The sequence below is a fragment of the Melopsittacus undulatus genome, chromosome 7 (genome assembly GCF_012275295.1).
Source record: "Melopsittacus undulatus isolate bMelUnd1 chromosome 7, bMelUnd1.mat.Z, whole genome shotgun sequence".
Taxonomy (NCBI): domain Eukaryota; kingdom Metazoa; phylum Chordata; class Aves; order Psittaciformes; family Psittaculidae; genus Melopsittacus; species Melopsittacus undulatus.
Window position 1 is genome coordinate 12,666,769 of NC_047533.1, and position 144,179 is coordinate 12,810,947.

Genomic DNA, 144,179 nt, shown 5'->3' on the forward strand with positions numbered 1-144,179 from the left:
ACTTGGCAGTGCTAATGCAATCTGGGTTGGCCTAAGCAGATGATTGCATTTTTGTTGAATTAACCAGAACAGATGATAGGAATGACAGCACAGTGCTGTAACTTCCCAACAGCTGAACTTGAAGGTTTACACTTTAGGATTTTAAATAAGAAGTTATAATTTAGAGCCCAGGTAGTGTGGCATGATTTGGTTTTTGTTAAGCTATCTTTTTACTGTGAAATAGTAGCTTAATTGTGAAGACTGAGGTGTTTTTGCTGATTCAGTTTGCTTGCAGCTCTCTCAGTTTTCTCACTATAAATGCTGCTTGCTTAAGAATAAAACTTTGGAAGCTACTTAAGGCTGAATAAGTGAAAATGTAGAGACACTGGTAATAGTCCTTTACATTTGAATAGTTCTATTTGCAGGATAATTTTAATAAAAATTATTGTGTAGATTATTGTGCCATATTTTTTTGATCGAAATTATGACACATTTCCCAGTGAGAATGCCAAGGTAAATATTCACTTTTTAGGAAGAACTATTGCCTTATTTTTATAAAGCCCCTTTGCTTCACAAAGTTTTTTCTGATAGTTCCCAGCAAGAGAGAGATATAAAAAAACCCCTATTCACAAGAAATTTTACTTAGTATCTGAATACATACACACTCTTACAAGGCAGGGATTTTTTACTCTTTGTAACTAAACCAATTTCTCCTTCCTAGAGAGTACTAAAACTGTGATCCTTAACTATGTTCTGTATTTCATAGGTTCAACTACTGGCTTCTCTTCCCTGCCCCATGCTCTCAAGTGACAGCTTCCCGTTTGTTTTCTGTTCCTAGAGAAGGAAACCATCTCATAGTAATATCCTGATGCAGATATTTTTTAGTTTATCTTTTCAGAAGGATATTAAATCAACCAAGTTTAATTTTTTAAAGGTCTGTTTCTGAGACACAACTTGTCTGTGTCTGGCCTTTCATACTTAGCCCTATTTCTGTTATTATATCAAGTCATATTATCACTTTTTCAAATATCAAATATAGTTTTCTTTTACATTATTCTGTAAAGTCCTCACAGGTATTGGAAGATGCAACACAATGTGCAGAATATTGTCCAGTGCCCAAACAAATTATATTGCTCCTCCTGCTTTAAGCTCTTCTCTTTCTAGAAATCCCTGCAGCATTTCCAATAAAGGGTTCAAAGTCTGATAGCAGTGGAAATCCTTGGAACTGCCTGTACCACTTTAGATGATTTAAAAATTCATTGTTTGCCAAATGCACTCATTTACTGAAAATACAAAGGGAGGAGGATGCAGATACTGGCAGTGTTTTGGAACAGGGAGTAGGTTAAATGGTCTTCATTTCTTCCTTGAAACAAAAATAATGAATAGAAAATGCCACTATATTTTAGGCAGGAATGCTGTGCAAAATCAAACTAATATCATTATCAGTCCTTGGAACTGTTTGCAACAAGTAGAAAAGTACAATACATTCTATTTGTCATAATTTTTTACAGCTATGGCTAATTTTAAATTGTCATCTGGATCGCTGTGGGTGTTTATAAATAGATGGAAAATGATCACATCTATTACATATTTTTTTTTAAATTAAAAATCAGGTGGGCTGTAGGCCATTAAATTCTGATTAGGTGTTTAGTGGGCAGAAGTGGGTGAAAAAGCTGGAATTGGGCTTCTGATACAGGTTAGGCCTTAATTACATAAAAGTTTTGGAAAGCAACACTGCGACTGAAAGAGCTTTTCCAACTCCCCTGGCATGCCCAGCTGCTTTTTTCTCTGCCAACCTCCCCTTTGTGCTGGCTCCAGCATTTTCAGATTGCAGGATGAATTAGCTCAGAGAGATTGATGAAGGTTAAAGACATTGAGAAAAGAGAAAGCCTTGCTTTTAGCTTGGATTGGTTCTCTCTTTTGGCTTAGCACAGCTGTGCTGGCTCAAGGTAGGGACAGAACTATTTCTTTTTAAGGTTTACATGGGCTTGAAGTGTTCATGAAACTATGGCCTTAATTGCAGCATGCCACAGCAAGGGAATAAGCACTTTCTCAATGCTCCTTCTAAGCGTTGCCTCTAGTATCAGTAACTACCAACTTCTCCCAAGATGATAGTTCAGGAACGTGCCTCAGCAGTCATCTCTTGTATCCTATTTCTCTGCTTGTGTCCGACGTTCCTCATGAGCACTTTCTCTGAGAGCAACAGGTTGAAAACTGACTTAAATCACTGATGCTCTGCAGCAACCCCTGCTGAAGTTTAACGATTTCCAGTGCTGAATTCTGCACAGCTCTGATGGTATGTGCCTCTGGAAAGCTGAGATCAGAGATAGGGTGTTGGGAATGTCTGTGTGCGTGCAGTCGGCAGAAACAGCATCAGGTCATACAGGACCACCAGTAGGTGCTAGTGTAGCGAGGCTGCAGGGAAAGGCTGTATTCACAAAGACTGAATTGCCCAGATCTAAAGTTGTGATTCTTGAAATGTCTGCATAGTAACTTACACTCTGGAAGGGTCTGAGTTTGTGTGTCCATGGCTTGTATTTGACATTTTCCAATGTTAATACAGACATTTCATTGCTAAATCAGTAACTGTTCACCTGCATTTAACCTAACCTGTGTCCCCAGAGGGGACCAAGTCAAAAGATGTGTCATGCTAACAAAGGCTGGTGAGTTGGCTGCCTTGAGAAATGCAATTACTGGAATTTTTGCTCAGAAATACAATCAGAGGAAGAGTTAAGGTCTTTTTCCATGGTTGTAGAAGTCTTTTGCTCAAATTGGAAGTAATCCTCATGCAGAATATTATAGGATTGCAGTTACCTATTGAAACTAGGTCACTTTGTATAAAATAATTAAAGATTTATTAGACCTTAGGGAAGGACCCAGATCTCTAGACTAATGTTTGGGGCTCTCAGTGGAGAATAATGAATCAGTCACTTGCTGGGCAAGCATTGCAATCATTATAACTGTGTGAAGGACTGTTGAAACATGGTCTTCCAATTGCAGACTAACACTAAAATCGACAACCTTCTTCACACTGTTTTAAGAAAAGGGCATAGGGAATTGAAGTAAAGATGAGGGCTTAGAGTTGTCTTAGGCGGAGATGCTCATCTTTGGAAATCTAAGATACAGAAGTATAGCTTATTGCCTGTTTTATGCGGAGGATTGTATAAAGAGGGAAAAGTGAACTTTCCCTTTTATTGTGGAAGCACAGGAAGGACTGAAGGCTGGATGTTCCACTTCCTTTAAGTTATTGGTACCTGAATTGTGCACTTTGTAATGCTGCAATTGCTAAACCCTTTTGTGGATCTACTCCAAATTCATTAAGTACAAATGATGTAACACGATCACCAGTAACACATGGTGCAGCTCCCAGCAGTTCAGTGTGCTGTCATCTCAAATATTCAGAATAAGGTTGAAACTTACAAGCCATGTCTTTTTTCCTTCCTTCTCTGTAGCAGCTTCTGGATAGAGTTGGAAACCCTTACTATTTATCTCTGAAAGTGGCTTAAATGACAGTAACTTGGTTGCTGGGAATATCGATGACCTAAGATGTTCACTTTCAGCTGATTTTAATGCACTGGGCAATGGGAACAGCAGAGCAACACTTATGACAAAACATCATGAGTAATAACAGTGAAAAGTTCAATAACAGCTTCTTTATCAAGTGCTTCTGGTTAATTCATTAATTCATTATTCCCAATGAAGTGTTTCATGCTAACCATATTTAAAAAGACAGTCTGCTAAGTGACAGCAGTTGTAGTTCTCAATTGCTTCAGAACCCCAGCAAGTAAAATAGAGCACTGTAACACAGACTGTCATTATGAGGACTTGATGCTATCACACAATGTAAAATTTTCTTATTAGTCCTGAATAGTGAAGCAACTAATGGGGTGTTTTTGTATCTAATTTTAAATTAATGCAGGTAAATATGTATGTACCAGTATCAAATATTTTCTGTGTTGCATGAAACTGCTGATGTTAGGATTAATTTGGAGGGCTTTTATTCTTCCAGTTGGGAACATCTTATCTTTTTAACTACAAAGCTGGTTGCCCAAAGTAAATTGTGTAACTAATTTAAATTAACTTTCTGAAACGCAGAAAAAATAGTAAATGTAATTATTTATAGTTCTCAAAAAAAATACACTAAAATAGTTTCCCTGTGCCTATAAATGTAATGGTGCCTGGTATTCTTTCTTCTGCTTTGAAGCCCTGTATTCACTTCACTTTTATCCTGCCATAATCATTCTTTCATTGCCTTTCTTTCCTGCAAATGTTAGAAACTCACTGGAGTGATGGAGAGGGCAGACAAGATGATGGAATTTTCATTTTCAATTGTATGCATGTAATATAGGTCACCTCTTCTGAGAAGGGTTTTAATACTGAAATAACTGTTGTGGGGTTTTTTTGCATATCTGTTATTTCAAGGGAAGCAATTTTATAAGCACTGGTGGGAAATTCTGTTTGTACCGTAATCTGTTTCTCAAGTAGGCAGATTAATAAGAAATATCAGTTACATAAATATGGAATTGTAGATGGTAAAGGTTTACAGTCACGTGGTGTGCTAAAGATGATGCTAACATTAAAATTTGTCCTCTGTCATAAGGAAGAACAATAAAATAGACAGCTAAATAGCTTTTGTAGAATAAGAGCTTGATTATTGTGCTTCTTAATTTGAACTTCAAAAACAGTTTTAGTTTTACTGTGTCATGATAATGTTGCATAATTACATAGTTTTCCCATCTTACTCTGATGTTGTATAAAATTAAATTGCATTATGTAGCATAATCATACATATGCAATTATACATAATTGAATTATATATAATTCTTCTCCTTCCTCCTCCTAAATATATCTTCCAGTAGCCAGCTAGCATGCAGAGTAGTGGTAGATTGAAGTGATGTTGTGATGCAGTTGTCTCTGTGTCTCCTGGACAACCAAGTGTCTTCAGAATCCATTGGAAAGCAAGACAGAACTTTCAAGTTAACGCATGTAGCTGGGAATACCCTAAAAAGTCAGACATCCCTCGTAAACTGGCACATCTAGTTATGCAAGGCTCTCCTGATATTTTGTGCTGTCAGGAAGGAAAATCTGTTCTATTTCTGTCAATGTACCACAGCAAAGCAGACTATTTTACACAGTTACACTAACTCTGTTGCCAAAGAAATTAAGCTAATTTTTTTAATATCTCTTTTTATTCAGAAGCACGTTATCATGTAGCAGGACTTCCTTTAGACATGAAATGTGAAAATGTGCTACTTCTTACACAACTCATTAATCTGTTCGGAGCACTGTTATTTTGATTTGAAGCATTTGCCAAAGTCCAAGTTCTTGGTTGTGGGCCATGAATATATCAATCTCTTGCAGTTGTTTGTTATGTTAACCTTAATGAAGCATTTTAGGTAAGTTGTGGCACATCTGTTTTGTAATAGAAGTATTCTATTGTGATTTTAGAAGTTTGCTTTAGAAGGCCTATGAGATCTTCATTTTCTTTGTCAGAAATAAATATATATTCGTAGTTGTTAAGCCATTTCCTACAAGGAGTAATGGTTTTAGGCAAAAAGAGGGTAGATTCAGACCAGACATAAGGAATAAATTTTTTATATGAGGGTCATGAAACACTGGCACAGGTTGCACAGAGAGGTGGTAGATGCACCATTCCTGAAAACATTCAAGATCTGGTTGAACAGGGCTCTAAGAAACATAACCTAGCTGAAGATATGCCTGCTTATTGCAGGGGGGTTGAAATAAATGACTTTTAAAGGTCCCTTCCAACCCAAATTATTCTATGATTTCATGAATGATTCTATGATGATTCACTGAGTGTGCAGTGTTAGTCCTTCACTTATACTCTTCTCTGTGTCCAACAGTAGCTAGCAATAACTAAAATGAAAGAAGAAAAAGATTTTGTTCATTTGACTGCATTATCCCACCCTAGTATTTTTCAAGTTTCTCAATTATTTGTCCAATATCTTTACATCCTTTAAGACCTCTTCAGTTTTTTAAGAAATAAACTGCTTCTTGCAAAAAAAAAAACTTCAGTCAGATACTCCATTTAATTCTTAGTCTTCACTCTTGTGTAGATGTCTTTGCATAATGCCCTCGGGTCCTTGTAGTAGCTGCTCTGTCTTTCCTGCATTGTGTAACAGGAAGGTCTGTCCCAGATAGGGAAAGGTTCCAGGCCTATTTACTTCTACTAGGGTTGGATTGGATTTATTTTCTTCAAACCACTGTTTTTTAAAAAATAACCTGTCTATTCTTGGGAAGCATAGTGTGACTTTGCAACCTGGTGGTGGTGTGCCTCCAACTCAGTCAAAAAGTAGTAATCAAAAGAGGTTCAGTGTCTGTGTAAGTCACTGAGTGCTCTGAGATGCAGCAGGTTTTCATTTAGTGTTCATGGTTTATAAGGTTGACCATTGTTCACCAAGAGTGAAAAGCAGGCTGTTCCATAAGTGACTGAAATGGAACTCATTCTTCTGCCAGAAAGTGCTCATTTCTTGTCCTAAAAATAATCCAAACCTGTTCCTAATATGTGATTTTTCTTTTTTCTCCAAATAAATTGTTCCTGAAGTATCCTAATAGTTCAGTTAACGTCACATAAATTGATCATCTACCTGCCTGTCTACCTATCATCATAGTGTTTTACTGATAGATTTCTAAGCTGGTTGGTCACCTTGCAGATGGACAGCCAGATCTAAAGTTGGTGTTTTCTAGAAATGCAGAGTGGTTGCTCTCTCTTTCTTGCATAGTGCTGTGGATGAAATGAAAACTGTCTTTGTTTAAAAATAGCAAACCCCAGATGCTCTGAATTTGCTGTGAATTATTTGGGTTTTACAATAACATTTTTTTGTTATTTACAGGGAAAAATACTACTGTAGAAATCAATAGCAAATATTTTAATGCTCTTAATGGAACCAGGAAGTTAACAACTATGCAAATATGATCTGTGTCCAAAGGCAGAAGCATAACCTGAATAGAAAATAGTGTCTTCAGTAGTCTCTTCCTTCTATCTGGATTTTGTGTATCTGTAAGAAAATTTTAAATTAAAATATATAGCTTTGTGAATCAAATGTCTAGGTTTTAAATGTAGTTTACTTTAGGAATTCAGTTACTTTTTGTAATTACCAGTATGATTTTTATGTGGCAAAGGACTGTTTTTTTTTGCTCCCACTTGAAACTTTTTAGTTAGAAAGCATTTATTTTTCTTTTTAAAGGATATATTTGATAAGAAAGAAAATCATTTGACAAATTGCAATTGTGCTTTTATAACCTTTTACCATTTAAGTGTTTTCGTTTTTACAGTCAAGATATTTCTCAGGAGTACTTAGTTTTTTACTTCTCCTGCACTTTAGAAGTATTAGTATGAATTATATTCTATTGGAACACTTATGAAGGCTTTTGAGGGGAGGAAGGTTTTAGGATGCAGCAGTGGTCCAGTCTGCATCTCAACTTGTATGCTGCTCATTCAAGAATGAATTAATATAAAAGTGTATGTTTTTGTAGTAGTAAGGCATAGACAGAATTTTACACTAGTGTTCAGTTGAGACACTAGTGGTCTCAATTGGTTTTTGAGAGGGTTAAGAAAGGCTGGAAGGACATGGTGTTGGTAATACTATGGTCAGTAAGTGCACCTTTCATATAGATGTACTAGTAGAAATGCCAGACTGCAGAACTGCTTGTGATTCTTCTTGCCTGAGAGAATTGCTGTTTCCATTATATGTAATTGTCTTAATTTGTTTGGACAGAGGATGTTTGATGATAACGCAGGATACTTCTCCGGATTTCTTCATATTAATTCACAGTTACGGGAAGCTGAAAAGGCCTTCCCAGTCATCCTGTTGTACATGAACTGTTTGATTACATAGTCAAATTGAAAGAAAAATTGGCAAGAGCAAAGCTGGAACACTACTGAAAATAATTAACTGCCATAAATCATCATCACTAATGTAAAAACTCATCTTAACACAGTTTGATTTTGTTGCTGTGTTTGGAAAGCTCACTGATCTACACTTTGGAAACATTTATTGTTTCCTTGAATGCTTTTAGCTTATTTTAAACCTCCAGTTGTCTAATGCAAGCGTTCAGTATCAGGACAGGGTTTTCTTCGGAGCTGAGAATGCTCTCCAGTTCTTCACAGAGTTTAAGAAAGATTTAGAAAAGTCTTTGTACTCATTAACATTCAGATGCATTTTCTGTAGTTTCCCCAGGAAGACATAATATAATGAGAAATAATATCTTTCTAAGGTTGAAAAATAACAAATAAGCAGATGCTATACTGAGTCAAGCAAAGGGAAATTGTCAGAAGTGACTAGAAACCCAGTGATTTACTTAGGGAGACAGAACTTTATTTATCTGTCCCTACCAACAGAACTCATTTCCATGCAGAAAACAACTATAAACCCATTTCTCAATAACAGCAGCCATAACTCAACAACTCTAGGTGTAGAAGGTTACAGGAAAAATAGGAATAAATCTATGAGGTTAATAAAAAGAAGGTAACAGATAAAGTATTCTTACGTATTTAATAGAATCCCTTTCCATATCTTGTACCAAGCTAAAAATAAGTAAGCCTGCAAATACAAGTGTGTTATATGCCATCAGGATCAGTAATACAAAATCTTAATTGAAAACTATCTGCTAGTATAAGGTGGGGTTTCAGAGAAGTTATGGTACAAATGCTAGCAAGACACGACAGGAGGAGCATAGTGGGTAGATATTTATGGTGGTACTATTAAATAAACAGCTAAAGATAATTAAAACTGAAGCCACCATGTTGGGGGCAGCCTGCCAATGGAGAATGTCTCATTAACCAAAAGCATCAGCACCTGTTCTGCCACTTTTGAGGCATTTTTTCTACAAAGAATTTACCTGATTGGTTGATCACTGTGGCTCCTTAGCCTCCAGGCTATCCATCTTCCTAGTTAAGAAAATCCTTATGTTCAGCACAGCTGTCTGTCTCTCCCCCAGGCAAACCAATAAAAGTGTCTCCCCTAAGCCCCTTTATCAAAGGGATTGCTGTTGGAAATACTGTGGAAATCCATGAAACCAAGTACATCTTGAATTGAAGAACAGATAGCTGTTCTGTTGGTAAGATCCTTAGCAATAAATAATTTCTCAAGGCGCAGGGTGGATCTACTGATGCTGTTTGTTTGTTTGAAACACTGATGCATTGCCTTCTGTTGTATCTCCAGCAGAATTTTATTCTGTATAACATTTTCTACATGGAGGGAATTTTTATGTTTATGGGTTTTTTTTTTGTGGCTTTTTTGTTGGGTTTTTTTGTTTGGTTTTTTTTATAAAGAAAATGGTTGTTTGGGTTTTTTGCATTTGTTCTGTCTCTAAACGGGATGACAGTTTTCAGGGCTGGTAGCTGGAGAAAACAGGAGATAAAAATGTATGTTATGTATGTAAGGAGAGAAAAGAGATTAAATTATTTTGGGAAAGAGGTTTCAGGTTTCATTACTGATCTCTAAAGGAAGCAGAAGTTATAACGTGTTTTCAAATGCTACGACTTAAAAATTTCTATAGGAACTCAATATTTGTGGTTGGGATAGTATGTATGTGTTCTAGTGTGGTCCACAGATGTATGTGCTTTTTGTATTGAAGGCTGGGATTTTTATTTATATTTGCACTGTATGAAGGGCAAGTGATCAATGTATTAACTATGTTGTTCTCTAGAGTACTTGTGACCTGCATTATCCTTCAGTCATGCAATTCTAGTGCTCTAAATTGAACATCCTACACAGGAAAACACCTGCACAGTAACTGTAGATTGTCATCTCAACTCTTGCAAATGAGGCAGTGTGTATATTCCCTTTGTTCAGGAAGAGGTTTATTTGCCTGAAACTCCTTTGAAAATGGAAGTCCTTGTTGCCTTGCCTTGCTACTTAGTGGCATTATGACTATTTTATGTCCTACTTATAACCTTGTAGGGAATATTGCATCTTAGCTCTCTCTTTGCAACCAGCTGTATTGATTTACAACTAAAACACAGACATCAGACATAGTCTGAAGTTTTGCTGGACGTGAGGATGAAAGCATAATATACTCTTTGAATCTGGATAAAACCAGTACTGTAGGGAATGTATGCTGGTGTGTTAACTTTCTTGGAGAGCTGCTAGTGCTGTCTGTTTAAGTGTGCTGGTTCTCACAGGGTTGCCCAAAGAAGACCTTCTCCTTCATTTCCTTTCTAATAGGTAGATAACTTTGTTCCCTTTCCTTCTGTCTCTCCCATGCTTGTTCTTAGTAATGTCGCCAGCCCCACATTATCTTTCAAGCACCACTACATGTTCAGGAGCTTTTTATGCAGTGAAACATATAAGTCCTGTAAAATCAGCTTATCCAAAACTTTAGTGGCAACTTAGCAGAGATGCTGGATTTCTGTTCCACTTCCAGGCCTATTTAATGTTAATGCAAGTTGTGCATGAATAACAGTAGGTTAGGACTTTATTTATTTATTTATTTATTTTTAAGGTTCCTTTTGTTTAATTTCAAGTGAATAATCCAAACCAAATTAGTGTTAGTCAAAGCGCTTAAATGCTTAAGTTTATTCCTACCTGCTGTAAAGCATATGTACACCTGTAGTTGCATAGGTGTTAGATGTGTGAAGTTGTTTTCAGTAGAAAGTGCTGCCTTACTTCCTCCTGGTCTTGTTATGAAGTGAGGTCAAGAGCATTGTCAAGGGTGAATTCAATTTTGTTAGACCTTTCCCCTTTTGTCTTTGTGATGTGGAATTATAGTGTGGTTGGCATGGACTGAGGAAGCTATAACGTGGTTGGTATGGGCTGTGCAACTTTCCTCTTTGTGTAAAAGGCAAGTTTTCTTGTGTAGATGATAACAATGAAAAGAGCCTGAACTACCCTTCTTAAATATAGACTCCTATGTCTGGAAGTAGGCTTTTATATAAAGTAAGCATGCAGATAATAGAACCTATAGACTACTTTCTAAATACAGATTTTTCTGTGATTTGTATCAATTTACTATGTTTTGAAGGGAAGAGAATGTGTCATAGTATGTCAATCAACCACTCTTTTAATAGATCTGAGAGTGGAACTAGACTTAAATAGTATCACTGTACCATGCAGAATGCATTTCAAGACCACAATTTTCTATAATATCTTGAAATAATTCTGTGAGGACTTTCTTTTTTCTGAAAGGTATCTATATGCATCTAAGCCATGATGTAATACTCTATTTCATTAGCCTGTTTGTGTTCTATATGCATAACTTGAAATAGATTTTCTGCTAATACTACTTTAAAGGAGTTGCATGGTATTATTTTACAGACAAAATTTAGCTGGCCAGTAGATGATGGTACAGGTATATAGAACTTTAAATATCTTTCATGGAGCATTGCTGAAATAATGGAAACTCCAGAATGTGTGTCATTCATATGTAATTACCATGACTTCTAGTTCATTTTCTCTTCAAAATAGTTACTGTAATATTAATATAAATGCTATCAGGAATATCACATGTAATATGAATATCAACTATGTACTACTGCATTTGTGTTGTGTGAGCTGTGTCTGGTGGCTTCAAGTGTATGTGTGTGGACATGTGCACATGTGATAAATCTTTGTTCCATATACTTGCTACTGCAACCAAATGAACGAAGTTCTTCCAAATCGAAGTGTATTGGTTGCCAGCTGAAATGGGGAAGAAAGTGTAAACATTGAAACTAATTTCAGTGATTTGTAAGGCATAATTGCTAATGATAGTAAAACAATTATAAACAAACACGTTTTTTCATCAGTGTCTTTTTGAGGATTCATGCTTTTTATATGATAGCATAAAAATGGTCTGTATAAAACCTTGGGTTTTTGTCTGACCAATGGCAATTTTGCTGGCTCTATTGATGTATGTGAGCTGGTACCACCTGTTTCTGGTTTATTTATTTTTTTTTGTTCCATCAGCTTTGGCAATGTGAGTTTTAAATCTTTAGGAATTCTCAGTAAGCTGAACAACCACGATAAATGTCATGGAGTGAGAAAAATCATGCCATGCATTAGTTATGAATTTTCCTAAGCTTTCATTAAAAAGTAGTTCTAGTGATGTTGAGGAAAAGCCCTCAGGTTATGAGTGAAAAAAGCAATGTGTATCAGACAGGACTTGTTTTTTCCTACACCTTCAGATCTGCTGTATAAATTACTGTCAGATTGCTTTTTCTTTTCTTTTTTGTGGGCTTTTTTTTTCTTATGCACTTCAACATGACAACTTGACGTGATAATAGAGGGTGAGGATTTTAACCAGTCTTTAGATAGTTATTTCATTCCTCTTCTTCCCAAACTGTGCTTTAATGTCCATTATTAAGTTTTGAAAGTAGAATAGGCTTGTTCTCTATCCTTATCCAATGAAAAACCTGTACAAAATCTTTGATTTGAAAGAGGCAGAAAATAATGGTATAGTGAGTCTCAAGTGGTATTCACTTTTAGTGGTAAATAATTATTAACTTGATTAAAAATCATATTTGTAAGAGATGTTCAAAAAGAAAAAAACATGGTCTTCTGCTAATCTGTCATTCAATAACTTGTATATAATTAAAATAATCAGTTTAAGATACAACCTTGATATGTTTTTGTAATATTTAAGAAGTTATATTGTGTCATACTGCTTTTAATCTAACATAGCCTCTAGAGTCTTGGGCATCAGTAAGCTGAGCTTGGGGTGAGAGTAAAACTGGGTAGAAATGAGACACTTCCCTATTACTCTTTCACCTTCTGACTGCTTGCAGCTTAGTGGTTTTCTGTGCTGAATTAAATTTCTTTGTATTTAGCAAGCATCACTGGATTATTTTTCCCCAGAAATTTGTCCATTCTCCCCTTCAATCCACTTAAACTTCTAGAGCAACAGGTCCTTTCAATTATTGTCATTACTTTGAGCCTGTTCCTTGAATAGCCATCTTCTGTTTTGTTTTCTGAATCTGCATCCTACTATATTTTTGCTCTAGAAGAGAGTGACCAGATGATTCTTAACCATCGTCTCCATTATATGAAAATCCTCTTTCAGACTGCCTCTCTTCTAAGCTGGGGAGCTATACACTCAGTTTTCCTTGCACAGGAGTTCTTCCGTATTTTGCCTTTTTTTTTTTCCCCCCTCAATTACTTTGTTCTTATATTTATCCCAAGGCATCTGATGTTGGAGTAGTACCCAGTTAGTGTCAGAGATTCGATGATCTTGGTCTGAGGCAGTATGTTTGTGATCAAGTTTTTCAGCAGTCTGTGCTGTTGTCTAGTATTGCATACAAACAGTACAGATGGTCAATCTGTGAGTTATTTAGAAATATAAATGCAGAAGAGGGAAGTCCAGTTCTCCCACCTACAATAAAGTTTACCAAGATTTATGTTTAACAAGAACATTTCACATGTTCATTAAGTGCTTATGTTTGGGCCAACAGTTTGACCAGTCTGCTACTCGCATATTACACAAATTTACTAGATTTTTTTAGCATCTTAACCTGAATTCAGCTGACTTATCTGTTATGACAGAAATTCTAGGGGGTCTTACTTTTGTGACAACTCTCAGTGAATTTTGATAGTTTCTTTCTCTGGTTTCTGTTTGCAAGTAAATGCAGGTAATGCAATAAGACTTCTGCAGGTTATATACAGACAACAAAGATAAGCTGTTCATATCTGAAAAAAAAACCACCTTTGAATTATTTTCTTTTATTCCTCTTTCATATCTTTTTAGCTTTTTTCTTTCTAGTGAAGATGTAATGTTTTGGAACACTCTCTGGAATTAGAGGAGATGGCACTCAAGCTTCCAAATACAATGATCAGTGTTCTTGGAGTTTAGAGTAAACAAGTAGTGATTGCCCAGGCGAATCTAGTTCTGCGCATGTAAATCCTTTTCTCCTCCCTCTGCAAACATGCTTATGACTTGCTTGTAGCAGTACTAAGTCATATTTTATACATATCAGCACCAAAATAGAAGGGATAATTTATCCTGTTGCAGTACAACTCCCAGAGGATCTCATGGGATAAAGTGATGATGTACTTTCTGTTACCTTCTGGATGAAATAGGACCAATACCAATCACAAGTAAACTTGTTCTTCCCAAATGTTACTGCAGGCTAAGTAGTTAAAAATTCATGGTAGTTAGGTGGCTAACTCAAACATATCCAGTAAACCTTAATTAAGTTACTTAAAAACAAATATACTTTTTCCTTTGTGTCTAATTACTCAGTGGTCTGAAGCTGCCTTTGAACCCATCATATTTGGAATACAGTAACATTTCATACTTGGAAATGTTGCAGTGTAAAGTTTAATTAAATTTTGGTTTATATACAACCACTGTCAGGCTTTTGGAAAATAAGTTGTCATAGTTAAAGAATATTGTGAAGAGTTCCACAGGATTTTTAAAAAGATGCTAGTTGAATATTGGCTGTGTGATGCCAGGAGAAATTTGGTGCAGGTTTTCTCCAGGTGATGCATTTGAAATGAAGAACTGCAACATCTGGTAGATTTTAAAATTATAATGGATACATGCAACCTAGTGAACATCTTACTTAAATGCCTTTGGGCCACACTGAACCAAAAAGAACAAACCCAACACCCTGTCCTATGAGGTGATAGACACAGAGGATGATAATTCTTACTGTAACACCCTCACTACCACAAAAATGGGAATGTACACAGCATTAGTCTTCTATAGGTTTACTATTTAACAAAGGAAGTCTATGCAAGAAACACACATTTGAATTGTGCATCTATTAATTTTAGCTCTTAAGAGCTTCTAAATGGCAAAATCCTATGTTTTCCTGGCTTAGAGAAAAGATGGGTAAGAGCTACCATGTTGGTAAAAAAAAAAAAGTAATTATCTTGAAGGCTTTTATGTATATATTTTATATATATATATAAACTATTACTGTGTAGAAAAGGACTGAGTATAAGCCCACTGAATGATATCTCAGAGCTGCATCCCTTTTACATGGCTTCTTCAATATACTTTTCTCAGCAACATGTGCATTTCTGCTGGTGCTTGCACTTTCCTTGACTTTATTGTTCCATTGGCCTTAATAAATATGGATGCTTTGATGCAGTACCATGCTTATGTTAGTTCTCTTTTTTAGTGTATCTCTGCTGACTCAAGCAGCAGTCTATTTAATCTGAAAGTTTATTTACTCAGAGGTGTTTTACGTATTTACACAGTAAAAAAGGGGCATAAAGCCAAGTGATTTATCAGATGTGGGAAAACCAAAGGAAACAAACAAACAAACCTGAAACCAAAGAATTTCTCAGAACATTTTTTTTTCAGCATTAAGGTTGTGAATAGTAATGCAACACACTTTTCTTTTTAACAGATCATTATTTTATGTTTTATATTGAAAGTGGTGTTACAAGGAAAGTGGAAAAATATATAATATACTAACTGTCAGAAGAACAGATCAGCTCACTGTTAGCATTACAGATAGTTTTGTTTGAGATAAACCATCTTAACAATTGCAAATACAAAACCCCATTTGGTACAATGTATTTGGAATTGCAAAGAATTTTACTTGATATTTTCTGTCAACATGTGAAAAGAATATTAATAGAAATGAACTTCTGATAGAGCAAACAAATTTAAGGCAAGTTTATGTTTCTCATGGAAATAGGTTTGCTCTTGGTTTGCTCTCCACCTCCCTTGTTTTTTCTTTGCAAATATAGTAGGGTAAAAACACATAAAAATAAAAATAACAAGTGTGTGAGAAAATGAAGGACCAAAGTAAATGAGATGGTTCACTCTGCACAGGTGTGGAAATGAGAGAACAGCACTGAGCTACAGTTAGGGATGCTGAGCTTGAACTTTGTGAGCTGGCAAAATAAAAGAAGCCAAGTTATGTTACTGCTGACAGGCCAGCAAGAATTTTAAGCTCAGCATATGTTATCATGATGAGAACTGTGAGGAATCCTTGATGGAAATGTTAGAAGTGAGTTTGTGTCTGTGCCTGGTGCCCATAGTCATGTCCCTGTAAGGTGGGTGTTTTGCACATTTGTATGAACTGTTCTCCAAAACAGCAAAGGAAACAAAAGCAGGAAAACCCACCCTGCTCAGGGTATGTCCCCTATTCACTGTGCCCCTCTTCTCTCATATCCATGGCGCCACTATGGAGGGATGGCTGTTTTACTGGGATATTGCGCATTTCAACTGTTCTATGATTCTAATTTCCCCCTGACCTTAGTGAATATCAGTGTAATGCTTTGGTGGGGTCACTGTGTCTGGGGCTGAGACACCAGGTGGTCGGGCATCCCAAAAATGAATGTTTTCTGCCAAGTCTGTAGCCATTTCTGAACAGTATTTAATGACAGCATCCTGCTTTTGTCTATAGCATATGTATTGCTATGTGTACGCTTATATATGTGTGTGTATATATATATATATGTGATAAAAATGTGTGAAGAGAGGAAGGTAAAGAGATTTCAGACACCATGCTTCAGGAGGTGTGTTTCTACTTTTAATTCATTTACTGAGTAAAACAAGATGAGTTTCCTCTAATGCATCTTGGAGAAGGCTGGGACAGCCATATTTTTAGGACACTCAGATTTTCACAGCTGATATTTCCAGCTCCTGCTAGGGAGGCTAGAAACTGAACTTCATGATATGAAAGTGAAGGCAAAGCACTCTTAAAATATAACTCAGTGGATTCCTTTACTCTTTTCCTTAATGACCAGATCTGCTCCAACATACTTTCCTCTGTGTCTGTAGATGTTTACTCCTCAGGAAAGGGCAGTGACTCTTTATACTGGCAAGGCAATGTTGCAGGTAGAGGGACTCACCTAGCTTTTGTTAAATTGTCTGTGGAAGAGTTAGGCAGTCTTGGGCATGCAGTCTTTTGATCAGGTCTGAAACACAAGAAGCAGTCTTCAGAAGACAGCTTATGCTGAACTAAGAAGATTTGTTCAGGCTTTAATTAGATGTGTATTGGCCAGAACATCTCTAGAAGAAATACTGGGCAGAGAAGAGATTCAGAGCAGCCCTGTGGAGAAAGACTTGGAGGTGTTGGTTGATGAGAAAATGAACATGAGCCAGCTTCAGTGTGCACTCACAGCCCAGAAAGCCAAATGTATCCTGGGCTGCATCAAAAGGTGCATGACCAGCAGGTTGAAGGAGGTGATCCTGCCCCTCTACTCTGCTCTTGTGAGACCTCACTTGGAGTATTGTGTGCAGTTCTCGTGTCCTCAACATAAAAAGGACATGGAACTGTTGGAACAAGTCCAGAGGAGGCCACGAGGATGATCAGGGGACTGGAGCACCTCCCATATGAAGACAGGCTGAGGAAGTTGGGGCTGTTGAGCCTGGAGAAGGCTGCATGGAGACCTCATAGCAGCCTTCCAGTATCTGAAGGGGGCCTACAGGGATGCTGGTGAGGGACTCTTCTTTAGGGACTGTAGTGACAAGACAAGGGGTAATGGGTTCATTCAATGAGGGGAAGTTTAGATTTGATATAAGGAGGAAGTTCTTTACTGTGAGGGTTTTGAGGCATTGGAATGTGTTGCCCTGGGAGGCTGTGAATGTTCCCTTCCTAGTGGTGTTCAAGGCCAGGTTGGAGAGAGCCTTGAGTGACATGGTTTAGTGTGAGGTTTCCCTGCCCATGGCAGGGGGGTTGGAACTAGATGATCTTAAGGTCCTTTCTAACCCTAACTATTCTATGAGTCTATATTTAATACTTGTGGCTTACAAAGCATATTGATATGATGAAGAAGATGGAAAAAAATTTGAGGTTTGTCTCCAACTGAGAAACAGTTGTCTGTACAACATGTAAATGGGAGAGGAGATGGTGCAGAGGGAGAATATAATCCAGTATATTAAAAAACCCAAAAGCAAGCCTGTATCAAGTTTGTAGTTTTGGTATTCAGTAGTCTTTGTCTTTCTTCTATACAAAAGAGGTGTGGCTTTGGTGCTGCTATTGAATTAAAGAAGAACCAAAAATGTCAAAGCCTTTGCTCTTTCCATGCATAGCAGTAACTGAAATGGGGCTTGTAGTGTTCAGTCTTAAGGACTGAAAAATCTATGGTAGATAAGTTGCACTTATCAACATATATTGGTTGCCAATTTTAAGAAATATTGCTAGATCTTTGCATCTATGGATATCTAAATATGTTTTGAATGGTAGATGCATTTTCAGTAATAGCTGTGGAATTATAGTGTCCTCAAGTGTGCCATTGTCAGATATGAAATCCTTATTATAGGGACATCTAAAGAATCCCATCTGGTAAATAACTGTACTGGAATTAACAGGACTAGAATTAACACCCGTCATGCTTACGCATTATTGCATCTCTGTTGCACTCCCTTACAGTCCTCTCTGTGAAATGGCTGGAGAGGGATGTCACTCCATTGCTGGGTAATGATTCCATAAAGGCAAGTACCTGAAGAGCGTTTGGATTGACTTTTTATTCCCATCCCCCATTACTATGATTTTAATTGGAAGCAGCTCTTTGTTCATGTAAAACTAGCATGAGGTCCTTTACTGAAAGATTGAAGATAGTGATGTCTTTGTATCAAACAGTGCCCGTTTCAAACTGTTACACTTGTCTTTGTTTAATTGGGCTTGCTGAGGTTTCTGGGAGAATGGAACTTCTATCATCTCCTCCTGTGAATCACTTTAACATGCTGTCTCTGAGCAGAAAAATATCCCTTTTATGAGTAGGTGGAATAATATGCTAGCTGGATTCTGATATTTATTAAATGTTAAGTCTTTGTTAAGTTGAAATCTGCAAGAGAGTGCTGAGAAACACAGAATTTGCAGATGTACATGTGTCAGTTTAATGATCATTATGAGGTCTTGATTGAGTGCACTGGGTCTGTGCTCTCCATAGTTGCTATGTAACTCTGGGAAATGCATATATTTATGCCTTTGTTGTTAGAATTGAAGCATTTACTAATAATATACTACAAACCTAACATCATTTAAAGTTGCTCAATTTGTGTGTTAATGGAGCTAATTGATGCCATTAGGTATAGAAAGTGCAGGTTTTCTTTTGAGGCAGGGTAACTGCTGAGCTGTAATCCAAGCACATACAAGTCGGCTGCCCAGAGTCCTTTTCACAAGTTGTTGCTGACTCACTGGGTGACCTTGGATAAACCTCTTCCCTTGGCATATGCTGTCTGCAAAGCGGAACTACTGACAATGACCTGTGTAGTTACCCTTGGATGACAAGCTCTGTGAAACTGCAGATTTGATGCTGTGAGCAACCTGGTCTAGTGGAAGGTGTCCCTGCCCATGGCAGAGGGGTTGGAAGTAAATGATCTTTAAGGTCCCTTCCAACTCAAACCATTCTATGAAATGATTTGTTTTGTTTCATGTTTTATTAGCCCTACAATAGGCACTGTGTGTTGGTAATGAAAAGGAAGGTAAGGGTATAGGCTTTGAGGGACAAAGAGGAGGGAACTGGGATCCAAGGCTGATAACTAGCTTGTAAATGGGGTATTGAATGACTTTGTCTTCGGCTTCCTTGACTTTAGAGTATATGGTAGTTGATCCTGCTGCACTGATTCAAAGTTTTTGAAGGCTGTGTTTCAAAAAGCAAAAATAATAATAGAAGCTAGTGCTGAAATTGAAAAATCCATTTCCCCCTAATTTGGTTGGGAATTAACTTATAATTTGACTAGGTACTGCTTTTTGTATGCATGTGTGTCTTTGCCATCTTATCAACTCCCTCTTGACAGACAATTTTATCCTGTTCAGACAGAATATATTTTTGCAGCACCTACAGCCAGGAATTTGTCTTAAATTAGTAGGAAAGTTTAAGGGAAATACTATGTGATCCTACAAGATCTTTGTGGCATTGTGAAGAAGAAGCTTTTACCTTTTCAGTTTTTCACATGACATCAAATTCCAGCTGGTGAAGATCCTTGGAAGAGCACTTGGCTCTCATTTTGGTGGGCATTTTTAACACACTAATTTTGAATTTTCATTATTGAACAACATATTGTAAGACTTTTTATATATGTAAGGATGTGGCTTTTAAAGGGAAGGACTGACACAGAGCTGTAAGAGGTTTTGTGCATAGTTTGTCAGAACCTCTGAAAATTAAAGGCATGCCATGAAGTATCACTGTTGTGACACGGTGCTCATTTCTTATGAATGAGTAAGACAATTTAAAGCAAATGCTATTATTAGTAGAAATAGTCACACAGCAGTTTCCAAACTCATGCTAAATGTTGATGTGAAAAATTCTTACTTTTTAGTTAAGCTAAATGAATAAGTTCTAGCCTTTGCTTAACGGGTTTTATATCAGGAACAGACTTCAGGTTGTTCGCACGTAGGAATCCAGTTGCTTCTGTACAAGACCACCCATATGTGTTTGCTGGTACCCATATAAATGCTAAATGAATGTCATACATATTTATATACTGCATGAGCTGCTGAGGCAAAAGAGCAAATAAACAAACCATGTGTGAGAGATGCTAAAAGGCCCGAGTAGACTAATAAATCTTTCATTAGACTTAAGTTTAATAAATATGAGGCCCTGAGGAGCACCAATGGAAACAAGAGCTATTTCTTGAAGCGAAAACTTTTGCTTTTCCATTGTGTGAAGGACTTTGGACATACAAATATGTGTAATTGCCTTTCAGTGACACATGTAGTAAGAACCCTTTTTCAGGCTTTAAAACTGCAAAATCTCTAATATCTGAAGTAATGAAGAGAGTCCATGAGTAAGCTTATATTCCCTTTGAAGGCCAGTCTAATTGGTGATCTTATATCAGCAACCTCAGTTGCTTTGATAATGCAGTACTGAACATAGTGTGTGGGAGTACAGAGAAAAAATAATCCTGTAAACCTTCATTGCTCCAGACTATGTCTTTGAGTAAGACAAAATAGCTTCAATTGCTGAGTCAGTCCAGGGCACACAAAAACAAATATATTCAGCAGCTTGAAACTGATCTGGAAGCAAACTGCTGCCAATAGAGAGCAATAGCACATCACCCTTCATTCTTACCCTGTTCAAGAGTTGAACCCATGGAGTCTGTGTGGGCTGAACTCCCTGCTGGTGCTGCACTGAGTAGTCAGAGCAAGAGTCATCAAACCAAGAAATGAGAGTTGCATAGAACATTATTCTGAAGCCTATGCATGGCTGGAAACTCCTCACTGGATCTGTTTATCAGGCAGAGAAGCCTATAGAAAGTGTGTTGAAGCGCATGAATTTGTTCTTTAAAGTTCTTAAGTAAAATTGCTGGTATTTAAGACTATCTAAAATCCCAAGAATATTCCAGCAAGTTTCTTAATGCACTCAACACTGCTCCTACTGAAGTGCTAAACCTGCCAATTTTGCCCTCTGCTATAGATGATTTGGTATGAATGGTTGTATGATACTTCGACATTCCTGTCTCTCTTGCATTTATGTAAATCCTATGGTAACATAAACATTAATATTATGCACATAAAAGGATAGTCTGTTTTTCTAAGGTCTGAGAAGCCCAAGACCTGTTAGCTGTATGGAACCTATCTAGAAGCTAATTTGGTGTGAGGCAAGGGGTATTGGAGGGGTGAGCCTACAGGAAGTAGGTTGTCTCCTTTGACAGAGCTGGGAACAAAACTTGCTCACAAACTTGCGTAAACAGCCTGAGAGGTGTCACCAGTCTCAGCCTCCAGCAAGGAAATTGGAGTTGGGGAAAACACTCTATGTTGAATGTTTTATTATTAATTTTATTTTTTTTTACATATAAACTGACTCGTTCTTGGTGTGAATGGGGCTGTGTAGTCTCTGGCTGTGCTCACTGAAAGCTCATGAATCTCTTTTTTAAAAAACCTATTAATAGGCCTGATATTTAATGAATACAGAATGTCATTCATATCTTTGTTAGTTAATCATTGGTACTCTTTAAGGAGGCAATTTCACATGGGTATCTCTCCCTCACCCAATTACTACCACTCAACCACTGAGAAAGTTTTCTTATATCTGTGTTACACTTAAGCACTACGTAACATGGAGAATATATGTTGGCCTATTTTAGCACACAAAAGCAACTGTGTCCTGCAGTTCGCACACTGTATTTGTTGCATAAAATCTAGTAAATATTGTAATTAACTTATTTTCCAAGTGTGTTTTTTGGTGTTAAATCAACTGTACAAGCAAGTCACACTTTTATTCTTCTGAATCACTTCAAGAATTTCTGTTGCTTCCTAATTCAAAAAAGAAGAATAGGATGATTTTTCTTTGCATTGACAATCCAATTAAAGCAACACAGTAGCAGGAATGATATCAATTCCTATGAAAGCCCTGCTGTTTGATGCATTGCCTATCAGCCATTTGTAGGCTCTCCATCTGGGAATTGTGGCATAGCAATCTATAGTAAGGCAATATAGAATAACACAGAAACAGACTTCAATTGACCTATTTTTGGTAGTCCACTATTGCTGGCAGAAGCTTAAATGAATCTCAAGGAGTCACTTGTTACGAGGATGCCAAAACAGAAAGCTATAATATAGAGATGGCAAGAAAGAGAGTGACTACTTTTATTCTGCTGTTATTTCTAGTATCCAAATAAAAATTCTCTGTTTCAACCACCAAAGTCATATCTAGCATGTTGTTTCTACAGCAGATTAAAATAGATCAGGAAAGTTTCTATCAGTATTCCTGGCAGTTATTAAAAAATATTTGTAGGTAAGAACTTGCTACTTAATGTGTCTTTGATTTCTGCTATGCCAACTTCAAAGTTGATATTAAAAACTAGAACTACAAAAATGTTCCAAAAGTCATTCTGTCCAATACATAAAGGATAAAGATGGTGGTGAATTTTGATAAATGTATGTTGCCAGGGATATGTAGAATGGTCTATAAATGTTATGTCAAAGTGGTTTTTTGCTGGGAAGCCTTTGTTTTGAAAGGGGATGCTCTGTGGCATGACCTGTGCTTTTTCTACCTTGGGCCATGATGCATTCACAATATTTTTATGCTGAAGCTTCTGTTTAGATTGATTTTGCTTTCTGGTGATCCTTTTAAATGCTTTTCTGTTGTAATATGGCGTATTAGGTGAGAACAGAATGGGTAAAGGAGAGAGCAAATGATGTAAATAGGGTACAATGTTTGTTGCTGAGGTGTTCTCGCTGTCAACAAGTCAAGTCCTATTCATAAAGGCTGTATTTGTGTCACCTTTATTTATGTGTAAATAAATGCCTTGCTCTGCTGGAAATCACAGAGAATCTGATACCAAAACCAGTATCACATACTCAGAAATAAAAGTCTGGAGGCAATAATGGGAAGATGTGATGATCTTGCATGTGATTTGTATGCCTGACAAATAGATGTCTTACTGACAAATTATAAATCAAATGAATGTTATGGATATAGAGCTTTAGAGGAGAAAACAAGGTACTGTATTAAATAATGGTTTTCTGAAAGAATTATGCATTTTTAATACTTAAACATTTGGTTATAAGAAGGAACCCCTTCCCTCCTTCCTCTGTTGATTAGAATAAGTTCTGACAAAAAGCCAGTGGTAATACACATTCCCATTACAAAGCATTTGGAAAGCAAAATTTCTAGCACCACAGTAAACTTACAGATGTGCTCATCACTGTATTCCCAAAGGAACAGCCTTTTATTTGGGTCACTATTTGATTTATGTTTAGTTATTTAAAATTGAAAAAGCCTTAGTTCCAAAAAGTCTTAAATATTTAGATCAATAGCACAAGGATAGAGTGGTTCTGAAATATTTGGGGAAACTGTTTTGCTCTTACCTTGTTCTCAAGATGTGATTATTGTTTATTATCTTACTTTTTTTCTCTGAAGATTATTATTGAACCCTGCCTTTTGCTGTTTGAGGTATAGAGAACAGGAGAAAGGGCTGGTACCTCTCTTCTAAGGAAAAAGTATTTCTTTTGAGGCTCTCCACCCTTGTAAGCTACAGACGTTGAATGTATGGACTCTACTTGACATTACAACAGCTGTCTAGAGCTGTTCTACTTTCCAAGAAGAAATCTAAACTGTCTGTCCACCTTATTTTTCTTTTAAACCTTCTGCAAGTAATTAATTCTGTTTAAGAGTTAAAATGGACTAAGATGGTCCCAGATGAACAGATCTGGCTAAAAACCCTGAGAATCCGAGTGCTTTGATTCTTCTGGGAATCTAAAAGAAAGGGTGGGGGTTGGCATCAGTGTTTACTCCCTTACCTTTGAAGAGAGTTACCTTATGTTGCTCTTGAGATATGATGCTACATGACATAATGTATTTAAGTTTTTAATTAAAAAAAAAACCCGAGCAACAAACTTGGATACTTCTTGGCCTTTCCTAACAATTTGTGAAATGTTGACAAGTGTTGCAAATCATTGCCATGTAAACAGAAATAAAACCTTGATTTCTGTAACACTGAACTTGCATCTAGGGAGCCATTATATAATTAAGAACATAACTGAATCAACTTTCCTTATTTAGCCTGTACTGCCATAACTGCAGGATGTAAATATGTTGGTGACTTTATTACATTGAGTGAAATTAGTAATTTACTGAACATTAGCTCATCTGCTAAATTATTTCTAGAATAGTTTTGCTTCTTTGAGGAGTTTTTGTTGTGCATGAGGTTCTGAATGAGTTTGAACAAGTGTAGTTTATGCTCTACTTGTAGATTAACAGGTACATTTCCACAGCAGTAGCTTTCCCTCTATATCCTTCCCCCCTGCCATTAGAAGTAGATTTAGCTTAGCAGTTACTGGAAATGAGAAATTAAGTATCCAATTATTTTCAGTTATTTTTGTATCACTATATCTTTTAAGAAGCTATAGAAAGATTACTGAGGATTATTGGGTTGTAGATTCCCAGTGGTTGCTGGTAATTCATTGTGAATAACATTATTGCATCTTCTAGTGACTGGCACAATTGAATGTTTCAAATTTGTGATAGTTTCTGCAAGACTTATTGCCAATTAGTCTTCTTTTTTAATCTCATGGTTATGCATCCACTTTTAAAAGTGGATGTTGCCACATTCCTATACTGTTTTTATTGTTTATGCTATTATTACTGCAACTTGAAATTGCAGGTTCATAGAATCATAGAATAGTTTGGGCTGGAAGGGACCTTAAAGTTCATCTACTTCCACTAGAGCAGGTTGCTCCAAGGCCTGTACAGCCTGGCCTTAAACACTTCCAGGGATGTAGCATCCTCAGCTTTTCTGGGCAATCTGTGCCAGTGTCTTGTCACCCTCAGAGTTAAGAGCTTCTTCCTTATGTTTAACCTCAATCTACCCTCTTTCAGTTTAAAGTTACTACACATTATCCTGTTACTACATTGCCTAGCTGAGGGTACACTCAATCCCACTGTCCATGTTGCTAGCAAAGATGTTAAACAGCACTGGTACCAGTATTGATACCTGAGGAGTGCCCCTTGTCACTAGTTTCCAGTTAGACATCAAGCCATTGACTGTAACTCTTTGAGTGCAACCACTGTGCCTATGCTCCTTATTCACTGACTGATCCATTGTCCATCCATCAAATTCATGTGTCTAGTTTAGAGACAAGGATGTCATGTGGGACATTGTCAAATGTTTTGCACAAGTCCAGGAAGATGATGTCAGTTGCTCTTTTCCACCAGTGCTATCGCCCTGTCATAGAAGGCCAACAGATTTGTCAGGCATTTGTTACTGAACCCATTTTGGCTGTCACCAATCACTTTCTTATTTTCCATGTGCCTTAGTACAGTTTCCAGGAGGAAATATCCAGGAGGGGGCTCTATGGTCTTGTTGAGCACAGAGGTGAGACTGACTGTCCTGTATTTCCCCAGGTGTTACCTGGATAACTTTGGAATACGAAGGTTTTTGTGTTTTTCTCTTTTTCTTTTGACTCCTGTGAGTACTTTTTTGTTTGTTGGCATCTTCCTGGCCTTATTCCAGTCATTACTTGTCTTTGACAAGTAAATTCAAGCTTTCTCTGAGATGTTTCCACACTTACATATTAATATGGGAAAACATTCTCTTTCCCTTCTATTCAAATGTATCCATATTGCATCCTGAAGGCCAGAAGAAAGTGACAACATTTTGGTTTATGTGGAATAACAATACTGGAATATTAAAAAGCAGGGCAACTCAAAAAAGGTGATGCAAATAGGGTGAAGTCAGATGTATCTGACATCATAAAAGTTGGGGCTCTTGGCCTCCCTCTCTTCCTGAGGAGGTTTGTTACTATATAAATAAATTGAATTCTTCTTTTCCAAACTTCTGTGCTACTTAAAGATGCTGACTAAGCTGTTTCAGCACTTTGATCCCCTGCCATGATCTGACCCTGCCTGTACTTTCATCCTCTGCAAAAGTATTCTCCCACAGCAGCGGTTTTGGCCCTAAGGAAATGATTATGCTGTCTTTGTAGGTGATTTTTTTTTTCTTTCACTATTAGGTACTGCCTAAATGGCTGTCTTTGTTGAACAAATAAGCTGGTAAGCTGCTCCCTGAGGACTTTGTTTTTAAGCCAGTAACAACCAAATTGACTCCCTAACCTTAAACACACTACTAGAAATCAGAAATAATTTAGTAGTTACATTTTTGGGACTGGTACTATGGGGTGCAGGCCTTGTGTTTTATGTGAAATACAGCTTTTTGTGAAGACTTGAACCATGTACATTGTAACAGATGTATCCATCTTGTTACAGCTCTCTTCAGATACCCTATCCTCGCTAGCTTCCAGCTCTCACCCAAAAGACAGGGAGTTGAGCTAGACATTACTGAAATTTGTTTACCTTGTCTCAATCGCAGTTTCCTGATAACTGACTTACACTTCAACACAGAAAAGGTGAAAAGGTTTATTACTGAGGAGACTTTATTTTCTTTTCCATACTCCACGGTGTAAATAAAGATGCTATCATAGGTGTTTAGAGATTCTAGGAAAACAGAGGTAAATGATACTTATTAAGGAACTTGTGTCTTCTAATCATTAAGCTTTCGGAGTGCTATTTTCCATAATGATATCTCCATAAAGATAATTTTATTTCTGCAAATAGATTTTTCTATGCTTTGAAAATATAAAGCTAGCATATAGTACATATCAACAAAAATTTAAATGTGTCTGTTGTTTCCCCTTGTGATCAAAACCTGTTGAAATGCTATCAAGAAATGTGACATGGAAAAAAATTCATGGCTCTGTGCATCTCTTGATTAGTGGAGTTGGTGTTTTGGGTGATTTTTGTATTTGTGAATCATGGCAATGGCCAGTCTACATGTGATAATTTATACATGGCCACTGTGACAATTTAAGCCTCTAGCTCAAAACCGAGTAACTTGTATTGAAATGAAATACAAATTTAGTGTTAGTTAATACAAAGTTAAGAGTCTTTATTGACCTGATCTAATTATCATACTGTTTTTATCAACCATCTAGTAAAAAAGACCACGAATTAAACTCTGCATAGGTATTCTCAATAGAAACAAGATGCCGCATTTGTAATTTTGCATGATGTCTTATTCTGCTCTACTTTATTACATTGTGTAAGTATTTTCTTCATTGCATTGCTGCCATCAAACCTATTAAATCCAAATTGGATTAAATCCCTTTTCTTTTGTTTTACAGATGATATCACTAATATTGTTCAGAAATCCCTCCTTGCTGATGAAGAGAATGTGCCAAGAGGACTAGGAGCTGTGGAACGGAAAGTCCCAGTACAAACATACCTAGTGACTTAGTGACTGGTGCTGCTCAGTCTTCACCTCTTTCAGTTAAAGTCGACACAGCTGCCTCAGAAACTTGTGGACAAGAGTACCAAGGTACTGTGTGTTGCCACCACTTTGGCTAGGTAGGAAGAAAATACATCTACAGTATGATGTTACCAATTTATTAGACACAGTTTGAAGCTTCAAGTTTAACTTTTTTCTCTTTGTGTACAGAGATAGACTTGAATTCCAACCAGATTTTGCAGGCACTAAAATAAAACATATTTGTACTAAGTTTTTGTCTTTGCTTGAATATATTTCTCTTTACACAGAGGATTTTGTGTTCAGTAAATAAATTTCTTGATTACATGAACACTTTCTAACTCTTACTTCTTTTCTAATTTTGTAAGGCCTTTCTCCATTGCCCATTGCATCCAAAATGTGCAGTCCAAATTGTTGCTCCATGTTATATTTATCATATGCTTGCTAAATTGACCACTGCCTTACTTTAGCTGTACCTGTCACCATTACTAAAGAAGAAAAGCTTTAATTGCTTCGGTCACAGTTGGATGCTAAGCTGCTTTGACAGACTTTCCCAACCTTCTGTTGTATTTTGAGTTTATAGTATGCACATGTCTGGGTACTTTAAGGGCACCTATATATACAATGCATAGACCCCACCACAATGTTTTGATTGCTTCAAGGTCCATCTGCCATCTGGGGAAAAGTAGCAATTTTCTCCTATTAAAGAAGTATGGTAAGGATAATAATTTCTGGCTATTTCATCTTGTGGTAGTCCTACAGTGGAACTGCAGTGTTGATACAGTTACAGGATTAGAAATATTAGGAGAACTAGGCAACCCACACTCTGTGACTGTCCTTACTGCAGCAAAATGCCATTGGAACCTGAAAATGATCTTTTCATCTGGAAAGATGTGAATATAATTGAGGTTTGGCAGGAAACTGTAATGCAGAAAGACAAGGAACTGCAGTAACCCAAGAAATGCCCTTTCCTGGTGGGTATTTTGCAGTTCACATATTGAAATTGTTGCCTCTGCTGCTCACAAACTTTGCTGTTATATTTGATACAGTACAGACTGACACTTAATTTTCACTTCTGAATGGAAGGGTAAAGTATGACCCTAAGTAAGACAGGTGCTATGGGAAATGACAGCTGTTGAGTATGTGGTCATTACTGAAAAAATTGCTAAGAAGGAAAGAGTAAAGTAAAAACTGTAGGATATAGAACATGCATTATGGCCCATCTGGATGGTATTTGCTTGTCTTCTATGATGCTCAAATACAGCTAATAGTTTATTAGTGTCTTTGATTTTAATGCTTTAGAGAATTTCGTTGTAATAAAGTCAATATAAAGCAACAGAAAAAGAGTGGAAAAATATGTCTGAAATGATTTGGTGTTCATGAATTAACTTTTACTATAGAGAATAACTATTTGTTTTGGGAACAGCAGATAAACTAATGTGATCCTAAATTCTCTCTTTTGTGATTGGGAAAGCAGTTCAACATTTACTTCTGACTGGGTTTAACTCTTTATGGTAAATGCATGAGGACTTTCAGTCATAGATGTATCTAAAAATATCATCTGCATATTTACATAATAACAACAAAGTAGATGATGCTGATATTGAAAAGAATTAACGAAACCCTTAAAAGCAGCTGTTGACTGTTATGACTTGGCTTTCTGCTAAGGGGAAGGCGTTTTGATTTTTAAATCTCAAAGGAATGCTACTTAAAGGTTTATTTTCCCCCCAGTTGTCTTTTAGTCTGCCCCATTCCTGTACATCCGAAAAGTTGAACATAGATTAACAAATTGTTTTAGACTTAATATTTTATTTAGCTGACTCTGCCTAATGAAAATGAAATGCTCAAAACCTGAGTCTTCAGCAAACAGTGTATTTTGGAAACTGATTTTATCATGTGCCAATTATCTATAAGGAGGCTTTCTATTTCTTGGAACTAGCTTACAAAATCTTGAGCAGAGGAATTTCATCCTCTGTATTGCTTATGCACATTTACCCAATGCTACAGGACCTGTCTGGTCCCTATTTACCTTATTTGGCTAGACTGTTTCTGATATCTCCAAACTATCTTCTCAGGATGTTAGTGTAAATGCAAGCATTTGTGCAGAAGCATTGTTTTTACACCATGTAGCTTTTGTGTGGGCACTTTGCTTTAGAGAAAGACTGTCCTCTTCTGTGAAAAATCAGGATTGCTGCAATGTGTTTGGTATAGGGCTGGACACGTTTTTTAAATTGTATCTTTCTTTCTTTTGCTGACTGATGCTGAAATTTGCCAAAAATGATATTTTTCCTTTCTCTTTAAACTGATGGAAAGTAAATTTAGATAAACTTTGGTATTACTCTCCTATTTCCATTTTTTTCTTAACTTCCTTTGAACAATCCATCTGTAGTAAGCCTCTGTACAAATATTACTTATGGTCCCTGCTATGTGATTACAGATCCGTTGTTCTTCAGACATGCAAAACAAGTACTTGTGTCCAAATAGTTTCTCTGCTTGCAAATATAACAAGCTAGTATGTTTGGGTAGCTGATAGCTATATAGCTGCTGGCACAATTCCCACATGTTTTACCATTAGATAAGTCTGTGGCTGGTAATGGTTGTGTTGAGATAAGTTAGGTAATGTTTCACTTAGTCATCCAGAAGTACTCCTCTGTGTTGAATGTTTGGAAGAGGTGTTAAAACTAAGCAAACTCTTATGACACCTCTCATATATGACTTACTGTCCAGTATTAAGCATAACAGATTTTCAGTCTATTATGAAGCTGCATGTATATTCATAAATAAGCATGAATAGAAAAAGAAGGCATGAACCATGAGAAAGCTATAACCTACATGGTATGCATTCAATAAGTACTTGTGAAAGACTGAAGTTGCCAGTTTTGACAATTTGTTAGGATTGTAATACCTTGGAATATCTGGTGCTTTTTCTTGATAAATAGTCTCTCTCAGGGTTATCATTGTCTTTCTAGCTTTTTAATTTTCTCTGCTCTTCCATTTAATTAATTTATAACTTCAACAGCTCTGAACGATGTGTTGTGAATATTGAATAGCTCTGATAATGTGATTTGATTATGGCAATAATATATTGGGGGGATAAGGCATGTTTTACGCATAGCATTGTGTAAATGTTGATTTCTAGGGAAATATTATTGGAGGACACTAATTATCTCAACACCTGAAACTTGTTCTTTCTGAAGGATACTCATCCTGTGCACATACAAACATACTATATTTATACGTATTTATATTCAGTATATTAAGTTCTTTGTATTAGAAGTAGCCTTAAGCAAAAATATATTTTAAAATGTGCCTTTATGTGTTTCAGTATCATAACCAGCTTGTGGAATAAGGTATTTCTGGTTGATGGTCAGCATTGCAGTTCTGCAATCAAGCACCTTAGGATGGCATGATGTATTATTTTGAGGAAACTGCTTTCTATCAGACTTTAGTTTATTTCATGGAGATCTTTCTGGTTTTTTTCTGCCTTGTGTGATCCTTTTGCACATCCTATGTTTTACATAAAATTTGGAGTCGGTGTGCCTGAAAAATATTACATACTGAAACACTTCCATGTGCCAGATGAAATCACTTTTGTTTGGTGTAGACAGTATTCTGTGTTTGTGTCAAAACCCAGACTTTAAGCAAACTAGAAACTCTTCCTCAAGTTTGGTTGAAAAGTTACTTAGGATGTGAATATCTTTAGTAGAATCACATTTATTAACATCACCTAGCTTTTGTGTGTGCTGGTTATAGCAGGAAGCAGAAGTGAGGAAAATGAAATCTGAGAAAGAACTAATGTCTCATAGGACCATATGTGTGAGTATAGAAACTAAATTGAACAAACCAGAGCATTTTCTAGTTAGCAAATACAATACACTGCAATGAAGAGGGAAAAAACACCCTTTTGCAGTGCATGTTCTCTTTTGGGTTTGGGTGGAGCTGAGTAATATAACTATAATTTATGACTGTAGAATTGACTGGTAGAGTTCTGATTTGTGTTGAAAAATTACTTGTTCAACAGAGATGTTTATTTGATGATACAGTATTAGCATAAGGTATGAGATGGTGTCAGTTTCTGGTATTCTCCTAAATCCTGTTTTATTCACTTTCTGTGAACATATTGATCTTGAAGAAATACATTTTGTCAGTTCTGAACCCTGAAACTTATTTCATGGATTGAATCTTTGTGATTGTCTCTACCTGAATGAGGTGTAGATATCGAGCAACTGTTTAGAGCCTATATACAAACAAGCAAACAGATGTGTTAAGCATTTATTATCTAATGAAACCCAAACGTTTCATTGGCTATTGAAAATGTATCATATTCATCGTTAGAGTGCCCTGTCCTGGGAACAGTACAGGTTCATGATCCAGGAAGAATTCTCTCTACTTACACTTTGGGAAAGAGGCATAAAAGAAGCTGAAAATGCAGTTTTGTTAAAGAGTGTGGCAGACTAGTATGTCTGAAAGGGTTTCCTATGTAGACAGAATGATGGGTTTTGCATGTGTGCTCTAAAGTTGGGACACCAGGGATGCAAATCTGTATTTAGTCCTGAAGGTGGAAAATGTTAAAGGGTGGAGGGGATCAGAAGTAATTAAATCATTTGACTAGGAGAAAAGTTTAAATTTGATTAGTCAGCAACTCCTGAACACAGTGTTGTGCAAGCTAGATAAGCATGTTTGCCACAACCCTGTTAGCTTGTGAACTACTACTTGCTATTGAAACCAAAGTAAAAGGGAAGAAAGGAGGTAGAGAGAAATAAATTTTGATTGACTTGTATGAAATTTAGGTTAAAACTAAGAAATGTAAAGGGGAACCAGGTGAGAGAACATACTGACAAGTGTCCAATCTGTAGCAAAGACATTTCTACTGCTTCATTGAGGACCATGCATTTCTGTATTGAGGAAATACTTCTGGTTGTTTCAGAAAAGAGGCTGGAAGGGATTAATAAGAATTATCCTACTTTCTGTGCTTCTGAGACTTAATATAGCATTTCTTTGCCTTTGGCATCAGTTCCAATTTATTTTGTCTGTTCAACAGTGGTGATTTAATATTTTTGTGCTTTTCAGGAAACTGGAAAGCTGACTTCCAATCTTTTTCAAATAAGAGAACCTGTGTTAAACTGCTTGCAAGAGTGTAGTGGTAACAATTTCCTGCACAGGCTTGCTGGATGTTATTGCAACCCAACTATAAAGAGAAATTTGGTAGTAGAAGGGGGGTGGAGGGTATTTGGTCATTTTAACTAACTTTTCAACAATCAAAGATTTAGAAGTAGGTCCTCTGTTTGGGACAAGAGAAAGGAAACCCATTATTTGGCTGTTTACTGAGAAGACCTGCATATCTCAAAGAAAACATCTAGTAATTCTCTATCCTCAGTCCCTTAAAACATTTGTGAAGTGCTAGTGAAGATCTTTGTGATTTGGTGCTTACAGATTTGTACTGCTAAAAAATAATAAATATTATATGTTTGTAGCAGAGCAATGTGAATTGATTTTCTCTGGGAGGGGACAGAATATGGTCACACTTAAGAATACACAGTTCTCATATTGCTCACTGGAACAGACAGCCTTTCAGCGTTTTCCCTTTCCTGTACAAGGGCAGCATATTAATGTAAGAACTAAGTCTTGATCTGTGTGCAGCTTTCAGGTTTCATCTCACCTATATTTATTCTTTATTCTCTTCTGATATGCACTCTCTTCCTTTCCTTTCTTTGCATACAACTAGTGGCTGTAAAGAAAGAACAGAAAACCCAGCAGATAGAACTCTTAAGCTACTAATAAGAAGTGGGCTACATCACTGAGAAGATTAGCCCCCTTTCTTCCTTTATTAGAGTCTTAAGCAGCCTCCATTCTGGTAGTTAATTTTCCAGGGTATATTCCTTCCACCCACCTCATCCCTCTTTTTCCCCTTCCCTCTTTCTGTTTTAGAAACAGCTAGTTCAGGTTTTGCTAGCATAGGTTTGCTATATAAGAGGTGAAAAATATGTTACTGTGACAGGAGTGCTAACCTTAGCCTTAAACCAAAATCTTATTCAGAGATTCACATGAAGTTTAGGAAGATGAAGGGTGATGTGGAAAGAATAGCTCTTTTGGCAACACCTATTTCCATATTTTTCCACATTAAGACCAAGTGTGCCTGTAAGGTCACTAAATTTTTTAGCAGCACCCTAATTTTTTGAGGCTTCCCTATGCCACTTTTGGGAATGAGGTGTGGAGCTGGACAGAACTGAATATTAAGATTAATTCATAGCAGAAATTATATAAATATGGATATATCTTTTTCAGAACTGGACACAAAGTTAGCATTTCAGCTGTATCCTTTTTATATGATAATGTGACTTGATTTTCATTCATGGTAAAAGATGATTTACAAAGTCAGTTAGAACTTGCAGAGAACAGCTTTCTTTGCAGGCACCATGGGAAGAAAGAGCTTGTGTTCATAAGAAATGAAGCATAAACATCTTTATTTCAACTACAGGGACTCCTGTAAACTTTAGGTGACATATCTTGGCCCCAACTTTATGTACTGTCTTCATGGTCTGAAACTGTACTGTCTCTCTGAGCCAGTATACTGAAATGACAACTTGATTTCCCAGTGAAGGAAACAACATATAGGTAAAAGGGGCAGGGATATCTTCCTCAGAGTGACTAATAAATTATTTTTTTAATCTTCCTAAATGACAAAACCAGCCTGACTATGACAGAGCTCAACAGTTTGAGATACACTGCTAGCAGTACTGTACCCCCCCAGAATTGGGTACTCCCGTAAGTTTGACTTGCAGCTTGCTTACTACAAAGGTCAAAATTGCATATACAAGTAATACCTGTTCTGTGCCTAACTATTCTTTCAAATTCAGGAAGCTTTATTTCCATATAAGTGTGTATATATATATATATATATACACATGTGTGTATATATTTTTTGTGTGCATTGATTAATTTCTGAGCCTCAAAATACTTAGGATAATTAATCTGGGCAGCAGTCAGTCTATAGTGATTTGCCACTGGAGTTTTGTATTTATATCTAACTTCATGTTTCTCTCTTTAAGCTGAGTTTGTTTTTCAATATTCTGAGGAATGCTATCCTTAAAATTATGGTTTTAATACATGTATCTGGATAAAAGTATTTTTTCAAGTCTTCAACACGTATCAGCTCTAAGCATCTTCAGAAAGTGCATTTGTATTTCTGGTGGCCAACTTGCCAACAACCTTTCCTACAAGACTGGAACAGTTAGAATCAAATTTGCTGGCAGTTACCAGAAGGGTATTTTATTGGTAGCCTTCTCACGGTGGTGAAGCATTTTCAGTTTGTGGATACTAGAGAATGGTTACACAAAGAAAGTCTTTAGTTCACAAGGGTTCTTCTCTGTGCCTTTCTGGTGCTTTGTTGTGCTTGTCTCTGTGCTGTTTAAGCCGAGAAATAAATGAAAGCTTGTCTCCAGGCTCTTGCTGTGTGAGCATCTAGCTGTGCATTTTACTGGCTGCCGTTTCAAGCTGCTGTACTGCTCCCTTTTAGGATATTGAGAGAAGAAAGATGCTATTTTCTGGCTGAAATATCCAGTTTAAATATTTTATCCCAGTTTTATCAGCCAGTCACCAGAGTGACTTAAACTCTGTTCACCCCAATGACCACTCAAATATCAATGCTTTGAAATACCAACATTAGCTGGCTGATTATCAGAGCACTGAGGAAAGTTATGAGGAAATTTAACAGATCTTGTAACGCAATTGTGCTGATTTTGATGATGCCTGCCAGCTATCAATTGTAAACTCTCGTTGGGTTCTCGTAAACCTCTTTTCTCATAACCCTATTCAGTCTCTTGTATTTTAAAGTTGTCCTCAGAATGTCTTTCTGAGGAAGCAAATGTAATATCTGTTTTACTGAGAGGTTAAGTGATTTGTTCATGTTTGTACAAGGAATCTGTGACAAAAGTGTAGACGGAACCAAAATCCGTGAAACCTTAGCCCATGTGTTGCCCACAAAAGGCAATGATTTCTGATGGGATATTAAAATGTGTACTAATTCCTGGGGCAATGGGAATTTCCTGAAAGACTGTGGAGTCATGGAATATCAGCAGATCACCTTGCCCGAGGTGCCATTGAAAAAAAGAATGGAAACCATTACTATCCTTGACAGAAGAGCTAACTGCCTTACAAATACTGTGCTCATCCACAGGGTATCACCTGCTATGGAAACTTCTGAGTGAGGTATTATAAAAGCTTAACTTATGCTGCACTGGAATCTTTACCAAGCAAAGAAGTTACCTGTGTTCATCATGGCTTAGCAGGTTGCTATGATGAGCTCTTTTGGCAAAGCAACAATGAAAAATGCTTGGAGATTCTTGGTGATTGCTTTCCAAACAGTTGGGACCTATATGTATGTTGTTATTAAAGCAAGAATGGCTCAGGACTCTAAGCAGTGAATCTGCAAAAGTGAACATGGAGTTAACATGAGAGATTTTCCTTTTTTTTTTTTGTTGGGTTCTTTTTGTTTTTATCAAAAAATAAAAAAAATATAACTGCCACTTACAAAAGTGTTCCACTGTAAGGAAACTCTGTATTTCCCTAAGTGGGATAGGATTTTAAATAACCCTCAAAAGATCTGTTGTTTTAGGAATAGATCTGTGTCTGTAGGTGTCTTATGAACACATATCTAAAATGTGACTAGTCTACAATATATTTAGAAAATTATTCTGCTAACTAGTTGTATGTTGTTTTATTTGGTTTTGTTTTGGTTTGTTTTTAATTGCTGGGAACAGTATTATTTTACATTCTGTAGAGATGCTTTTGCTTTTATCTATTCAGTCATGTTTTATTACATAGAACTGAGAATTGAAGCAGGAAATGTAGGTCATCTGAACCTTGTGAGAAATGTGCCTTGGACATTGGGAGCTATGAACATTGCCATTTCCATATGGTCGCTGGTTGATTATCATTGTTTTTTTTGAACCATAACATAGGTGAATTGGCAGTTACTTCTGAAGTTAACATTATAGAGGTGTCCACTGCATTTACTAGTGTTAGGTGTTAGGATAATAAAATTTATTTTAAACTTCTTGAATATCTAGAATTTTGTTGTGATTTCAGTATATTCTTAGTACATGTTCACAAGCATAATAAGGGTTATGGGGTAGCCCATAGTAGACTCTGCAGTGTTATGAGAGAAAGGTTGAAAATAAAATACACTATTGATGTGGAAGTGAAATGTTTAGAGCAATGTTTTGAGATTTAAGGTTTTTTTTTTTTCAATTCTAGAGTGTACTTCAAACAGTGGTGTTGGAGTCTTTAAGGCTAACTTAAGTGCTAAAAGTAATTTAAATAGCTTTAAATAATGCATATTTAGAACCTGACTTTTTTGATGATGGACAATAGCATGATTCTACTACTTGACTGTTGGACCTTTATTGAAGGCTTTGAGTGATGGTGATCTTGTGATAGCATATGAACCCTCCAGTCACTGAGAGTTAATGCATGACCAGGAGTTCCGTCCATATTTATGAAGTGCATAAATATAAGTTTAGATATTCATATGGAATGGCATACTATCTTCATAATGTTTAAGAACATGGTTTGGTCAGGAGAGATTATTGTTACCAAGAAAAATATACATGGTAATTTCAAAACACTGCAAATTTAACATCTCTTTTTACGTTATCTTAATGTTGTGTATCCACATAAAACAGTTACCTCGCTCTCTTTTTATTGATGTAGAAGCAAAATGTTCTTTATTCCAAACTGTAATTGAGATGGGGGCAGAAGGGGATCTAATGAGGTTAAAAGTCATGTAGCCAGGCCAGTAAGGGATGGCTTTTGGTTTCTGTAATTAGGTTAACCATGTACTGAATTAAATCGTATATAATCTGACAGCATCTGGAATTTTGTTTTAGCAAGGGTTTCAGGAATAATTCCTCCATAGTATCTGAATAACCAAGATGGCCTTTGACATAAGGAACAGTTCATTTCCCCTTCTGAGACTGTGAATGCTGTGGAGTTATTATAGATTGGATTTACACATCTATATTGTTTTAGATTTTCTTTAGACATTACCAGCAATTTGAATCAACAACTGATTTTGAATTGAAATTTTCCATACAGTTATGAATTTTGGATGAAATATATTAAGTAGTTATTAGCTCTGTTCTTTAGCATCAGAGAAACTCCACAGATTAATAACATAAAATTCCTTTATTAAGAACAATAATTCCTGAAGTTCCTTCTGCTCACTGAAGGGTGCTTTTTTTGAGTTACTATAAGAATATTGCTGATTTATTTTTCTCAAATCTACAACCAAACAATCACATGTAAAATCATAAAACCAAAACCATTAATTGTTTTGTAAGGTAGATCTCATATCAAATCAAATTAAAATCTAACTTTCCTGGTTTTTTTTCACAAATTATGTATTAAAAATGCTCAGTGTAATGAATTTAGGGAGCAGATTAGATATTATTGGGACTAAAGACATCTGTTATTATAAAGGAAAACAATTATTTAAGTTTTTCTAGCAAATAATTGTCATAGCTTGTCTTTTTTCATTTGCTTTTTATGAATGAAAAAACTCATGGGAATGTTGTCAGAGACTTGTATTTAGTGTCCTGAGTTCTGTTCACATCTTGTCTGTTTTGACTTGTTATTTTGAGCAAGATATTTAACTCCTTGGTTTCTGTTTACCAGTCCTCAAATAGGAAAAAAAAACCCCTGTATTAATAAAAATAAAAGTATTTATTCACTCTCTCCATATATACTCTATACAATGCATACATTATGTGTTGAAGTCACCAGATGGTGCTTGTCTGTGCACCCATGAGATAGTTATTAACCTTTTAGAAAGTATGTGCTAACAATGCCTGTGATTTTCATTCTAATACAATTTCTAAAATAACTCCCAGGTAGGAGTAAGTTTTAAAGAACAACCTTTTGATAGCAATTTAGTAGCATTTTTCTTGGAAATATAATTCTCTAGGTAAGTAGTTTAGTATTAAAGTAGGAACCCACTTCCTTTGTAGGCAATTTAATGATTAAAATTATGTACATTTAAAATACTGTGGATATTTAAAATGAGTAGAGGGTTTGGAAACTAATTCAGCACTGATTGCATGTGTTGCTCAGTTTATTCTTGTGGAGCACCAGGTTATTCTTTAAGGAGAGCAGAGAGGAAAAAAACCTGAAAATTAAGCTTCCATTACTACCCATGAAGCAAACTAATCATGGGATTTCCCAATTATTGCAATTAGGGTTCTTTGTCTGCTATTGATATTCTCCTTGAATATAACATAAAGCTGATTTAAATAACTGAATACATTCTAAGCTTAGAGGCATGCTGAGGAATGAAAATGAAGTTAAAACACCTTCGTGTTTTGATTAGGGCATTTCAAACAGCATCAACCATGAATATAAGCAGTTTTTATGTGTGATTTTTTAAGAAGTAATTTTAATTTTTTTTTCCAGTTTTGTGATTCCTTTTCCATATATCCTGATGCTGTCAGACTCAGTGATAATTATGAATAATACAATTATTAAATATCAGTGATACAGTAATATGAGAAGTGCTTCCTTATTACTCCAGAAAATAAACCATTCCCACTGAAATATCACCAGCCTCAGTTAATTTATGGTTGTCCTTGTGCCTCTTGGAAATCCTGAGCATGGTTCAGACAGGTCTTGAACAAGATAACATTTCTGTTTATGCACTATATTCATCATAACCTTAAAGAGTTTTATTTCTGTTGACACCAGATTATGGTTGATAGGGTTTAAAATAGATGACAAAATATTGTGTAGCCTATTTTCTGATCTGTTTCTTTCAAAGTCTAGTACACTATGCAATATAGTATATACTACAAGGAAGTTCAGTGTGATTTAAAACTGGATCTAAAGTCTGATGCTTGATTCTGTTCTACGGGGTAGCTTAATTCTGTTTGCACTGCTTTGTTTCTTCCAGGACATGAGAGAATGCTCCTATGATGGCAGAGATTTGTGTGAATGATTTTGTTGAAAACTACATGGCTCTTCAATGCTGAAAGCAGGAGGCAGTAGCTGGTGTGGAGCAAAAGAAATATTTTAAAATTCAAAAACAATTATGTCAAAGAAAAGTCGTGCCAAGGGCGAGAAGTCCGACATGGATATTGAAGCCCTTCAAGCTGCTAATGAGGAGCTACGAACTAAACTAACCAACATCCAGATAGAATTCCAGCAAGAAAAAAGCAAGGTATTTGTCTGTATTTTCTGATCATTCTTCCTTTCCTAACAGTAGTACTGTTACAAAGCAGCAGAGCTTGAATCTCAAACTAATTCGCTACTAAAATGAATTAGCCTTAAAAGAAAACCGTGACAAATGAAATCAGAAGAACCACTCATGAACTGAAATTGGTGCCAAGCATTCTGAATAATGCGCAAAAGGAAGTCAGTATCCCCAAACACCCAGTCACTAAAATTGGCAGTCACAGCAATACAAATGCCATTATCTCAGTGTAACTTAGGAGCAACAGGGGAATTTTGTATTTGTTTTTAACACCAAAAACTATATGTTGTAAACAGAAGTGTCTTTAAAGTCAAACATCAGCACCATATTCAAAGCTTGTCACTTTAAATTCTTATGGAAAATGTAAATTAACTGGGGATGATCTGTGTAGGTGTCTTGACTTGATTTGCTGAGGTTATATGTGCCATTGCTCTGAGATGTTCAATGATGCATCCTATTTTTAATGAAACAAATCCATCAATATTTGTCTACCTAGCACATTCAGTAGATATTTTTCTTTTTACTTATTTTGTCTTATTTCAAGTTTTTCTCTGATACTTTTTATGTAGAAATACAGATGTGATTTTATGATAATCTTAATTATAATTGCATTAAAGAGCATATAAACTTACCTTACCTTGGACAGAAGAATGAATTTTGAGTGTTTAAATTAATCAGATTCTAAAAAAATCTGCAAAAAGATTCCACAAACTCTAAGAAGAGTTTAGCCCTTATATGCCTCCAAATTTAATGCGTTCCCTGTGATACATCAAATTTAATTCCGATTCAAGTAAGAATAAAGTGTACCTAGAAGACCATAACAGCTGTAGCAACATTTTCTATAACTAGTCTTGATTATTTACCTATATCCAGTCTGGTAAGAGTTGCTTCCATTTGGTTACCTGTTTATTTATAGTTTGAGGATTGCATCTTTTCTTGTGTGTTGTGACTGTTATAGGAGATACATCTGTGTATAGTGTACGTATATGTGTAGAGAAATGAGTGAGCTCAAGTACATAATGTGTAGGTGAATATGGAAGAGGAAATTACGGCCAGAGAGCTCTACTAAGTACACAGTACAAACTGTAGTAAATTCTGCGGCATGTTGGAGGCCTTTCTGGAAGGGTGAGTGGGAAAGAAGTCTTCATCCTCTTTCATACAGCTTTGCTGTGTTTGCTTTAAGTCATTTAACTGAAATTGAACTGTGTATTTCATTTCCCACCATCAGGACAGCAGCCTGCTTTTTGTGTGCAGTAGTTGCATAGATGCCTTGACTGACAAGATGAGTGAATCAAAGCCATAGAGATTTTCCTCTTTGGACTGTAGGTTAAAAATCAGTAACAAAACCAACTGAAATTATGACCTGGTATCAGAAAAGTGAAAACACTGTGCCTAGAGAAATCTAAATAAATTAGATGGCTTTATTGGAACAGAAGTAAGAGAGGATGTATTAAAGCTGCTAAACGGACAGCTCTTTGGCCCATGGGACATAACTGCATTAGGAAAGGTAACAAACTCTTGTGGGGCCAATTAATTCAATTTAATTCTCCTCAACTATTTTGTCCCTCATGTAAATGTCTATATTAATGCTTTGTCTGAGGAAGCACCTTCTCATTGATGAGAGACATCACTAATAGAAAGTAATCTTAACATACTTGTGTCTGCAAAATACCCGTTTTCCTGAAATAAAATGTTTACCTGTGAGACATCCAAAACTCTGTGTATATTTTCCCAGTTCATTTTGTTTCATTTGTTGTTGAGCTATTTAAAGAAACTTCTCCTGTAAAACTGTTCTTTTCCAAGCTTATGAAGTACCTGGTACAAAACTGATGTTTGCAGTTCTCTGAATATTGTGGATCTAGCTAATGATGTTTTGTGCCTTTGACTTATGAACTGCCGGATTTGTTTATGTTGCCTAAGGGTTGAAGCAAAAGTTATGGCCCTGTCTTAGATCTCTTGTACTGTCCCTTGTTTCAAGAGTACTTGTTTGACAGATTTGGGCAGCCTGTTGACAGACAACATGTCCTCCTGGGGTTGTAGGTTTGCTGCCACCTGTGCAGTCTGGAGAAGTAAATGCATGAATTGAACACAGGCTCACGCACTGCCCTCTCTGCTACTGGAAATATTTGGAAGACATCCAAAACTTGGGTATCGTGTGACAAAGTTGATCAAAGCACAAATATTATACTTATTTTAACATGAATGGAGGCAAGAATCTCTCTAAATCTCAAGTCCAGTGCAGCAAGCATAAGAAGTGCAGTGAATGAGCATGGTTTTGTCAGTCAGGGTCAAGAAAATGTCTATCAATCAGCTCAGTGGTTTTGTAAGTGCCTAAGCTGAGATCCATCAATGTTTTGGAGGAAGTATTACAAAGTACCTATTCCTACTGTGGTCATTAGCAAATATTGGGTAATATTTTGTTCTTGATAGCAAGGTGTTTATAGTGTTTGCTGTAACTATTGCTCTGTCTTTGCCAGCTTCTGCTGTTACTTTTAAATATCCATATTCTGCTTGTGACTATACATTTATAGAGTTGAGTTCAGAACACATCTAGGAGTTAGGATACATGAGATGCTTCAGCTCAGTTGCCATTGTATTGCCTCACAATTTTATATTGGTTTTGTGAGTCCAAATGTTTTTCCTAGATTTCTTTGGGTTTTTTGGCCTTTGATGTCAGATGTTGAATCTGTGTAAGAGTGATTCCTTGTAGGTTGAAAAAATAAAGTACCTATTTTCAATACTTGAAATTAAAGCGGGACAGCATGTTATACTGTCAAAACAGCTTTATTTACTGGGGATTAAAAAAGTCATATGGAAACAAGTTGTGGGCAATATGTATGGAAGAACTCTAGATACAGCTGTTGATTTGAGACTCCAGACATACTGAAATATATATATATATATATATATATATAAGGAGTGTACTGAATAGCAAGGAGGCACTAGGGTTTTGCATTTGGGAATGAAATATGGTAATCCTCTTGGAACAGGGAAATGGATGAAGTATTGGTAAAGCCATGTATAATTACTCCTTCTGCTACTGACTGGAATCACAAGGAAGCACAGGCCCTTGAGAAGGTTGTTTCCTGAGAACAGTTGAAGGGTATTTGAATTCAGCTCTTCTCTGTGCATGACATACACATTTTAAACTCTCAATACTTGAAAAAAAAAGTCACTAAAACAAGAGAATTTTAGACATCTGTCGAATGCTGAACAGTAAGTAACAAAGTTATTAAGAATATGTGGTGCTGTTACTTCTATCAGAATTCAGAATTGAGTGAATATGCTAGACATGATATTGCAATTTCTAACCCTGTAAAACAGATACTGGGGAGGTGTGAGACATCAATATACAGATATTAAGCAATGATTATTAATTTGGAAGAATCAACAAGAAAGTATTAGGAATACTGCTGGCAGCAGGTGGAAGGAGATGATCCTTCCTCTCTGCTCAGCACTGGTGAGCAAATATCCAGTGATATTGTAATTGTTTTGTTTTAAAGAAAATCCTTTTATCAGGCATTGTTCAGACACAGGAAAGAGAAGAAGCAATGATCTGGGGCATTATTTTCCCAAGAGGCTACCTTCTGCTTTGTCAACACTTTTGTATCAGTGTGTGGTGTTTATTAAAGATTTCATTTAGAAAGGCAGAAATTTCTTATTTTATGCTGCCTTGATATCCTCCTGACTTTGTTTCCCTATTGACTTCATTTTTTGATTATACTCCATGTTCTATGTATGAACAGAACTGTTTTCTTCATTAAAATAAATATTAAAAAATAAATTTCAAAACCTAAAAAAAGGCAAATTACTTTAAACTTTAATTTTGAAACTGAGACTTAAGCATATGGGAAAATGCCACACTACTATTTTCATTCAGTCAGTTGCTCTGGAAGCCAGACATGTGCAGATCTGCAGAGTGTGCAGGAGAAAAGGATTGAGGGAATGCGGGAAAGGCAGCTTATCGTTTTCAGGAGAGACCCAAGAGACAGATCTAACTTCCCCCTTTCTCTGACAAGACCCAATAACAAGAAAAGATTTCAAAGACCTTCAGAATTAGTATGCATCTCTTTTACTGGGTCATGAGGAGTGAGAGGCTTTTAAGATGCAGTGTGAAAATCCAGAGGTTTTAGAAGGGTTCTTGTTTACCTTGCTGTTGCTGAAGCTTTTAAGTAAAATGGCTAGTGATATATGACAATATTCAATTACTTAGAGTAATTTAATATGTGTTCTCACAGACAGCAAGAATTCATATAGATATTGTCTTTTCTCAATTCAATGAAAGATGAAAATGAGCAAGTACTCCTCCAATACTTCAGAACACGTTTCTTGCATATTAAAAATCCTTTTAGGAAGTCACATTAATTAATGTGCTGTATTCAAAACTGACTTTCTATTGAATGCTTTATGTACAAAATTACTGATTTTTAAATTACTGTAGTTCTGGAGCTGTATTAACCTTGGTTATGTATGCTATTATACAATGTGTTTTCCTGTGTATCGTTACCAGGTTTTATTGCTCAATTTTATTTTGATTTTCTTCTCTCATAAGTAAGGAAATAATTAATAGATTTAAGCAGATAATGAGTGTTGTTTCATTTGCAAATCCACTCATCCACTGGTGATAATAAATAAGCAAGTGGCTTAGATTCTTTGTAGCATCATAGAAGGGTTTGGTTTGGAAGGGACCTTTACAGTTCTAGTCCAACTGCTATGCTACAGGCAGGGGTGGGAGAATCTTAGATTTTTCTGTGGAACTGGGAACCCTAATGCAAGCAATGAAAATCAGTGCTATCCATAATAGTCTTGGAACCAAATGTCATCCAACAGAAGAAACAGTACATAGATGATGCCTGCGGATAATTTCCAATAGCCAGACCTACCATTTGGGGAGAAAAATAAACAAATCTATCTTTCTTCATAAAGATCTGTTATCGGAATCATCCCAGAATAAAGTAACAGTACCTGTGTAATAAAATCTGCTTCTGATGGTGTTGGAAAGGACCAGAGAGCTTTTACCTTTTTAGCTTTTCCAGAGGATTTGGAACTGTTACCTTTTCCACAGCTGTAATTATAGTGCTCTCCCAGCTGGTGCTTGATCCACAGAAGACTACTTTCATGCAAATACAGACACCTTTCCTCCCTCTCCTGCTCCAGCCTCTTTCCCTTTTGTTTTCATTTTCTTTCGATTTTTAAAATCTAGGGTGAGTTTGAGTTGGGTAATTTGCAAAGTTACTGTTGAAAATAATAGGGTTATAACACATTCTGCACAGGGAAAGTCTGTTGTCCCAGCTATCTGAAGACTTCAGGTAAAATTCAGTCTCTGGAAATCCTATTGTCAGTGCTGTGGGTTTGATGAGTAACATGTTGGTATTGTTTTGTTATCACTCATTATTTAAGTAGTAATCTTGGATTCATTGCATGAGTTATATCTGAGGCTTTAGAATTAAAAAGTCCCATTCTTCTAAGCACACACAAGTGCTTGCTTTGATCCATCTTGCTTTCAAAAAAAAAATTAATAATTATTTCTGGGCCTTTCTTGAACTGGTATTCTTGTTTTGAGTTAATGCTTTTGTTCTGACAGTTGAATTCAGGACCATGCAAAAATACTTTATTTTCATTATACTTTCATAATAAATGATAGTCTGAGTATTAAGAAAGATCTTCCATCCTTTCTGCACCGATCTGAGGCAAGTTGCAAATCTAGCTTAGTTTAGCATAAATTAAATGCACTGTATGACTACATATCCAGCTTTGTATAGCATAGATGCAAACAGTCTGAGAATATTGTGACAGTGACTAACATCCAGCTGCTTGGTGGCCTCCTTTTACTATGAAGCACTGTTTCATATGTATATTTGTATTGCCACTCAAGGTAAAAACACAAGTCTTTGAAATCTCTGCCTCTGACTTTGCTTTAGATGAGAAGTACATGTATAGAACCTATGTTTTGGCAGTCACTGTGATAGGGATAGTAGAAAGATGTTAGGCTATGCACTATGAAATACACTATATCTTTTCTGGTATACTCTAATAGGGAAGCAAGCCCTTCTTATTTTTTCTTTTTCTCTCCCTCTTCCAGTTGTTTCCTGGAGAGAGAGGTGTCTGCTATTCTGTCTTTGAGTACTCGGGATGAATTTTAATGTTTTAGGAAAAGCTCCCTTGGTGACTTTTAGAAGAGTGATAGCACTTGCTAATCAATATTTTACATTGATGTTCCAGGTGGGTAAGCTGAGAGAGAAAATCCAAGAGGTCAAGCAAGAAAGGGAGCAGGAGCAGCACAAACATACTGCCTATGTTTCTGAACTGAAAGCCAAGCTCCATGAGGAGAAGATGAAGGAACTTCAGAGCGTCAGAGAGCTACTGATCCGGCAACATGAGCAGGAGGTAGCGAGGATGGTGAAAATCAAAGATGGTGAAATTCAGCGTTTGCAGTCGACAGTCAATGTCCTGCGGGACGGGGCAGCTGACAAAGTGAAGACCGCGCTGCTGAGTGAAGCAAAGGAGGAGGCTCGCAAGGCATTCGATGGTGAACGCCTGAAGTTGCAACAGGAGATCTTGGAGTTGAAATCTGGCAAAAAGCAGCTTGAAGAAGCTTTGAACAACATCATGCAGGCAGATAAAATGAAGGCTGCTGACCTCCGCACGGCTTACCAGTCCCATCAGGATGAGGTTAATAGAATAAAGCGGGAATGTGAGAGAGAGATCCGCAGGCTGGTAAGTTCATTAAGTAATGTGTGCTTATTTCAATTTATGGCAGGTATATGTATATATTGCTTTATGTATCTATTAAGATAATACCACACTTTTGCAATGGCATCTTTCATCAGTACTGGTAGCTATGATAGGCCACTATTTGTGCTACTTTCTGCTCCTTACACTAAAGATGAACTTTGACTCCATGTGTAGCCCAGCCTAATCCAGAGCTTTATGTCCCACCATGTGAAATATGAGTGAACCAATGCTTTCCAGGATGAATTTTCTCAGCAGACCAAAGAAACAGACTTTCCCTTTCCCACATGCTCGACTACATTTCCTCACAAAGTTCCACTGACCAAAACAGTAAGGTACTGCTCAAAACAGTCAGGCACTGTTCATTTGGCAATGCAAGAATGTCTTTGTGAGGTGGCAAAATTAACTTTACAGAGAGCATTTATATTTATATTGGAGCAACCAAGAGTGCTGAAACAACACAATGTCTTTTTCTGCATAATTATTCAGGTGATTCAATTTTAAGCATTGTTGCCCTTTATTTTCTAAAATTTCCGTGTTTTTTATATTGCAGCAGGAAAGTTAGGACATGAGGCAGGAGGCCTTTTTCATGCTTCATAAACCCTAGGACTTCAGTACAGATGGCAGACCATGCTGTTTGTGTAAAGTCAAAAACCTGGCAGTATTTCTTGACAGTGCATCCCCCAAGTATTTGAAGTTATTCAACTCTGTAAAATGTAGACAATCAAAGATAGGCTGTACACAGTAGTACATTTAGAGAGTTCATCATCAAACAGCACTTATGTTTGGGACCCTGATATTCTCCATATATATTTATATATATGACTGTTAATCTGCCAAAACTAACAATACAATAACTATGTAAATAAATTCTAAAATTATAATAATTATAATATTTATTATGTATTAGGAAGTACAGACATTAAATGGAATGAAACATCAGTTTTCTTTAAAAAAATATTTTATCAGCTTGTGTCTACACAGGTATGTCCTTTTCTTTATTGTATTCCTTAGGAAGAATGATGGTAAGGGAAAGCTACAGACATGTAGTATCTGTTTGATGGTGGTGGTTTTCTGCCTGACACAATGAAAGCTATTAGTGCAGTTAATATTTATACTTTAAATAAATTGGACATTGATCAAGTGTCAGGGGTATAATTCCCTTGATTAAAGACCAGTGTAAAGATTGATTGACAGTGTGAGGTTCTGTAAGCATAGTTTCATATTTTGTTCCATATTATATATGTAGAATTTTAAAATCATGACAATGAGATACAGGCAATTTTTAAAAGGGTTAAAAAGGAGAGGAAGTTGCTACATTGTGGCATGTTTTTCTAAAGGATCATTTATAACTAAATTTAACCTTCAAAGAAGGTTACCTCACCATGAAACAGTGAGGTGAGGCACCCCGAATTCTGCCATCCCAGGCTGCCCCAGTAAACACACCTATGATGTGTCATTGAGTGGTATTATAAAGAAAACAACTCTTTCAAAAGTGTAAGCTTCCAGCCTGCTGTGGTGTGAAGCGATGAAGAAAGGCACTCAGCGTTTTCTTTCTGCATGACAAAATCCTGTCAAGTCATTCAGAATTTCATTTGGAGCCTTACTGGGCCTCTGTGACTCAGGATATCTAAAACAGTGTGTGTAGATGACTTATTTCCTACTCCAAGCACCAGAGGAGGCCTGCCGTCAGTCTCATGGGCTTTCACTGGAAATGCTCATATCTGATGAAATACAGGGGGAAAATATCAGGAGCCTGGTATTACCCTGTAGTGCCTCAGCTCCTTTTGTATAATGAGTTTCAATTTTTTCATTACATTTTGTGGTTTGTTTTTATGAGGGAGAAGTGTTTCTTCTAGGAATTCAAAGCAATTTAGGCAGTTCCTATTGAATAGGGCATTCTTTAAATCTGGGATGAGGTAAAAAATACTGCACAGTTCCTAGATGCTGCTCTCTCCCTCTGGGAGAACAAGTGGGATTATAGAACTAGATCATCAGGATATTTCCCTCCCTCCTCTCCCCCCATTTTAATTAGTGCAAGGGATGCTTGCCTTGAATTTCAGATTAACCGTATTGGCTGCGGATTTGGGGTACTCCGTTTATTCGTACCCTTGTGGGATGAAATGGCATGGATATGGCAGGCAGTGTTTTTAATATTAGTGCAGTTCTGTAACTGAGCTTCAATTAATGTGCTTTTTTTGTATGTGTGTTGTCTTAAATAGTGCTATTAAGAAATCAACATCTTTAGCATTAAAAGGCTAAATGGGCTGGCCATATCGTGAATCAAATTCAGATAATGTAATTCAGGATGCAGTGTCTTGATTGTCTTGTTGGACTTTGCTGATTAATTTTGCATTTTGGATAACAGGTTAGTTTTGCAAAAGTAGTTCATATGGACATTGCAGCTAAACCCCCCCAAAATCCATGTTTTTACCATTGATGGTAATACCCATGACTAATTAAAGTAAAAACCTGCATTTTTTTTATTTGCTATTAAAAAAATAGTGAGAAAGAGGGGGGGAAAAAGCAAAATCACATTGTTCATATGTCAGTATTTTGAAAATATGATTAATCAGTTTTGAGTTTGTCTTCACAATTGTGTGTAGAACCATGAAAAATACCCAATAAGCCTCAATAAAAATGGGACTGAGTAGGGGAAATCCTAGTGCCTAATAAGGGAAAGTAAAAGCTATTTTGCAGAAAATATAGCACACTTTCTCTGTGCAGTTTAAAATTATATCAGAATTTGGCAGTTCTTATAATTGATTTAATATAACAGTGATACAAATGTTTTCATTAATTTGAGAAGTACTTGATCCTCCATTAATTTTTTCAGGCAATGTTTTCTGAGCACTTGAGTCTCAAAAGTTATATTGTTCTGTCAATGTAGTATGAAAATGATGCTGGTACAGGTTCAGATATTTAAAACCAGAAGTAACATTGAAAACCAGCAAATAGGAAAAAAAAAAAGAAAAATAAACAAAATAAGCTAACCAAAACCACAACCAACTAACCAAACACCCCCCCCCGGCCCCCCCCCAAAATAGCAAACTGAAAAATAATCTGCATGAAGAAGAAATGTTAAAGTCTGGGTTTATGGCTTTTTTTAATTAAAAAAACTAAAATTGTTGTTTTTTGTTGGTTTTTTTTTTTCCTTATGAGAGCTTCTGTATAAAGATCCCCGAAGCACACATTCAGCTGAGGGCTGCATAGACAAGCATGTATACACCTAAATAACTGTGTCAACAGGCTTCTATTTGAACAGCATCCTCGTAAGCAGTGTGTCTGCTTTCATTCTGAGATCTAGGCAAAATACATTTAATGCAGACCTGATTAATGATGAAGAGAAGTTAGGTTTATTAAGTTGTGTTTCTAAAGTACCTTGAAGAGCAGAACTGTGCTACAAGGGTGTTTAATATAAAAATGTCTACAAAATAACAGCTTGTTTCAGTGAGTTTTTCTTGGGCCTCAAGCTTGCCATTTAACTGATCATTTGGTTTTGAAACCGTATTTAAAGGTAGCTACCAGGGTAAGTAAAGTTTCTCTCTTTTGCCTGAAACTGCTGACATAGCATGTTCAAATTGGCTGTGAGTTTTAGGAAGAGATCAACCTTATTCTGTTATCAGCACAGCTGTGAAAGAAGGCATGAATATTAAGTGTATCATATTAGTTAGAGGTCACATTCATTCTGAGACTGCCTGCATGCTGTTTTTAAGAAGGCCCTTACTTTTGCAAGACATGTTTCTCAAGATTCTGTTTTTGCAGAGATAAGAACAATGAACACTTCCCAGTGCTTGTCATGGAAGATATATGCAAAAAAGCAATCATTAAAAGTATATTAAATTATGTTATCATTGATTTGTTCATTTATAGTATTTTTTTCAGTAAGAAGAGAACTTTATCAGAAACTGTTACTAGAAAAATATTTAAATATTTCTAAACAGCATGGATTGAATTTAACTGACAAACATTATTTCATTTTAATGTAAAATAGTCCCAGTTTTCTGAAAAACAAAATCAGTGTCAAAAATTCCACTGATCTTACAAGGTGAACACAGATCTTATTGTGTAAGAGAGCACACAGTATATCAGATGAATTAAATTTGCTTATTTCAATTGTATTCTCAAATAACCTCATAAAAAAAATGTCTGAAGAGCAATGAGACATTACTGGGAAAAAAATCTTTTGCTGGCAATAGAATCAAATTAAAAGGAATTGGTTTTAGGAGTGATTTTTCAGAAGTTCCTGATCAGCCACAACCAAGAATGAAGATAGATGCACTATTGAACTGTCCTCAGCCTCCTTAGTCAAGGTTGTCCAGTTTCATAATTTAAAGACTCCTTCCAGCATGGCCCATTCTTCTGTATGGTGTTTGCCAAATAAATGTAATGCAGTAATGGGAAGACTGTAATTCAAGCTAATAGATTAAGCACTGTTTACAGGTAAATACCAAGGGAAAAATCCTCTTTTGGAATATGTTTATGTACACGTTTATATAGTGATTCTTCAAAAATATACCTTCAGCTCTGTGTGTAACCCTTTATCTCATGACTAAAGAAAAGGTTCTTAAAGGCTGAGGATAACAAATTTTCAGAATTAAGAATTAGTTTATTCCAGTTCAGGACAAATCTGAATTTCCACTCCAGTCCTTCGCAATTTAGTATTTTTTAACTTTACACAGCTCTTAAATGTGTTTGTCTTCCCATAAGTCCTTAGTGTATTGCTTAGCATTGGCATTCCATATGTGGAACTGCAGGGTCCTCTCAAGGTCACTTGGTCCAATACCTTCTTGGAGCAGGGTTGCATTGAAAGTTGGAGCAGGTTGTACTGGGTCTTCTCCATTGCAGAGATCCACAGTCTCTGGGACAGCCTGCCCCAGTGTCCAGGCACTGTAGATTTTTTTCTTCCTCTTTCATTTGATTGCTACCCCTGTCCTTTTTCTACGCATCTCTATGAGAATTGTCTGCCTTATTCATCCCCCTATTTAGACAGCTGAATTGATATCTGCAATTGTAATGCATCCTACAGTCTCTCACTGGCTGAGCAAGCCTGGCTCCCTCACCTATTCCTCGAATGCCCTATGCTGCAGCCCCATAGTGGTCTTATTGACCTTCCTTCGGTTTTATGGCACTTGTGCCAGTTTGTCAATACCTTTTTTTTTTGTGCTGGGGAGCCACAAAGTGGCTGTGCTGCTCCTGGGGTGGCTTCACAAGTGCTTAATGAAAGGAGTTCTGGCTACCATCTTCACGATTTGGCTCAATATCAGGTTAACTTCAGTCACTGCAAGCTCTCATCACTGACCCTTGTCCATCTTGTCATCCAGGACGCCTGAGTCTTTCCTTTTTTCTTTTTTTTTTTCATCCTGTCCCTTGAAGAGCTGCCAGCCTCAATTGGTGCCCTTTTCTGCTGCCTTTTCTGCTGCAGGAGTATATATCCTCCCGGGGCAGGATATTGTATCTGCTTCAGGCAAACTTCATGAGGATTTTTGGATCATTTCTCCAACACATCAAAGTCTCTTTGAATGATGTTCTTGCCCTCTAGAGTAGCAACAGCTCCCTCAGATTTTTGTATCATTCACAGATTTGGAGATGGTGCATTCCATTTCTGCATCAGGCCAGTTGACGAAGTTGTTAAAATGTATTATTCCCTTCAGTTTGTAAGGGATAAAATTTACTTGATCAAATAAGATACTTTTACCTTACAAGAGATTCAGCAATTATTTTTCAATAAAATATGAAAAAAATACTAGGAGATAAAGGAAACCCCAAATTAGATCCTTTGCAGTGGTGGCAATTATTTTCTAATAGCATATACTTTCTTCTGCATATTCATTACTAGGATTTTGCCATTTTAGGCAGTGAAATTCCTATCTTTAGGTTACATTCAGCAGTTGGGGTAATGCAGAGACCTTTTGTTTCTCTGAAAATTCTGCTGCAGAGGGACAGTTGGGGCACTCTGTGCTGGAGACTGTCTTTTCTCACTTCACTTCTGTGGCAGCACATATGAGTTTTGATTCCTAACCAAAATCTTCAATCTTGACACTGGAAAGTTGAATTTTGAATCATCCAAGTGCGTGCGGTCATGCATGGTTGTGTGAAGCCTGCTGTGCCATGCTTCTTATCAGCCACTTAAACCCGCATGTATTTCACACACAGCTGCTGATATCAAATTGTAGGCTGCTTCCCTGGATTTTACCATCTGTTTGAGACACGTGTTTCAGCTACATTCCAAGGCTGAGTTGATCTGCAAAGATCCATCCACCACCTCCAGCATTTTAGGACTGCAAATAATACTTTACTTTCCATCCTCTGAAGATTTATGCTTGTCCTCTTGGGAGCTAGCAGAGCAGCATTCCACTCAGGCCTTATTTTTTCCAGAATCAAGCAGATCTAATGAAATTTTCCTACAGTGCAGACTCAGCATTTTGTGTTTATTCTTAGTATTTTCTAAGGACTCTGCTATGGTAGGTCACAAATCTGACTTTCATATCTCTTTACAAAATATGGAACAGTATCAAATGTCACAGAAGGGTATGGCACCTGGGGAAAAATTCCCTTAAGTCTGTATCATTAACTCCTTATACGTTTTCCATCTTTTTGACTACATGCTCATTATAGCTCTGTCAATGAACACTTGTAATAGGTAACAGGAGTGATCCAGTAGTCGGGACTGTGGTGAGCTGCAGCTTTTGAGAAAGGTGTGAGAAACCTCCTATCAGTAAGTTCTGGAACTGTCTGTTTCTATGGTATTTCTTGTATAATTTATTGAAACTTTTAAAATATGCCTTACTTACGAGATTTACATACTTAAATGTGTGGGAAAAGCTACTGGAATAAAATATTGATGGTTGGTTTGGAAAAATTACATATGAAGTTAAGAATAAGTCCCAGCTATCTGTGTCTAGACTCTTCCTTCTCCACTGGATGGCTGGCATGTTTTCTCCCTCTTCCCCTAAGGTTCCTAAATAAACAGCAAACATTTATTTAAATATGTGGCCATGTCTGGTGCACATAATGCTATGCACAATACAGAAATACTTTAATTCCTCCCTCCAGGTGGGCTTTCAGCTTGGGATAGCGTTGTTAGGTCTTAGTGTCCCTTTATAAACGTAAAAGGTGTAATTCCATTTAGTTCTATCCATAACTGACTTTTTTTTGTTTGTTGTTTTTTTTGTGTTGGCTTTTCTTTTCCTACTAACAATCCTCCTGTCAAGGTATTCCTATTGTGGGTGGAAATAAAACATTTAGTATAAAGATTAATCACATTTCTTCTGGAGAAGAGCACTGTAGAATTTTCTTCTGCAGTTGGCTAGGAGGTCATTTTGGTAAGGATGAGTAAAGGGGAAGGTCTGACACTTGGCAGTGCAGCAGCTGGCTTTTTCCACTTTGAAAACTGAGTATGTGACTGCCTTGATAGATCTAGCTTTTAATTCCCAGGGAATTTCTCTTTCAACTTTGTGAGAGGCTAAAGTTCCCCCAAGGGTCTCTGACTTTCTTTCACTGTAGCTATTGAAGTGCGGGATAATTGGCAGGGGATACTTTTTTTTTCCAGTGCCTGGCTTGGTTCTATTTCATGTTTGATAAATATTGTTAAAACATTTCTGCTCATTTCTCTTAGCTGTTAGGAGGTGATTAGGACCTGTTATTAGGAGGTGGTTAGGACCTGTTCTTAGGAAACACTGTAATTTTGACACAGGCTAGAAGTGCTAGCTCTTCATTGATATAGTGCAGGCAATTGCTGTGTTCAGCACCTGACATTTGGGCAACACAAACCCCATTAATTATGAAAAAATACTTTAGAAAGCTGTGATTTTAACCAAGAGCTTCAGAGTTACTTATCCCATCCAGGATGATTTCTCAATAATTTTGCTCCACAGCTGCCTATGGATGATCTTACTTTCTTTAAAATCCTCTTTCAGAGGGTATATCTGCTACTTTTCTTGTCAATGCATGTAATTGAAAATGTTCTAACCTCATGTTGCTCCACTGCCTTCCTACCACAGATGTTTTGTTCTGAATTGTACTATGCATAAAAAGTGTGGCTGTTCTAAAATGCTTTTAAATCCATGCAAAACAGAATGTAAAAGATTTCATGTGACCCTGTTGTGTAGCTGTAAAAAGTGGGCAAATTTTTTCTAAACTTAGAACAAATTTTAAACCATGACAGCCAGGCAGAAGGACTTTCTGGGATAATATATTTGATTTAACATAATACCTTTTATTTGATATAATATCAATAGCCCAGTGTGTGGGTTGGGATCTCATTGTGCTGAACATGTAGGAAGAAAAGATGATCTCTACCCTTTGTATCTTAGTGAGATGTCTCAAATAAATAGCAGTACAGGAGGAATACACAGAAGCAGTATCTAGTTTTGTCATAGTTTCCTTTGTACTTTAAAGGTGTCATGGAAAATGTGAGATACAGGAAAAAATTGAGGAAGGTCAGTCAGTAAATAAATAGATATTTTTTGGAGTGTCCCTTCAAGTAGGAACAATAGCATGGGAGAAACCATGAAAATGCATGACTGCATATATGAGAAATGGGTATTAGAAAGGGGACATAGCTCCCTAATATTAGACAAGGGATGAATGGACCCCAGTCAGGCTGTGAACAGCTTTGACAGAAAGAGTTTTGTTGATGTACTAAAAAGAAAAACAGCCAAGAGACTCAAGAGATGAGATTTTTGTGGAAAGAGCCTCATTAACAGCAGCATTCACATTGGATGGTGAGCTAGCAGGACTGCACTTAAAGTCAGAAAAGAGAATGTGGCAACAACTATGGCATGACATAGAAACTTAGGTAAAATTCTGTGTGTATGGATATTAGATCTGATAGGCAAAAAGAGTCTTTAGATGTAATCAAGTTACACCTGGCAGAGAACAGAATTAAAGATAACTTCTTATCTATGTAAGTGACAAATTGTTTGGGGATAGTTCCATAGTGATGTAAAACAGATATTAAAAGGCATGAAAAAGAAATGCTCTGCATGGGGAAGTAACAAAGTCTGGATGCTGTTTGATGAAAGAATACTGTAGGCATATAGAATACAGGGTTAGACATTTAAACCTGAGAAGTCATGAGGGGATCACGAACTATTGAACTTAATATCATAAAATCTAGTGATATTCAGCTTGTCCACAGTTTTCATAAATGATAATTGGAAGATATCTTAAAATGTGCATGTGTATATAGATGTGTACGTGTATATGTACACTGCATGTGTTTGTGTATGTACATATAGATACATATCAGGGAGAAAGTGACGAAAAATTTGTGGGGAAATCAAACTTATGTAGATGGAAAAGTTGAGAAGCTTTTAAGCATAGAGCTTCTTAACTGCTGAAGGGTGTGTGCACCTGAAAGCTTTCTTTCCAACTCTGTCACTTGGTCTAATAAAAAAGATTCCTTCTCTTGTAGACCACATGGATTCCTAGACAGTCTTGGCTACAGCTATGTTGCTTCGACATCAACAACAAAAAAAAGCAGGCAGCAGGGAACCCAGATTAATCCATTTTGCTTTTCATTTACCTAATGGAAGATACTCCTCTTCCTACTAAAATAAAGACCTTAATACATGGTCTAATTGCATAAAGATGTTTTCCGTTATGCTGCCAACTTCCTTTTCTTTGTGTAACTGAATGTGGCAAGAATTTGAGGACAGAGTAGTTCTCCAGTGATACAGTGACATGGAGACTTTGAGCTTTTACAACTCTTCAAAAATATAAAACGAGGCTAAGCTAAAGTCTTTCGGGAGTGCTTGACCTATCTTCTCTTGTCAGATTATGCTCAGTTTAAACCTAAACAATATCTCTCCTTTTCCTAGTCTTGTACCTCCTTTTTCTTTGCTTGCCTGCCCCTTGACCTGTTATGGCTCCCATGTGGAACTCAGGGATGTTGCATCCCTGTAAAATATTTCTCTTCCTCTTTTTTTCCCCCTCTCTGGAGTAATTAGTACTCTCTGGTAAGAAATCAGATAAGGAAGATGAGCAAGTTTGCTCTGTAGAGTGCAAGCCTGAAGAAAGATGTTAAATCTTTGGATCAGGCATTGGGGTAAGTTTAAGAAAATTGAGACTTTGGCTAGGTTGCTGCAGTTACATTGGAGAAATCAAAGGTGTAACTGTCTCCTTGAGTAAAAGATAATCGTATTGTACCCCAGACTTCTGAATCAAAGGCAGAGGTGTTACTGCTGCAGTTCTATTCACCTTTAGGAGTATGTAAAAAGTTAGTTGCTTAGAAATTCTTCTTTCTGTATAAGCTTGTGCTTATACAAAGCTATGTACTATTGCAGCGCTCTGTATTTGTGTGTGTGTGTGTGTGCATGAGCGTATGTTTACATGAGTCAGAGATTCTCTAGTGCCTACCTGTAACTTTAAATGTAAGCCCAGATGAAAAAGTATAGTGCAGTCATTGCTATTATATGGTTAACTTTAACTTCAGTGTCTCAGAGATTTTTTTTTTATTTTATTTGACTGAAAAATAGGATTTCTTTTTTCCCAAAAGTTTCACCACGTGTAGGTTGTAGTTCTTATGTTAGAAAAAAAAACACTCATAGGAAGATCAGAGGGGAATTCTGCCTTCATTTGTGCCCTTCCCTGACCCCCACCCCAAAGCCATGGTCTTTCATGGAATTGCTTTTTAATGTGTGTGAGCTTGCGTGCTTTGATCTGTGGATGTGTGTGAAGGGTGAAGGGTGTGATGGGCGTGATTTCACTGGCCACATCTGTTTCAAACAATCTGTTCTGTGCAGTTCAGCAAATAGCAGTCTGAACTGAAATTGTTGCTTTCTTTTTTTCCTCCAGCTTAAAAGCTATGTCATTCCATTTACCATTTGTATTGTGAGAATACGGAGACTAGAAAATGTGCTGCTAATTGGGTAACTAAAATCAAGGCTGCCTATGTAACTTCAGTTCTTCCTTGTTAAATGCATGCCTTGCATGGCCAAATTTGTATCTCAATAACATAAATGGTCAGTGTGAACACCTGTGTAATTGAAAGTGAAACTGTCCATAGTATTTAGTTACATGACATTTTTTCCTCCCAAAGGGTCCCTCATAGATCAGTGTGCATGACAGATAGCATTCGGTAAATGAGGCAGCTGCTTAATTTTTGTCATTGCTGTTCATTGCACAGTCCCTCTGAAACACTGCGTGTTGCAAATTCTTCATTAATAAAAACTGCATTCTTTTCCTGCAAGTCCTTTATGGCATACTTGAAAGTCTCGCAAATCTGGAGGAGGAGCTGAGACCCAACAACCTTCCCAAACCAGAAAAGAAAGCTCCATCAGAACCAATATGCATCAGTTCCGTTTGTAACTTAAAATTAGTTTAGACCATTTTATTTACTTCATATCTGACCCTTTTGTATTTTATATAGTTAATATGGCCAGGCCATCTCCTGCCACTCAGGGTCTGTCCACCAAGTAATTTCACATGCTTTGTAGACTGTGAAAGGAGTAAGACAAGAATCCTGAAGAAGCATATTGTATCTGAGCATGTAATCTGATTGTGTTAATCTTGTACATCACTCACACTTAACTATAAGTTACTTCTAATGTGTTTTGATGGGTTTTTTGTGTACCTTGACATGAAAGATTTCTGCGGATATAGGACACGCAACAAATATTTGATTTAGCAAGTTCATGATTTATTTTTCTTCATATAAGGTTATAATATGACGGGTTTATGTTGGCCAAGGAAATACACTAGTAAACTGAAGGAGATACAGTACATTTCTAATATCTTGTTAATAGTTAACATTCTTATTAAGAAATTTGTTTCTATAGTAACTGCTGCAGATTATCACTTCCTCTAGCATTTGGAATAGTACCAAAGTGAATTTAACACTGATGCTGTGAGGGACAAATCCTATGAGAGCTGCAATAGATCACTGCTACCAGTATGCTTTATTTGGTATGGAGATGTATGAACAGCACAGTTCAGTAACCATAGAGGGTCTTTAAGAACTATTTATTCCTACCCTTTATTCTAATGCCATGTGCATTTGCTTTTTTTCCTTCTATGCACAGACTAGTTCTCACTTGAATTTTATAACAAGGGCACATAGAATACTTAGGTATGCTTAAGGTTTTAAGTTGAAAACTGTGTGCCTGTATATGCTACTAATTATTAAATGCCTGTGAAGAGATTTGCCACGTGTGATTTTCACTAATAAAGAGGGAGTCATGAAGGGACAAATGTGTATGGCTCAAGCTTTAAAACAAAACATAGGTAAGTTTTAAAGGGTGTGTTTGTCTTACCTCGCGCTAGCCCTGTTTCCTCTCTGAAAGAGTGAGGTGCGATTTTAATTCTGCTTTTAGCTGTGTGTGTCCTTAGACGAAGTGGATGATTTCAGTGGCTATTAATTATGCTTCAATGTGTGTTTGCATTTGTTTTTGTTCGTCTCTTGAGCTGTGACTGTACCCAGCAAACTCATGATCAAGTGAAGGCTGAAACATTTATAAGGGGAGGGGAAAAGGGTTCAGAGGAAATACATTTTCTTTTTATTCTGGGAGAAACAGAACGTTGTTTTTGCAAGTTTGTGGGTATGCATGCAGTGAACACCTGGAGATGTTACAAAACTTTCTTCTTTCATTTCTTTCCAGATGGATGAAATAAAAGGTAAAGACAGAGTGATTCTGGCTTTGGAGAAAGATATTGGTGTCCAGGCAGGCCATACTCAGAAACTGCTCCTTCAGAAAGAAGCTTTGGATGAACAGCTTGTCCAAGTGAAGGAGGCAGAACGATACCACAGTAGTCCTAAGAGAGAGCTGCCTGCGGGAGTGGGGGATATCACTGAACTGATGGGAAGCCTGGTAAGAAAATTGTTTTCTTCAGAAGTTCAACCCAGGGTAATTGCTGCGTGTGTGTTCACATTGGTTTTGTGGTTACTTTTAAAATACTAGAAGGAGAAATTAATGGTAAATGACCCTGCAGTGCACTGTGCTGTTTCACTGATGATTTAGAAACAAGTTGGATGTCTTGAATTTCACAGAATGATGAAGTATTTGGATATAGAATTTTGTACATTGAGCTTCAGCTGAGAAACCCATTATTTTCTTAGCTATTCATTTTATAACTTATGTATTATTTCAACCAATGGCAAATAGGTAATACTTCTCAAAAACCAAGCCATGTGATTTTAATCTGTGTCATATGCTCTGGACGTATTATAGCTGATCATAAGAAATCTGGTGAGTAGCAACTAGCAACACATGAAAAATTATTTTGCTAGCTGCCTTTTTTTGACTGTTAAACATTTACATACATTGCACAAGTAGATACTTTTAATGTGATATATCATGTATGATTCTATGTAGCAATTCCACAGAATGATAGTTTCAGTCAATTAAAGTCAGTTTTCCAGACATTGACTGAGTCTATTTTAAATTTACACAATCTAATTGCTAAACCATGCTGTCAAATTACGGATAATAAAATATTTTTGAAAGGTAATTTTATATATCTGTATGTTTCTGATGTAAAGGAGCAGCATTTGGATGAACGAGATGTGCGGAGATTTCAGTTGAAAATCGCTGAACTGAATGCTGTAATAAGGAAGCTGGAAGACAGAAACACTCTCTTAGCAGATGAAAGAAACGAACTGGTAAATTAATTAGTAATAACACAGATGGTGACTGGGATGGCAGCTTTACGGTAAAAGATTTAATGTTGGAAAGTCAGTCTTATAAATAATTTACAAATTAGTTGTGGTTCACCTCAATCAATTATAATGAGATATAACACTGATTTCTACAGAAATTCATTTTGTGGCCATATAAACCATGGATGGAATCCAGAAAAAATAAAACTTTACTTTGGGGTTATTTTATTCAAATGGAGTGGTAGCTTGCCTGTGGCACTGTGTGATGATGTTGTGTAAAACATGCATAGTCTGTGCACTTAGATCACAGTGTTAATCTTTTTGAAATTTGACATTGGTTTTGTGACATGCTTATGCTATCATGGTGTTAAAAAGGGTTTCTTGTGTTACTGATGAAAAAATCTGCCATTTCTCAAGGGAAATCTCTTAAGTAAGGGAAATTCTCCTAGGAGAGTGATAGTAACTTGAAAAGAAAGGAATTTTAAGAATGAATTTTATTAACTTGCATAACTATGTAATTGCTTGTACTGAGGTTAGCAGTAAAACTCATTGACTGCAGTGGGAGGTGTGTTTTAACAACAGGAGTTTTTACCCATCCTCTTGTAATGCCCTAATTCTAGTGGCAGAAGAAAAGATTTTTTTCATACTAATCAGATGAAATATTTCCATCATGCAACTTATGTATCTGATTCTAAAATAATGCTATTATGTATGGTGAGGGCAGAAGGGGAGGGCACTCTTGCCATGTGTTAGTTCTATAGATAAGTGAAGCATTGACGTCCTCCTCCTTGCTTTGTTGTAGCTCTTCATGTTGAAGTAAGAAAACTTTGCTTTATGATGAAAGGGCTTAATTCAGTTAATGATTATCAGAAGAACTAACATTTTAAATTTTCTTGTGCAACATCTTGTCTGATTCTACATTAGTGAAGTTGACTGAACAACGCTAGACTAAAATGGGATGAATTGAGAATGTAATCATGCCTTTTTCTTTAAACTTTCCTTCTTCAAATAGCTGTGTAGTCTAAACTGCCCTTTCATATGACAAAAATTAATACCTTATTAACAATTTAAATTTCTTGGTGTAAGAAGAGTGTGTGTTTCAGCCTGCGTATAGTTCATCATTTTCCTTACTTTGCATAGGTGCTGTGAGTGGATTTTTTTGTTTGACTTTCTTTTCCCCACTTTTACTGGTACAGTTGCTTTTCTCTGCTCTGTACTCTCAAGATCATCTTGTCTTTTTTAAAGAGTGTGTTATATAAAGGCAAGGTAATTCAGCCTTCTAATCCTTTCTGTGGACAGAAGTAATATGAAAAATCCCTGAAGAATGCTTAAGTACTGCAGCATCTTCAGTGTCCCTCTAGATGGAAGGCGTCTATAACTCAAATGTTCTTCTTGATGTTTGACTTGGAAAAATATTTTGGAAAAAAAATTGAGAAAGTTTTGTCATATTGTGAGATGATATCAGATAAAATCAATAATATCAGTAAGGTTGTGTGATTAAGCACTGTGAAAAATAGTTTTTCTTAGAATGAAATGGAAAGCTAAACACTCAGTGAAATTATCTCAGGATAAAGATTATCTTTTTCTCATTTTCAGCTAAAACTCAGTAAATTTAAGTCTTTTGATTCGGGAAGATAATTTGGGGTTTTTTGTTTGCTTGTTGTTTTTTTTTTAACAAACAAAGCAACTCAAGCATTAATGAAATAAAAAGAATGAATTATTGAATACACACAAGTGGAAGGAAGGGCAGTAATTTGCTTCACGTAATTGTCTAATATCATAAAACCACAGGAACAAATTTGAGCAGATTGAAAATGTCAGCAGAATGCTGAGATTGAATCTGTGCCCTCTGGCTGACTTTCTCATTGCTCTAATTACTCATTAGAAATAAGGTTTTTTTAAAGTAGAGGAAAAAGAATTTACTCTTACTAAGGGATAGCTAAATTGATGAAAAAAATCTATCATAGAAACCTAGTTGGTCACAAGGATGACACTTAACAAAGGAACTGAACTTTATGCATGAGGAAAGAAATGAAAATACTCATATTCTTCTTTCCTATAACTATAAAATAAAGCACAACTAACTTTGTTTCTTTGCCCTTTGCAGCTGAAACGTTGTCGGGAGACAGAAAGTCAGCTGAAGCCTTTGGTAGAAAAAAATAAGAGGATGAGCAAAAAAAATGATGATATGCTGCAATGTATCCAGAGAATGGAAGAGAAAATAAAAAATCTATCAAGAGAAAATGTAGAACTGGTAAGTAATCATCTCGGACATAGTGTTATAAGAACACACTACACACAGTTACTTTGAGGTATAAGTGCTGTAGAGCCTTTTACTTTAACACAGACCTTTCAAAGACCCAACAGTAGGATGGTATAGCTGTCAGATTCAGTCAATATAACTGAATATTCATATTCTGAGTTCAGTATGGCATGGGCTTTGTGTTGTATCAGTTCATACTGATTAAAGGATCATAGATGGATAAAATTTGTTTGGATGCCTTTAAAGCCTATGATGAAAAATCAGCTTTAATAAAGGCTGGTTTTGTGATTAGAATTCAGAACTGAATTTGAGTGTTTGTGCCAAAGTCTCTATTATGCTAGATCATTTAGGTAATTTGTTTGCTAATTTTGTCCCAGACTATGGTCTTTGATTCTGTTTTAAGATATCTTATGCAAGAGATTCTCCTCCCAGTCCCACCCAAGATGCAAATGGATCCCCAGCCACAAACAGCTGCATGGTACAGAGTTACTGGCTTGGTCAAAACCATTACATTGATTAACACTGAGACATGGAGAATGTGTAATATGTTTTGTTGTTGTTGAAAGAGGCTTTATCTTTTAGTGGAGTACACACTTTATGTTTACTTTCTGTAGAAAGAAAAGTTATCTGCACAACCGGTGCTGAAGAGGCACACGTCTTTGAATGATCTCAGCAGCACACGAGAGGAACAAGAAATTGAATTCCTTAGACTGCAAGTCAAAGAACAGCAGCATGTTATTGATGATCTCACAGTGGTAATGCTCATGACTGGTATACACACGTGCATGCACACACATCTATAGGCAAGCTAAAGATTTGAGAGTAATATTTTAACGTCATTTGTAGCAGTGATACAGAAATAACTCTTTGGTTTTGAAGGGGTTTTGTTATTTCTCAGGTAGTGAATGAAGTTCTTTGGAATGTCTGTGAATCTCTGTGTTAGAAAGTATTTACCTGTTACAAGCTGCTTGTGAAAAGAAGTGTGTCAGTCCATCCACCTTACAGAAATGACTGGTAACAACTGAGGAACATGAGGAAAGGACATATCCCAAAACTCAGCAGTAAAAGTGTGTTAGATGTAGACCCTGGTGCAAACCCTACTCCCCTGATCTAGAAGTTCTCCTAAAAGAAAGGAACATGCATGATGGCATTAATTTCACCTAGTTAAGCATCTCTAGCTGAGCTGAGTGCACAAGCTGTCTTTATAACAAATGGAGAGAAATATGCACAGCTCATTTAGCCAAAGGTGGCAGCATTGTTTAAGATTAGAATTGCACAGCTGCTACCCTCTGAAGGCTACTTAGTATGGTGCTCATAAATGTTTACACTTTTTGATCAGGACACTTTAGAGTTGTGTTGGAGGTGCTATTTAATGCAACTTATGATACACACTTCTGGTGCTAGCATCTAGAACTCGGGCAGACTCAGAGCATCTCAACTAGCACTACTGAATGCTACAAAAATGATAAAACAAATTTGAGATCATTCTGGCTAAACAGAAAGTTAAAGGGTTGGGAATAACATTGAAAATTAAAATAGAAAATTGAAAAGGATAAGACAGCAAAATCTGCATTGCTCTTTCTGGAACATTGTGTCTATTCTTGGCAGCTCCTCTGAGATTTTTGACCCAGGATTTATCTCTGTAATCAGTGCCAAAGATTGCTCTCTGTGTTCATTCTTCAGTGTCATAGTAGGATGTTACTCATATGATGTAGGGTCTGATTCATAGAGTACTGTGTCTTACCTTCCAAATACAACTGTACAGACAAACTGTCATGATACTAAATTCCCAGTATATGGTAGATATAAGGTCACATATTTCAGTGTAAAATGGATATGAAAGAACTCTCTTTTTACTGTCTCAGCCAGTAATCTGAGGAAATATATTGTATCCTGATTTTGGTCAAATAGTTTTAACTTGTGTTTAGTGTAAAAGTAAAATAAATAAATATTAAAAAATTTGGTTTCATTTTTGCTTTGTTTCCTATTTACAGATACTATTTCACTTGTGGAACTAAGTCAAATTAATTAGAGTACTTTGGTTGGCAGCACAAAATAACTGATGCTTTGGTTTTGATATGAATGCAGTGGAACTGTGCACTTCCGTGATGCATTTTAGCTATTTTTTCTGGCTCCAACTGCACCTCTACAGAATATCAATTTATCATAATTATCAAGAATGACCCACATGTCACATACCTGATTAACACAAAAGTCATCTGCTTACCTCCAGCTGGGACCAAACTGATATACAGAAATAAAAGCAATGGTTTTGAGCGATAGGATTGTCTCAACTGATTGACAATGTCATTTGTAGGATACCTTTGGTGCTGATGAAGCCATAGCAACTTGAGTTCTTCCACAACAGTGGTGGTCTGGTCAGTTCTTCAAAGTAAAGCTGTCAGATGATAGCAAAAGATGCTAGTGTTTCAGCAAATGGTGTCTTTTAATTGGAGTTATTATTGTTCTCATAGTTTGATGTATTATTGAGAGAAAATTATGTGGTTTTCATACAAACAAGATTATAAGCATGAAGAAATTGGGATTTTGGAAGTGTTTGTTCATTCTGCACTGAAATTCAACTGTTTGAACACCTACTTGGGAGGCAGGAGACCCAGGTTACATCAGGGATTGTGCTTTAACCAGCTACCTGAGGAGGGAGCATTTTTCTCCAACAGTATGAAGTTCCACTGTCTGTTTTCAGCTTTAGCTTAATTCTATATTCTATTATTCTACAGTTTTAAATACCTGCTCCATTCTACCTTGTCAGTCATTATTTTCCGTATTTTGAAAACCACATGTATTAAAGGTGCTATGTAAGTTGTTGTGCTTTTCTTAATTCATATTTCCAAAACTTCATTCCTGCAAGAATGTTGCTGATAAATTCTTGTATTGTGATTTCCACTGGCAGTTTCCTATTTGTCCAGTTTCTGAACTGAATGTAAAGTAAATAGCACTGAATAGAATAATACCATGCAATTAGTAATAACTGCCAGAGGAGCACTTGGAATTGTTATTGTTTTTTTAAAAATAGAGGTGCTGCAAAGAAAGATGCAGAGCTAAGAAATGAATCAGGAAAATGGCCAGGGGACAGATCACCCACCTCCTGAGTTGCTGGGTTCTATTTTGCTTGCTTCTTTGCATTTTTTACCTTGTCTTCTTCTCCTTTGGAATTAATGGCAGTATTCTTGGATTTAAATTTTCATAATCCATGCATTTTTCCAGTTATAAACTCCTTCTGTTCTGATCCAGTTAAATGTGATCTTGTTCCAAAATCTCAGCATTAAAAAAAGAGAGCAAGTTGACACAATGCCTTTGGATTTGAGACTTTTGCCCTAGAGGATAAGTCACATGTAATGCTATACCTGTATATGCATGCTTGTATGTCGGAGTATAACTGATATAATGACCTGTAATTGCTAAGACTGGACTCATTTTTGGCTACAATCCTGCTTCTTCAGGGTAGTTGAACACTGGAGTGAGAATGTGAATTCTGTTTCCATAGTGAGCTGCTTGGTAAAGGAGTCAAAAGAACTGTCAAGAAATCTGTGCCCAGTATTTAACAAAGCATTTTCTTGGCAACTTCCATCAAATGTGTGAAGTACGTGGCTGAAGGTTTGTTTGTGAAAAGGATAAAGCTGCAGTTCATCATGGTGTTATATCAACATGGTGATATTCAAAGTACTAAAGACATTGTCTTTGTGTTAGCTTTACTGTAGGCTTAAAAAAAATTTTAATCATATTTCTTTGTGTTAGATATATATAAATATGTTTTGAAAGAAACCCGTACCATAATGTTCTCTTTCCTTCTAGGAAAGGGAGCGATTATTACGATCTAAAAAACAGAGGAGGAAAAGTCTGAAGCCTCCAAAGGTGAGTAAACGTTTGGTTTTCCTTGCATTTCTGTTATGAACAACACTTGTTTCAAATACTGCCTGAAATTAATGCTCTGCTTAAATTAGTGACAAAAACTCATATAATTTTCAGCTTTTCTCTGGTAAGCACTTAGTAACTTAGGATGATTGCAGGAGCTGCAATTTTGTGCTGCACACAAATGTTCTTGTTTGGGGTTTTGTTTTAAATAATATACTGTGGCCTAAATATTCAAGTGTTTTGAGGCCTAAATCATGTAATGACTGTAAGCAACCTACATTTCAAAGGACAAATACTCAGTCCTTTTTAAAGAAAACATACCCTTTAAAATACTTATACCAAGTCACTGCTTAATCACAACCGAAAGCTTTAACTCTTGCTAGGGGTGTTCTTGAATGATGTTTCTGTATATGATATACAAATAAGAAGATTCCAACTATTTTTTTCCATAGCAATCATTTTGTTCTAGAATGTGAAGTACAAGAGCAAATTGTAGTTTGTAGAAACAAAAGTCTTGCTTCAGAGTGTACTTTTAGTGTTTGTTGTAACACCTGCTTAAAGTAGTTAATTTTGCTGAATATTTTGGTTGTTGTGAGGTTGAATGTTAGCAGCCTGGAGCATGTTAAGGTAGGAGAATGGGGTAAGAGGGAAAAAATGGAAGTGAATTTTGGAGAGATGATTGTCATCTACATGGTAACTTAAGATACGTTGTCGCAAAGAGGTTCTTGTTGTCGGTGTGTTCTGCACAGCATATTTCTGATGACCTTCAGGTGGTGCTTTTTTATTGCTTTGCATTCCGCAATACCTGTATTTTGAAAAATTTATCCTTTGGGGTTCTTTCTTTGTTTCAGCAGTAATTGCTTCAAATTGCTGCTAATAATGATGTGTCTTTTACATATGAAGAAAGAAAAACTCCCAAGTTACAATAAATCTTGTGTACATTTTTCTGATATGCAATGGAAGGCTGACAGATGCCAAATATATTTACAGTAACCCTGAACCATTCTTTCTCGAATGCATAAACACCTGGAAGTTTGTGGTTTAAGTTTAAAAACAGGACACATATATATATGGAACTAATGCTGTAATTTTTGCAATTGCCTCTGATTATTAGCCCTTTTCCAGTTTTAAATTAAGATCTTTTGCTAAACTGTAAAGTTCCTAATGAAACAAAATTAGTTAATTTAATTTTTAGGAGCTAGTAACTAGTGATGTTTATTTCAATAGCTTGAAAACTCTCATAACTATTCACTTATGTCTTACAAGTATTTTCTGTTAGTAGAACTTCAGCTGGCCTGGACTCTTACCCTTTCCTTTTACCTTTTTGCTGTTGAGCAAAGTCTTGCCTTTTTAGTTTCTTATTATTTTCCTTATTGCCCAAAGGAAGAGTTGAACATGAAGGTTGGAGAAAATGTACACAATGTCACTAAAAAAATTGTGATGGTGCTATTCTTCATGTGGTAATAATACTGTGATTGAGGGACTTCTGCAGAGATTACTGCAAGAATTGTGTGCATATGAGCTGCAGAGTTAGTAGGACTTTGCTTCTTATTTATGATGATAGATACACCAGAAAGAATAAATTGACATATCTCTCACTACTTATTCCATTGCCTTTCAGGAAAGAAGTAATCAATAATATATTTATTAGTGTCCTATTACCTGCCATTGTATAAACCTGTATATTATCCACATGAATATGCAGTGTTGACTTTCATTTTAAACATTTATTGATGTTAGCTTCTAAAAACCCAGTCCTGGCATACAGGCTGGTTTCCTTCCATGCCACCTGTGTGGTTATGTGAGGGTCAAATCTCAAAGGAAGCTGTATTTCCTACAGTTTTCCAGCAGTTTTTTTTAATTTAAACAATCTATGTAGAATGGGCTACTTATCCAAATGGGCTGTTTGGATTGTATCATCTTCAGCCTTTCTGTTTTAACAACCTATCTCAGGAATCTGAATAAAAAACGTAGAATTCGTTTAATCAAGTAAGGCAAATTACCAGGTTTGGCTGCTGGAGCTGGATCTATTTCCAGCTGTGTCCTCTTCCCTTGACAAAGGGATAAAGGAAGTAAGTGATGAGAATTAGCTTTCATGGAAGTGTTCAGGTAAGCTCAGACTAGAATGTATGGAAAGGTTCCTATTTTGTTCTAATAAACAGAAACTTGTTGTACAAGGTAAAGACCTACACTCGCCTCCTGCTGCATCTTCTTCTAAACGGGTACTTTTACACTCCTGCTTCTTTAAGTTTTGAGGTACTCTGAAGGGACAGTGTCTGTGTTTGTTTTCTAATACAAGTGTTTTCCTGAGGGTGAGTCCGGTTAACTGGGACAGAACCCATGACATGCTTTTCTCCATCTTCAGACAGCTTGTGTGAGTGATTTCTCAGTCCAGTCCAGTAGCCCTTATGGTCCATTTGGGTCTAAATAAATTCAGTTCAGCTGAGAAGCTTTTGAAAATACCAAGGATGTAATTTTGTTTGTTTCTGGAATTAGATGGTTATGCTATTTCTGGAGCTCTGTAGGTACACTAGGTTACTGTTGCTAGTGCAACTATGACTGAGCACTCTTTTAATCACCAAGAGGCACAGAAGTCCATAACACAGCGCTGGCAACCAGCTTGGGTTCCCTGGAGAAAGGAGCAGTACAGTGGGAAGGGCCTCTGTGGTAGCAGAGTGTATAGAGCAGTATACTGACTCTCTATAGACAGATACTCTAGGTTAGTGGGGTTTTTTTGAGGTTTTGTCTGCCGGTGTTGTAGTTTTATTGTTGTGGGTTTTGTTGGGCTTTTTGTTTTAACATGCTATTGGACTCCTTAGGAAAGAGATGTACCAGAAATGAATCTTCTTCTGCTGTTTAAAGCATGTTGGTTTGTTGGTGTTATTTTTTCTTCTTTTTCCCCACCAATTTTAGTAGTGAAATAACTAAGAAACTCCAGAAACAGTATTTTGGGGCGTTTGTCTATTTTTTACATACAGAATGGAGTCAAAATGATTTCATGATTGATGGAGTCACGCATATGAAAAGAAGACATAATTGTCTGGTTTGTTTGGAAACTGCAGGACTATGGATTCATTTCTTTACTTAAACTTCAACAGATAAACTGTGTTGGTGACAGTAGAAAGCCTGCAAGTTGCTGTGATGGAGTTCATACTTCTTGTTTTGTATTTTTCTTTTTTTATCTGCCTCTGTGTTTTGGTGTGCCTGTATTTTTCTGGCTGCCAAGAAATGACATATAAGCATGAAGGTAAGAAGTTGCTGATTTAGCTCACCAGGAAATTAATCTTGGGTCATTGTCATCATGTAAGATCAAGTACTTGGAAATGAGATATTTAAATGTAAAGGGAAACTACTTTAGCAACAGAGAAATCAGATTATTTATATGTAAATATATCTAATCCAAACCATTAAAAACACAGGTGTGTACTGAAATTTACATATAATATAGTCTGTGAGTCACTATTGATTTATAACATTCTAAACTTCAAAGTTTACCGAACATACTTCTGTAGAAGCTATAAATTAATGCATAAATTTGCTTCAAAAGTATGTAAAAACATTGATAGAAAGCCACACGCAAAATACTTGCTATTAAAAGCATGGCAGTAGTCAGTGTTAAAATTTAAATCAGAATTCTTGAGCAATTTACATGACTATTTTCTCAGGAAGTTATAAATCAGAAACAAGAGATGTACAAATCAATATAAAAGAATCTTTGTTTACTGAGGATGTTTAAATTTTAAATAAAAGTTGGAATTAAAATAGTGTATAGATAAAAAAATTCAGTAAGTATTGTACATGGTAAAAAGATCACAGTGCTTCCTAGGCAAATGAGAGAAGAATAATGTGTTTTTACAGGGTTTTAGTGCTATAACTTGGATCATTTTGTTTTGACTTTATGGTACCACTTAAATCAAGGTAGAGTGTTTCAGCTGTTGATAAGAGCTGTGCTGAGCCAAAAGAAAATATTAAGCATTATGAGGCTTCATGAGAAAGTGAAGGCTGTACTTTGCAGACATACTGGCAGAATGTGTGCAGTTAGGTATGTCTAGAAAACTGCAGGGAAAGGTAAATATTTGGAATTCATTGTGGAGCATTATGGATAAAATAAAACCTTTCAGTATCCTGAATGAAATTGATAGCTCACAATTCTACTCTGTCAGTTTGCCTACTGAGAAGCAGCCTGATGTCCTGAATTAATAATAACTGATAATGTCTTTTATCATTTAGTCTTTTTAATGAATAGGGCTATTTTTTTTCTCATATACAAACTGTAGTTTATATCTAAAGAACCCAAACCAAACCCTGAGACATCAGGATCTGGGATTCAAAACCAAGGCAGTACCAAAAATAGTGATGGATAGACACTTTTTTCTTTGTATTTCCTTAATTTTCCTGCTTCTTTGAATTTGTGCTGGGTTATTAGAACACTTCTATGGTCTAATAACATGGTTGGCTTTCTATTGATTAATATCAGTTAACTTCTGTTATTTTGGAAGGAGAAGTACTGGAAAAAAATTTTCTAGTTGCATGTTTATGCAATTTTATATTTTTTAACAGTGTTCTCTGTGGAAATTTACTGATTTCGGAGCATCTGTTAGGAAACAGATAGAAAGAAGTCTCAAAATGATGAAAGAATTATTGCAGTTGTGATGTTTTATATGAAATGTATTTTTCACAATGAATATTGTGCTATCCATATCCATTGGCTACTCATTTTCTCTAGTTTTCTGTAAGCATGTATTTAATTGATTACATTTTGTAACATTTTTAATATCTGTATTGAAATAGTGGTTTTGTCCAAGCATAGACTTGTTGGTTTTTGTTTTGGTTTTTTTTTTGTTGGTCATAATATTGGAGCAACCTTTTGAAAAAATCAGAATAATGGTATTGAAAAAATAAATGGAAACCAACAGTTTACACTTTGAAATAGGGATTTGCAAAAAGAGTATTACAAATTAATCTGGTTTAGTTTTTGAAATAAGTGTGACTGATGATATTTGTTCCACATTGTTCTTCAGAATATTTTTCCCTTTTGGTTCCACATCTGATGTGTTACATCGTGCTGGGTTACTTTCTTCTGAAAAGATGTTGCATTCCTCTACTATGACTCTTGCAAGATTGGTATTATTTTGATAATTAACTTTCATACTTTTGCTAGAACATTATTTTACTGGAAATTACCCACTGCTATGTGCACTTCAGTCCTTGGAGGTTCTTAAACAGATGATACTGAATAAGTAGCTCATTTAATCATAGAACAAGGGTTTATTGTAACCTTTTTTATTCCTAAATACTAAAATAATGGCCAGAGAAGATCATGGCTACTGCTTACTGGGTCATGGGGATTTTCCAGCTCTTTTGCTAGTAACTAAGAAAAACTAACTTTTCAGAGGCATGTTGTGGAGACATTTTTTGGATTTGATGAAGAATCTCTTGATTCAGAAACATCATCTGTAACTTCATATAACACAGATAAAACCGACAGGACACCAGCAACACCAGAAGAAGATTTGGAAGATGTAAGTAGTAGATTTGTTCTTAAGTCCTGTAAAAATAGACAAGTAGTATAAATGCAAGCATTTGGTTGTTTGTTTTGTTTTTGTTTTTTTTTTTAGCTATTCTTCCGCAGGAACTATGAAAGGTTTGGCAGAGAATTGCTTTGTTTTATTTCAAGTCCAGTAACATGTACACAGTCATTGCAATACCATTAATAAGATAATATTCTGCCTGACAGATTTGGCAGATGGTGGTCTGAAAAATAATATTATTTTTCTCAAACCCTTTCTTAATAGTCAAAAGAAAATTAATAGGCACGTTGCTTTGCCAAAAGTCAGTGTTACTAGACAATAGTTTGCCTTTGAACCTTATAATTTATTTGACTGTTTTGATACAACCAGGATTTTCTTCCTTTACTTACAATACTCAGAGAGGCTTTTGAATTCGTTAAGGCTTAAATGATCATAGGTAGTAAATACACACTGACATGTTTTGTCTCTGCTCTGTGATATACAGTGCAGCTGGCCTACTTTAAAAGATTACAGGGCTGAGGACAAAGCATGAATTAGGTGATGCTCTTTTTCATCTTTCTTTCCTGTTCACTAACGTGTGCCTAATACTCCTCAGTCACAAGAAGCTTCCTATTTTCCTAGGTTTAGTATCTGATAATATTGTAATCTCTTTTCCTTGGAGCTTGAGTTCCTGGAGCAAGAATTAATTAAAGGGAAGGACATTTCTTGTTCTCAGCATTATAAGAAAGACTTTGAAAATGTTTATGTCAGTTGCTCAAAATTTAAAGAAAATTAAAACATTAAAAATACTTCATGCTTCCAAAAAAAAAAAAAGAGAGAGAGGGGGTGTGGGAATTTAAAAAAACAACCTTATGGCTTTTGAAATAATTTAAATAGTTTCTGTATTAGTTTGCTTGTGCTGGCAAAATACCCTGGGACTATAGAGAAAAAAGAGTAAGGAGGGAGTGACGGACTGTATGGTAAATAGAACAAACACCTCTGAAGCTCCTGTGGCTCTGGAGTTGCTGAAGCCAGTGGTGGCTAAAACTATTCCTGCTCATTTTTCCCCAGTCAGTTTCTTCCCATTTCTATACATTGCTGCTTACCCTATCCAGAAATTTTAAGATAGGTACAGTTACTGATTTGTGCATATCTGCATCATACTCAAATCAACCTTTGTTCCATTTCCAATTAAGTTCTTTAAACCTTTACTTCGAGACTCAGTGTAAGTTGTGTTACTTATTGTGTTTGTGTTTATATAAGCAAACCTGTTATCACATATATTTATATAACACTATATTTTCCCCCCTATTCATTAAGACCACACCTAAAGAAGAAGCTGAACTAAGATTCTGCCAGCTAACAAGAGAATACCAAGCTTTGCAAAGAGCATATGCATTGCTTCAGGAACAAGTTGGTGGAACCCTAGATGCAGAGAGAGAAGCAAGGGTAATTTTCAACCTGAAATTTCTTTTAACTCTGAAATCACTGAAAGATCTGACAAACACTTCAAATAGCAAGAGAGATCTTTGCAGGTCAGTGAAATGCAAAACACAATGTTTTTGAGGAGTAGCGGATATCACGAAGGTGACAATTTTGATTCGTTTGATTCATGTTCAGTCAGAACAAAGATATTGTTGTACTTTATTCTAGCATGCATAATATATTAAAGATTTTAGTAGTAAGACAGTGTTATTGAGAATGCTATCCCAATTGAACCTGCAATTTGGATAGAACATGAAGGATTTTAAATGAATTGGGGAATAGGTTGTTATAAGTACTTGGGTACTTTTATGATATATTAAATCTGATAAAGGAGGTTTTTCTTTAAGCATTTTGTCAAATGTATGAAATCATAATTTATTTTCAAAATCCCAGTTTGAGAGTATTCTTCCATTAAAAAGTACATAGCTAACTCTAGTTCATATCAAGTCAGCATGTGTGATCATTTTCTCTCTCTGACAAATGTTTTTTATCCTCACAGCAATCTCTGTACTATAGGTATTTTAGATGTGAGAAAGTATGTATTCTGTTTTCATTTACCCATCTGCTACCATTGTATAAGCATTTAGTGCAGAGATGCAGTGAGTGGAAGTCATGCTCACTTTTTCCATTCTGTTCTTTCCGAACGGGGGAGGAGAAAATTGCTTCATAATGAATTGATGAGCTCTGACTCAGTCCCCAGATCTGTTCACTGAACAGCAGTGGCATCAAAAAAGAGCTGAACTAACTAGAGGCAAGATTTCTTCTACTTTATCCCAGCTCTTTGCAGGTAGTGCCATGTAGAAAAGTAGCATATTTATAAGTCACCCTCTACTTGAATGACAGTTGCGATTGATGACCAAAGAACACATAACATCCAAATGGGCAAGTAATAGGCATAGGGCTCAAAACTTCATAATCTTCACCTCGTGACCTTCATTCTGTATCAAGTAGAGCTTGAACCTGTATATATATATACATATATATATATACTGAAAGAGTCGGCTGATGTCATTGCTAGGACACTCTCAATTGTTTTTGAAGGGTTGTGGCAATTATGGGAGGTTGTGCTGCCATTCAGAGGGGATCATTCAATTGCCTGCAGAACTGTATGAAGAGGAATCCCATTAAATTCAACAAAAGGAAGAAAAAGCCCTGCCAACGGGGAAGAATAACTCCATGCACCAGTACAGACTTGGGTCTGTCTTGCTGGCAAGCAGTTTTGCACAGAAGGACATGGGGGAATCCTTGTGGACACCAAGTTGAACATAAGTTGTCAATGTAGCCTTGGAGCAAAGAAGGGCAACAGCCTCCTGGGCTGCATTAGAAAGAAACCCCATTGCAAGGAGTTTTGACCAGATAACCTTTGATGATTTCTTTCAACACAAACTATTCTGTGAAAAGCATTAAAAGGTGTCTGGACAGTCCATAAATGGGAAGAAAGTATCTTTGATCCTATGTGTAAATAAATCTACCTGCCTTCCTGGATGTGCATGCATATAAACACACTTTTTGATGTTTTTCCTCCCCCAGACTCGTGAACAACTGCAAGCTGATCTTCTCAGGTGTCAGGCAAAAATTGAGGACTTGGAGAAAGCTCTAATTGAGAAAGGGCAGGTAAAAGCACCTCTTAATGTCCTCTACCACATCATTTTCTCCCTTGCATGCAGTGGTGCCCTTGCCATCTTCATTGCTTGCTGGTCTGCTGGTGTGACTGATGCAGCTTAATTGCTACTCCAGCAATCTATTATTTAAATAAAGGAAAGTAATATCTAGATTATGAAAATGCTATTAAAGATTCATTTTCTGGCACAGAATACACCAAAGCATAACATCAAAATAGCTGTGTGTGCGTGTATCGTCAATTCTGTTCCCACTGTCATTTGATGAAGGCCTTTCTCCTGTTTTGTTTTGTTTATATTCACTAGAGCTTCCAATAAAATAAATAGTCTGTATTTGTACTGGAGAATATTTTTGGTGTGAAGCATACAAATACTCAAAAACCAAATTACATCCACACATGCCTCAAGAGAGAAGTGAACTACTGAGTTTGTCTGATTACTGGAATCCACTTGTGTTGTTACTCTCCAGGGCATATATTGTTGGAGGGCCCAACTTCTTTCAAATTCCCATCCCATCACACAGAGCAAAATTAAGCCTTATGCTTTGGTATATATTGTAAATATTCAATGAAGATGTGGCTACTGATGCATATTTAATAATGTCTAGGAACTTCAGGAAGGCTGACTAAGAGTTATGAGAATGCATTTAAAAGGTGTTCAATTGCATAACTGCTAGAATGCACCACAAAAACTGGGGACATGATGTTTTATAGTTTGAGATAACAATTTTAACATTGCAAGTAGTTTAGGGAAATAAAATATTATATAGCTATCTCTAGGTATACTTTTCAAACACTGATGATCCTGTAACATTGAATAAAAACCACCTACAAATGATGCCAAGTTACTAGTATTACCATTTTAATGATTTATTCTTTGTAAGAAAATAATTCTATGAGTTTCTATACAAATGCAAAGGTTATATGCAAATTAAGGGTAAAAATTGTTTCTGCTAGCTTCCACACAAACTGCAATTTTTTTAGTAAATTCCATGTAAATAAAATATTACTAAAATTAGAGAATATGTTATCAGTTTGAAAAGTGATGGCTCACTGAGCTTTTGGAGGAATAAATGAAACTGAAGACCTCTTGAGTATCTACTGCTGACATTTTAGTGTGTTAAGGATAAAGGTGTAATTGAAGACATTAGTAGTTGACTATTACAGTGTAAAATGTAAGTACTGTGTATGTAAATAAGTGTACATGGATACCCGTGTCAGAAATTACTTCTATGATTTTGCTTTTGGAATGGCATGTCAAAAAGAGATGCCTGGAAATTAGAATTAGATTAGTTATTACTTCATGAGATTCATAATGACATTTTCAACCTTATATCTCTTAATAATCCTGAGTTCGCCAACAGGGACGTGAGTAAGGAGCAATATGATATTGTCTCTAGTGAGTTAGTTTCTATGCTTAGCCTTAGCTTTCCACAGAAGTGGTCAAAGTGACTTCCTGGGAATTCTAGCACCTGCTTGGTTCTCCTGATCTGTTAGTATCTACATTCCACAGAATAAATGGTTGTGATGATAAACTGACTGTGCACTATGTGATTTTATTTTTTTTTATTATTATCACTTTGTCATGTTTTAATAACACTTGTGAAATGTTAATTCAGGAAACCAGTCTCTAGAGTGCTTTAGAAAAAAAAAAACAATGAATCAAAAGATCCTAGTGTATTATTCCAGGTATTTTTAGTCTGGCTTTACAGCTTTAGCTTTAGGAAACAGAAGCAGCAAAGACCTTCGCAGTTTTCGTGAAATAAAATTCAGAGCAAGAGACTAGAATCTCATTGTTAAAAATTTCTTTGAAGCTTAGCTTATAACAATTTGTGTCATTTCAAAGTAAGTACCAATGGCTCTTGTTAATTTTCCATCAGCTTGATCTGTCAGAATTCCCCTGGATATAAGTAAGACTAATAATCCATTTCTGCAGGGTACCTTGAGGTGCATGGATAAAGGGAATAAATTCTTATAAAATATGAATAGTAATATAAATGGTATATATAAGTAATAAATCTCAAAATATTGGTGTAATGTTTCAGATGGGTTTTTTTTTTTATTAATGCCCAACTCTCTCAGTGACCTGGTGTGTATATAAATACAATCCCACTAGAGTTAATATTTTCTCAGAAAGTAGAGTTGAACCTCAAGAAAGACACAAACGTTAACAATCAACAAGGCAAAGTAATCTATTTTTTCTGCTTATGCAAACTGGAGTAGTTGAATGTAACTGTTGTACATGCATTTTCCTATATGCATGCATTGGGATATTAACCTTAACTCTACATGCAACTCTTTGTTGACTCCTTGATCTCTTAGTAAAATGCTAGTTCAGTGTTAAACTAGACATTGGATTTTATTTTCAACATTTCTCTCATTTGTTTCAGGAATTCTTGACAAATGTAATGCCTTTTTAGTACTCATTTTGGTATATTATTCTCAGTATGATACTTGCAACATTATAACCTTGAAAAGCTTGTTTACTGCTTGAAATTTAAAATGCACTTGTGCATTTTTATATGTATGTGTGGAAAAAGGAAAAAGAACAATAGAATATGAAATTGTAGTGGACATTAGGTAGAAAAACTAATTTAAAGTTTTTTCAAAAAAATGATAATAGAAGTAAAGATTATATCATAATGTGGGGATATTTAGATTTTAAATTCTCTTCTTTATTTAGAAAATGATTTGATCTAGTTAGTATGGCATATTGAGTATTGGATCTTGTTGAATTAAACTTACTAGAATAGTATAAACTAGGTTATGTAAATACTTTACAGGGAGAACAGAGTGAATTTGCCTGTTACAATCCACTAAATATGAATGGCGAGCTATGGCTGGCATTGAGTTTTTGTAGTTTGAGTCTTTAAAGGGATATTTGATGAGAGGTTTTTGATGCAATGAAAAAACCTAAAATGAAATTTGGAACAAGTATTCAGCTGGAAATTGAATTTTCAAATGGTGATAGAATATATTAGATATATTATATCACTTCTATTCCTCCATACCCTTGAATTCCTTATCACAAACACTGTATATTAGCCTGATTCTCACACTTTTAACAGGAGACAAATAGCAGCATACTGCTGAAGCCTGTTCTCAGTCATTTGGGGTAGTTAAGCTGTTTTCTTTCTGTTCTCCATTGGGATTTATATTACACCACTCAAATTGGGATGATTTTGCAAGAAAGTCACCAGCTCTTTTCAGTGAAAAGAAATAGCTTTGAGTTAAGCTAAGTAAATAAAATCTTTTAAATGACATAAAATATCATATAACTGTGATCACACACAAATGTTATATGTAAAAATTTTAAAGTATATTCTTAGCTGGAACATATTAAGAAACAAGAGAGTCAGCTTCAGGAAAAGAAAGGAACTTTTGTGTTCTCTGTAGTTTCAAATGCTATTTATTCTTGAAACATTTACGATAACTTTATTTTTTGATATGTGACTATTTTTTACTTGAATGTACAATGATGTCTCAAATCTTCTAATTATTGTAATCATTCACTCATCTTATTTTACAAAATATATTGTAATCTTTTTAATCCTCTTCATAGGATTCAAAATGGGTAGAAGAAAAGCAGCTGTTAATCAGAACAAATCAGGAGTTGCTAGAGAAGGTATGTGTGCAGAATATGGAATATTTTCATTATCGTTGCCCTTCATCATAAATAGAATGGTGAAAGGAAATGAATGTATTAAGTACTGGAATATCAACATGAAAATTAGTCCCATTATTTCTTTCTAGAAGCAGACATTCAGATAAGAGTCTCTGATTAAAATACTGATATGCTTTTGTAGTCTTTGGAAATGGAAGCTGCTCCTTATTGTGGATTACATGTTGCATAGCCAACAGGAGAACCCAAGCTGCCTGATGTTTCTAGTGTCCAACAAAATACAGTGTGGAAACTTCTCTTTTGCCAAAGAATTACACAAAGACTATTATTGTCCTGGTTACTAATAAAACTGCCTGCTTCCTTCAGCTTTCTTTCTTTTTTACAGTTTTTACACACAGTAAATAATACTGATAAATGTAAGGCTATGGTGTCATTTCCAATCTGAAATACTCAGAGCTGAGCATTGTTCTTAACTGATATTGGTGGGAAAATTAGCTAGTACTCAGGAAGCCAAAGAACTATTTTTGTTAATTAGTAGCTAAATATTGATAGGAATAAGATAACCAAATAAAAATTCATGAATAAAATAGCTACAGCTGGAGTTAATTTATTTGGACACATACATGGTATTATAAACATCATAGTACATTATGCCAGATGTTACACTTCTATTGAGTTTCATACAAATAAAAATATCACCCAGTTAAGTTAGACAGTATACTAAAGCTGTTAGTTAGCATAAGGAATAGCGAAATTTTAATTTCTATTTTCTTATTATTAGTACCCCAAGTCACAGATCTGGAAAACCAGAAATCAAATATGAAAATTCCTCCATTATTGTCTCCATCATATAGTCTAAAAGAGTACATGTCTAGTTATGCAAAGACAATGAGAAAGTCTACCCAAATGCTAATGTAATCCAGTTTCATTCATTTTATTTTAAAAGAAACCTTGTATTGCTTAATTCATTTAGATATAATATTCATATCACTTTTCATACTACTTTCAGATTACTATTCTAAGAGAACATTGACTATTTTCTGCTTACAGTTCTCACAAATACTTTCTGCTGTGTTGTTCCTTGTCTATCTCCAAGACACGACCCAACATCTAAAGAGAAAGTGAAATAATTAACAGTTTTGTCTAAACCTCTGACCTATAACTATGTACAATATCTTTTCTATTGCTTATGGGGTGTTGTGATGTTATCTGTCTCATAGATTTACAGAATGGAACAAGAAGAGCATCAGCTGAAGAATGAGATGCAAGATGCAAAAGACCAGAATGAGCTGTTAGAGTTCAGAGTGCTAGAGCTTGAAGTAAGAGATTCTCTCTGTTGCAAACTCTCAAATGGAGCAGAAATTATGTTTGAACCCAAGCTGAAATTCCTGTAAAGATTACTGATGTCTGGTGCATGTTTAAGGGAAGTCACTTAGGTATCTATTTTTCAAATGTTGTACCTTGGGATAAATGAAATTGATGCCACTGCCTTAATATGTTTTGGAGAGAGTGCTCACTAATGTTTATAAAGATGTAATTTAGCTAATATATATTGCATATAGCTTGTTTTTAATCTAATAAAATATTTTGTTTTGCAATATTTTGCCTTTTTTATTTGTTTCATTTCCATAACTGCTCCTTTCCTGCATGTAAAATCACTTGGTATGTATACTACAGCCTTGGTTGACATCGTTTAAATTAACACACCTTCTTATGTCTTGCATGCAGTGATCTGACTAAAGATCTGACACATCCATCACATCAATGTGTAACTTCTTTTAATTACATTGATTTAAGATTGACAACATTAATATGAAACAAAATTATCTTAAAAGAACACATTTTGATAGCAGCTTACCTGAAATCCATTTTCTGGTGGTATAAAATGATCATGGAGTGGAAATCATTGGCCTTAATCAATGAAAAATAGAAAAAATCCCTCTGAAAACATCAAGATGGTGAAGCACAAGTACAACTTCTGTACCTAAAAGTAGTATATTGCTCATAGCAAACAAATTTGATACTATGCATAAATGAAATAGCAGCAAAATTATATGTTAATAACAATTTGAACACACGCAGCCTGTGATTAGAGTGGAAAGCACATAAATGGGGCCCATGTCGAATTTAATAACACTAAACCAGTTGTGTGTGATGCACAGATGTCACATGGTTGTCTTGCCTGATCACACATTGTTCAGTTTCAAAGATCATCAGCATTCCTAACACCATTTAGAATAAACTCTCCAAGAAAACTGTCATTGTCACTTCTCCATAATTTTCATCACACAGCACGTTTTACCCAAAATCTTGGCATGCATAACTTCTCTGATAAAGATGAAAATGTCTTCTCTTCCTGTTATGCGGACATTCTTCCTTTGTCTTTGACATTTCTTATTCTTTCTTTAATCATTTATCAACCATATATTTTGATGTTATAACCCATTATATTCAAAACTATGAATGTAGGTTATAAGAATTTCAGTAGGTGTTCAGGTAAAGTAGCATGCTTTCTAATACAGATTTTTATATTTTATTAAGCAATTATAAAGTAAAACACTGAATGTTTAGCATGTGAATTGGCAGTTGTTACACTAGAAACTGCTTCCTAAAGTGTAAGTGCTCTTAAAAGTAAAACAATCCAAAAGATTTTCTTAAGAAAAGGAAATAAAGTGCTTCAACACATCCTTCATTAATGTATTTTTCACATGGAAGAATCGCATGATAACCAGCTCAGTGTGAGGTGCAGAGTTTTGCCATGTGCCAAGTGTTTCACAGAATAACAATGGTAGCATTTTTCTGTGATTGCAAGAAAAGATTTCTTTTTTTTTTTCCCCCTTAGTGGTCAAGCATGTAGACTGACAATGTGAGTGCTTGACTGAAATAATGACTGCTTGTGGTAGTCAGGACAGGAACTTTTTTGAGAGTAATTCAATTATTTCAGATGAGAATTAGGCTACAGTAAAAAGCAACCATTTTGCTTCATCAGTTAATGCAAGAAAATTCAGGTGAGTTTAATGCAATAGCAACTAATTATCTTTTTCTAAAAAAAACTAAAATGGTAAATGAATAGAAATCAGAACTAAGTTTCTGGGTTTGGGTTGCAAAACTATTAATTAAAACAGAGCTTATGGGGTTCGGGGAACGTATAGAGTACAGAAATATATATATTTTTTTTCTCTATTGTAGTTTGAGTTAGGTTTAAGCCAGTTAATGATCAAGACATGCCATGCTTGGTAGTTTGCTTCAGTGAATGAATTCAGCCCACTTACCATAACAATTAAAGCACCTGCATGGATGGTCATAGGAACTCAAATATTTGCAGTAGAACTCTCTCATTGTACTGTCAGAAACTTGTTGCCAGACCCTCTCCATGTAATATGGAGAGGAAATCTGACTTTCCTCACTCAGGTTCCCATGGATACAGAGAAATGAGAGTAAGACCCAGTACCTTGGTTGCCCAGAGCCTTCAATCCAGTTATTTTCACAAGCACATTTACATTTAAGTAAAACTGCCTATGTGTCAGTTTACTGTATTTCTGTCTTCTGAAAAAATAATAGGTTGGTATTTTGAAGAAATGCACAAAAATCAAGTAGATGGGCTGGATGAGTTTCAGCGATACTATGGTTTTAGATAAACGGGTGTTTATATTTTTTAGTTGTGGCCCAAAGAATCAGTGTAGATTAGTGCTGCTTTTCAGAGTATTCCAATGTCCTGTGTTACACAGTGAGTAGGACTGGGGTTTTTACATGCTCTAATAGAAAGCTTAACTGAAGAATAAACAGGGAGCAGATACAAGGCTTTATTTCACAGAGAAAATCTTCAGTGATTCTACTATTTTATGATTGAGTTTAATTTTTTTTGCCTGCAGTTTCTTCTTTCTAAGCTGTTTTTTGTTCCATGAAAGACAGCAGTAGTTAAATAAGATTATAATCAACATAAATGACTGCAGAGCATTTTAGGACTCCAGTCAGTATTTGGCCAGCATGCAAAAATTCCTTTGCACAAGTTTCTTTCTGCAAAGTTTGGTTAAACTTGCAGAAAGTGTGTGTGCACAAAATTAGTTGGAAGATAATTCTGGTTTCGTGCTTAGTTAAAGCCAAAACTCTTCAAATATGGTAAAAGGAAAGTAAGAGGACATACCATGTATTTGGAATATTAATAGGAAACTTCATTTGTAAGCATGTTTTGTAGATGTGGGAAATAAACATTTACATATAATCACACGTGTTATTTTTAAACAAAATCTTTCCTCAGGAGAGAGAACGAAGGTCGCCAGCATTTAATCTTCAAATAACCACCTTCCCTGAAAACAATGGAAGTGCTCTTCAACTGTTCTGTCAGCAAGAAGGAATAAAGGTATATGTAGAACATTAGTAACAGTTGGATAGCTAAGAATGTTTTCAGAATGACTAACTCAATATCCAAACAAATGGTTTGCTCTTTGCAAAGAAAAACTGAAAAAAAATAAATATAGTAAGGAAAGATATTTTTGACTGGGGATATAGTTTCATAAGAATATGGTCTGGTAGTCTGTCAGGAATTCATTAGCAAAAATGAAGGCTGGCCTGTCAAGATAATTTACATTTAGTCTAGGATACTGCTATAAAATCATTACAAAGAACAATGTGGATGCTGATAGGATTCATTGTCAGGCTTGCTACAGTAATTTTTTCTTGATATTAAATGTTTTTATCTAAGGTCAGAAATGTGGCATTCTTTTATTATTTTAGACCAAATTGAGCAAAGAACCTGTGCACTTGCTTTGTTGAATTAATATGCTTACTTGCCTAGGCCAGGGCCTTGTAGCAAGAGGTGTGTGAGCCAAAACTCATTCAAATAGGTGAGAGTCTATCATTTTAGAACAAGCCAACCTCACTTGGTTTGCTTCTGCTACAAGGAAGCAAGAGTTACTCTTTTCACATATGTTCTCCCTTAAATAGGTTAGCTATACAAATTGATTTGTATGCTGGTTCACTTAAGACTGAATTCAGGCTTTCTTTGCTATCAGGGTTGTGCAACAGTCCAAGGTAGCTTCCTTACAAGTAAATAAAGCAGAATATCTCTGTCTTACACTACATGGCACTTACTTGTATTTATAAGTCCTCTTATAGAAGGCTTGTTTCTCTTCAGTGCCTCAATAAGCACAATACTAAAAATATATTGTAGGCTGCATACTGCGAGCTAGCTGAGTAATCAAAAAAAAAAAAAAGTAAAAACTTGATTCTTACCTACAGGTTTCATTGGGTAGTCTTTGCCCAAACGCCACTGAGTCATCAGTTAACTTATTACATTTCAAATACAGCCTCCATGGAATACATTACCTGCTTTTTAGTGTATCTGTTATTCTAGTTTGCGTGCTGGCTGTGGCTGGTACAGCTTACCAGGATCTAGAATTTGTACTTTTTTTCCCATTCTTGTTTGTTTCATTCTTAAACAGAGGTGTTTTTTTTTTTTTTTCAATCTGCCTTTCAGCTCACTTACCTGTGAGCTGGGGCAGTCATTTAATATGGGCATACTGAAATTGTTGACTTTGTTTTCAGTGCCTTTTCAAATTGTTAGCTATCAGTAGCAAATTTGATTCTGAAATGATGCAAAATCTGATTTGGTTTCCAAATCCTCTTATTTCCTTCATCATGGAAATAAATGAAATAGAATCAGTACTTATAGAATCATAGAATAGTTAGGATTGGAAAGGACCTCAAGATCATCTAGTTCCAACTCCCCTGCCATGGGCAGGAACACCTCACACTAAACCATATCACCCAAGGCTTCATCCAACCTGGTCCTGAACACTGCCAGGGATGGAGCATTCACTACCTCCTTGGGCAACCCATTCCAGCACCTCACCACCCTAACAGTAAAGAATTTTTTCCTTATATCCAGTCTAAACCTCCCCTGTTTAAGTTTTAACCCATTGCCCCTTGTCCTATCACTACAGTCCCTAATGAATAGTCCCTCCCCAGCATCCCTGTAGGCCCCCTTCAGATACTTGAAGGCTGCTATGAGGTCTCCACTCAGCCTTCTCTTCTCCAGGCTGAACAGACCCAACTTTCTCAGCCTGTTTTCATATGGGAGGTGCTCCAGTCCCCTGATCATCCTCATGGTCCTCCTTTGGACTTGTTCTAACAGTTACATGTCCTTTTTATGTTGAGGACACCAGAACTGCACACAATACTCCAAGTTCTGGCTCAATAGGTGCAGGAACTTGTATGTATTACTGAATTCCACTCTTCACCAGTATAATAGGTAGTTAAGGAAGTTTCCATTCAACATTGTCAATGCTGATCATAATCAGTAGTTTTGCTTTTGATACCAATCCAAACACAAGTGTGTATTAAGCTGTGCACCATTCTAAAATTAGTGATGTGCACTGTTTAATAGTTAATGTAACATTTGGAGACACTGCTGAAGTTTTTGGAGAGACAGAGAAGAATAGGACAGACTTCTCAGGATAGACAAATGTAGACACAACACTATTTCTTTTTTTTTTTGAGCCAAGATGGAATAATTTGTAGATTCTCTCCTACATCTGTGTCTGATCTTCAGGAAATCTTCCATTCCTTGTTAAGCCTTTCTCTGTGGAGTCTGTTGGGTAAAGAATCATGAGCAAGTATATTCTGGTGTAGCTGTGTAATTTGCAAGCATAGCTAATTTAGTTTTACAAAATTTTAAAGTTTGATAATCCTGACTATTGACAAAATACAGTTGTACAACACATAGGGGCCAACCAGCACGTTGCATACTGCAAGTCATGAAGTTAGTGAGCCAAGACACAGCCCTGTGAAATGCCGGCCTCTTCTAAGAAATACTGATTATGAGTAGAAGGATGTCAGCTTTTAACAGGGCTGTCTTGATTTATACATATGTTTTAAGCATTTGGACTAACATGAACTGGTCTTTGCCCCTGCTCTCAAGCTTTAATACCTTCAAGTAGCACAGCCGCATGCAAACTGTCATTGAGAATGATTTCTGGTCCATGTTAAGTTATGGACTATACTTGGGCTAGTTCAGGAAAATATGATTAGCATAGTTCCATGATTTTTTCCAACAACTTTTAGTTATTCGCTGCTTTGGGGGGATCTGGCAGCTGACTGATGAGAAATGCAGCTTTCTACTCACAAATGTTGCAAGTTATTAGATTCTGAGGGCCATATTCTGTCCACCGTGCTTATACCCTTCTGCCGCCATAAGGCTGATTTGAACTGCCACGTTTATGTTTAGCAAAGAAAATAAAATCCAAACCAGACAACAGACCTTCTTAGTGATTATGTTGTTCGTGCTTTCTGTCCCTTTACCTTCTGTAGCCTGATGTGCTGGATGTTCCATTCCAAACAGAAAAGAAACCCAGTCCTTTAAGCCTCTTTATCACTTTTGATCTTTCACCTGTATACAGCAGCAAGATAATAAACGTGAATGGCACAGGAACATTCTGCCCTTATACACAGGCATCCAGGTTGCTTGCTATAATAAAAAGTGACATTTGGTTTTGTCTTTGAAAGTATCAAAAAGTCTTTTGTAATTGTGATGCAGAACTAATGTTTCACTTATTTACATTTCAAATCTTTCTGCATGCAGAAGTGAATAAAATATACATAAAATATAGCATGTAAAAACTGTTTCTCACCCATTTTATAAAAAGTGTTGAACATCTTTTTCAGGATGTGAATATTTCTGAACTTATGAAGAAGCTAGATATTCTTGGAGATAATGGGGTAACAAATTTTCAATTTCAAATGTACCTCTAGTTTTATGGTTATTTTAAAGCAGGTTTGTTTGGGGTTTTTCCCCACAAATAATAACATTCAAGAAAATGCACAGTGCAATTTTTATATAGCTATATTTGTATGAACAATATGAATGGTTAGTTATTACATTTACAAACGTGAAAGAAAACCTTTCAGTTAAACAAATGCTAGTGAGAAATATATTTTCTCAAGAGAGGGTTTGATTTTGGCTGAATGACATGGAAAAAAGGCACTGTAGTAGGCAGAGGGAAAAGATACAAGCCAAGGGAGGAAAATCATAACTAACAAAACCAGACCAAGTTATTCCTGAAGTTTTCCTCTTGAGAAGTAGTAGTAGCACCTGCTACTGTGAAGGATGCCTCTGCCAGGAGTGGATTTTGTGGGAGAAAGGACAAGGATAACTTCTTCCCTTTCTTCCCCTTCTATTGCCAGATAAAACATGAAATCCTGGTCATGCAATTGGGACAGAAACATCCATGGAGTTGGATGTTTCTAGGTGGCTTTAACGGTTTCTAGGTAGCTTTAACAGCAGTTTGAGGTCTTTCTAATCCTAGTTTTAAGATCTAGATTTACTTTTTATGTTGAAAGTTCTGTGGAGGTTTCTGTGGTACTTGCTCTTTCTTTGCATCATTTTCATTAATGTGAAGCCTAGATCTGAAGTTCATGAGGAGGTGGTTCACTTGCTGCAGGGTGCTGCACTATATTCCAGTGAACAGGCATTTTTCTGCCCTGGGGGGAGGATAAATAGAAATTTCAGAAGCTCTGTCAGAAACCACTTTATTTTCACTGAATAATGAAACATTTCAAAAGTGTTATGGGAGCGGTGTACTGAAATAAAATCCTAAATGTTACAGCTGATTTATTTTTTCAAGTACAGTTAAATTTATTGCTGAATTTAAAATCCAATTAAAAATGCATTTTTTGTATTTTAGAATTTGAGAAATGAAGAACAGGTTGCAATAATCCAAGCTGGGACTGTGCTTTCCCTCTGTGAAAAGGTAGAATTCAGTAAAGAATTTTCTTTGTCTAAAGACTGATCATGTCTTCTAAGATATCACATAACTTTGCCAAGGAAGCATGGCTTTTTTCTTCAGGTTGTCTGGTTTGGAGCAAGTGTTCATCCTTACATGACTGTTGGGATTGTGATGTCTTGAGGTAAAATCAAACTTACAAAATAAACACAATTTATAAATAGAAACATGTGCTGGAGACATTCCCTTAGCTTAAAGTACTAAAAAGCCACTTAACAAAAGAAACTCAATTCTCAGAAGTGCCAGTGTCCTCAGCTCTATAGGATTAGGGTGCTGTGAAGTCCTCTGTAAGTCCTGCACCCATGGTCGAGTTTGAGCTTATTTCTTTGTACGACTGAAAAAGCTCCTGTGTTCCTTTCCACTGTAAGTTAGTGGTCTTATAGACAGCAAAGAAGCAGTTTGTACAGGATAGGTAGTCAGTAGGGTCACTTAGTTCTGCATGACTCTTTCTCCATTATCCATGACTGAAGATGACATTTAGAACTCTCCTTTTTCTCTGAATAAGCCTTGTCTGTCCTTTTCATAGGCTTCTATTAAATCTTTCTTAGATACATTTTTTCAAATTCAGAATCAGAACATTAAAATTAAAACTTGATAATTTTTGAATAGTTGCCTTAATTGGTATAATTTTGATAATCTACTTATCTAAATACCTTAACGTAGATAATCTAAACCAGGTAATTTCATAATCATTGATTTTAAGTGAGTAATTAATATAAACAATTTTTTTTCCTCATTTAATGACGAAAAATGCTAAAATCCCAATGCTCTTGATTTTATTATAGCATTAAAATGAGGAGGTGATGATCATAGCCTTAGTATGCAAAGCTAAACTAGAGAGCAAAACTGGCCATGCTTCAGGAAGTGGATCAAGTTATTATTGCTCAAGTGAGTTAGTGCTTGTGCAAAAAGTACAACTGGGATTAGGGAGTCTGATTTTTGTCAAAGTGCTGCAGAATAGAAAATAGACTTTGTAATCTATAAATTATTTCCATTAGCAACTAATCACAGCAGTAAGTTATTGAAAGCTTTGCCAGCTGACATATTTCCTTAAATGAGTGAAAGCTTTGCTAGCTGATATATTTCCTTAAATGAGTAGAAACATACAATTGCAATGGAGGCTTTACTTATCTATGCTGAAGTTGGTTTATAATTTAACTTCACTTTTTTATTTTTTCCATTTGACAAAGGCTCCTAATTTGTCTTAACAAAATTTTTGTGGTTTAATCGGATAATCTGGTTATTACAGAAATTGAACGCTCCACCAGCAAAATGGAGATTTCAATTTCATCTTGTATAGGTAAACAGATGACATTTAAAGAACAAGATGAAAATAGTTTGTGTTATCTGCGGGTTCTATCCATTTGATGTCTTTTTTGCAAAGTGCCTCACAGTAACCTAATAAGTACAAGCTGATAACCAATTCAATCAAGAGTGTACTCTGAGAAGCAGGAAGCCTTTTCCTGTTTTTTCTGGTGTACTTTTAAGGTACAAGTTAATCAAATGGCTCTCAGTTTAGCAGTAAGAGGATGTACTACCATATCCAAAGTTTACTAAAACAAAGGATAGCAGAAAACAGCCTTATGCTGGCCTTAATAAAATGCCATGTTTCATAATATTATGTTTTACACAGAAAAAAAAGAAAAAAAAACAAAAAAAACCCAGACAATATCTGCTAAGTAAGACTGGAAAATTGTTTTAACAGAAATTCTACTGGATGCATACACTGAATTTGGATTAAAGGAAATTTAAAGCACCTCCACTGCCTTCTCCAGAGTAATGTAACCATCTCAGGTGTCCCTTTAAATAAGGGCCAGACAGCTCTTCTTGTGCATTTCTATAGTTTCTTAATTACAATGAACCATCACATATATATCATCCCATAGTAAGATATTTTGGAACTACAGACATAGTCTTTGTATTAGTTATGTTCACATGTGCTAATTAATCACAGTCAGTGATTATTTAGATCACATCCATTACACTTGGCCTCTAGAATTGATCTTTTGGAAATCAAGCTGCCAGGTGAGGAGTTTTTGGGTTCTGCTGGCACAATTCCAGAAGCTTATTTTGAATGCTATGACTGATTACAACTAACTCCTAAATACATGGTTGTCTCTTTCTTGCCTTTGGTTCCATAAAGGCTTACAGGCAAAGATCAGAATCAGCCTTTACTTTGGCATATCATTCATACCTTAAAATGAAATTAGACCTCTAATTTTTGCAAATAAACCCTTATTTGCAAATATAGAGGGCAGCTGTGAAAGATGATGAAGACTACCCATTCTGTTGATTTCAAAGGTTCAGAATGCTCACTGTATTGCTGACTCCTTTACCAGTGGTAAGGCATTCCTTAGGAATATCTTCAGTCTGTTACCTTCAAAATGAAGAAAAGAAAGGCGATGAATATACAGTCACTGGGGAATATGGTGTTCCTGTTCATTTTTACAGCTCTGTACAAAGCTAAACCTACTAAATAGATAAAAACAGTTTCCATTTTTATCTGCCAGTCTCTTGAGCAATGGAAAGTCCAAAACGAAATCTTATTTTGCTTATTTGTAGACTTGTGTTTACAGATTTCCAATCCAAATCTTTGTTTAAACAAAAATAAAATACATATGTCATTAATTTCTTTGAGTCTGAGCTCAAATTAATTCACCAGAACCCTAAATAAATTAAAAAAAGTTATGTGTAACCTTACCAAAAGAATTAAAATAAATAGGAGTAATCTCATGTTAGTAAGCAAAGCATTTGGGGAAGGTGATGGTTATCTGTGGCAAAGCTACAGTTGGTTCTAATGGGAGATGGCACTGCAAGAAGAAGCACTATCTAAACTATACTCCCTTTAAGCTAGCCATTGATCCCTATTGTAGACCAATAAGGAAATGAAATAAAACAAGTCAGAACTGAGCATTCCTATTCATTCCTATGAAGTTAAATGCTGAATACTAGTATAATCCTGGTGATGGATAGTAATTAAGCAGTAATATTGTATACATATATTTAGCCATTACAATATGCAATTTTACCTTTGGAATGCAATGGCCATTCTTCTTCATTCTGATGGCTACCTGAATGGTAAGGGATTCACAGTAGCCACTGCATGAACTTCATCTGTCTGTCCACTTCATTTTTCCCTCTACATTACTGTTGTTTTACAAGTGAGCCTCTTCCCGCAAAAGGTGCAGCAGACTGCAAAACAAAGGATCAAGTTTGCTACCTTGTCTTTTGTTTAAATTGCCAGCTAGAGAAATGTAGGACTGATGCCCTGGAGCCATATGGTGGTTTTTCAAATCAGGCAAAGCAGTATTGAGTATACCAAGTTGAAAACAATCAGGTTTATTTTGCATTCTTGCCCCAAGTCTATTTTATACCTTCAACTTTACAAGAAGAAAATAATTTATTGTAGTAAAACAACCTCCATATGTTACTTCAGTGTGCTTCTGCAGTCCTCCATTCTGGCTATGTTTTCATAACCTGCTTATTCATGTGTAACTTCAAAGTGAATAGATAGCAAGGGGGAAGCAAATGTCTAGGAGTGGTGGCAACAAACTTGCAAAATGTTAAATGCAAATTTTTTAAAAGCTCTTTCTTTTTTCTTTTTTCTTTTTTCCTCTTCACACTGCTATGTTCATGTAGTGGCTAAAACAGATAGAGGGGACAGAAGCTGCACTGACACAGAAGATGTTAGACCTGGAGAATGAAAAGGTAAGGAATAACTAAAAGTATAATTCATTTAGCTAAAACTCATCTCAAGGGAGTGTGTCTAAAGTTAATCAAAGGTTGATTTGCTGCCTTTCTCTGCTTAACAGAGATTGCTTCATGGTAAAATAGGTAAGAGGTTCTAGAACCATTTATTTGTATTCTTTGGGGTAGGAGGGAACTGTCCAACCTATATAGAACAAAAATAGCAAAATATATACAAATTCGGGCACAAAGGCATAGCTTTACAGAGCATTTTAACAAAATGGTGTGAAATTGTCCTTGTGCTTTCTCTGTGTATTAATTTGTCTGGCAACAGCATCATTTTTTTTTTTATTTTTGGGGTCATGTCAGTAAAATTGACAAGCCTATTCCTTCACTTTCTGTTATTCAGCTTCTTGGACGTGTTGTAGAGACCTCTTACCCCAGATGTCCTTTCTTGCCTCAAGGTCTTCATACTTAAAACCAGAATGTTTTCTCAAAAGCAGTTCTGTCTTACATAACAAAATTAATGTAATACTGACCTTGTTTTTCCATACGTTGAACCACGAGTTTTGGAATGAGTGTTTGGTTTTATTGGTTGCCCATGCATGTGCTTTTCATCTTCAAATGGCCCTAAAAACACTGATTAATCCTTGCCACACCTTTTTATAGGTAGATAAATAATCAGCATTACATTCTTCTTAAAGAATGGGAAACTGGGCCAGGGAGGTTAAGTGATTTGCCCATGGACACTGAAGAAGTGCCTGTTTGGGCCACAATTTAAAGAGCAGGGCTCAGACTGTGTTCTCTATTGAGTGTGGACTGTCATACTGGTTTTACTTTAACATAGGTATGATCCTTTCCACACTTAGCATTTACCTACTGTAAACTCTTGTTATGGAAAAATGCAAATGTTTTAGAGAGAGCAAGTGCCCACAAATACTGAACTCTTTTATAAAAGGATTTGGAAAACAGCAGTTTCTTTCTAACTTGGTTTATTATCTTCCCACTTACTATGTGTGATATTTTCAAGTCTTACTCTAAGTAATTTTGCATCTGTTTAGCACAGCAATCTGAAAGTCTGCATTGCCAATAATTGATTCAATTGTGAAAGTAGTTTAGGAACAGTATTCTAGCATAAAACTTTCAGAAGGGCTGACCACTGGTTTAGTTGTCCTTGAAACCGATGTTAAGAGTTTGAGATCCTATTCTTGTTTCCTTCCCTCTCGCTTTTTTGTGGCCAGCTTTTATAATAGCTTTTGGAGAAGCAACATGATCAGGGCAGCTGCATTACTATTCCGGGATCTGCTGGTAGCTCTGACCCTGTCTATAGTTGTGGACAAACCAGACTGCTGCTCTGGTGTCAGACACTTGCAAGCACACTGGGACCAGGCCTGTCCTTTACTATGTGTTACACAGTGGACAGCAGTATTGCATCTTTACAACAGCCATACAGCTGTTGCTGAAAGCCAGATAAGAAAATAATGCCACAGTGGTAATCAAAGTGGGATTCAATTGCATAAACATGGTATCTAACACCATATCACATTCTTCAGAGTTTTGGAGATGTCTGCAAAGGGCCAAGAAATATACCCTACAGGACCTGCTACAGACCCCTGCCATTCTCAAGCTAAAGTATCATATTCTAAAATGTCTATAATAGCAATAGATCCCCAAAAGTGGATCACTGAATTCCAGCCCCAAGATCAAAGTCTAGCTTAAATGTTGTTCTATGTTTAATGTTAATTCATAAGTAATTCAAAGAACTCCAAATTTACAAAAAAAAAAAAAGAAATAGCAGCTTAGTCCTCTGAGTCTGATAATATTGGTCTTGTATGTTGCTGCTGTCACCAGTTATGAGTTGTTCTTAACAAGTGAAAGGTTATCTGTAGTCCCTGTATACTCTGAACCCCTCATAAGAATTAATTTTCTGAATAGAATGGATTTGTTTTAAACTAGATATTTGGAATGAGAATTCATCGTTGTTCATGCATAAGCAAATGCTATGCCAGTGCTATACTGGCAGCTGTCAGAAATCAACATACATGTCTGAAGGTAAATTTTGGCCAAATATGTGGCTTTGGTGCAATCACATATAGAATCATAGAATCATAGATTAGTTAGGGTTGGAAAGGACCTTAAGATCATCTAGTTCCAAATCCCCTGCCATGGGCAGGAACACCTCATACTAAACCATGTCACCCAAGGCTCTGTCCAACCTGGCCTTGAACACTGACAGGGATGGTGCATTCACACCTTCCCTGGGCAACCCATTCCAGTGCCTCACCACCCTCAAGGTAAAGAATTCCTTATATCCAATCTAAACCTCCACTGTTTAAGTTTCAACCCATTACCCTTTGTCCTGTCACTACAGTCCCTAATGAACAGTCCCTCTCCAGCATCCCTATAGGGCCCCCTTCAGATACTGGAAGGCTGCTATGAGGTCTCCACGCAGCCTTCTCTTCTCCAGGCTAAACAGCCCCAACTTTCTCAGCCCATCTTCATACAGGAGGTTCTCCAGTCCCCTGATCATCCTCGTGGCCTTTCTCTGGACTTGTTCCAACAGTTCCATGTCCTTTTTATGTTGAGGACACTAGAACTGCACACAGTACTCCAGAGGAGGTCTCACAAGAGCAGAGTAGAGGGGCCTGATCACCTTCTTTGACCTGCTGGTCATGCTCCTTTTGATGCAGCCCAGGATACAGTTGACTTTCTGGGCTGCGAGCGCACACTGAAGCCAGCTCATGTTCATTTTCTCATAGACCAACACTCCCAAGTCCTTTGCAGGGCTGCTCTGAATCTCTTCTCTGCCCAACCTGTAGCTGTGCCTGGGATTGCTCCGACCCAGGTGTAGGACCTTGCACTTGTCATGGTTAAACTTCATGAGGTTGGCATCAGCCCACCTCACAAGCATGTCAAGGTCCCTCTGGATGGCATTCCTTCCCTCCAGCGTATCAACCGAACCACACAGCTTGGTGTCATCGGCAAACTTGCTGAGGGCACACTCAGTCCATGTCAGTGACAAAGATGTTGAACAAGACCAGTCCCAACACTGATCCCTGAGGGACCCTACTCATTACTGGTCTCCAGCTGGACATTGAGCCATTGACCACAACTTTTTGCGTGCGCCCATCCAGCCAGTTCTTTATCCACCGAGTGGTCCACCTATCAAACTGATGTCTCTCCAATTTAGAGACATAGATGTTGTGTGGGTCAGTGTCAAATGCTTTGCACAAGTCCAGGTAGATGATGTCAGCTGCTCTACCCCTGTCCATCAGTTACATAGCCCTGTCATAGAAGGCCACCAAATTGGTCAGGCAGGATTTCCCCTTAGTGAAGCCATGATGACTGTCACCAAGCACCTTGTTGTTTTACATGTGCCCTAGCATGCCTCCCAGGAGAATCTGCTCCCAGATTTTGCCAGGCACAGAGGTGAGACTGACTGGTCTGTAATTCCCCGGGTCATCCATTTTCCCCTTCTTGAAAATGGAGGTTAATATTTCCCTTTTTCCAGTCATTGGGAACTTCACGTGTCTGCCATGATTTTTCAAATATGACGGCCAGTGGCTTTGCAACTTCATTTGCCAGCTCCTTCAGGACCCGCGGATGGATTTCATCAGGTCCCATGGACTTGTGTACGTTCAGGTTCTTAAGATCGTCTTGAACCAGATGCTCTCGTATAGTGGGCCTGATGTCATCATTCTCAGAGTCCCTGCATCTGCCTTCCAAAATAAATAAAATAATATATAATAAAACTAAACAGACCAGCAACATTTGACTTTTCTATACTGTTAATAATACCTACAATTAATCATCCTAAGAACTCTATGTATTTACTTTCACATTTATTCTATATGTTGAGGAAATACAAGAGTTTGCTAAATAGAAAAAAGAACTGGAAAATATTTAATTAAATAGCAGGGCTTCTCTGCTTTCTGGTCTACTACTGGGGTTTTTTTGAGCATGAAAACCCGCATTGAAAGAAAAACTAATAAAATCAAGTAACTATCTTACATTCTACTTGCTACCACCCAAAACACTCTCAAGGCATGTTTTGCAAGAGCACTGTCACTAGTCAGTTCTTGCTTGACTATTCTGACAACTGTTCAAATGTCCGCAACTGTCTTGCAATATTATGCTTTTGGATGTTGAATTCTACTGAAATCTGAGCCTGTGTTTGTATATATATGTGTGTGTGTGTATGTATAAAAAATATATAAATACTTTAGGTGTTTATATTTAGCTACATATTAGTTTCATGTTTTTTCTGTGTTTACATACATATACATATATATAAAAACCTGTGAAAGTTAGTGGGTTTTACTTTTAAAAACAAAAGCAAAAAGTCCCTGTAAATCCTAGGTACCTGAAAAACTTCTTCAGCTCTTTAGCTAGTCACTTAACCTCCCTGGGCCCCACTTTACCTGTTTCAAATTGGCTTCCTGCCTTTCCAAGTTGAGAACTGTTTCTTTCTACAGCTGTTTCAGCACTGTGTTGGGGAGTGCAGCTGCAGAACCCAGCTGTGGCCCTGCATGTTCTGGTTTCCTCCCTAGAAGAACACACTAGACAACACAGAATAGGGGTCACCCCATGATTTCTTTGAGGGTACACATCGGACATTGTCAGAAAAACCATGAAGTGTCCTCACTTGTGTTTCTCTCTTCTTTCCACTGGCCTACCCCATGCAAGTTATGGCTATTGAACACATACATGCACATTCCCATTCACCTTTCAGCTGTTGTGTGCACTTCTGTCAGGTCAAGGCAGGTTTGTACACTGTAGAGGTCAATGCTATCTAGGTACAACTCACTAATATCATATGTGCATTTTAAGTACTAATATTGTAAATTTGGTATTCCAAATATCCTCAGGTGGTCATTGGCTATAGATATTTTTTTGCTTTCATGGGGAAGTTCATGTAAAAATAATGGCATTTATGGTTCTTCATGAATTAGGATAAAGAACAAACACTTCATTGTTTTTATTATTGCTCAGGACCTGTTCAGTAAACAGAAGGGTTATTTAGAGGAAGAACTCGACTACAGGAAACAAGCCCTGGACCAGGCATACATGGTAGGAGAAGAACAGTCATTACATGTTCATGTTTGAAAAGATTTGATAAAATACAGGTTTTCTTTTTTAATTATAAATTAGGGTTTTTTAATCTATTTCTTTTTCTTCCAGACTAGGAAATCAAATATTACTTACATGGAGACTTAGGAAATGAACTATCGTATTTAAAAGTGTAATGTTTTTGCAATGCATTTTTTTTTATTCTAAAACATGTGAACATATTGTTAGTATATCTGGAATGGGAAGTGCTGGTTTATTTGTCCACAAAACCATGACTGATAAAACGCACCAGAAATTATAGTTAGAACTTTTCCAATATTTTTTTCCCTAGGCATTTGTAAATATTACTGCTGCTAACCTCCTATCCTAAGTCGGGAATGCCTGTTCTTCCTATGTAATTCTTCCTTGTGTGGTCCTATTCAACCTTACTAGTTTTCAAAAGGGAAGCTGCAACCTTGCGTCTTCTCAGGCTAAGCAACAATTGGAAACTGGTGAAACTGCACACCCAACTTTGCTCGTAATGGGACTTCAGGAAATGAAAATATAATGGCCTGAAGGATTATTTATACTTTGTAAAAATCTCTTATGAGGAAAATATGTTCAGAAAAGAAGCAAGGTCTAGTGTTCAGAGCAGAAACAGAAATGAAAGCAAGCAGGTTCTATTTCTAGCACTATGACCTTGGGCAAGCCATTTAACCTCTCTGTGCAGCTGTTTCTGTATCACTAATATGGATAGAATTACCTACCTCGCAAAGGTGTTATGAGGGCTAAAGGGATGATGTCAGATGCTCTTGATCCGTGTATTGTCAGTCTGGATGCTGTTTTTTTAATTGCATCATACTAACTCAAATAATCAGGAATCACTGCCATCATACCTTTCTTCCTTTACCCTTGGGAATACAGTTCTCCATGTGAATGTGAAGTTTTCCTGTGCTCTCGGCTTTGCAAGTACCGCTGGTTTTGGTCAGTGCATGAGAATCTGGTTAGCAATCTGACAAATGGCAAGAGACTGATGAAGGATTAGTGTTCCTCTCTTCATTGCTGATGGCAACTTGGAACTAAGCCAGTCACGTAGACGTTGAGCAACGGATGGCAGGATAGTCAGGCCAGAGAGAGGGAGACAGTAAGATTTCTGTTTTTCACAGTTCTCCCTGAGGGCTTTATATTTTACAAGATAGCTTAGCAATTCAGTTGTAGTTGAAGTAAATCTGTTAGGTGGCATTAATTTTGTAATGTTCTGTATGAGTAGTTGGGTTTTATCAGGTATTGAATGCAGGCCTCTCATCCCATTCTTTCTTAAATAATAGAAATCATTTACTAGAACGGGAAGCATCACCTGGGTGTAAATCAGTGCTGGGACACTACATGCACTCTGTGTGGAATGCTCCTCACTGCTCACAACTGCTGCTTTCTGTCTACCTGTCTGTGTCTGTTGTTTCCTCCTGCCTAAGGCTTCACTTGCTAGCCTTCTCCTCTAGCTGTTGGTGGGTCATTTGCTTGCTGGATTCAAACGGCAGCCTGTCTGTATGTGATTTGGGTTGCATTAGAAAATCCAGGAGCTGGAAGCCACGCTGTATAATGCCCTGCAGCAGGATCCAGGAAGGTGGGCAAGCGAGTCTCTGACTGAAGCCCAGAGGGAGGATTTGCGAGCTGCAGTGGAGAAGGTGCGGCGGCAGATCCTGAGGCAGAGCCGTGAGTTTGACAGCCAGATCTTGCACGAGCGAATGGAGCTGCTGCAGCAGGCACAGCAGGTAATCCTGGTTCTCTCTCCTCCTTGTTGATGTTACCTTTGTGGTTGCCACCACTCCCCATTCAACAGCATCGCTTCACCCTCACTTTGTTGAGTTACGCTTAGTCTATTTGTATTGCTCCTGTGTCAAGGAGATAAGGACCCGGTTGCGCTGGGCATGGAACACAAAATGAGTCACCGTCTCACTACAAGGTCCTGTTGCACCATTTGTTTCATGTGTGTACAACCACACAGTCTTCCACTGGACTCTAAGGGGAGCTTGCTGCAAGTTTAAGGCTTAAGTTAGAAAAAGACAAATGGAACATTATAAGAGCATGAAAAGGTATGAAAAGAAGAAATGCAGAAGTAACAGATCCAGGAGTCCGGGTTTTTTATCCCTCCCACTCCCCTTCTTTTAGCTAGTTGTGAAATCTTTTAAATAATTAAAAAAAACAACTACACCCCCCAAAAAATCTCCAAAAACCAGGAAGTTTTTTAAAAGGCCATTCACAAACCTTCCTGGGTTTAAATTAGTTCAGAAAACTTGTCTGTTTAAATCACTTTCTTAAGGACAAATTCTGACAACCTGAAGTAAGGCAAAGTCCTGGCCTATGGAAGAGTGGTAATTATTTAACACTGGTAGGATTGCTAGTTTTTCTGTGAAAATATTCATGGAAAGAAGAGAGTTGCATTTCCCAGGGTATTAATTATTCCAGCCAGAATCATTATTTCTAAGGATTTTGGCTGCTCTTTACAGCAGCTTCTGGAAGTTGCACCCTAATAACAAAGAATTTCTTCCTTATATCTAACCTAAATCTACCCTTTTTCAGTTTAAAGCCATTACTCCTTGTTCTATCACTAAACACCCTTGTAAAAAGTCTCTCTCTAGCTTTTTTAACTGCTTGTGGTGGCAGTGTTAGAGTTGTGCTCCTTTCTCATTCAAGTCTCCTTTCTCTATTCCTTCACTACGTTCCCTTGGTTTAGAGAACATAACATTGAGATCAGGAGATGAATTTTTTAATGGGTGTCAGATAAGCAATGGTGAAGAGAAAGCTGGAGAAGGCAGATACCAGCTGTCGCTAAAATGTCAGAGGGGGAGAGTAAATATATGTAATTTGTTAAATAAAGATAGAGCCAGAAGTTATTAGCTTAGTGTTATTAGTGTAGCTGAAAATTAGTGAGAATGGGGTTTTGTTGCTAGTCTCAGGCAGCCCAATTTGCTAGCCAGACTGTTGATGTTTTGTTCAGAACAATAATGCAGTGCTTTTCAGTGACATTTAATGGGTATGAATGATGGTGCGTGTTCACACATGCCTGTACACCTAAATAATATACATTTTCAGTTTTTTACATCAGACTATATGCAGTTTGGTCCTTTGCTTCCACCACACATAAAGCTTAACACTGATTGGCTAGGACCATTTTGTGATCCTTGTTGGAGTGCATTTTTGGAAGACACCAGTGCAGAGCTTTTAAGTTGGACTCACATAGTATTGGCACATAGGAAGGAAAACTAGGCATAGATTTGTGGAGTGAAAAAGTTGTTCCTGAGGACTCAAAATTGATATTATGCACATATCAGGAGTGTAATCTGGACTGTGTTCCGTTTGGTCCCTGCAGACTGCTCCCTATCATTCAGAGCAGTTTTAGGTGCACATCTGGAGGACATCTTCAGTTGAGTCCAGCTCATGTATTCACAGATTGTTCCACATCATAAACCTAAATATGATGAGTGTGGAAGAAAAGTTCACTCCTGCCCTAAACAAAAATGCTGCTATAAAGGTAGCCTCACTAGCCTTGGATGTTTATGTACCTGTCTCCAAATATATTTTATAGTGTGTCATTAGAATTTTATGTTGTACCCATCTCATTAGACATGCCAATGTTACAGCCCTGCAGGACACATTAAATGGAATTCTACTGTTTGAAAAGGAGCTAAACATTTTAGTCATCTATTTTTAACCACCTGGAGTAGACAATAAAAAACCAAACCCCATTGGGCAAAGATGCCATTTAATTTGCCTGGGATGTGGGAGACTGCATTTGAAATGCTTTGCTCAGTTTCTTCTCAGTTGTTATTTCTTGAAGGTTGTATTTGTGGGTTGTTATAGGGCACGTGGTCAGCACTGATAACCTAATAGTTGTATGCAAAAGTGTATGCCTTAAAACCAAGCAAGCAGGAAGCCCTAGCATGGATCATAGTGTCACAGGACTAACTCTCGTAGGATTACTTTCATCCACACTGGTTGAGGACAGAAGCTGAATGCTACACAAATGAAGCCATAGTGTTGGGAGAATCCTAATGTATGGATGAATCTGTTCTAAATAGACTACATCCATGGACGCCATATTAAAATAATTCCTTCTTTTCTTTTTGCATTTATGTCTACCAGAGGTTTTGCTGGCATTGTAACATTAGGAAACACCCATTACACTTTATTCTGGCAATACTGTAATCTAGACCTGGACATATCTGTACAGTCTGCATTGCCTTTAGAGTCAGCACCGCCCTTCTTACTCTCTGTAGTGAAGGTTACAGAGAATGATGATGCCTGATGGACCTCCAAGACTTAATAGAGAATGTCTTTGCTGCAAACACTCTCAAACTTCCAATGAAGCAGAAACCATATATTAAAGACTCCAAATTCACTGAAATTCTTAACGTTTGATCTCTTTTTGGTCACTTCCAGAAGATGTATTTTTTTCTTCTATTACTGTCTGGTAAGGTAGTCTGCCTGATAAAAGGGCTCCAAAAGAACAACTCTGCTTATCCTAGCAGGCTGACTAATCCTTCTCTGAGTCAGAGTTTCTGTGTCAGACATACAGAATGAGGGTCCAAGAAAATCTGATTATGGAGAAGGAGTTTTCTCCTTCTGCATGTAAAAGATTCTTGACCACACTGCAGGATGCAGATTGGCAAAACATGTGATAAACACTACTGGTAGGTCTGCAGGGTTTCCTTATTGCTGAGCTGCTTCATGCAGGGACTTTGAGGATTTAGCCCGGGAGATGCTGGTTTTCCGAAGCTGGTGGACTGTACAGACTGAAAGGGACAGGGATGTGCACAAGAGAGTGGGTAAACTGTTGTCCAAATGTGAGTCTGTGCTGTGTCTCGATATAAAGCACTAATTCTTAACCACTGGGTATTGACTTTGTCCCAGTGAAATAAATATAATTCAGGATGTTAGACCCTGTTTTATATTGGCAGGTCTGTTCATCTTGGCAACGTATAGCCCTCATTATTATTGTTCATTAAACTAATATAATGGAACCTAAAAGTGGAACTACCCATGTATGCCCATTGTGTCTTAAAGAAAACAGGCCTCTGTGGATCCAAATTAGACAGACTGTGTGAACAGATCTGCTTGCTAAGACATACAAGCTTTTATTAAACACAGAGTGCAACATGCAGGTCTGGGGCACAGATCCTCAGCTGAAGCTTATTGGTAGTATTCCCATTCAGTCAGAGAAGGTGCTTTGCTTTACACCATCCTCTCTGTTAGAGGAGGCAAAATATGTTAATTAAAAATCTGTCATGAGCAGCTTGTGATATTTGCTTCTAGCCATAGGGTGTGTGCAGTTCAACTGCCGTTCTTGCATAAATTGCCATCAAAAATGTCTCGCTGTACTGCACACTGTTATTATAAGCCTTTGTAAATCAGTGTCTGATTTATTTTTAGCAGGACTTCATTTAAAAGTAACATTCATGCTTTAGTCAATGCAGAAGCATGACTTCTGTGCATTTTAGAAAATCATTACTAGCAGGTATTGTTAAGGAGGTTAATTTCAGGTATATTGTCTCTATATATAATAAGCTAAGCCATTTCTAAAGAGAAAAAAATACGTTGGTGTTGCTGTAAAAACCATCTCTGAGAAAAATACTTTAAATGAAGCAATACAGCAAGTTTCTGAAGTAGTGATGTTAACTCCTTAATTAAGCAAACTAAGGAAAACCAAACCACATCTTCTACCCCCCCCCAAAAAAAAAAATCAAAATCCACACCCAAAACAAAAAAGACCAAATTCTCTCTCAAAAAAAAAAACCCACAAAAATTCCATGCAGTATCCTGGCTTGATTGACTTAAAAATATATTGTAATTATGTTATCAGCTAAAATAAGTAAATATTTAAAAGTCAGATTATACTTTATATAAATCTAGTAGGATCTAGCTTGAAATATATTCCTGTTGATTTGACTGCAGCTACTTCTGCAGTAAGAAACTGTGGAAAGTCATCAGAACAAGGCTTTAAATTAGGATAGATTAACTCAAATGGCACTGTTTAGAAGTATTCACATGTGAAGAAAACTTATAATAGGAATAGACTTTATTCTGATTTTAATTGAAGTTATTTTAAACAGAAAGAGAAGCTAGAAAATCCTTGAAGGACAGCAGATTGACACACACTCATTTCCAAAAATGGCTGCTGCCAGTCAGAAGGGATATGAGACAGATTTTGTTAAAGGAATCCAATAATTACCCAGAGCAACATTAACTTGTATGAAATTGTAAGAAAAAGGAAATAGAAAAGATCAGTTAGTTCATTGTGTCATCAAAAATTGTGAAACTTTTTTTCCTCTGAGTTGCACTATGGTACTGTACTAAGCTGGGGGTGTTTTATACTAATGAATTAGAATGTTCCTGAGTGAAGCTGTTTTAAAGAGTAAAACAAATTATCCCTTCAGTTCTAGACCTGAATATAACTATTGTTGCTGAAAGCTACCAAAAATATACTGAGTTGCTGAAGGCAACTCCAATCCTGAAGAGTTGGAATATAGCTGTAAATATTTTAACTAGATTTTCTTAAAACTATAGCACTTACTCCTATGACCAGGTTGTACTGTTCATTGGTAATAAAAGCAGAAATTGCTACTTTATTGGCATGTTTTACTAGAAACCAACATAGGACAGTCCTTTAGGACAGAACAGGTATAACTCAAAACTGACCTTTTTATGTCACTGGCATGAAGGATTCACTTGAAATGCGATGCCTCAGGCACTTTTTTCATGGACACCAAGGAGAATTCAGAAGCAGTGATGCCTTTTTTTCATCCTGAAATGTCAAAATATAAATATAGGTTGAAATTGAGAAACACTGGACTGGTTTCCTTCACTAACTTTCTTCATTCCTTTTTTTTTTTTTTTCCTGACTTGAAGATCCAAGTTCTTACTGCTTAAAGGTCAAACAAGGATATAGTGGATGACATAACTCCATGAGTTCTCCCTGGTGTCTTATCGGTAGGACACCTTTTTCTCACTGGGAGAGTAGTTTGTTTACAAAACCACAGGGTTGAATGTCATCATATCTGTAAGATCATATTGGCTCAGCCACTTCGATGTATATTTGCATGTTCTTTTTTGTTGCTGGTTTTTCATTGGTTCTTATTTTCCCTTAAAACCTTCATTTGAATAAATTCATTAATACAGTAATAGCCGGTGTGAAGTAGGAAGCTGAGGTTTGCCATTTGATATGCCACAGATATTCAGGTAAAGCTTAGATAACTAAAGCAGTTGTTCTGCTTCCCTTTGCTGTGTAATCTGCTATGGTTGATAGGCCATCTATTTTTCATCCAAGGAGAATTATTAAGGTTCAATGTTTGACTGGGAAGGCTCCTGAGAAAAGGAGAGGGAGGATGCTGTGTTTAATGTGCCTTATCGATAGGCATGAGGAGGTGTTGTCTTAAATTTGTCCTCTTTGGTTCCTCTTTGGCACACTGCCTTGTGTCAGAGAGGACAAATTAAAGACAATACCTCCACTGACATGTTACCTCATGCAGAAAGGCTGGCTTGGTCAACACCTCACAGCTTTGTCACACTGTTTAGAAAGCAGTTAGAAGTATTACTGCTAAGGTTACTTACACACTATTAATTGTGGAAAGTCTCAGATCATTTTGCATCCAAATCTATACAGATATGTTTAAATGTGTTTGGTTTAAATCTGAAGTGTTAAAATGCTAACAAAGTTAATTCCCAGATGTTTGCATACAACTGTACATGAAGAAGAATACATGGAGCAACTAGTAACTTTATTTTATTTTTTTCAGTTATTAATGTTTGCAATTGAGAAATGCTCCATGCTTTGCTCTTCAACATGTAATAGATTACTGTTGATAATGCATTTTTTGTATGCATGATTTACTCTTAAAGGCATATGATATCATAGCTGCTTGTCGTCTGTATATATCAAGCACATCATGACTGGGTTAACAATAGTTGACCTGTAGTATTGATTAGTCATGCAGGAGTGAGTATTGAGTATTTCAAGGCATTATTGCTTTGAAATTGATGCTATAATGACAATATCACAAAATACTTCTGTAATTTCCACAGATGACATGCATAGCAGATGAGACTTAATTTTAGTCATTTCTATATATTCATCTTACAGTGTTCTGTTATGTATATTTTCTATATATTTATGCTTCAGATCAAACCATGCCTGCTTTGCTAACTTCCTTAGTGATGCTACTTTTCTGAATAAGTCATTACAGCAGGATACAAAATATCTGCAAAGATCTGTTTCCTTTATCCTAAACAAGGTATGATTGAGATTGTGCTCTAGAGCAGCTGTGTGCCTTAAAAAAATATTAGAATCAAGGAAACTCTCATCTGAAGTTTGAATGCTGAAATCCTTACATCTGAAATCCTGAATACCCTATTCTTAGGAAAGGCCAATAGGAGCTGAGGAAAGGTAAATCTAAACAAGAAAGTGTTGTGAAGTTTGTTACAGAAGTGAAGATTAAATGTGTCTTCATATGCACAATTCACAAGTATTATATGGAAATTTGTTATCAAAATATCAATGTGAAATAATCTAAATTTAATGCTAAATAAATGGGTATGATGCTTTTTTATTCTTTCCTGATTGTGAGTCTAGGTTGTACAGGAGTCAATTTTAAAATGCTGAGTTTGTTTTGCCTTCTGAGTTTACACAGACTGAGAATTCTGGGTAGATATGTCTAATAGGCTTTAATTAGTTTTTCCCCAAATGAGAAACAATAGGTTTGTTGATATTCTGTTAGATATCAATGTATGATGTAGTTTTACTATAGCATAATTTAAAAGTCTCATAGTGGTAAAAAGAAATCAAGCTTACTAGTAAATATTAATCCTAGTTATTTAAAGATAAATGTATTTATAAAATGCACTCTTTTACTGTTTTATAAGAAATATGTGATTGAATGATGTTAAAAAATACATCAGTGCACCTGCCAAAATGTTTGTTCTCAGGAAGGCAAATAAATAAACTACAAATGCATAATAAAGATTAACAAGAATATTCCTTCTACTTCAGTAACTATTAATTGGATTATCATGGTTGAGACCATGAACACAGAAAGGAACGAAATTTTTACCTGCTACATAAAGAAAGACCTTGGTAAGAGTCAGAGAGGCACAATGGATCCAAAATGATCCATTATTATCATCTTCAACTGGCTGAAATTTATATTAAGTTTTCATTCATAAAGTGAAACAAGATGGAAAAAAAAAAATAGCTTGAACTAATGCTGTTACAGTGTGCTTGCTTGTTTCTTTATGACCATCATGCAAAATCCACTCTAGGAATATGGGTCTAAAGGGAACATTTAGATTCCTGAATCCACACCCCCTACAATAGCAGATCCAACAGCGTGAGTAAATATATGTGGCAGTTACCAATGCAAGTTGTATTGTAAACACAGTTGAGGTTTTAAACAGCTGTTAAAATGCATTTGATTAAAAAAAATCATCAAGAAAATATTATGTTTTCACTAAGGATTTTATCCATCAGGTTAGTGCTTTGAATAGCTAAAGACAAGTCAGTTCATATTCATCTTCGTTTAAATTTATACAGGTAACATAGTTATGCTGTTCACATTATTAAAGATCTTACCTGCAGATTGAAAATACAGGTCATGTCTGATACAGTCCATCCATGGTGCCTTTCCTGTGAGGGTACATCAACCTGAATCATTCCAACATTTGAGTGCAGAGGCTCTAAGCAGCTTAGCAAATCCTTCTTTGTCTGCTTTGTGCTAAAATTATCAAATTGTTTTCTTGGATTTGCTGATGAATGTAAATCCAATAAGAGAGTGTCACAAGAACTATTAAGGTGATTTCTAAACCTCCTGATTAGTACATCCTTGTGCTTTCACAAGCATAGTAGCATGGCAAGGAACATATTTTGCTGCCAGATAAATGAATGTTTTCGATGTTGTTGTCAGTAAAACAGTATGTTTGTTGAGATGGGCTCTTACACACTTATCTAGGAACCAAGAACATCAGTACTACAGCTTGACACCTACATGAAGCATAATGTGGCCACTGTTGTCTGGAAGATGAAATGTGTCACAGAAGTATCTTTCCTGGTAGCATTTTCCTCCTTTTGGCAAATCTTGATGATTTGAAGCCATCCAAGATGTTGTCTCAGGTCTGAATAACTGGCTAATGCTGTGAATGAATTGGAGAAGACATAGAAAAAGAATGAGAAACATAAGAAGAATTGGAGAAGAAGGCTTGGATGAAGTCCACTTTGTCTATCCTGCACCACCATCCAATAAACAGAAAACACTGAAATTCTCAGAATCTGGTTTGCTGCTGAAAGGCAGCTGGCGGATTGGGTCAAAACCCTGGAATTTGTGTAAGGGAGCATGTAATCATAGAGAGATATTAGAATTTGAGGTATCATGAAAGAAAAATTAAAACAAATGAAGAAGTATGCACATTTTGGTTGTTTGGTAGAGGAAATTTGGACCTAGCATCTTAAGAGTAGTAGAGCACTTCATTATATATTATAGCAATATTTTTCTTTACAATGATGAAATTCCTCCCATGACAAACTCTCAAAATGATGACAAATCATTCCTGGGCTGATTTATTGCCTCCAGCAGACAAATTATAGCTCTGAGGTTGCAGTCCAAGGCTCACTGAGCTCAGCAGAAAGATTTCCATTTATTTCAGCACTCCTCTACAATGGGCACTATATTCAAGGAAATGGTATTCAATGTAGATGGGTTGCTATTATAACACAAGCTGTACACACATACTTCATGTGGACTGTGTGGAAATGCAATTAACTTTTTTCTTTAATAGAGCAATATTTTTTGCTTTGGTTAGCCATTCAATAATGTCAAGCAATGGAAGTGTAGAGCCATTGTTTCTACTGTGAGGTTCATTATTTGTATTTCTTTGCTCTGTAATACAAGCTGAGTTTTCTAAACCTGTGTGACTGTGATTTCTCTGTTAGTGAAAGTAGTCTAATAGTCACAGGCATGCACCCATTGGCATGTTATTTGCACTTCACCTAAACCTTGATTCTGCAGACATCCCAGGGATGTGGCTTGTAACCTTGGGGTTGCAGTATAGCCACAGGAGTCAGACCATGCTAAAAATTACAGACATATCTCTTTTGAAATCAGTACTTAGTTCTCCACTAGCAGTGCATTAATATAGTTCCTGACCTCTGACTTGAATGGTCTGCAAGGAACCCATTGCTTTTAATTCTGTTTTAAAAGTTGTATTGTCCCTTTTTTCCATCCTTGTACAAGGGAGTCATGACAATAATGAATTTGCATTTCTGGTTATCTAGCATTTTGCTGAGTTTGGATGCATTTGGAAAACAAAAATCATTAGGGAAATTATCCAGCTGTCAAGAAAACTGAGCTGTAGGTGCAGGGATACCTGAATTGGTCCCACATGGACCAGCTAAGGCAGCATAATACTAAAGCAATTCTTCATGCAAACTGAGAGACTCTCCCTGTGGAGGAAGACCAGAACTGCTGGAAGTAATGTGCAGCCCCATCTTGGTGTTTCAGCCCTCTGCTACTTAAGAAAGGAAGAGGTGTCTTTGTTTCTCTACCAGTACTGGAAGATACACACTAAAGGCACTTGCCATCCAAGTTTACCAAAGGGAAGTAATTGCTTAAGTGAATAATTTCATTGTTTCCCAGAAAAATGAACTTTCCATCATAAGGTGAAAGGAAACAAGGATTATGAGCGCTTGCAAGGACTCTTTCACACTTTATCTTCTGCTGAGAAAAATGTGTAACTTTCTGGTTTTGGGCAATTTGACAGCCCTCTGAGCAGTGGAGACTGAAGAGGAGGGGTGGTATATGATCACTGCAGACAGTGAACATATGATTTATACAATTGGAAGTGTCTGATGGTAAACTTCCCTTTTACAGCTCTGTTATGTAATGTCACACATAATGCCATATCAGGTGTTCTTTAGCAGGCTTTAAGTCGTATGCTTGTTTTCACACTATAGACTTCCAAAGCAAATGTATGCTTTAGCTGCCTGAACTTTCTGGTTGTTCTCTCTCTTATCTAATTGTTAGCATTTTTAGGCTGTCCATCAGTGTTATAGCTGTACCACCTGCCTATGTATATATAATGTATATATAACTGCTAGTAAGAAAAATTGTATAATGGGACTTAAAAGTCTGTTCAAATTGCAGTTAGGTAGTTGGTAAGGCATATGTTGTACATCTTTAGCATCTTTGTTCTGTAGCTGTCTGGAAATGCAAATGATTTCAGACCTGAGCCTCACTCCTGACGGAGCTGAAGCTGCTGTTCCAGCCGTAGCTTGGTCAGTGGAGCCATCTGCTGTCAACTCAATACAGCAGTATGGCCCTTCCTGCCCCTGCTGCTTTCTGCTTGTTTGTAAGCACTTGCACAGAAGTGGCAGCAAATTCGTTGCTAGAGGAAGGATGCTTTATCAGGTAGTTGCCTGCCATACTGAAATGGATGCTTGTCCAACTCTGGAGAGCTCTGTGCAAGTGAAGGTAGTAACAGGGAATATTCACAAATTCACCACCAATCCTCTAGAAGTTTTGTGAGATCCTATTTGCTATCGTAATAAAATTAGTAACAAATTAGTATTCATGGTTTTGGCAGGTTGGTGTGGAATGCGGGAGAGATGGACAGTGTTAAGAATCCGTGTCCATAATGTTTGTGCTCTTCTCTTTCATGGCTCCAGTCTCATTGCACTATTTTTGCTTCACTGTGGGTCTTTGTTTGCCTACAGTAACTCCTTTGTGTGGCCTCATGGTTTGACAGCATATTGTTATTCTCATGAATCCTGTCAGTTCTGAAAAGGTACACCCATGTGACTGAGGGGCAGCTACTGTAGGAACACAGGAACCACTAGAACCAGCAGAACACAGCTCTATTTTGCCCCTAATCCTCCCGCAGTGCTAGGGGTTTTAAAGGAAACATAAACACTGTGCTGGTTTTAGGTTATCTATCCATATCTCCTACCCCTTCCTTTTTAAAAACAGAATAAGCAAAAGAGCAGCCTGTGGCTTTCTTCTCAACTGAGACATCTCAAAGTTTTGAGAGCAAGGTATAATAGATTTTGTTGCTTCCTTGCATAGTTTTTGTGCAGTTAAAAATGAGATAGATTTGCCCTGCATGGTTACTGTGAGCCATGTCAAGCATAGAGCTGAATGCATCTTTTATAACACAACTGTTATGACTTTAGATAGCATAGTAAGAAAAGCTTGACTTTGTATAGCCAACTTATGCTTCAAATCATGAGAGGTGGTGGAATTTCTTGATAACAATGAAATAGTTCTGTGTGATTTGTTGTCACAGTTATGCTTTTGCAAACATAAATCAGAATTCACATCTAATCAAGTGTTGAAAATCTGAGAGTGAGTCCACAGCTTCTTGATTGCTAATTATTGTAAACAAAAGAAACCATAGATAAAGGTCTTAAGTCCTTACGGTAAATCTCAAGCAATCCTGCCTTTGGTCTTAATAAGCAGGTGTAATTTTTTTGTAACTCTCTTCTCAGTAGGTTATTATAAACTTTGGCTGAGGAACATTTCTTGCTATTTCTAGAAGATACTTTTCTGTTAAAGGCAGGGTTGCTGCATGTACTTTACATCTATTTTGTAAAGTCTTTTTTTTTTTAAATTATCTTTGTATGATCAGGATGATCATAGAATCATAGAATTATTGGGTTGGAAAAGACCTTAAGATCATCTAGTTCCAACCCCACTACCACAGGCAGGTTTGCTTCACAGTAGACCATGTCCCCCAAGGCTCTGTCCAGCCTGGCCTTGAACACTGCCAGGGATGGAGCATTCACAGCTTCCTTGGGAAGCCTATTCCAGTGCCTCACCACAGTGCTGTAAACGCAGCTAGGTACAATAGAGAAAAATAATTCTTTTTCTGTTAAATACCATACACAGGTGTAAATCTGCCTTTTTTAAATTCCTGCAGTATATTGCATATGTACATTTATATTTTAAGGCAATCTCTGTGGTTAAATGAAAATAAATTGGTTAAGTCAGATTTTTCAGGACATATAAATAGCTGAGCTAGGCTGGTAACCCTCCAGTGCTGACCCTGTGCAATCAGAGGATGTTGGTGGAAACAGCTAAGACCACTTCATCTTCCTGGATAATCCTCCCTACAATATTGCAGAGGAAACCAAGTAAACAACCAGAAGTAAATTCCAGTCTTTGATACCTGATGGAAAATTCCAGCAGCTGTGGTTTAGAACAAATTCTGACCTGTCTAGGTTTGAACTCTTAATGTCTGTAGTAAATTTGGTTACAAAACTTTGCTCATTTGCAGCTTAAGTCTTCTATTATTGTGATTTCCACTCATATAAGGGGAATACTAGCTGTTTAAACACTGGTCACTTGATTTTAATATATTATCCTTAGATGGCAAGTTTGGAATAGGTCTACGTATACGCACATACATACATATATATGTGTATGTATATATAAATAAATATCTACCCTACTGATGATATCCACCTTCTACATATTCTCCTTACTGATATAAATCTAGTTGTTTTGAGGATTTTCTGTAGATTTTTCACTGGTAAGAAATTCAACCCTATGTGTATTTCCTTTCAATTGCTACGTTGTCTTTGTACTTATGTTGATGGTTAAGAAAGTATGTATTTCTTCATCTTAAAACAGATTTCTAAAACAATTCTCTTTCATCCCACCAAGTTTAACAATTATAATGGTTTATGGGTGGGAATTCGAAAACAGAAGCCTCAGCCTTTTGGTTTTTTAGAACTATTCCGATTAGCTGGAGAGAATAGTTGAACAGCAGTAATCTTGTGAAAAGCTTAACAATTCACAAGGGAGTAATAATATCTCAATTTCTACTTAATTAACAGAATTCCCTAATCTGAAAAATGCTGTCTTATCCTAATTAAGATGTTCTTTTATTAAAGAACTACAGAACTTTTGTTGTAAACCCTGAGGTGAGAAATCCACCAGATGTTTAGGGACTTTTTTAATTTTCTTTTTTTCTGGAGGTGAATTCTCAGTAAATACTGAAAAAATATATCACATGATAAATCCTGAATGTGAAAATGGAGTTTCAAAGTATTGTTTCTCTCCACTTATTTCACCATGGTCAAATTTTATCACAGAGTGTAACAGGACCCCCAGACAATTGTAGTCTGTCACTCACATCTGGGATGTGGTTGTGAGTAGGAATCAACATAACTGAAATGAGTGGGAGAGAAACAGGAGTATAACCTGATGGACCAGAGATCTCAGAGGTGATTACAACTGCCTGCGTCTCATCCCATGACATTTTACTGTAACTGTAATATTCTGATATATACAGTATGTGAAGATGATCGCTTGAGAGAGAGATTTGGTTTGAGCAGGGAGTAGCTGAAGTATAAATCAATTCAAATGTTAATAGAGAGAAAGTGAAATTAATACAGCTGTGCTTGGGGCATTTGTTACCGTCAGCAAAGCTGTGTGTACTGGTGTCACATGAGGGTAATCTGCTTTGTGCTTTTGTATTATCTGGAGAATAGTCTTGCAGAATGATACAGTGGAGGTTTTGATTGACTTTTCCTGACTGCATGGTATTCAAATCAGTCATTTAAGCAAAATCTTTTGTTTTGAAAAAAGAGCAAAAATAACAAAACTATTGCTTGTGACCTATTTCTATTATTTGCATGGGAGTAGTATGCCCTAGGCCAAGTGAACTGCAGGGTTGGATGTACCCAATTTTTGGGGTATCTCCAGTTTAAAATTGCAATTTTCACACCAAACTATGTGATTCTCAAAAGCAATATGGTAACTGGATCAGATGCTGCCTTGCTGCATCTTTCCCGTGCTACTGTGAGCATTTCCCACTATTTAAGATCTTTGAATTGAATGCAGGTAATCAACTCTTAACATCAGTTGATCATGCAGGCTTATGAGTAGTGATTGGGTGTTATTTTGAAAGAAATACTCTTGTTGAAATCAGTTTTGGAGTAATAAAAAAATCTGGGAGTGGTGCAGCAGCTGCTACACTAGTTTTATTGGGCTATGCGTAGAAATTAGAGTAGATGATGATTTTTCTTTCAAAGTTCAGGAATTACAGAAACACAGAACCACAGAATCCCAAGGGTTGGAAGGGACCTCAAAAGATCATCTAGTCCAACCCCCCTGCAAGAGCAGGGAAACCTAGAGTACATCACACAGGAACTTGTCCAGGCAGGCCTTGAATATCTCCAACGTAGGAGACTCCACAACCCCCCTGGGCAACCTGTTCCAGTGCTCTGTCACTCTTACAGTAAAGAAGTTCCTCCTGATGTTAACGTGGAACCTCCTATGCTCCAGTTTACACACATTGTCCCTTGACCTGTCACGGGATATCACTGAGGAAAGCCTAGCTCCATCATCCTGACACCCACCCTTTACATATTTGTAAACATTGATGAGGTCACCCCTCAGTCTCCTCCAAGCTAAAGAGACCCAGCTCCCTCAGCCTCTCCTCATAAGGGAGGTGTTCCACTCCCTTCATCATCTTTGTGGCTCTGTGCTGGACTCTTTCAAGCAATTCCCTGTCCTTCTTGAACAGAGGGGCCCAGAACTAAACGCAATATAACCTTAACCATTGTAGGCCAGACAGGGGTCAGGTAGTGAATACTAAGAAAAGCTGCTAGTATGAAGTTGCTCCTTGATTTGCAGTGGCTGCTAGTAGGAGGTTTCAGGCTTCTATTTATTAAAAAAACATATTTCTGAACCTATTTTATCTGTAACAAGTAAAATTTATTAAAAGTGTAATAAAATGCAACTTCTTCATGTAGAATGGAGGTGGCCCTGGTAAAAGAATGTAGCTAAACCTCTGGATGATGTCTTGGTGATGAACTGAAAATCATATAACATAATCATATTGTATAGTGTAACTATGCCAGAAGCATAGTTATGTTTTATAGGAAAGGAAAATAAAGAATGGAAATGAAATGTAATAGTAGAATCTGCTGACTGTCTAGGTAAGTAGAAAAACTTCAGGCATTTGCAGGGAAAGTAGTGATGTACTTCTAAGAATATTGGCACTAATTGGTATTGTCTGAATGTATATGTTAAAATTATGATTAATGAGTGCTGATGAGTAGACTTCCTGGTGGTAAACATGATGTTCTGAATGTGCAGCTTGTTTAAAATGCCATGGTTTCATGGAAACATGGAGCAATCCTGCCATGGACCTGCTTAATATAACTGTAAATGAAGTATTATATTAATAGGCATTTGCTCTCCTTAATTTTTAATCTATTCCTTATCTTTTTGATTGATATACTTTTCAAATTAGGTATAGTTATGTCTATTTTACTTTTTCTGTTCCAGAGAATTCGAGAACTAGAAGATAAAATAGAATTTCAGAAAAGGCAACTCAAAGAAATTGAGGAAAAGGTAAATAAATGCCTGGGCAATGCCAATTCATTTTCTTTTCCATACTAATTTACTCTTTTCTGTTGCATTGATGTTAATGGCACTTAATAACATGAAATCTGTTTTAAAAGAAGATAAATTTTGGCTTTAAGTCATTGCTGCATGAAACAAAGCTTTGTCCCTAATCTGCTCAAATTAGCTGTTACCTGGGTTTTCTACCAAGTGCAGAAAGGAATTAAAAGGTCTGAACTAGACTAGAAGGGGAAGGATTTGCTGTGGTTTAGATCAGACACAACATAAAGATTTGTCCCTATTTGACATAATCATAGAATGGTTAAGGTTGAAAAAGGACCTTAAGATCCCCTGGCTCCAACTCCCCTTCCATGGCCAGGGACACCACACACTAAACCAGTTTTCTCAAGGCTCTGTCTAGCTTAGCCTTGAACACTTGTCCTGTTCTTCTGATAACATTGCTTTGCAAAACTTGTAAGTACTGAAAACTAAAGCAAAGTTAATGAGGTGCATGGGACAAACACCACAAACAACAAATATTTCTTTAAGATAGAAATTAATTACTTCCAAATTAATACCCTGAACCCATTATATTTCTCCTTTTGAAGAAGCTCTGATTGAGGCTTAAGACAGCAGATGTATTTGGGTCACTGTGGTCCCAAGCAAGAGATGGCATGAGATTCCTGGACTGTGGGCTCAAGTAATTCCCAGATCTCTGGAGTTTAGGCTGTTCTGCAGGACATGGGCTCACAATGGGGCTTTCTCTAAGCCCTAGCAAGTTAGGGCTAGTTTTAGTTATGTTGCTTTCTCTAAACCAGTGCCTAGATCACAAGATGAGTCACATAATCTCAGGTTAATTTTCTCTGGTACAGATGGGTACTTAATCCTACATGAACCTGCTGTTGGGATAAATGCAGAAGTTAGTGGTTTCTTCCTCATCCTTCACTAATCTCACTGTCCCTTCATCTGCTCTCAGAATTGCCTCAGTCCTCCCTGTGTCACCCTCTGGGGATATAGCACTTCTAGTATCTACTGCAATTCCCTCAGCAGCTTCTTTGGCCCCTTCTGCTCCCATAGTAGCTGTCTCTCCTCTGCTGTACCTCATCCTGAACTTTTTGAGCTGTGGTATCCTACTGGGTTTGTGGAAAAGTCAGGAAAATAGCTGTGAAAAGCTGGGCTCTCTACCTCATGCCACCTAGTCCCCTGCTGGGGCTAGTCTGCATGCATCCATTGGAAAGGCAGTGATCCCTGTTTCCCCTCACAGAGAAACACATACAGTATCCAACTCTTAAAGGGTTCTTTTACTGCCTTTGCCATTTTCTGCCTTGATCCACTTCTATGCCTGAAGCTGTTCCTGCCTAACAGCCAGTGATGCCTAAGATGCTACAGTTAACTCCTCAAAGCAGAGAAACCTTGAGGAATAAGTAATAGCTCTATATGTTAGTTATTGCAAATATTAGTATTTATCCACCTATCCTAAAACATCAAAAACTCTAGATGTTGCTTTTGCCAGCATGTAAGCCCTTAATTCATTGCCATTACAGCTTACAGAGTAAATAGTGGATTAGACAGACTGCTAATTTTGAAAATGGATGTTAGCATTATCTGTTCTGGCTCACCAGTTGAATGGAGAGAGAAAAGTATTGGAAAAGAAACAGCTTAATCACAAGCTTAGCAGATAGCTAGTAATGAGTTAAAATGATTAGCATTCTCTTTGCCTTAATGTTACATTGGCAGGAGTCTTCCAAAAAGCTTCATCATTTTCTATTAACTTTCAGCTCCTGGATGGGTGGAGAGCTTCCTTCTATCTGTATTACATTTGATATTTTTTTCCCCTTGGGGTTAAATCCCATTCCGAATTTGATTGCCTGACAGAAGATTGTGTTGCCAGAGAATTAGTGAATGATATACTAGATGAGGAAATGAACATGAGCCAGCTTCAGTGTGCGCTCGCAGCCCAGAAAGCAACCGTATCCTGGGCTGCATCAAAAGTAGCGTGACCAGCAGGTCCAAGGAGGTGATCCTGCCCCTCTACTCTGCTCTCGTGAGACCTCACTTGGAGTATTGTGTGCAGATTTGGTGTCCTTAACAGAGAAAGGACATGTAACTGTTGGAATAAGTCCAGAGGAGGGCCATGAGGATGATCAGGGGACTGGAGCACCTCCCATATGAAGACAGGCTGAGAAAGTTGGGGCTGTTTAGCCTGGAGAAGAGAAGGCTGTGTGGAGACCTCAGAGCAGCCTTCCAGTATTTGAAGGCGGCCTGTGAGGATGCTGGGGATGGACTATTCATTAGGGACTGCAGTGACAGGACAAGGGGTAATGGGTTCAAACTTAAACAGGGGAAGTTTAGATTGGATATAAGGAAAAAATTCTTTACTGTTAGGGTGGTGAGGTACTGGCATGGGTTGCCCAGGGAGGTTGTGAATGCTCCATCCCTGGAAGTGTTCAAGGCCAGGTTAGACAAAGCCTTGGGTGATATGGTTTAGTGTGAGGTGTTCCTGCCCATGGCAGGGGATTTGGAACTAGATGATCTTAAGGTCCTTTCCAACCCTAACTATTCTATGATTCTAGGATTCTTCATTGTTCTTCTGAAGGTTTAATATGTCAGTAGGTGCAGACTGACACTTACATGCTGCTGACACTGAACACAATAATTTCTTGTGGAGAGAAGTCTTATGCTTTAGAAGGAATGGCAGCATTTATAGCTCAGCCTCATTGCTGGTTGTAGCCAAGGGCAATGCACTACTCAGTTACTGTGTCATGAGTATGATTTTTTTTTATTTTCCTTTAGGAATGGGTTCTATTTTTAAGTTTTATATAAAATTCAGTGAAATAAGAACATAAGGATGGCTGGTTTTACCCTTTAGATACTCCAGTGGCCAGCCCTGCTTCTAAAAGGCTTTATAAAAGAATAATGTAAAAATCTCAGTTTTATTCTACTATTTGATACATGAGGAACAAGTGCTGGTAAAACACATCATGCTTTTCCCATAACTGATTCTCTGCCTTACAAGTTGCATTTTGTTTGTGCTCTTAGCTTGGTAAGTCATGTTTCAGGAAAGCTTTTGGGTGTGTAATTGCAAGTACTTCCTTAACTGAGTTACAAAGCCAAACCTACTAATTCTGAAGTTACATGATCAACAAATGTTACCTTTCATAAATCTGCCTTCAAATACTGAATTTTATACCCCTTTACCCATCTTTAGAGTAAGATCTGTATACTGGATCTCTCTTTTAGGTCAACTTAATTAATGTTGATGTAGGACTAACTGCTGTAATGTCACTGGATTTCATACTACATATCTTACATCTTTCTTTCTTTTCTTTTTTTCCTCATTTTCTTTTGATCTTATGTTATAGTTTTTGTTCCTTTTTTTGTTTTTTTCACTAGCATTCATTCTGTGGCCTTGATGACACAACTGAGCCAAGATGTGTGGTTGGTATTCTATATATTTCTTTGTACTCAGTGTTTAATTCTTAGATTTTGCCATGTTTTCAAAATTGTCTTCATAAGACCCTGAAACTATGGGGGAGGGTGTATTGGTTGTGCTTGCACAGAGAGGAATTATCACCTATAAATCCCAACTTGGATGCCTTCAGTTACATTTCTAGACTTCTGCAGAAAGTCATTGGATTTTAAATTAAATGATTTTGCATTCTAAGATGCTGACTGCCCTAACTGCAGTGGGTACTTTTCTGCTCTGTAGGGCAGGTATATTTATCCTAGCAATTCAGATATTGCTGTAGGAACCTACCTTCTGTCAGGCCAGATGGAGAGGTGGTGAACATTCTTTGGTTTTCAGTTTTGCTTTTTAGTAACACTGTAAGCATCACCACACATGCAAAATAGGAGGGTCCATTTCACTCCCTCAAAATCCTTGAAGCCATGACATAGCTTAGGAAATAATAACCTGATTCCCTTTTTATAAGGCAATGTGAAGGTTGCAATGTGATTGACTTTCCATGTGTCCATGCAACATGGAAAGTAAGGATAAGAAATCTCCATGTCTCTCCCTTCAGACACTACCCTCTTCCCTGGAGCAATGAAAGCTCCACACTACCTTTCCGTAAGGATTGTAACTCAGCAACCTAACTGTTAAAGGATTAAAATATGGTTTAAAACTATTGAATATTTATGCAGTGTTTCTGTTGTTGCTGGTGGTGTTTTGGTTTGTTTGTTTAAAACTGAAAATACACAATGTTTTTACCTTTTCATTTTTCCTTTGGAATCTTTTGTGAATGATATTCATGGAATCTCTTTATAGTAGAAAATGTGGTTAATTGACTCCTGTGAAACTGCAATCAAGTATTGTATAAGAAGCGCGATGACAATAGTTATCCAGAAAAGCTATTCTGTTTACCTTACATTAAGCTTGAAGCAGTATTTTTTTCTGCCCAGATCACAAATACGTTTGAGAAATCGGACCTGTATTATCATGGTCTCTTTTGGGGTTTTATTCAGATGCCAGTACCTTCATTTATCATCTTTCTGTAGACAGTCTTGGGAACTAGCTCTGGTCTTTCAGTACTAGTGTTGCTGCATACATTTTATATTTTACAATAAAACAATGGTAGATGCAGATGGGTGGGTGGGATGTAATCCAAGGGTATTAATGTTTTGGTGCATGTGAAGTACCTTTCTTTTGGTTGCTAGATGGGTGGTGAAATATCCTTGAAATTGAGCAATATTTTTAGCAGCATTTTGAGCGTTCCTTTTCAAAATTTTCTTCATTTTTTCAAAAATTGAGCACATGCTTGTAGAGATGCATTTGAAGAAAAGATAACCCTTGTGGTACCCTATTCACCTTAGCACCATCTGAACTGAATTTTCTGTTCTGTGGAGATTGGAAAGGACAGCTATAACTTTGGAAGAATAATGTTAAAAGGAGTCACTTGTCTTGGGAGTTTCATCTAGTTTTTTTACTCCAGTCCTAGTTAGAGGTGCTAACATCTGGATGGATATTTTGGTTTTACATACTGTAAAAAGTGTATTGGCCAAGTTTAGAGACACCTTATAAACAGTCTATAAACTTAGTGAGAACACCAGCATTTATCAAATTCTATTTAAAATACTTTGAAATAAAAAGAGTTCAAGGCTTAGGCCTGATCTGTAGGATTTTGTGCTAATATAGCTGCTAGTATTATGGGTCCCCTTTAGTGAGGAAAATAAAGCAAAAATAAAAATTTACAAGTATAGTTAGTCTCCAGAAAATACATTGTGTTGATATAAGCTGCTATTCTTCCTGCTAACAGCAGCTATTTAAGTAGTTAAATTCAAGGTTTGTGACAAGAATTTTGAGGCGATAGCACAGCGGTAATGACTGTGTAGCCACATAGCTACTCAACTCTCACATTTCTAGGAGTGCACGTTGTATTGTGGTGCTAATGTAGAGGGCAATTTCCTATAATTCATTTTGCCAGAGATGAATGTGTCGCTGATTAATGTGTCACAGCAAAGCCTATTTTAAGAGACTTAACTCTCGTTGAACTCTGGAACACTGTTCATTACTTCAAGGTAAACCAGGTGATTTACTGATAGCAATTTTGATTCCTGTTATTTTGAAGCTAATAGAAAACTTTTAGAAAGAGATTGTGATGTATGTAAATTTAGGTTTGGATACAAACACTTATTTCTATGTTAATATTTTCTATCTAAATTTCATCAGACTTTTTCTTTTCTTTGTTGTTTTAGTTTTCTGTTTTTTGTTTTGCATACAGGCTACTAAAAGAACCTATGGAGTGAACGTCTGAGTCCACTTGCAAAAATACAGAAAATATTTATTGAGCAGCTTTAAATTGGTGCATTTTTTTTCTTAAAGCAGTTTGCATAATACTTGAAGCTGCAAAGTATTTGAATTTAGAATTAGAGATTTTTTTTAAAGATATAACTTCAAGCTGGAACGATTTGCAAATCAAATAAGGACCAGCACACCATAAACACTGAAAAAAAATCTAAACAGAATTTACACTCTCACACCAATCAAACACTGGAAAAAATACAAGTGCAATTACTGGCTGCTGTGTGAACTGTTATCTGCCAAATGGTTTTCTTACAGTACTGAGATTTTCCTCTCCATACTGCATGCTTTCAACAAACGTGGTTTGCATTTCACCCAGGAAACACAGAATCTCATTTTTAAAATCTATATAAAAAAGCTAAGTGTTTGACAATAAGTTCTTTATAGTAAATAGCTGACAGGGGAAAAAACTGTTCAAAGTTGGAAACAAATAGGAATTTACAACCCTGCAGTGGTAAAATTCATATTAAATTCATACACTGGAAATCAACAAGTGGAGAAGAGATGGGTTTTGGAGAAAGTCAAGATGGATGACTGAAGTAAGGAAACTTTGCAGTGGGTAAGAACTGTGTGGGAGAAGTGACTTTTTTTAATGTTTCTTGAAAATTAAGGCAATAACTTGTAAAGATAACGCTGGGAGAATGGAAGATCCCGAGGTCACCTGAGAGATTAGTAAAAAGGAATACATGACGCACTGTGCTCAGTTATCTCTTCAAGAAGAACAAGCGTCTTGAAGGAGTGGGTGTGTAGACAAACGTGATAAGCAAAAAATAGTTGGAAAGGAGTATTTGGAAATCATGGCATTGACCCAGGTGAAACAAAAGAATGTTGACATTAGCCACTAGGAAGCAAAAATGGCACAACCTCAAGCAGCAAATGTAGTGGATAAACAAAGACCACCTGAATGGCAAAAGAAAATTGGGGTGAAACAAACTGAAAATATGAAAGTTGAAAAGAATTGTTTAAGATGGAGAATGGTTGGAAGATTCAAAAGGTTGAAGCTTATCTTTCAAACAAATCGTTATTTCAGAGCTGGAAAGGCATTAGGAAGAAATAGATCATTTGAATTATTTCTGGAATGTTGAGGCAAGCTGAAAATATTAAGAGCACAATACGAAAAGATAACTTTTTCCTCCCTCACATTTTCTTGGAAATGATCTATGTGTTTAAAGGGCTACATGAAAAGCTACAGAGAAACAATTCTGCTCCCATGGACACACAGAACTCCAGCATGGACATGGGGTGGGATAAGATGGTTATGATAATATATCACGTAAAGTAGAAATTATGATTAAAAAAAATAAGGCAAATAACAATCAAGGCAGCACAAAGTAAGGTGAAGAAAAGATTTGTCTCAGCAACTGAATATCTCACTCTTGAAGCTGCAGGAATCAGCCTAAAAAGAAGCTGTTTTTTTCAGATCATTTTTAGATGTATTCTTCACAAAGAATCAGCAGTCAAGACCATTCACCCACAGAAGTAGTTGAGGCACTCCACAAGATTAATTCAGTCAGATTCAGCAAACTGTGGCTTGTGTGGGGGTCTGAATAACCCTATTTCCTGGTACAAAGCACAATTTAAACTGGAAACAAGGATCATACAAAAGTTTGGAAAGTCAATCACTAAAGGAATGTGTTGCCCACAATGTATTGTTCAAAAGAGCAAACATTTACAGAATGTGTTTTCAAATAGAGATTTTTGATGCTTTATTTAAAGGATTTAGCAGTGTGATGAAAGGATACATAAAACAATTAGGTCTTCACTTCAAAAGGAAGAGTTTGGGCATTAGTCTGAAGAGAAGGACCATGACGGGAGATAAATAGAGCTTGAGATAACCAAATCAGATGCTGATGAAGGAACAGAAATTGGAAAGTGTGATTCACTTGGCAAAGAAATGCACTTTTCTTCTCATATATATAAGTTTGTTCATCACTGCTTTGGAAATGAAACTATAAGCACAAACACAGGATGGTCAGAGCATGAGGCTGCAACGGTAAGTGCACTGCAGAGCCAGGAGATGGTCTTGTTACAAAGCAGAAAAGGTATGTGCAGTTTAGTCTGCTTATTTTTTTATGTGTCACGTTGTGATTCACATCTGACAATATTCTCAATTAAACTGGCTGATTAGAGTGCCGTTTTCTGTTACATTCATGATGTTTTTATTCCATACTGAGCTAGCAGTTTTACTAGTCCATTGCATATTGGTATTTGTTACAGAGCTGGAAACAAGTACAATGTGTTAACTGACTAAAATCTGTCCTTGCAAGATTTTGGGTCTGATTTTTACTTCCTGTGACACAGCTTTTAAATCATCTGTCACAGCTGTATGAGCAAAGAAGGAAACAGTAAGTTTCTTATTTCTGATGTCAGTCATAACAGATTTCCCAGCTTTATGCTATTCAGTAGTGTTCTGGATGGAGAATCAGAAGCCATAGAGTCTAACAGGTCATGAGGTCTGAGATTAACCTCAGAAACTGTTGTATTAGCTTTCATTATATCAGAGAATAAAAGTGTATTTACAAACAAGAACATGTACTAGAAATATGTGTGTTAAAATCAGTGCAATGGTTTTAAGTGTCACTTTATTTCCTGCTTGGTCCATCCTCACTGCTTGTATCTGTTGACTACTTTCTGCCAAATATACACCCATTTTTGCTTCTTACAGCTTGAGTTGCGTATTAGGCTGTGGCACAATAGAAAATGACATTAATTTAGCTTCCACTGTAAACTGTTAATGTGCAAAGTAACATTGTCCATTATTATTACATATTCCTTTTGCAAGGGTGTTCAGGGATGCTCATAGTTATGGAGTAGGATGTCTATTCACTTTGTGAGTAATAAATACAAAGTGTTAGTGTCTCAAGGAGCTTAAACTTGAAGACTTTTCCATTTGGGAAATCATACAGGCCAGAGGAGACCCATGATTATTTTTGCAGTTTCAGAAGTGCATGGTCTCTGAGAATGGGCTGGGCTTGGTAAGCCTAGAGATCACAAAGTGGCATCTGGAGCTTTTCACTCTGAGGCCTTCTGCAGAAAATAAATAAACCAAACCAAAACAGTAACTGCTTTATTTCCTGGAGAACAGGTCCAAAGTCAGTGGTTGAATTACAATTATAGATAAAATTCAAAATCCATACAATTATAGCAAAAGCAAAGGCATTTTACAGATACCAATTATAGGATAATACTTATTTGAGAGTTTCTGTAAATGAAGGTGAACTGCAGGCTGAAGAATTTATAAAGCTATTGTTAAAAGAGACAAAGGAAAAGAACCAAACTTGACTTGCCTTCTCAACACCAAGTTTAAAAATTCCTTTTAGGCATGTTTTCATAACCTGTCAGAGTTGAAGGAGAAGTTTAAGCAAAATATTGAATTCAGAATTCCAAAATACCAGTTAAATACTCTGAATGTTTCTCTGAAATAGCTATAGATTGCCTTTTGTATAGGAAATATTATGTCTTAATCTTCTGTCTTGAAACAATAAATTATCAGATATTTATCCAAAATGGGGGCGGGGGAATTGTGTGATAAACATTCTCAATTTTATTAACTCCTCTACTTAGTAGAAAATTATCCTCCTTTCAAAACTTTTATGCCTAATTCGTTAATGAATAGTCTAATTGAATTATTTATGGAGATCTCATTTTGTGAACTGCAACACCTTCCACACGTTACATTACTCTGGGGCTAATGAAATGAGACTCTTTCATAAATAATAAATGTATTCAGAATCAAGAAGGACTGCTCATTTAATCATCAGAAGCTTAGTCTCTTATTCTGTGCTTAGACTGCAATACGCTGGGAACCTAATAATTTGGGTTTTTTTTCATCATGGATCCTCCATCAGTGCAAAAACAAGAATTTTGTTACCATATTAAAATGCCTAGTAATGAAGGATTTGATATCCTGAATTTCAATGTTAAAATTGATACTTCATGGATTTTCCAGGAATTAGAAGATGCAATCGTACCTGATGAACAAGTACACAGTGCTGGAGAAGAAAATTTGGACCTCAGAATAAAAGAGCTGGAAAAGTCAGAGCAAAAACTGAGAGATGTTTTGGAGGACTACATGAAATCAGATTCTGTCATAAGAAATAGGTAAATAAAGGGTGTTTTTCTGCATTCAAAATTAATGCAATATAAAAATGTACTCTTCCCTTTGCTCCATGTACTGGCTGTCAAATGATACATGCAAAACTAGAAAAAAGAAAGACTTAATGGGGTTTTAGGGTGCTTGATAAGATGCACGTGTGTTTTGTGTAGCTGGTAAAATTGAAATGCAATATTTGAGTTTTTAATAATATAACTCAGGTTTACAGCATGATCTAAAATCTTTTTGTAAATGACCAGACAGACTTCTCAGGATGTTTTATGCTTAAATATTCATAACATATGAATTCTGCTTGAATATTATATTCCTTTCCTTTGAAGTTAAGAGTTAATTTGGAATTTTGTGTAGCAAAAAAAGTTTCTTGTTTCAGAAAGCTTCACCTAGCTTAGTACGTTAATGTTAACTAACACAGTAACTAAAGCTGCCATTAAATATTAATTATGTAGTTGATTAGAACAATAAGATCAAGGTTTAGCTGGTCACCAACTGCACTGTTCCTAAGGAAATCTAGTTAAAAGTCCAGAAAATATAAATGGCATTTAAAATAATTACTTAATTTATGAATTGCTTTGATTCGTCAAGGGATTTGGCCAGAAATATTTTAATAATGGGCTTTTATCAGAATAATAATGAATATTTTTTGAAGTGGAAGCTTTCATTGGAACAGGCCTATTTTAACAAAGAGTTGGGAAAGGGACGTTGGGAAGAAATTTATTTAAAACCAAAACAAAGAAAGCATCAATTCAAGGATCAGCTGAAAATTGTCTGGGATATATGAAGCCCATTTTCAGGGATCTTGGGTAGCCAGTAGAAGAAAAAGGAGTCCTGTGCCTGAAGTTCTTGTGGCTGAAGCACAGACAGATGAGATGAGGAATTGCATGGAAGGCAGAATTGTTAGAGAAAACAGAAGCAGAATCAGCAGCTGTAACTAGCCAGGTCAGAGTGTTGACCTAATATGTGGCCCAGTTTTGTTCGACACCATTGTTAGGTTATGCAGTGTCTGCAGTGGGGAGGAACTCATCAGGTTTGCTTTGATACATGAATTGATACTTATTTAATGATGTGTTTCCTATCTTAATCCTGTCACTTCAGAAATGTTAGTATGTGAGATTTTTTAAATGAAGGCAGCATTGTCGTGCTGGGATGGAGGTAGCAGGAAGTTTTGGCATGTGAGGGCAGTAAGACAGAGCTAGAAGATAGAAATGAGCAGGCGAGCGAGTGGAAAACTATTGGAAGTTGAACAAAGAAATTCGGGGGAAAAGATGGAGTACAGCACAGTCCTTAGGGGCACAGGAGGTGATGTGCATGTTTCTGAGATGAGGCTCTAGCATCTGCCACAGGGAAAAAAAAATGTGTAGGCTGAAAAGGGAAGGAGAACATGATGCTTGCTATGGTGATTATTTTAGCTATTACTTATGTGTAGAGGAACCTCAAACATCACACCACATTATCTTACACTACAATTTTAATAGCAACGGGTGAAACGAACCTTTATTTTGTCAAAATCCAAATGGACTTTGTCAAAATGGACAGTCATTATAGTTATGCATTAGAGGTTTCAGTACCCACTGTGACTTATGTTTCAAGTGAGATGTTTTCTCTTTGGTCACTAGAACACATTTACTTTCATCATAAATTTTGAATATGCTAATTATGAACCTAGAAATATCCTATACATCATCAGTACAGGATTGGGCACATGTGCAGACTGAAGTGTTGTGGTTGTCCTTATGGTAAGTTGTTACTTCATACAGTGTGCCAATCTTCAGTGAACATTAACCTTATGAATGTGTTTGCGTATGGTTTTTGCATTAAGCATGCAGAGAGAGAATGAACATAGGTGTTGTCTTTATCAGTTTTGAAAGTCGCCAGCATAATGTGCAAACCCCAGTCAATATGTTAAGAAATAAGCGTTTGTTATTAGTGGTCAAAGTTTAATTCTTTTGTTCCTGGGAGAAAAAATGGAAAAATAAAGATAAATTGATGCACTGCTGATGATTGCTTATCCATCTGGAACTGTACTGTGTCGTATTTACTTAGCAAAGATTTTCATTCTTGCTCACAGGATGAAAGAGCTGGAGCTATCACACAAAGCACTTATTGTGATGATTGATCAACTAAATGTGAAGTTGCACCAGGTTGAAAATGCAAATATGCGCGTTAAAGGGAAACTAAAACACATTCAGGAGGACCTGATCAGCTTGGTGAGGAGGATATTGTTTCAAATAACCTAGTTTAGCTTCTCTTTGGGGTAATAATTTATAAGTCGCTCTCATCTCCAGTTACTTCTCTGTTTAAGCAGTAGATCATCTCAGCTTTTCTTTTTTTCTACAACCAGAGGAATCAGAAGAACCTTTTGGTCTTTCTGGCCTCACTTGCCATTTCTCTAATGCTTATGACAGACTGTCATTATTCTTCTCATTCAGACCCTTGATCTTTGAGATATATGCTCCCACTTCCTTCTTTCTCCCCAGAGCCCACTCAGTGTTCTCCTCCTCTCTAGGTCAGACTTTATCTTTCTAGCCCCATAATAAAGCTTATTATTATTATTATTATTTTATTCCCTAACATATGTAATACAACAGCACATCACAACTATCACAGCCTCTTTTCTGTATAAAATGCAGCTGCTCAGCCTGTCATCTGAGCCTTCAATTGCTCACACATTTTCAAGTTGGGCTCCACCTGCTTTGCATCCACTTTAAGCTTCCTGCTTAGCTTGTGTCCCCTTCCAGGTTTCCCGGATTGCTTTGGGTCTTACCCTCTTTCCTGTTGTGTGGGCCACCTCTCTGCAGAGCCCTGCTGGTGCAAGCCCTCCTCTGCAGTGCCCCTCACTGGAGCAAACTGACCTGCTCCATCGTTCATTGCCAAGAACATCCCACCGCTGATCACATGCCCTCTGTTCTGAAATTGTCAGCTCTGCAATGGAAAGTCTTCAGTTCTCCCAAGTGCTAGTAATTCTTCACATAAGCTTCTTGTATCAGGAAGGTCAGCTGTTGGTTAATAACACATACAGTGGTTATTTTCGCCTAGTTTGCACAGCTCATTGGATCCCTGACGTGATCCCTGAAATTGGAGAAGGAATCAAAGTTTTTCAGGAAGAATCTACAGTGAAACACAATGTCTTTGATTCTGCTTATGCACTTTTATTTTCTCAAGGTTTTAGCACAAAGCTGAATACCCTGGCAGGACTCTTGTACCATGTGGAAAGACCCTGAAGAATGAACTGCCTTTTTAATTAAAAGTGAAACCTGTTTTTCAAGACACAGGAAGCTTAGACATGCATATATTCCCATTCACAGTTAACCAAACAAAGTAGTATCCCACACCTACTTGAATTTGCATAACATTTCACCCTATTGTTCCTTCTATCCTGTCCTTGCTGGTGAACCCTTCAGACAGGATAGTACTAAAGATCAAAAAGACTGACCTAATGAAGTCCCTGAAGAAATACAGTAATGTCTCAGTGTCTTCAGTCTTGCTTCAAAGTTGCCACTATGGTCCTATGATACTGGCAGCTCTTACTCTGCTCAGAGCAAGGGTAGCATGGGAACCATGAAAGCTGCGTCTTGTCTTTCACTGGTACCTTGCACCTCTGTATGTCAAAGTGTTCAAACACACTCTGCTACAAATGAAAATACCAAAATCTTTTTCAAACTGATTCAAAAGGCATCTTCATAAAAGGAGCTGACAGGTGACAGGTATGGTGAAGGGCAAAGGTCTCTGGAAAAGCATGTGTTCTGTTTTCTCTAATAGAACCACAGCTTCTCTAACTGTGACATGCTAGTGTTACACCACTGTCAGTGTTAAGGATCTGTTACTGTATAGTTCACAGCTGGTCATATAAATTCCAGTTCAAAGGTTTCTTCTGATTTAATATGTACTTTAGAGCATGCAAAAGAAAGTATTTATAAACTTCCCATATTTTACATAGTGGTAGACATGGGCAAGTTTCCATTTTTTTTCTTACTGAGATGTCGCAGTGATGACTGAAATGACAAGATAGTAGGTCAGTTTTGCTTTAAATGGAGGATGTTACTGGTTTTAAAAAAATCTGCTTATGTCATTCCTGAGTTTTCAGAAAACAGGGCAGAATTGTTGTAAAATTAATACAGATAATAAGCGAATAAGAGATTTAGAATTAAGATGTTAACCATGCAACTCACTGAAATTACAGGTTGAAACCCAAGAAAAGTCAGCGAAGAAGCAAAAGGAAAAATTACGTTGGCTTCAGGAGCAGCTAAAGACAAAAGAAGATGAAATAAAAAGCCAGTCAGAGTATTTTGAACACTACAAACAAAGGCAGAGGCAACAAACAGCAGTGCTGAGAGAAAGGGAATGTTGCCTTCAGGATGAGGTATCTAGGCTGGAAAAGCAAGTCCTAGATCTTAGTGCCCATTTTGCTCTTTTGCTATCCGAACTAGAAGAGGGAATGGTGCAGTATCTCCAGCAGAAACTAGAATCAGCATTCAGTGGGACTCAAGGCTATAAACACTCTGATGAGGAAATAATGGAATTGAAAACTTGCATTGAAAATGTGGAGCATGACATGAAAAGCCACCTCGAGGCATTGCAGCAAAATCTGGATTTCTTGAGGGAAAAAGAGAGCAACAGAAGAGAACAGGCAGAGCTGCTGAGGGAGCTCCAGTGCTCTCAGGATACTGAAGACTTTCTCAGAAGAAAACTGGAAGAATCTTGCCATCATGTGTATAGTCTGAAATTATCAGAAATCAGACTGCAGGAAAAGATGGAAGAACTTTTGGATGAAAATAGGACTTTAAAAGATCAAGGTATCATGAAGTTGAAAAAGAAAAAAAAGGACTTGCAACTTACAAGATTGGAAAATAAAGACAGCACTGTTGAACTGGTAAGTAAAAAAATAAGGCAGACTACAAGTAGCTTCCCTCTTTATATAACCCAGAATTACAGTTGCCATTAGATATTATTGAGTTGCAAGTGTGAGGCTTTTTCCTTCCTGCATTTTTTTCCTTTATGTCTGTTTATACATTAGTACTTCACAGTATCTAAGTCATATCCATTGGAATCAGTAGTTGGAGCTTCATTGCGTCAGTGCTTTTATTAGGTGCACATTGAGGGAACTTCACAAGTCTTGTCTCCTAAAGTGTTCCAGTGACATGGCCAAGGTCTCAGTTGGCACTAGAAGTAGATCCCTGAAGAGATTCTGAGACCTTTGTCTTGTGGACACCATTCAGTGGAAGAGTACACATATGGTTGGGTGAGTTTTCACATGCTGTTTATGCCCAAATGCTGAAGAAAAAAAATTAAAGCTGAAAATATGAGATTTTCTGGATAGTGGTAAACAAGGGAAGACAGATACAATATTCATTCCTGGGAGTGAGTTGAGATATTCAGTGGTTTGCAGCTTCTGTAGCTTGTGATATGCCCTGAATACACTGAATAGGACTTGTTTGCTTCAAGCACTTTGCTCCAGCATTGCATGGGAAAGCTCCGCATATGCTATAATATGGCATTCAGCTTCTGCCAATTCATTTTGCTGACAAAGAACAATTCACAGAGAGGACTCAAACAAAGTTTTGTTCTTTATGCACTGAGGTGGAGGGTGTTTTTATTCTGGGGATTTGTTAAATAAAGCGAAATCAGCTAAGCCTCACTCACTCACAGCCACTCTATTCAGATTGTGGCCTGATATCCCAAGAACTCTCTTGATTTTTACTGCAGCTAACTAAGAGGTACTGGGCATCAACAAAACTCCTTTAGTATATGACAACAATCAGACCATGTGTCCTTCCTGAACTGGAAGAAGCTACAGAGAATCTTTTGTCTGTAAGAGGTAGAATAAATAAAGACAAACTTTTCAATCAGGAAGATGAATGCACCTTTGCAAACATGGTGATTTTTAGTGGCTGTACATTCGCCCCAGGAGGTTGGCTGTGTCTGGGGAAGAGTGGTAAGATCATCCTGCAAGAGCCAGCAGCACATGGGTGACCTCTGTGGAGGGCTCAGCCACTGAGCCTCACCACGTCTCCATAACTGTCCCGCAGTGGCAGAAGGACTGACTGTTGTTGCTTATTTTTATACTTTCCTGAACCAATGCTACTGTTACTTTCACTGGAGAGTTCACTTTTTCTGGGAAATAAAGAATAAGGTTTGAAATTGTTTTAAGGTATTTCTAGAGGGACTTGCACTCAGTTATAAACAGGTTCAACCACCAAGTGCACTCTGTGGGGGCTGCACAGCTGAAGTCAGGAGGAGTAAGGCCTGCCAGGGCCAGGGAAGAAGTAGAGGAGAATTGTTACTGGTTTGAGAAAACTGAGAAAATAAGAAAAATATTGAGCTATTTGAAGGTGTGAAGGTAAGATATCAACTGAATAACTGCCTGAGACTAATCAAAAAAGTGTTATGAAACAGGACCAAATATCTTTCATTTTATGCAGTACCTTAATAAAAGGTTATCTTTTCCTCAACACAAAGGTTTCTAACTGGTTGTTTTTTTTTTCCTAAGTATTAATTTACAGCTTTGTTGTCATAGGAGGTCAAACTGAGTCTCAATTACCCAATCTTTGGTATAAATGAACAAGCCGTAATTTGTGTTAAGCCTGTTTGCTTTGGTCTGCTGCATAGTAGGTTGCATTCCTTAGATGTTGTGTATGTCGTATCTCTGGTCTTCTGCATTTCTGGTTGTCTTTTTCTCCTCTTTTGGTACTGCTACTGACTCACATGGATTTTTCTAGTATGGCTTGAGGCAGCAGCGAAAAAAAATCACTGTGATAAAAGGAGGAGGGAGACATCTGGTGTTGTACTGTAAAACTGAAGACTGCTTTTTCCCCTTATCTTTTTTTACTAGCATCTATTAAAATAGACTTTCCCAATTGTATCACCTTGTAGTATTCAAGTCCAAATAGTCACAAGAAAAATCCTATTTGAGCTCATCATTCTCCACCAACAGCTGTAAAAATGAGAAATTGTGTGCAAAACAAGACAGATTTTCATGCTGGTACTTTTCTGAAAAGCTCCTTGTATACAGTTTTTCAGTGAAAGATTGAATGGGATCTTTTGCTTATTTCACAGAAAAAAAGTAATTCATGAAGATGGGCTTATCAGGCTCATGTGAAATACACATGGTATGAGATTCCTCAGTAAATACTATGTCATTCAAAAGACAGGAATATCAGTCATTCATCAAAACTAGCCTTAGCTGTTAACTTCATCTTCTTACAATATCAGATCCAAGCAGGTGTTTTTTTTTCTGGTACTGTAGAAGTGAACTGCACCTCAGTTAGGAGTTTAGTCATTCAAATCTTGTTGTAGATCTGAATTTCCAAACTCAGTATCAGGATCCTGTCTACAATATTCCATTGCAGCCTATGCCTGCATGAAAAATGCATGAGGAAGCACCTGGGTCCATGTGGCTGTGTCTTGACATTTCAGACAGTTTCTAGATGGGAACATTAGGGATCTGCTGATGGTGGTGGTGAAGAAAAAGTATGAAATACCTAGCCATGCAACTTTCTATAGTTTTCACGTGACAGATGAGGTCTTGATTTCACAGAATTATGTCCCTGGCATACAGGCATCATATCCTTTACATTATTTTCTGTAACTTTTTTTTTTTATTTGCAGAACCCACGTATCAATAAAGAGAAGATATCTGGGAAAAAAATGAAAGCAAACTAGCAGGAATGGAATGAGTGTGTCCCCCAAAGGGACAAAATTTGTGTTCCACTGGCATTTAGTGTGGAACAGTTCAGGAAGACAGAAGTGAATATGTTGGCTTGTTTTCTGTGCCATAGCTGGTTTGGCTACTGCCTTGATTATGTGTTTTGCTGAGAAATTCAAGTCTGAGTCTTTTGTTCACTAGAAATGAGCACAGTGCATCTGAAATGTGATCTGCTGTGGATCAAGCATTAAGGGTACATGCTTTGGACCAGAACTTGTCACAATTTCCAAATTGAATCAGGGAGACAAGATAAACATCAAGAACAGAATACAAAATATACAAGTAAATTATCAGTGGAAAAGCAAATTTTATTTGGAACAATTATTCTCCTTTGAGTTCTTTCAGCCTAGGAACTGCTGTCCTTGTAGCTGGGCACTGAACTGTTAGTCTCATCTCCAACTTGATCGGACTGTCTTTTTGTTTATGAGCTTATCATTTAGTCTTTGTTCAGATGTTATTCCATTGTGATCTGACACATGCTTATTACTCAGATTTTTTACTTAATTCTGTGAAAAGTATGACAGAAACAGTGGGAAGTTTAAAGCCATAACATTTACTAGATAATGTTGGGATGAGAAAATTTTATGAAATGATAACAACTATAATGAAATAATGGATCTTTGAATGCAAAATAGAGAAGGAAATTTAGGTTCCTGTTTTTCATATCACAAACAAGGGGGTGATGGGTTAAAACTTAGACAGGGGAAGTTTAGATTGGTTATAAGGAGGAAGTTCTTTACTGTAGGGCTGGTGAGGCACTGGAATGTGTTGCCCAGGGAAGCTGGGAATGCTCTATCCCTGTCGGTGTTCAAGGCCAGGTTGAGCAGAGCCTTGGGTGACATGGTTTAGTGTGAGGTGTCCCTGCCCATGGCAGGGGGGTTGGAACTAGATGATCTTAAGGTCCTTCTCAACCCTAACTATTCTGTGATTCTATGAAATACTGGATATTTATAATGTTTTTTCATTTTCTCCTCTTTTTCCCATTAAGAATGGAGATCAAATCCAGGATGACAGTCAAACTCTGAAATGGGGAGCAGATTTGGATTCACTCAGCAGATCTACTCAAATTCCAGTTGTGCTGCTACATGCTGAAGAGTCTGGTATGAAAATAAACTGGAATTTTTTCTTCCATTTCTGTGCAATTATTATTTAATTTCAGCAAAGGTTATTTCATTCACGTGATGTGCATGACTTAAAAGGTACAAGAGCTTCTAAAAACCTAATCTGGAAACTCTGTTTTGGGAAAGTGAAGCAATAACCATTTGCAAGTATAATAGTAGCATTTAGATATGAGCTGTCTCAAGAAGGATTAGACCTTTCAAGAAGCTATAGAGATAAGGAAGTAGGGGATACTTTCCATATCATGGCTGAAGTGCAGTGTTTAGGAATGCTATGCAGCAGTTAGATTTCAGACCAAAAGACGTGAAATCTCTGGTATTGGCAAATGTTATCAGTTTTTTTCTTGTTTAATGGTGAGCCTATCTCTTCATCCTTGATGTTACATGAATCTGGTAGAGATGGTATTTTTGAGCATACTGTCACTAAAATACTTTTCTGTTCAAAACATCTGGTTAGATGCTTTTGGGTTTGGTTATGTGACTGTCTGGGAACAGCATTACACTTGTCCAGTGTTTTACCATAACAGAAACACCAGGATGTGGCTATGATGGGTTAAAACAGATGGAGAAGCTACCGGAAGAACTTCTACCAGTTTTGGAACACAGTTCCAGTGCCTTTGCAAAAGCTGCTGGTCTAGCTGTGGTTGAGCAGGTAAGGGGAAAAGTTGCCTCTATGTTTGCTGTGTTTGTGCACAGTGAGTCTGTGAATTTTGAGATAAAATGGAGAGTTGGTGTTTTTATGTGAATATAAAAGTAGCTTTAAATTATAGGTACTAAAGATGTCATTCAAGATTAATGCAGGTGTGTACCAAGAGAATTATTGATTTCTTTGTACCTTATTTGTATCATTACTCTGATTGCATACCTTTAAATAATTTGAAAACTCTTTATATAGACATTTTCTCATCTGTCTGTAATCAAATATTTTATGGATGAAGTAAAAAATAAATTATGATTAGCAACATAGAATGATATATTCTAGCTTATATATTTTGAGTTTGAAACATTCCTCTTTTGTTATCACCAGGGCACCCCTGGAACAGAGAGGTCATGTACTCTAGAAAATAGTTTCACTTTGTCCAAATGTATTCCAAGCTATTGTGCAGCAAGACTGCTTCCCCCTTGCTCTGAGAAGTTAACTGATGATGAGACAAAAGGTGAAAAAGAAATTTCTCTCTTTAAGGAACAAGCCATAAAACTATCAGCAGATCCATTTCCTGTTTCTGTGGTTGAAGCTTTGATGAAGAAGAAGCTCCAGATTACTTTGCTAGAACCTGAAAGCTACCACATATCAGCTGTCACCACTGTGAAGAAAGTGAGGAGTTTGGATTTCAGTGAGATAAATACCAGTCTTTGCTCTGATGGCCTCTGCCTTGTTGCAGATGGAGGATTTTCTGACAAAGTTTTTGCATATATTCATGCGAAGACGCCTTGTACTTTGAGTGAAATCTTCACACCATCTTTAGAAAAGTACAATGCGGAAAAACATTGGGAAAATAAGCAAATTCTGTCAAAAAACATAGGTGAACCTGAATGTCTGGATAAAGATGCTGATGATGGAAATTATCACCAAAAAATCTTTAGAGGGAGAGTTAAAGGAGAAAAAATAGAGAATGAGGAAGTGCAATCACAACAGGTGACCTGTGTTCCTGAGGAAAGTTCTAAAGTTTTAAGTAACACTGAATTGATCAGGTCTAGGAAGCAAGGAATGGAAACCAAAGACAGCCTAAGTAGCTCACAGGATATACAAAATTTGTCTGTTGCTTTTAAAGACTTGAAGAAGCATTTTGAAGTGAGCCCTAAACTAATGGAGGAACAAGGAAATCTCTCAGAAATTTGTGTTTCTGATGTGAATAGGGTATATAATGGAGAAGACATAATCAAAATGGAGGAGAAAGCAGAGCAACCTCAGAAACAAACTCACCAAACAAACCCTTCCAGCAATATTGGCCTGAAAGAAAAAAAAGACCAGACCCTGAAACTATGTAAACCAAACAAGAAGAATTTCTCATGTCAAAAAATAGCAGCTGAAAACATGCAGGATGCATACTCTCAGAAATACTTTTGGTCAGAGGAAGAGAGGTACCTGCTAAACATGTTCTCTCCTATGCAGGAGAGGGCTGTGTGCTTAAACAAACTGTCCCTGATAGGGAGTAATTTTTATGAGTGTTTCTGTCACCTGTCACTACTGGAGGCTGGTAATGAATGTAACATGAAAATATACGCACTGGAGAAGGTGGTGGCTGTGTGTTCTCAGAGGATATTTCTACTGATGCAAGAGAATGAAAATTACTCAAAAAAAGTCTGTATATTACAAGAGGAGAATGAGAGATATGCTCAGAAGATGCGTGCACTGGAGGAGGAGATGGATGCATGTTTTCAGTACATGCTAGCCATAGATGAAGCTAACATTGTTTCATTCCAAAATTTGCTTAATGAGAAAGAAGTTGCTGGTAAACGTTATAACTTATCAGAAGAAAACACCATAAGCCCAGGAGCATTTTTTGTTGAAACCTTCTCTAAGAACCTCTCATGTATTGAAAAGAAAAATAAGAATTCTGAAAAAGACTCAAACGAACTTCCCAGGAGTGTTTTATCCATGGATGGAAGGAAAATGAGATATTTCCAGATGCTCTCTGATCTGAAAGCAGAAAGAAGCAGATGCTTCAAAGAAATAAGTAAGTTATTACAAGACAAGGAGAACTATGTAGCAAAATATAATGAATTAATCCAAGAGGAAGAGGGTTATTTACAAAGGATATCTCTTTTAGAAGATGAAAAAGAAACTTTACTGGGATGTTTGGCAGAGGTGAAGTATGAACGAGACAAATACAGGACCCTGGTTTCAGAACTTCAAGAATGCAAAAATAGCTGCTATCAAACTATTTCTGATTTACGGAAGGACAACTGTGTACTGAAAAGAGAAATAGACAGAATCAGGAAAGAAACTTCAGAACAGCTTGATGAAATTCAGAAGGCAAATGCAAACTTTATTTTAGAAAATAAGAAATTAAAAGAATTAATGTCACCTTCAGGCACCTATGAAGAGCTGAGAAAAAATAAAAGTTTGACAACAAAAGAAAAGATAACAAGACTAGAGGAAAAAAGACAACAATGTGATCTTAAGCCAAAGAAAGTTGAAACAGCATGCAGTGTAACTCAGACTGAAGAAGGAGGAGTTCTGGTTGTAGACCCATCAATCTATTATCCCAGAAAAGAGGTAAGTAACAAGTGAGGAATGTTATCAAGCAAGATCTCTGACAAAAAGGGGGAAATACAAATGTCATTCAGAGGGCAAAACTAAATTAACTCCATAATCTAGAAAACCTTCATGTGCTGGAGATCTGAGGTGCTAAAGTTAGTTAGCTTTGAAATCAAAATACATGGTTTTTTTTCTGCACCTTTTACTTGAGATTTTTACAGTGATATTTATAAATACTGCAAGTTACAAAGTTAAGAATAATACTTTCAAGATTGCATTGTTCAGGCATTTAAAAATATAATTATTTCAGTGCAAAAGTAAAAGCTTCTGGTAGAGCAAAATAATCCGCAAACTTCTGTTACAATGGAGAAATATTCAGGATTGAAAAACCAATCACATCTTATTGAAAAGTATGCACATGTTCACTTACTAGCTTTTATTTGATAGGGTCTATTCTTTTTTTTTACTGATTTAATTTTTATGAAACATATGCTTAAAGAGAGGATCTTTACTTATGGTGGATTTCTTGTTTGTTTTTCCTTTAGAGGAATTACTATGAAGATTACCATGCTCTTGTTAAAACAGAATTATTACTTCAGTTGAGAACAATCAACAGGGAAATATTCATCTTTAATATCTTGATTTTATGCAAATGTTTTTAGTAATTCAGGAAGAAACCATATGTTCTGTAAAAACCTGGGTGCCTTTCTGTATGGGCGAGAGGAGTCACATCTTTCTGTTGTGTATCTAGGACAGCATGTTTGAAAGCTACAATGTGATGAAAGAGCAAGTTGAAAAGGCAAAAGAGGATCTAAAAATACAGCAAAAGGAATTAGAAAAATCAAAAAAAGAGGTAATCTCCTACTCTGATGTAAATCTCTTTTCTTTCTTGTTTTCTTACATGCCTGTTCTTTCTGCCAGGATTTAACAGGGATGTCTCTGATTTGCAGAAACAAAAATGTACCACTTTGATCTTTCAGTTAAGTGATGAATTGCACAATCGTTTGTGGTTGGCCAGAACTTCAAGTGAAGCTGAATTCCTCCACCACTCTTTGACAGAAGTTGAATGCTTAATAAAGCACTCAGCTTAATAAAGACACACAGAAGAAACCATCTGCTGTGGCCATCTCTGAGCAGACTGCTTCCCTCCCCCTCACTAGGAATAAGGAGGAGTAGAAGCCAGTAGAAGCACTGAAGATTATGGGAAACCTGAATTCAAAGACATATTTGAATGAGAACCAATATGATGTAAAATCTGACACTGTCAAGGGGTCTCACTATCCCCAGTGATGGTGCAAAGCATGCACAGTGCCCCTTCTCTCAACCTCTTTGTAGTAAACCTGAAGTCCAACACCATCTATGTGGAGACTTGTTTGGATGGCTAGTTCTGTGCCTGTGTAAAGTAGATCTGCAGTTTTGATACCAACTGAGGAAGCTTTCCGTGTTGTGCCTTTACAAATGCAGTAGCTTTCACATTCCTGCATTTCACTGAACCATCTCCACCCTGTGCTTGTCTAAGCAGAATGTAGTGCTTTTGTGACAAGTGTATATGAGTCTGTTTCATGCAATAGCAGGCATTGCTCAGACTCCCTGTGGAAAAACACTCTGTTAGTACCAAGTGTGTTGAATATGTAAAAGAGCAGTAGACTTAAACACTGTGGGTGTTCAAAATGGTTGTCCTTTGACAGATGCTTTATAAGGCTTTCCCAGGTGAGGCACTTAGAATGAAGGGGTGGATTTGGATACCTGATGGATGGTTAGGTAAGGACTTCTGACCTTGTAATTTGAATATGAAGAGGTCATTTTAAATTTTACTTATTTTGAAAAATCTTTTTAACTTGGGTCCTTTCTAATCTTTTTGTGTGTTCCAGTGAAGTTGTGTTACAACTTCCTCAGTTTACTTAAAAGAATGCAAAACCTTTGCTTTCAGAAGAGAGAAGAAATGATTTGTCATATAAAGATCTCGCTGTCAGGCAACCAGGTGTTTTATTGATATACAGATATCCAGAAAATGTGTAAAGTGGAGAAAATGCATTCTAGGAAAAATATAAAGGTGAACATATGGAAGGTTGTGGGTTTTTTTCTTTTCTTCCCTTGCATTTTTCTTTTTTGACATTCTTAGGAAGGTTCCCCCTCTCCCCCAGCTGATAAATCTTATTTTCCATTTGCTCTGAGTGCTTTCAAAGATGTAATCTTTGAGAGTGTGAATGCATCACCATTGCATTTAATTTTTTCTAAGTTTATTCAGAATACTCAAGGTAACTTCAAATTTAGAAATCAATTTAAAAATTAGTCTATTTTTCTGCATAGCTTTAGTTAGGTTTCTATAGCACTTAGAAGTATTACTCATTTCTTGTAATAAGATTGTAGTGAATTATGTAATCCCATTTATTTTAATCAATTTACAATAATTTAAATCTTGCGATGTGGAGATTAGACTTAAGTCCATGGTCATAAGCTATTACTGAAAAATTATATCACTGTTAATTTTACTCAGTAGTTTTGCTTTTTTATCCTTCCCATTAGGCTCAGAGGTGGTACAGAGAACTTGGCTTTGCTGAAACAAGATATGAAGAAATCAGAACTCGTTTGACACAGACTCTCTCAGAATTAAACCATCTTAAACAAGAATCTGGGGACAAAATGCTTGGAAAACAGCACTGCAAATTAATGGTATGTATGTAAACAGAATGGAGAAAAGCATTGAATGCAGAGATACCCTTTGTTGCTGTTGGCAATAGATTTGAAGAAAGTATAGAGCACCTAGAGCCTCTAGAGCTATAAGCTTGAATGTGAGCAGATATTATTCAAGGTAGGCCATCTGTCTACTGGATAGTCCAAAGTCTGAGCTGTGCTTGGGCATTATAGACACCTTCATTTATTTGTAAGAGGATTCTTGTCCTGCTTTCTTTAGCCAGAGTAATTTTCTGAGGCTTGGATTTTCAGGTGGCCTTAATGAAAGGTGTTGGAGGTCTGTCCAGATACAGAAATGTATCATGGTGTTCTGCTTAAGCTAACACTTAAGCTTTAGGGGAACATTTTTGGGCAATGGAACTTTAACCCTTTTGTTTCGAAACAGTCTGTGGCAATTATTCATTATTTTATTTTTCACTGTAGTAAGATGTAAATCATTTCGATGACCTGCATTGGCATAAAATTCATCCTCCTTGACAGAATCTTTTTATACTGGAAAAAACACAGGTCAGCCTTTCTTCTGAAACAAAGGACAACAACAACAACAAAAAAAAACAACAAAAACAAAACCACAAAAAAAAAATCCCAGAAACTCACACACAAACACACTTTTAAATCCCTCCAATAACCAAACTCTTCATGTTGGTGCTTATTGATCAGTAATATATATTTATGCAATATTTTTATGTTGTTTGATTTAGATCTGACTCCTCAATATGATTTAATTACTTGTTCTACTGTTAATGTCAAATTATTGAATACACCTGTCTCATTCCAGGGTCAAAATCACAGTGTATGTACATCACAGAACCGGGTGCATCCTTTGGTTACACTATTTGATGGCATAACTAATTATCTGCATGACTCAAGTCTGTTATGGCCTAATCAAATGATATTGATTTTGTTGGCACAATTAAGCAAATAGCACAGATAGAAAACAGAACAGATATATTTTAACAAAGGTTGTGTATTTCAGCAATTCTCTTTTAAAATAAACTCTTTAATATACACCAAATTATCAATAGTGGGTTTGTGTGAAATTGTTGAGATATGATGAATTTTTTTCTAGATTTAAAAAAACTACTTTTTGGCACAATGGTTATCATAATCTAGTTTTCTAGCATCATTTTTCTTCCTGAGGGCAATTTTGTAGACTGGTGGTACTGCTATTTTCAGTTAGTTGCCACATTGTCCAAAAATGCTTTTCATCCCAAGAGGCTATTAAACTGTGATACAGTAAATCACAATAATTTGTGCTTTTCCCTGTTTTAAGCTCTATTATCTGGAAAATTGCTGTCTTCTATGCTTGACTGATATGAATAACTGAAGATGCAAGCACTTTAGACCTAGAATCTAAGGTCTTTCAGAACTGATGTATTTTGAGTTTGTCTTTAAACTTTAAGCAATTTTTTAACTTTCCCACTGCTTTTTCCATCAACATCTTCAGTTGACGAATGTTTCCTTCTTTTTATTTTACATATTTTTTTGTGTAGAAAGAAGATGATGAGGAAAATACCATGTCTTAGACTCATCCTCAGGCTTTTGTCACTGCAACCCTTGTCTAATCAATCTTGATGTGTTGAACAGTTGCTATTGTTCTTTTAACACAAGAGGGAGCCAAAAAGTTTGGTACAAAGCATGCATGATATGCTGGAATGCTGTGCATAGAGGTCTTTCTTCATTAGGAAGAGCAGTAGGAAAATGTTATATTTCTGTTTTTAGCTGTTCTGTAACAATGTGTTGTAACGTGGTCTATCACTTCAGTTGGTGATTTTCCATGAAATGGTGCCTTCAGTATTTTGTAATCACCACAAGTGTCAAAGTCGGAAAGGCTGTCAGAAAGCACAGGAAAATTTAACTGTAGTGTTGTGCATCACAGCAGACTATTAGTTGTATCAGAGTTAGTGGCACAGTTTAAGCCCAGCCAGCAACTAAGTCACTCATCTCACTGTCTCACTCCCAGTGGGATGGGAAGGAAAATCGGGGGGAAAAAAAGGTTAAAAAACCCCAAGGGTTGAGATAAGAACAGTTAAATAATTAAAATGAAGTATAATAATAGTAAAAATAATAGGAAATAGAAAGAAAGGGATAACACCCTTCCCACCCCTAAAAAAAAAAAAGGAAACAACAACCCCAAACCAACAGCGATGCACAATACAATTGCTCACCCCACACTGGGTTATACCCAGCCAGTCCCGAGCAGCGATCAGCCCCTTCCAGACAACTCTCTCCAGTTTATATACTGGACATGCTGTGCTGTGGCATGGAATACTCTTTTGGGTCAGGTGTCCTGTCTCTGCTCCCTCCCAGCTTCTTGTGCCACTCCTCACTGCCAGAGTATGAGACTGAAAAGTCCTTGACCAGAGTAAGTGCTGCTCAGCAGCTAAAATATGGGTGTGTTATCAGCATTGTTCTCAGACTGAAGCTGAAAACACAGCACTGCAACAGCTACTAGGAAAAAAAATTATCCAGGTGAAATCAGGACAAGTAGTAACCATTAAAATCAAACCACCTTCCACATGCTTTCTCAGAAGTTTACATGGTTTGACTGCAGGTCTGACTATAATTTGTAGCTTTAATCACTTGAAATGCTTAATCTTTTAGACTTGCTTAAAATGTTATCAGGAATCTTGAGCAGTTGTGTGTTTCAATTCAGTATTTTGTTAATATAAGTTCACAATAGCATACATGTTTTTCACAAGACTTTCTTCACCCTCAGATTTTCCTTAGATTCTTTATCTATTGTTTAATCTGACAGTGTCACTTGTAGATGCTGACTTTATGATGCTGACCATCAATCTAAAGCTCTCACTAGTCCTTTCAATCCAAGTGCATAAAATTGAAAGAAAAAAAATAAACAGTGAGAGAATTACATTCAGAAGCTCCTCCTTCCACTTGTTCTATAACACTGTTACTATATTTTAATGTAATGTATCTTTTCTTTTAAAATGTTTTTAAAATTTATACTTAGAATCTGATTAGTTTTCTTAATAATCTTCAAAAGAAAAACACGACCAATTAAGTGGAATTTGTCCTCTGAGTTAATATATGTAGAAAAACAAGGGGTTTACCATACAGAAGTTTTAGCAGGAGAATGGGGACATCTGAGCTCTCTCCTTGCTCACTGTGTGAGTAAAATCCCAGCCCTATGTATGCTGTCACAGGAGACCAAGAACTCCTTGCTCATAAACAATTTTAAGCTTAGTGCAAGATATTAGTGCTAATACATTTATGAAGGTTTGAAGTCAGATTTTTTTTTCCAGGTACAAGGTAGGTCCTCTATATTGATTGAGAAGTTTTCTGCTCTAAAACATGATAGAGAATATTTTCCTTGTTCTATACATTTAATCTAAAAATCTGTGCATTCGCTCTCTAGTCTGTGTACACTGCGAAAGATGCCCAGGAAATAGAGGAGAATAGAATAGCTAACAAGAGATTACAGCAGCAAGTTCTGACCTTGAAAGCCCAGCTCAGGGACCAGGCTGCATTAGAAAATCAGTGTCATGACTTGCAGAATGAAGTGGAACTCCTTCAGGCTCGGCTATGTGAAAAGGTACCTTAAACCTGTTTTCTGTGTGCTTGAGTGGGTGGATAAGTGTGAGTTTAGCCTTTAGATTCTATCTCCTTCCTCTCTAAGGAGAGAACCAAAATAGTCTTTTCCTGGGAATGAGTCTGAGGATAATTAAATGGTTTCCAGGCATATGAAAGTACCCCTGACTTGAGAAAAATAAGGAAAAGATGTAAACTGCCTGGATTGTCAATGTTATGGAAAGATGATACCCTATAATAAAAGTTGCTGCCAGTCTCTGCTATAATCCCCATAGTAATGCAGGTGAAGTGGTGCTGAAATTCTTTACAGAGCCACCTCCTTGGTTTAAACTGTGAGGATTTTTAACATTCCCAGCTCTCTTGTTGCACTATATCAGGTTAGGAAATGCAATGAGTTAGTGATGGAGCTTTGATGGAATTTTTCCCAACTTTTTGATCCAGCTGCTAGGTTTGCACATTCTCAGGTGTCTGGTTTGTATTTCTATTAATTTACATAGTTATTCTGGTGAGAGCCCCCATATATACACAAACATACTTACATTAGCAGTCTTTACACTTTTGCATTACATTTCACCTGGCAAACCAGAGCAAGGACAGACATTAGCATTTGCTAAGCTACTGCTTTACTGTGTGAGAGCCAAGTTACTGCTGTCAGTAAGAATGCAAATGCTGAACTCAGGTGGAAAAAAGTCTTGCTAGGGCCTTTTCCCCTTAGATTTTGTTTCCTCTTTGTTTGGAAACTAGTTTTCAAAAAGGGATGATAGTTACAGTGTGAGCCAAATTGGAATTGCCCATCATAATCTGAAACAACTAGTAAACAGCATTTTCTCAGTGGTATTCTTCACACCTGAAGAATCTTCATACAACGCGTAGAACACGCTTCTCCCCTCTCTTTCTTCTGAAATAGAAGAAATTACTTCTCTCTACTGGGTGCAAGTTTCCATCATAAATCCACATGTTCTACAGTTTTGCTGGTTTTGGATTAGTTTTCGTTTTTTTTCCCTAGCCTTGTCAAATGCTGTGATTTGCTTTAAACCAGTCCTTTACAGAAGGTTAGTGGCTTTTCTCAGACATTGACATCTCTTAGCAGAATAGGGGTGGTAAAATAAACTTATTTTGATAGGGTCTGGTGTCTGTAGTGATGGATGGTGCATATCAGATGATAGGTTAGTAAAAGGTGGGATGTTCTATCCATATAAATGGGCAAGTTCTAATTTACTCCATACCCCATCAAGAATTGAATTTCACCAGTGCAGAGACCTACTGCCAAGCTTTTTTCTCCCAGTGCTAGTGCAATAGTACAGACATGTCTCCCCTGTCCTATCTACTCTGTTTCTTCCCAAGCCCACAGTTTATTAGCTGAGGACCATGCAACCTCTTTCAGCATAATTGAACTTTCATAAGAGGAGTCTTTTTCTGATTCAGATTTCTGCTGTAGGCTTTATAGAAATACAAATTGTCAAGTAAAATTAATGCAAAAGAATTTGTACTTTTTTGCCAAATAATACTTAATAATAATAATGCCAAATAATACGTAACAGAAGTGGATTTTATCTGCTGGGATATTGTATTTTTTTCTGCATAGTCAGAAAGCAGATTTTCAAGAATAGTAACTATTTTAATCCTAAGGTACAGACTAGGTCATCTGATTTATGTCCTAATAGATGCCATGCACTGATTGTGTCAGTGCAGGAAGTTGTTGATGTTCACTTTTCAGAGCCTGCCATGGAATATGCATGACAAAAATCCCTCCTTGTTTCTCTCATTCTACAGTGTAATTTAGATTATAAAAGGGAAGATTTTCACCAAAAGTGGATTTTAGAAGATTCACAGAGTAAACAGGAGCATGAGTGCACAATGAAGGATACCATGTGATGCTGCTTTGATAAAATAACCCAACTGATACAGGGTTCCATCTGAAAACATCCAACAGCCTCTATTAATACATAAGATCAACATTAATGCTAGTAGGGTAGTGCTTGTGTCCCAGGGCCTGTGTACAACCAGCTCCTTATGCTGTTTCACCTCGTTTGTGATGCAGGGTCACTCAAGAATGCAAAGTGTACACTTTGAAGTTGGGACTAAAGCAAACATCAAAACCTGCTACACTATTTCAAAATTACTATTGAATATATTAATGCAGAATGTTTTCCAAACTTTCAGGAAAAAGAACTTCAGAAGAGAAAATCTGAAATGAAGTTGACACTAGCTCCTCTGAAGGTACTGTATTTTCCTGAAAGCAGATGAAGGACCTACACCGTAGTTTATCCTCTGCTTACAGACTTCTTTCTGTGCATGTACCTGCCCTCTGCAACTGCCCCGACCTAGCTGTTTGCTACTGGTCTTTAGGCTTTAAGCAAGACCTTGCTGATATTATTGCCTTGGGTACCCTTCAGTCTATCAAAAGGGGGCTTTGCACATGGAAAGGAGACTTCTCTTTCCAGTTTATCTGCATGCATGTATTGCAAAGTGCGGAGGCATCCAATGACTTAGAAACATAGGAAAGTAATCTATATATTTGGGTCAAAATATATGAAATTACAGGTCAGACAGAAAATGTAATCTTGTAGCCAGAACAGG

The 144,179-nt window shown here is 36.7% G+C and overlaps 1 protein-coding gene across 2 annotated transcripts; it reads left to right on the forward strand.

Moving 5' to 3' along the window:
• The first annotated feature begins 39,649 nt into the window (after nt 1–39,649).
• Nucleotides 39,650–116,836, forward strand: JAKMIP1 (janus kinase and microtubule interacting protein 1). Of its 2 annotated transcripts, XM_005148499.1 has the most exons (20): nt 39,650–39,778; nt 46,034–46,528; nt 59,146–59,355; nt 60,027–60,146; nt 62,251–62,397; nt 63,021–63,161; nt 66,220–66,279; nt 71,673–71,801; nt 73,110–73,238; nt 74,805–74,888; nt 78,455–78,517; nt 79,735–79,833; nt 82,773–82,874; nt 86,177–86,230; nt 87,196–87,261; nt 90,934–91,002; nt 95,974–96,051; nt 97,599–97,802; nt 113,367–113,432; nt 116,786–116,836. In XM_005148499.1, the coding sequence occupies exons 1-20, from the start codon at nt 39,650–39,652 to the stop codon at nt 116,834–116,836; spliced, it is 2,496 nt and encodes an 831-aa protein (XP_005148556.1). The 2 variants fall into 2 exon arrangements, with proteins under 2 accessions (XP_005148556.1, XP_012984352.1); XM_013128898.2 differs by lacking the exons at nt 46,034–46,528; nt 82,773–82,874; nt 86,177–86,230; ... (4 more) ...; nt 113,367–113,432; nt 116,786–116,836 and having other exon boundaries at nt 79,735–80,108.
• Nucleotides 116,837–144,179: the final 27,343 nt, after the last annotated feature.

Excerpts from the sequence above, each read along its gene's own strand:
- JAKMIP1 (XM_005148499.1), top strand. The coding sequence starts at position 39,650 with ATGTCAAAGAAAAGTCGTGCCAAGGGCGAGAAGTCCGACATGGATATT. Across the intron at positions 66,280-71,672 it reads AAAGTCTGAAGCCTCCAAAG|AGGCATGTTGTGGAGACATT; the intron begins GTGAGTAAACGT and ends CTAACTTTTCAG. Across the intron at positions 78,518-79,734 it reads ATCAGGAGTTGCTAGAGAAG|ATTTACAGAATGGAACAAGA; the intron begins GTATGTGTGCAG and ends TCTGTCTCATAG.